Genomic DNA, 144179 nt, shown 5'->3' on the forward strand with positions numbered 1-144179 from the left:
TTTCACTTTTGAAACAGCTGGCATTTGGAGTAACATGCCGGCGAGATCATGCTAATGAAGTGCAGGATGTTTAAATCCCTGCTTCATTGACAATTTCGAATGCCCACATTTGCATGCCTAGTTCGAACGAGGGTGCAAGTGTAGACATACCCTAAGTGTGTACATTTTTTCTTTAGATAAGTACAGATACAAATAGAAGCCCCTAGCATAAACTGCAAGAATAAATGATAGCAAGTTTGTTGTGCTTTAACATTTTCCAAATGGCTGAATAAGTGGAATGGAGGGTGTGTCTGTAACAGTCACATAATCCACTTTTTATTGTGTGAAGCAAAGAGATTGCATGGGGGCTGCTATTCAAAACAAACATAAAACTGTATTATAGCTGGTAAGAGAACAACACGTCCCTGAGAAAAGCAATATGTCTTCCTCCTCTCGTCCCTAGGTTCTTGACTAATGTAAATTTAATCCTAATGCCCTAACACGCAGATGGAATCACACTGTTGGAGCTCTGACTGTCTTCTGGAAAGAATCGTCAAATGAAATCTTTTTCAGGCTGCTGCTCCGTATTTGTTTTTGTTTCTTATCTGTTCCAGCAGCTAGTGGAACCTTTTAGCAGTAAACTCGGGCAGCTGGGCTATTATTATTAACATTCCCTGTCCCTTCCCCGAGTCATTTTTATGCATCTGTTTCTTGTATGTTTATTCAGATATATTCCTCTTCCAGGATAGCCTTACCTGGTGTCAATCAGTGTAGCTCCACTGACTTTAATGGAGCAATACTAGTTTGTACCAGCAGGGAATTAAAGTGCAATGCATAGAAAACAAGTACCTTGACTAAATACATCAATAAAACTCCAGTCTTAACGAGACAACTTTAAAAAAAAAAATCCTTCTTGGCAACTCACAAGATTTCCAGTATGGTTTCAGACATAACTTCCCATCCACCGAGGGATATAATATCATGATTGTCACATGCCCTGGATATTGAGATGTGCATATACAACATAGAACAGATAGGATAAACTGTTAGTGTTATGACAGGTTTAAAAACGAATGGTTACTTTTTATTACTGCTTCTCAGGTATGTGATTCACCTAAATATTTCTGGTGGTCTACATCTAAATGTTTCTGGTGGTCTACAAGCCACTTGGCTTTTACCCCAGGTCTTTGTAGTGCTGAATACTGGCCATTAAGCTATAGGGTAGGCCAACCCTGAGTGTACGAGAGCTGGTTTGGAAACATGATTAGGAACAGAACATAGGTTTCCTGTGGAGCAACAAAGAACATCTAACCCTGCAGACCTTACTGAGGTGCAGTTCCTATAGAAGGTTTTTCTTATAAGCGTATGCGAAGTAAAAGCTCTTATCTCCCTGAGAAAACAGGGAGCAAATATCACTACAAAATAGGTATTAGTGTCACAAACATTAGGAATCACTGATATGTAAGCCTTGAGCATGAAACTCCACAGTGAGTTAAAATTCAGCATGGTTTGTGCTCTCCCTTTCTTTTCAGGCTAGATTTTTTTCCCCAGTAGTTACTCTTATTTTTTTTCTCAGGTGACCTCTTGGAAAAAAATCTGCATATACCATCTAGGACCTGCAAGTCTTCAGGTGTTAGATACAGCTGAGTGCTTCGACCACCCCACCATCTCTGCATCGTGGGACACGCCTGCAGTTTCAGGGGACCCATGTAACTAATCAAAATGAATCCCTTCCATGGGCTGTTGCATTGCCCTATGCACTGCTGGTTGACCATGAGGCTGGAATCAATGCACAATATGGTTGAAGGAAGTGCAATGACACAAGAAAGGCAAGGAGAGTGGATCAAATGACCCTCCTTGTTTGAATTCACTAGAAATGCGTACATGATTAATGAATTACAAAGTTATACTCTAGAGAAGAACTCCCAAGAACATGGGAGCCTTCAGTTACAAGTGTGTTCTGAATCTGGGGATTTCACTTGTTAGCGCAATATGTTGCCACACTATCACTGAGCTTGAATAACAATGAGATTCCTAATTACATTGTCATGATTAGAGATTTCCATTAACACTTGATTTAACAATGCCTTCATAGATATGATACCCCCATCGTCATTTACAATTACAACGGTGACTTGGAATAGAACTAAAAAATACTGTGCAATAGAATGAAACCTGCTAACACCATTCTGTGAATGGCCATCAGAGCACCTGTGCTTTTTCCAAAAGGGGTTTCTTGTGCAAAACCCCTCCGGAGCATCCACACCTGCCTTTTTGCACAAGAGCTGTAGCGCAAAAGAGTTATTCCTCATGGGGAGAGGAATAACTCTACTGGCAAAAGCCCTCTGTTCTGTTGATTTTCTTGTGCAAAAACGCTCTTGAAGTGTGGACGCTCTGCTGTTTTTTGCGCAAAACCCTTGGGGGTATGTCTACACTGCCACCCTAGTTTGAACTAGGGTGGCTAATGTAGGCATTCGAACTTGCAAATGAAGCCCAGGATTTAAATATCCCAGGCTTCATTTGCATGTTCCCGGGCGCTGCCATTTTTAAATGCCCTGTAGTTTGAACTACAGGTAGTTTGAATAAAAGCTCCTCATTCGAACTACTGTTATTCACTCTGACCGTGTACGTCACCTCCCTGCCCCCCTCCCTCACGGCAGCCCAGCTGACAGGCAGAACTCAGCCGAGCGCTACAGTGGGAGGGGAAGTGGCAGGGGGGTAGGGAGAGATGGAGGGGAGAAAGAGGTAGGAGGAGGAGGAGAAGAGAAAGGGAGAGTGAGAGGCAGGAGGGAGAGAAGAGAAAGAAAGAGACGGAGAGAGAGGCAGGAGGTGGAGGAGAGCTGAGAGAGAGGGGGGGAGGCAGTAGGAGGAGAGAGAGAGAGAGAGAAACAGTGTGAGAGAGCTCAGGAGAGAAGACCTGAAAATCCCGTCTTATGACGGGCTAATTGGCTAGTTCCAAAATAACCCTCTTTATTTCATAGAATCATAGAATACTAGGACTGGAAGGGACCTCGAGAGGTCATCAAGTCCAGTCCCCTGCCCTCATGGCAGGACCAAATACTGTCTAGACCATCCCTGATAGACATTTATTTAACCTACTTTTAAATATCTCCAGAGATGGAGATTCCACAACCTCCCTGGGTAATTTATTCCAGTGTTTGATCACCCTGACAGTTAGGAACTTTTTCCTAATGTCCAACCTAAACCTCCCTTGCTGCAGTTTAACCCCATTGCTGCTTGTTCTATCCTCAGAGGCCAAGATGAACAAGTTTTCTCCCCCCTCCTTATGACACCCTTTTAAATACCTGAAAACGGCTATCATGTCCCCCCTCAGTTTCTCTTTTCTAAACTAAACAAACCCAATTCTTTCAGCCTTCCGTTCTCTAGACCTTTAATCATTCTTGTTGCTCTTCTCTGGATCCTCTCCAATTTCTCCACATCTTTCTTGAAATGCGGTGCCCAGAACTGAACACAACACTCCAACCAAGGCCTAACCAGCGCAGAGTAGAGCGGAAGAATGACTTCTCGTGTCTTGCTCACCACACACCTATTAATGCATCCCAGAATCATGTTTGCTTTTTTTGCAACAGCATCACACTGCTGACTCATATTCAACTTGTGGTCCACTATAACCCCTAGATCCCTTTCTGCGTACTCCTTCCTAGACAGTCACTTCCCATCTTGTATGTATGAAACTGATTGTTCCTTCATTATGCAAATGAAGCGTGGCAATATGCTAATCCGTACTTCATTTGTGTAGGCTTTTGTGCAAGAGGGATGCAATGTAGATGTAGCCTTAATGTGGTTCATTGTTCCATGCAGTGGCACCTAGACCACAGCAACAACTAAGAACAAGAGACCTCTACAGCAGGGGCTGAGAGCCAGCTGGCTTTTAGCTCAAAGGGTAAAGGCTCCTATACTAAGCTCCAGAGGCCCCAGGTTCAAATCTACCACCTAGTGGCGGTTACACTCACGCCCAACACATGCCTACAATTTCATAGGAAGCCAGCACAGATCATGAAACACTGGTGTAAAACAGGATATTCTGCACAGTAAATTAGCAGCCACTTTCTACACTTTCCTTAGTTTCTGACATAAGTTTATTCCAAAGTATACATTACTCTAGTGGTGGGCAATTAAGGGTGTGTCCACACTGCAATTGCGTTCTTTCGACAGAGGTTTTTCTGACAGTGGTAAACCTCATTCTGCAAGAAAGAAGCCTTTTTCTGAAATAGCTTTTTTGGAAAAAGGCGTGTGTGTATGCAGAAGAGGGAGTTCTTTCGAAGTAAGAGGCCTCCAGAAAATAGCACAGGTGCCCTGGTGGGCACTGCATCCAGACTAATCACAACTTAAATGCTCAATAGCGTCCAGTCAATTTGAACGTTATCTTTCGAAAAAAGCACGTCATTTTTTCGTTGCTCTTTTGCTGTGTGGAAGCTCTTTCAAAATAAGCTTTTCTGGAAGATCTCTTCTGGAAAAGCTTCTTCCGAAAGAAGCTTGCAGTCTAGATGAACCCTAAGTGGCCCACGGACTCGATGCAGATTCTCAGGGTCAACCTCTGGCAGACCACCAGATGCCAAAGATATGGCCGCTGGTAGCTCCTATTGGCCGCAGATCACTGTTTGCAGCCAACAGAAGCTGCAGGAAGTGGTGTGGACCAGGCTGTTGCTTTCTGCAGCTCCCATTGTCCGGGAACGGCCATTTGTGGGAGCTGCAAGCGGCCGTACCTGTAAATGAACAGGCAAATAAAGTGTCTGGTAGCCCACCGGGACTAACTCTTGAGACCCGCATCCGGCTCAAGAGTCCTTAATCGCCGACCTCTGCATTATCCCCTAAGAGAACTATCTAGAGTTTGTTGTATCTAGAATATCTATTCTTAATACGTTTATAGGGATTTGAAGATTATAAAAGCAGATAGAAACAAAAACAGAGTGCAGCTAACAGCAAGTCCTGGCCAGCACCCACTTTGGGAGGAAAGACAGGGCTCTGGTTTTATATTTACATGGCTGGATAAATTCGCTGGATAGATCAGGAGCCAAATTATATTTTTCATTAGCAAGGCTGCCACGGCAATGCAGGGCAGACCTCTCGCTGGCTTCAGTGGGACCAGATTTGGCTCCCAGAGCATGTATTACAAAGTAACAGCCAGGCCACAGCGCTGCAGCTCACACACCAACGGGTGGAAAGGAAATGAAGCGGTAGTACTGCCAGTACTTTGGAGGGGAGAAAAAGGTCAGCGTTTTACAGGAATGTCCCTTCAGATACACCAGCGTGTGTTTTTCAGGGAACTTGTTGCCCGCTGTATTGTCTATCTTCTCTTTAGCGTGCACAGTATTTTATGTCTGAATGCCGCTTTTATAGACGTATTTATGTGTCAGACATTTAATAGATAAGTAATATTAAAACACGGATCGATCGAAAAGTTTGCAGCTCTTAGACTGCAGTTTCTGTTTGACCCCATTTCTAGCAACACGGTGTTTTTGGTGTTTAGACTTTGTGGTTCATAGGAGTGAAATCCTGTCCTGCTCTATTAGGAAAGCTGCAATGTAACCAACGTGAGGCAATCGCTAAGATTCAGGGTTTGAGGTTTTGATGGGGACGTAAAGAATTCCCCCCCGCTTCTGCTAAGCTACATATAACCAATGCATTTTAAAAAACCAACTCCCGTCTTGAATATTTGTCTCTGTGTTCTAGTGCATTACAAAACTGTGCTCCCTTCATCCCCTCGTGGGATAGGGTCGTTTTGCTCGCGGCACTAGTGTGCCTAGAGTTTGCAGGGGGTGCCGACTGAACCGGAGCACTGCTCTGAGCAGATGCAAAGGGAGTGCCCGGCTCTTACAGTCAGTGTGGTGAGCTCTCCGTGCACACTTCCCGGGCTTTATGTGCGTGTCACTCAGCGGAGCCGGCAGCCATGCTGGGAAAGGTCCCAGCTCCATGCCACTGGAAGGAGCAAGGCCTGTGGTGGAAGGGGTGGGAGTGGGGGAAGCCAGCCCTCAGCACTGCGTGGAGTGCACCACACTGCCACCCAGCACTTAGAGCTGTGTGAAGCTCATGGCATGGTGCTCCAGCGGCAATTTAAAGGGTCCAGGGCTATGGCGGCTGGGAGTCCCAGGCTCTTTAGAACTGCCAGGCTCCAAGGCAGCTGTCCCCTTTGCCCCCTCCCCTCCATCCATGGGTCTGGTGTCCCTATAGTAATATTATTAGTAGGGATGTAAAAAAGATATAAAAATATTGACTGCTGGTGGTTCATTCTAGGCACTGTGCACCCCAGCAGGGGGAGGAGACTTTGCACGCTCCCCTGTCCCCCGGTCTCGATTGACTTGGGGGTGGGGGAATGGCAAAGCAGCCACAGACTGGATCAACTGGCTTGGCGGGCCGGATCTGGCCCGTGGAGGCTCTTTTGCCCACCCCAATGTAGTGCCTGGTAAACAAAGGAGATGATGTTGGAACGAAAGCTTTGAGGAAGACTGGGTGATTTTGTTTGTGTGTCATTTTATATAGTGAGCATCTCCTGTCTACGACAGTCTGTGATTCTAGTAGAGCTGGTCAGAACATTTTCCTCCAAATGAAATTGCACTGAAATCTGCTCCTTTGTTAAAGCTGAAACATTTTGTAGAGAAGTGCTGGTTTCCACAAAATCTTCAATAGGAAAGTTTTAGAGTCAGAGACATAGACAGACACTTGATAGCTGGGTGGCTTGGCTACCAGCTCAGAATATGGGATCAAACTCTGCAAGAGTTCTAGGATGAAGAACTGTGCCCTGATTTAGGCAGCATGGGGACTCGAACACACCCCCGCCTCATCCAAGACCAATAATAGCCCAGCTGCCAGGCTAAAGCATGCATAACTGATGGGCAGGCATTTTGTTTTCTGAAGTCACAGTCAGCCCTTGCTCAGCCCCAGATACAGCGTTATATATCCCCTAAGACCATGCATTGCTATGAGCTAAGCAAGGCAGCTGCACTGCTACCTTCTCCTGGCAGCTACTGATCCAGACTGACAGCCGCCGTCCAGACTTTTACTCACCATCCCCCCACTCCCGTGCACCAAAGGTTAGGAACCACACAAAGGCACTGTGGGTAGGGAACAAAAGGTGGTAAGGGCATGGGAGTGGGATGTGAAGGACAGAGTAGGTGGCACGTCCTGCATTTGGGCTATGCAACCTATTGAGTGCAGTTCAGAGGTGATTAGCTCTATAATGAAATTATGCACTTGAGTGGCATATGTGTCTCAGTATATGAATCCAAAAGAAAACCCTCTGGCTAACATCTGAAACTCAGTATATTACACAGAAAAATTGGTTTTGGCTTCTGGATTCCTGATATTGAGCATCTTAAATAAAAGTAGTTGGGTGGCTGACACCCCTATTAAAAAAGTGTCAAGACTTTGCGAATTTCTTGTGACAAGCTTGCAAGGAGTTATTCCACTAATGAGAGGTAAGATCTGTGCTGAGTACTGGAGGAATCAGTAATGCTTCATAGACCTCGTATATATTTTTAAATACGTTATTGCCTTAGACTTGGGCCTCCTGGGCTATGTCTACACTCGCGGCTTCTTGCGCGAGAAATATGAAAATGAGGCTAAGCATAGAATATCGCCGAGCCTCATTTGCATACCTAATGAGCCACCATTTTTGCAGAAGAGGCTCTTGCGCCAGAAGGAGCTGTCTACACTGCCCCTTCTTGCACAAGAAAAACCCTCTTGCACAATGCCGCTACGCCAATTATTTTCAGGAATAATAGCATTGCATAAGAGGGTTTTTCTTGTGCCAGAAGGGGCAACTGCTTTTCCGGAAAAACTTGCCAGCTGTCTACACTGGCCACTTGAATTTCTGCAAAAGCACTGACTTCCTACTGTAAGAAATACGTGCTTCTTGCGGAAATACTATGCTGCTCCCGTTCAGGCAAAAGTCCCTTTTACACAAAGCAGTGTAGACAGCTCAGATTTGTTTTCCGCAAAAAAGCCCCGATCGCGAAAATGGCGTTTGGGGCTTTTTTTGCGGAAAAGCGCGTCTAGATTGGCACGAACGCTTTTCTGCAAAAAGTGCTTTTGCGGAAAAGCGTCCGTGCCAATGTAGACGCTCTGTTCCGAAAATGCTTTTAACGGAAAACTTTTCCGTTAAAAGCATTTCCGGAAAATCATGCCAATCTAGACGCAGCCCTGATGATTGAGTGATAGTGTCATACTTTAAACTGAGGAATAAACCAATCTCCAGATTAATGGATCTATCACTTACATGGTACGGAACATAATTGTTGATTGCAGTATTTCTGCAGCCGGGTTCTGTTGGTGCCAGGATTTGAGAGACAGAAGGTGGATGAGGTCATATTTGTTATTGTATCAATTTCTGTGAGTGACGGGACAAGCTTTCGAGCCATACAGCGCTATTTTTTAGGGCAGAGGAAGCTACTTTGTGTGTTGTGGCTATATACAAGTGTGGAGGAGTGGACTCACCACCCTACCAGTCTTCCTCTAGCCCCTGTCTCGTGGCAAACTGCAGTCTGTAAGGGCCGCTCATCACGGGTGTAGGGGTGTGGACCTGCTACCCCTGCTTACCACGGCTGCCTCGCTACAGCCCTGGGCTGCACACCAGGCCCTACCACCTGGGAGCTCACTTGGCCAGAGCTCCCCAGGCCCTGCCTTGCTTACCAAGCACTCCTGGGAGCTTCCTGTTTTCTGAGTGGAGAACTACTCTCCTTTATATAGCCCCCAGCTGGGCCCTCATTAGCCAGAACTGCCTCAGCTGGGTCTTTGCTTCCAGCCCTGGCTCCAGGCCTGGGTTTTGTCCTTAAAGGGCTAGTGCAGGGCATGGGCCCTGTCACAACAAGGTAGAACAGACTGCTAAGCATAAAGGCTGCGTCTAGACTGGCAAGTTTTCCCATAAAAGCGGCCACTTTTGCGGAAAAACTTGCCAGCTGTCTACATTGGCCGCTTGATTTTGCACAAAAGCACTGACGATCTACTGTCCGAAATCAGTGCTTCTTGTGCAAATGCTTTGACGTTCCCATTCGGGCAAAAGTCCTTTTCCGGAAATGTTTTTGTGCAAGAGGGCCAGTGTAGACAGCTCAAAACTGTTTTGCACAAAAAAAGCCCCGATGGCGAAAATGGTGATTGGGGTTTTCTTGCGCAAAACCGCGTCTAGATTGGCACGGACGCTTTTCCGCAAAAAGTGCTTTTGCGGAATAGCGTCCGTGCCGATCTAGATGCTCTTTTCCGCAAATGCTTTTAATGGAAAAACTTTTCCGTTAAAAGCAATTGCGGAAAATCATGCCAGTCTAGACGCAGCCAGTTAGAACATAAGAACATAAAAACATAAGAACGGCCGTACGGGGTCAGACCAAAGGTCCTTCTAGCCCAGTATCCTGTCTGCCGACAGTGGCCAGCACCAGGTGCCCCAGAGAGGGTGGACCGAAGACAATGATCAAGTGATTTGTCTCCTGCCATCTCTCTCCAGTCTCTGAAAAACAGAGGCCAAGGACACCATTTTATCCCCTGGCTAATAGCCTTTTATGGACCTAATCTCCATGAAATTATCTAGCTTCTCTTTAAACTCTATTATAGTCCTAGCCTTCACAGCCTCCTCTGGCAAGGAGTTCCACAGGTTGACTACACACTGTGTGAAGAAGAACTTTCTTTTATTCGTTTTAAACCTGCTACCCATTAATTTCATTTGGTGTCCTCTAGTTCTTCTATTTAGGGAACTAATAAATAACTTTTCTTTATCAGCCCTCTCCACACCACTCATGATTTGATAGACCTCTATCATATCCCCCCTCAGTCTCCTCTTTTCTAAACTGAAAAGTCCCAGTCGCTTTAACCTCTCCTCATATGGGACCCGTTCCAAACCCCTAAGTTATCACATGTTCCAAGACCCCATTCAAGGGGAAGCGGGCAGTTGTAGGACAAAGGAAAGTTAGTCCCAGATTGCTGAAATGAGCCATAAATCCAGTGTCTTTAGTGTTTAGCAGGCACCCCTACTAATATAAGGCACAGATACAAATTCTAACGAGACTTAGGAAATTGCCCAGACTATTTCTCTAAAGCGGAGCTCTATTAAAGTTCAGTGCACAGAAAAGAGTCACACCTCTGAGGCACTCCCTCTGCAAAACGTAAACTCATCATTTTCAATGTTAGGTTTGGCTGCCCTTTCAAATGCTCAAGGCTGAAGCTTGTGGCAGCTTCCAGCTCCTTATCTTCTAGTGCTTTCTCCTTCTTATCAGGGGTTTGCAGACAGCAGAAGGGTGATAGGGCCTCTGCTAGTTCTGCCTCAGAAAGAAAAAAAATCCCAGCCAACCCAGTTTTCCTTCTGTACACAGCCCCTACTAACTGAGACTTCATCCAGATTGTAGCTTCCTAAGCCTTGATGGATAGAAATTACTCCCAGCTTTAAAAAGAAAGGAAAATGGATCTGAAAAACAAAAGCAAACCCAGGTAATACAGTATATGAGGGTCCTTTCACTTAAGACTCAAAAGGAAGAGCTACAAAAGAGGCATAATTATATCAGTGTGTAGGATGTGCCTGTCTAAAATACAAAAACCAAGAAATCTAAGTGGGCAAACACTGTCAAATGGAAAAGACTCCCGGTCTGCAAACGTGATCCCAGTCCCACCGTGAAGAACTGGGGATTGTAGTCACCTGATTAGGTTGCATGTTTGATCTATTGTCCTATAGTAAACCCATGTGTGTGCCTCAGTTTCCCTGGGCACTGCGCCAATACCTAGATGGTGGTGGGAATGTTGGGTGTGATGGCCTTCTACATGTACATAGTAGCTGATACCCTTTGTAGCCTGAGCTCGGGAGGAGTACAACTCAGGAGGAGGACACTTTTTCTAGGGAAGCAGGACAAAGGCAGGAGGAGGAGTTGGGGGGCTGGGCTAGGCTGCTGGGAGTGGGGCAAAAGATGGGAGCCAGGCACTAGCTCTGGAGTCCTCTCCCCAAAAGGGATTGCACTGGTTGCTTCGGATGACTGTGCTGACAAGTCTGTTCTACGCTGTGTCCCTGTCAACTATTAAACCTTCAGTTCTACCTGCTGGCCTAGAGTTGCATCTGGCTGCAGAAGGAGGTATAGAGCCTGGTGACTCCCCCCACACTTCAGTGTCACCCTCTCAACCTGCCATTATTAAATGTCTTGCTAAACAGCATGCATTAAAGTCAACAAGAGATAGTCTCTGTAACAGAGGGAGTCAAATGTCAGTGGAGAACAAGGGAGAAATCTAGCCCCTGATCCTACAAACTCTGCTTGTGTGGCACTCCACATATTCAGTGGAGGGTCTGTGTGAATACTACTCATTGCATGCCTGGAGCTGGACAGACAGAGAAGGCTCAGAGTCCGGCACAATATACTAACTAAACCTGCTGTAGAATAATGGGATTCAAGAAAAACAGCAAACTTTTTGTGTCAACTATCCACTTTTTCCTTCCATGAACTGAAAATATGATGTGAGGATTAAAAATAATGCAAAGGGGTTTTTGTTTGTTTGATTTTAAACACAATGACAGTTCACTGGTAAATAGAAAGGTAAATTCCAAAGAAAATGTAGTGCCCTCCAAAGAACTGTTGGGGTGTGTCTAAACTACATGGCTCCGTCGATGAAGCAATGTAGATTAGGCTGATCAGCAGAGGGAAATGAAGCCGCGATTTAAATAATCGCGGCTTCATGTAAATTTAAATGGCTGCCGCGCTGAGCCGACAAACAGCTCATCAGCTGTTTGTCGGCTCAGCGCGCTAGTCTGGATGCTCCCGCGCCGACCTGAAAGCCCTTTATTGACCTCTCCGTTATGCCACGTAGGATGAGGTTTACGGGGGAGGTCGATAAAGGGCTTTCATGTCGACAGGGGAGCATCCAGACTGCCCTGATCTGCCGACAAACAGCTGATCGGCAGAGCGGGACAGCCATTTAAATTTAAATGAAGCCGTGATTATTTAAATCGCGGCTTCAATTCCCTTTGCCGAACAAACAAATCTACATGGCTCCGTCGACAGAGCCATGTAGTCTAGACGTACCCTTGTAGATAGAAGGGGCAAGTGACTTTTATTATGTGTTAAGAAACTAAAAACTAAGAAATTATTGCAACCTTATGCCCCAAAGGTTGATATAATTTTGTTTTTGTAATCTTACTGGCTAAGAGGGTCATTTGGGCTTGAAATCTGTTGGATGTATTAGCTTCTACCATGCAAACAAATAGGCTACATCTATACTGCACAGTTTTTACGCAAAAACCCGTGGAGCGTCCACACCTCAAATGTGCTTTTGCACAAGTAAATCAAGAGTAAAAGGGCAGGACAAAGGGCTTTTTCCAATGTAGGTAAACCTCCTTTTATGAGGCATAACTCCTTTTTGCGCTACAGCTATTGTGCAAAAAGGCAAGTGTGGATGCTCCAGAGGGAAAAAGCACAGTCCATCAGAGCTTTCTTGCGCAAAAGCATCCATGCAGTGTAGACACTCTCTTGGAGTATGTCTACACTACCACCCTAGTTTGAACTAGGGTGGTTAATGTAGGCAACCGAAGTTGCAAATGAAGCCCGGAATTTGAATTTCCTGGGCTTCATTTGCATCTTGCTGGGCGCCGCCATTTTTAAATGTCCGCTAGTTCGGACTCTGTGCCCGCGGCTACACGCGGCACGGACTAGGTAGTTCGGATTAGGCTTCCTATTCCAGAAGGAGTAATGGTAGTTCGGAATAGGAAGCCTAATCCGAACTACTAGTCCGTGCCGTGTGTAGCCGCGGGCACGGAGTCCGAACTAGCGGACATTTAAAAATGGCAGCGCCCGGCTTTATGCAAATGAAGCCCAGGAAATTCAAATCCTGGGCTTCATTTGCAACTTCGGTTGCCTACATTAACCACCCTAGTTCGAACTAGGGTGGTAGTGGAGACATACCCTCGTGCAAAAGCACATCACTTTTGTGATGTGCTTTAAGATGCATACGTGCTCTTGCGCAAGAAAGCTTGTGCAAAAGGCTTCTTGCACAAGAAGCACGTAGTGTATCCGTAGCCATATAGAATCTGCATTAGCTGGTACCCATTGTAGTCTGCCATTTTCTGATGTAGAACAGGCTTTCGGAGAAGATATGATACTCACTGTGGTCTGTTTTCACCTACATTTTAGTTTTGGCTCAACTGGGGACTGTCTTTCATACTTTTTCTCTTTCTCTTCGTGATGCATATCACACAGTAGCTTTATTTTCCACTATGGTTGGTTTAGAAAAGTAGGAAGAAATTGCACTAGGCATTTTGTCTTACACGTTTCTTTACAGTGCATTTATTTCATAAGGACTTCAGGAAATAAATACTCAGGAAAGCAAGGCCTCTGACAAAGGTAAATGCCCTTTTGTTCATTTAAGAAGAAGGAATTTTTGAATGTCTTTATAGGCAGTCCGTTCAGTTACACGGGACATGACATCAAGCAGTACTGAAGAAACTTTACCTCCGCCTTCTGTATCGAGCATGCAAAGTAAATGTCTGCTGCACATTCTAATATTAGTGATTAATTGGTGCTAACTGGCTTGCATACAGAGTGATGCAGGGGTGAATTCTTTGGAGGGCACTACATTTTCTTTGGAACTTACAAAGAAGCAAACAAGTCTTTTCTTTTGATTTCCTCGGTGTACATTGAAGCTTGCCATAAAGCAACGAGGCCTTATCCTGTGGAAACTCAGCCTGGGCTTCCCTTCCACACAGTCTCGTCCCATGGTGTTGGGAATACTCATGTCCAATTCCTTAATGTATCCTACCTCAGCTAAAGTACGTTAATTCCCCTCCCCAACTCCTGATCCCTCGCTGTCTGCAAAAAACTTGTCATCCTTCAACCAGACCTCACAAAGACTCCAATCCAACCTCCAACTGTTTCCAGCCCCAGGTCACTTCCTCTTTCCTTTTTATTCCCAGAAGCGTGAGTTCCTTTCACTTCCCCCATTCCCCCTTTCACATCGCCTCCCTTCCTCACACGCTCACTGCCATCGTGAGCCTGAGGGGTCATTTCTGCCTGCTGTGGGAAATGGAGAAATTCGAAGTAGTTCAGTTAATGGAAACAGGTGAATATGGGGTCTCCATTCCGGCCATAGGGTTTCCCCTCACATCTCATCTCTTAAACAAAAAACAGGACTGTGTAGCACTTTAAAGACTAACAAGATGGTTTAATAGGTGATGAGCTTTCGAGGGCCAGACCCACTTCCTCAGATCAAATAGTGGAAGAAAATTGTCACAACCATATATACCAAAGGATACAATTAAAAAAATGAACACATATGAAAAGGACAAATCACATTTCAGAACAGAAGGGGGTTCTAACAATCACTCTCAGCAGAAACAAGCCCGGCCAATTAACTCAAGACAGAAGGAGTACTCTGTCTCATGCACCTTGCTATGCTGCTGCTCATCTAAACATAGGGCCTTCGTTTGGAGTCTCAGCGGTGGTAATATAAGGGTATATGCAGGCTGCTGAAGGGGGATGCTAGTTGCCCTGGGGCCTGTTGCCCTGGGAACGGTTGCCCTGGGGCCTGGCAATTCCAAGGGGTCTGGAGCTCCAAGCCACAGCAACTGTTGCTATGGCAGCAAGCACTCTGGGCAGCACTGAGGACTGGTGGTGGGGGAGCAGCGTTGTGTTCCAGGGCGCACTGAGGACTGGCTGCCATTGGCACCACCCCTTCTGCCTAAGGCCCCGCCTCTTCCGGGAGCGCAGCGCCAGCCCCCACACTTCACCCAGGCGCCCATCAGCACCTCTGGGTGTAATCACAGCATGTTCATCTATCAACAGGGACTCTGTCAGCTTTTAAAGTTCATCCTGATATCTGGCGAGGTGGCAGACATAAGCCCAGATGAATAGGGTGAATATATTCCTTGGAACTAAGCTTACCAGACAATTCCTTAGAGGTTGCTCATGTTTTATTGTTGTCAGGCACGGAACAAAAAAGGCCTTCCTGACCCTCTAAGATATATATGCTGACCTCTATGCCAAGATGGTGCAGGTATCCAGGATTCAGAGTGTAAAGGGAATATGCAAAAATCTTGCTCAGTTAAGTACACCCATGCCTATGCATCATGCAATCATGACCGTGGCACGTTTAAGGGTATCCATCCCCTTTCCTCCTAGCAGAGGCTCTCTCTGAACTCTAGCTATGAATAGCACCATCTGATTAAAGAACAAAATTCCTAGTGACTGAACTGAAGCCAATTCTTCTCAATGAAGTCCATGGGCTTTCAACAGAGAAAGGAATCGTACAGTATTAGTATGGCTATAGGAATCTGCCCCTGCATTTTCCCTTTGAATGTATACTACATTTCACTTGGATCCACTCTTGAGCGTGCCTTGGCAGTTCCTTGAGTCCTTTTGATGTGGGGCAGATGCATAGCACTATGGGGGTGGTGGAGTGAAGATTCTAAAAAATATTCTTTAATGACTTTTGTGAGTGTAGCTTGATTTTTTTTTAGACTCAGAATTTGCTGAATAAAGGTATAATGTAGGCTAGCATCACTCCACTGCAGAATTATCTAACCTCTTCCTCCCTGTATCAGCGTTCAGTTTCAATCAGCTTCCTCAGGGAAACTCGCATCTGTGGCAAAGCAACATGTTAATGCTTGTTCAGATGTTGTAGAAATACACACAGGGGCTCTGTCTAGACTGGCAAGTTTTTCCGCAAAATCATCTGATTTTGCAGAAAAACTTGCCAGCTGTCTACACTGGCCGCTTGAATTTCCGGAAAAGCACTGACGATCTCATGTAAAATCATCAGTGCTTTTCCGGAAATACTATGCTGCTCCCATTTGGGCAAAAGTCTTTTTCTGAAAGACTTCTGCACAACAGGGCCAGTGTAGACAGCATAGTACTGTTTTCCGCAAAAAAGCCCCGATCGCGAAAATGGTGATCGGGGCTTTTTTGCGGAAAACCGCGTCTAGATTGGCCACGGACACTTTTCCGCAAAAAATGCTTTTCATCCTGCCAATCTAGATGCGATTGTTCCGAAAATGCTTTTAACGGAAAACTTGTTCCGTTAAAAGCATTTTCGGAAAATCATGCCAGTGTAGACGTAGCCTGTGTGTCTCTACACTGCACTGTTATTTCAAGATAACGAGCGTTATTTCAAAATAACAATGTGAGCGTCAACACGGCCATTCCATTATTTTGAAATAACTTTGAAATAACGGACGGCTGATTCTGAAATCTGTAAACCTCATTCTACGAGGAATAGCTATTTCGAAATAAGGCTTTTGTAGACACTCTACTGCTGCTATTTTGAAATAGCCCCTCACCGGGGCCATTCCAAGTTATTCTACCCCAGTGCCTCCTGGGGCTCTAAATCGAGATAGCACGTCTACATTAGGGAAGCCTGTCTTGGACTAATTTTGAGGCTTCCCTGCAGTGTAGATGTGCTATTTTGAAATAAGCTATTTCAGAATCACTGTTCTGGAATACTTATTTTGAAATAAGCGTGCAGTGTAGATGTACCCACATCAAAGATAAAACTGATTGTCTTGCCACTAGCCAATGATTCTATGGACATTTGGGTGCAACAGTATCTTACAGGTAGATTTCTTTGCCACAGAAGAAGTGGAAATATGAGCTACTGTGATTAGTATGCAGAAAAGCGTCTCCAAGTCTCTTGAAAAGGCCACACAATTTATCTTCTGCAATAAAATTAGAGGCTACCCTGTGGCAGGGGTATTTATAGATTTTTGAGCTCAGTCCTGTGCATTCTCAGCTTGTCCTTTCACACAGAACTATTTACAGGAGCAGAGCCTTTGCTGTCAATGTAATGAAGAAATTACATTTTTGGCAGCAAGGCAAATATACATACACATCGGTCAGTGTCACACCGGGAGCCTATTTCAAACCCTGAATCTGCATGGAGTTCCAGTGTTCCTCCTGATGTAAGTCCAGTCCACTTTATCTCAGACAGCCCATAGCTGTGAGCCTCTCGGCTTGGGCTGACAGACTCACGCTAGTGGGGCTTGCACTTTCCTGCTAAAAATGGCTTTGAAGGTGCAGTTTGAATTGAAGCACGAGCTCTGAAGGTCACCCACATCCCTACACTTCACAGCCTGAGGTACGTAAGTAAGTAAGCAGGTGCGCCCTGGTGCGCAGCTCCAGCAAGAGCTGTCTGAACTGTGGTAAAAGCCAGCAGGGAGCGATTTAAAAAGCTGGCAGGGACCCAGGTTGCAATAGGATAGTTCCTGTCAGAAATTTTAAGTTACTTTCTCCCCTGGTCTATACAGCTATTTTTAGTGTGATTGCATGAGCCTGAGTCTAGTGACCAAGACAGAGATGCTCTCTGGCAAGGGCTGTGTAGACAGACCCTTGCTGTCAAGATTTATATTTTCATTCATAAGGACAGGGTCAGACCAAGGGTCCATCTAGCCCAGTATCCTGGCTGCCGACAGTGGTTGATGCCAGGTGCCCTAAAGAGAACGAACAGAACAGGGAATCACCAAGTCACCCATCCCTTTTGCCCATTCCTACCTTCTGACAATAGCCTTTGATTGATTGCTATCCTCCATGTATCTATCTATCTTTTTTGAACCATGTTAGAATCAAAGAATCATATGGTGGGAAGAAACCTCAGGAGGTCATCAAATCCAACCCCCTGCCCAACGCAGGACCAATCCCAACTAAATCATCCCAGCCAGGGCTTTGTCAAGCCGGGACTTAAAAACCTCTAGGGATGGAGATTCCACCACCTCCCTAGGTAACCCATTCCAGTGCTTCACCACCCTCCTAATAAAATAGTTTTTCCTAATATCCAACCTAGACCTCCCCTTCTTATAGTCTTGAACTTCACAGCATCCTCTGGCAAGGAGTTCCACAGGTTGACGGTGTGTTGCATGAAGAAATACTTCCTTTTGTTTGTTTTAAACCTGCTATCTATTTTATACAATGGTGGTGATCTAACAAAACTTATCCCCCACCAACACAATGGTATACCTTGATTCTGATGCTAGCTGTGCCACAGTCCCTGGGTTGTTGAAGCACTCTTTACTCTCAAATTCTTATCCTGTTTTTCATGCAGGACTAGACTTGCCACCTGCTCATTGTTACTTGTGGTTAGCTCAAAAGCTGCCTACTCAAACCTAATATCAGCCCCTACCTGCTGCTGCTGTAATACGTTCTTAACGCCTGTAATACAATTTCAGATTCAAGTTTGGCAAATGGTCTCTTTTATAATGGGATGGATCAAATCTCCATGTCAACTGGTTCCTCAGGGTGCTCCTTCAACTGAAAGTTTAAATTAGAATACAGATCTGAACAGGCCTGAACTACGGCGTTTTTAAATTACCAACTTCACACCTCGAGTCCAGCCTGGGTTCTGACAGCTCCCTGTTTTGTGATACTGACTTCACATTAGGAAGCCTGCTTGTGCAGTCACGGAATAAGCAACAGCTAAATTCCAATCAGACTTTGCTTCTTAGCAGCTCCCAGAGCAAGATTCCGAAAGAGATTGCAATGCTTTATTATTAATATAGGACTCATTAAACACATGTTACGGCATCTTTTAGGCACAAATTACCATAATGAGATGGCAGTGTCTTCAGAATTATCTCAAGAAAAGTGTCAGTTTATTTTGCAAAAAGTCCCTCCTGTTAGTCAATTTATAGTAGATTCATAAGGCGGAAAAGTAATTTCAACAAATATACAAGTTACATCATCTAGATTCGCTAGTGCATTTTCAGTAGGGTGCACAATAGCTCCTCCTGCCAAAATGTCTGCCTGTTGGCTGCAGCCAGAGGGCATGTCTGCATTTTGAAATAACAAGGTGAGCGTCCACACTACCAAACCTGTTGTTTTGAAATAATGGGCTTGATATTTCAAAATAACAACTCCTGCGTATGAAGAGGAACACACTTATTTTGAAATAGTTATTTTGGGTGTTATTATTTCAAAATAACTTGTTTTGAACTAAGCTGGTAGTGTAGACATACCCAGAGTGGGGGTTTGTGTACTCCCCAGTAATGTATTTCTCTCTCTCAACTTGATTCACTGATTTTATGAGCTTGCTTTAGCTCCCAGCTAGAGATCTTCTCTATCAATTTAAAGAGTAGAAGTTCGCACTTTTAGATCTACAGGTTCTGGGTTCATTTCCCAGTGATGACTAAGACAAAGTCATTGCTTTATGAAAGCTGGAGGGAGATTGTATGTACAATAGAAATGGATGCAGTGAGAATACAGGGAAGATATAAAATGTCAAAGTAACTGATCCAGTCTCTACAACGACACCTGCATAAACTACGCTTAGCATTCAGTGCAAAACTTCCAATTACAGTCCTAATATGAAACACACACACACGTTCAATGTCTTAATCTTAATCAATAATCTTTTATAACACTGCAGCTTACCTCTCAGAAATGTGCCTGAGATGCACAACCCGGCTGTGTCTACACTGGGCCACTTATTCCGGAAAATCAGCCGCTTTTCCGGAATAAGCTGCGAGCTGTCTACACTGGCCCTTGAATTTCCGGAAAAGCAACGACGCTCTACTGTACAAAATCAGCCGCTATACTGGAAAAACTATTCTGCTCCCACTCGGGCATAAGTCCTTATTCCGGAACACTGTTCCGGAAAAGGGCCAGTGAAGATAGCCCAGTAGTCTTTTCCGGAAAAAAGCCCCGATCTACATTGGCCACAGACGCTTTTCCGGAAAAAGGGCTTTTCCGGAAAAGCAGCCTGCCAATGTAGACGCTCCTTTTCCGGAAAAACTGAAAAAGGAATAGTATTCCGTTTTAAGCAGTTCCGGAAATTCATGCCAGTGTAGACACAGCCCCCATGTTTATAAAAGATTACAACGTATTTGAAAGAGTTTGTCTGATTGCTCAAGAACTCCTAGAGCTAGGACCACCAAATTCAGTATACAGCCTCCTCTTATCACTGAAAGCAAGGTGAGGGCTTGGTTAGGCCAGGACAATGGGATGTGCCTGAAATGGGATTGCTTCTCATAAAACCATACAGAAAAGAAACAGAATCACCTCCAGGCAGGAGAAAGGGGCTGGCTGGGGGGTGTGCCCCGCTCTGGCCAAGACTGCCCTAGCTCCAAGCCAGGCACCCTTTAGGGAGGTTGGGGGGGGTTCTGAAATGTCCTCCCCCTCCTCCCCATTCATATGGTAACATTGCTGGCTGTTTCCCTTCGCCAGGGAGCGAGGGGAAAGTGCACAGATTGCTGCATTCCTCATTCTGGCTCAGCAGCTCCGGGAGCAGATGAACCTGGACATGCTCCAGCTGGGAGACATGCACCCCTCCCTCGGCTGTGCTCTGTGGAGCTATAGCGGCCACAGGGAGGCCCTTCTCACCTGGCCCCAAGGTGCTGCCACGAAAGAGAGCTGGGGTTGTTCGTCCTCTCCCCCAGGGCAGCCTGCATCCCGAATCCCTCCTCCCCAGCCCCACTCCAGAGCAATGATTGAAATGAAGCCTGGACATTTTCATTTTATTTTCCAAAACCCAAAAATTAGTTAAGAACCTGAGCAATGCCGGGGAAATCTTCTCGTTAATCATGAGATCATTCCACAGCTGTTTCCTCCATAGAGTTAGTGCTATTGGCCATGGGAGACGACTGCTCATTGACTCTGGGCTCAGTACAGCTCACATGCTTTACATTAGCAGCGCATTTGGTATTAGCCGGTCCTGTTTAGAATGATCTACTCCTGCTACCAACGCAAGCGACTGAAGGGAACAGTGCTGCAGAGTTCTAAGAGCGGCTTGACCATGCACACCAATACGCTACAGTGTTTTAGATCATCCATGGGAAAGTTTGGAGCTAAGTTTCTGGTCAGCAACGGATCAGAGCCCGCTGGGTTTGGTTAATGAACCCTGTAGGTCTGGCAGCCCATTTTCACACAGGCCTTTTCACGCAATCTGTCCTGTGTATGACCTCGGCGTCCCCTGAAGAGTGCTCCCCGACTCCCCATCCCTAAGCAGCCATCTGCAAATTGCCTCACACTTAATGACATTAACTCCCCGCTCCCCTGCAGTGATATCTGAAGAGTGAAGGCTCTCCAAGGTCATACGCCGCTGACAAGAAAGCTGCCGCTGATTATCCTTACAGAGAAACATTCATCTCTGTCGCTTATGCCTGACGCAGCTCAGCTAATGTCTGGAAGTTTGCAGCTGGCCGTGTCACTCTCTGACTAACAGACGGCGCTGATCTAGCCTACCTTTGACTACAGCCTGAGGTGTTTTCTTGAAAGAAGACAGCTTAAAAATACTCTTTTATCTTCACTTTGCCCTGATAGCCTCTTGGGTACAAGGTCCACAGGCAACCTGGGATTGTAATGCATCTTGCAACTGAACACCCACGTTTAAAATAATACATGAATCTTAGCAATGTTTATATTAAGCGGTTCACTAGTATTTTGTTGGAGACAAAGTAGGGGAGGTAATGTCTTTTATTGGACCGACAGAAGCCAGTGGAAGGTATGCTTACATGCTTCCTTCCCCAGACCTGAAGAAGACCTCTGAGTAGCTTGTTCCTTCCCCCAATAAAAATTGGTCCGATAAACAATATTACCTCACCTGCCTCATCTCTCTCCTACTGTGGGACCAAGCTGGCTACCACAATACTGCAAACAAATATTTCCATTTGAAAAATTCATGCACCCTAACCTCACACACTATGCTATCATATGAGCCGCCAGGGTAAAAACAACAAACAACTCCATAACAACTTATTTACCATCTGCTTAATGGTCGTGCTTGGCTAGATATTTTGCATCTGAGTGAAGAGAATGACTTTCAGTGATCTTAACCCTAAATTGACAGTTCCTGCATGAGAACATTATTTATAATGATAGAGGCCCAGGTCAGAGAACAGGGCAGTGAAGGCATATGTGTGAAACAGGATAGGCCCTGCACCAAGGAGCTCACAACTTCAACATGTTAACAGAACAGAAAGTGACAACAGAAATTGCTTGTGGTCCTTTCTAGGCATTGTTGTAGCTTCTTGTTGGAGACTCCTAGGTTACGTCTAGACTGGCATGATTTTCCGCAAATGCTTTTAACGGAAAACTTTTCCGTTAAAAGCATTTGCGGAAAAGAGCTTCTAGATTGGCACGGATGCTTTTCCACAAAAACACTTTTTGCAGAAAAGCATCCATGCCAATCTAGACACAGTTTTGCGCAAGAAAGCCCCGATGGCCGTTTTCGTGATCAGGGCTTTTTTGCGGAAAACAAATCTGGGCTGTCTTCACTGACCCTCTTGCGCAAAAGCATTTGCGCAAGAGGGCTTTTGCCCAAACGGGAGCAGCATAGCATTTCCGCAAGAAGCACTGATTTCAGACAGTAGGAAGTCAGTGTTCTTGCGGAAATTCAAGCGGCCAGTGTAGACAGCTGGCAAATTTTTCCGCAAAAGCAGCTGCTTTTGTGGAAAAACTTGCCAGTCTAGACGCAGCCCTAGAGAAGATCTAGTAAAGATATTTTCATAGCCTGGAAAACAGTGCAGCCACCAGCCAATGCCTTATTTGAGTTTAAGTGAGTGTTTTTAAAAGTCATCTTTTTTGTCTGTTATGTATTTGAATTTTTACTAGGAGAAGGAGGATGGCAGAGTCTGCACTGGATTTTTAAAAATTTCTCTAAATTGAACAACTTGGTTTAAGAAAAATCCCTCTCCCTTCTTCTTCTTTTTGGGTGATGCAACTGTTTTGGTTTTTATTTGACTTTTTAAAGGCACATTTATGTGATTTAATTCTCTGTGGCTATCTCAAGCATTTTGCCAAGAGAGAGAACTTCATGAATAAATATTATTTAGTGCTCTGACAGAGGAGAGCGGGTGGAAATTTGGCTGGATCAATGTATTACAGATTCTTGGGACATAATCATATGTTTATGGATCAGGTAACATGTTACCGCTAATCCAGGCAGCCACAGACTGTGGTTATACTTTGGTGTGACATAATATTCCCTATTCTTTATGAAAATATGCTTATGTTGTGAATGACATAACAGATACACTTTATGCAAGATAGCTCATATAAGGAATCTTTGGAAAGTTTATGGTTTACTGAATATGATTATCCCGTTCATATGCATATATCATTTTTTAATCTGAAGTTAGGACCTGTGTATTTGCTGCTTTGGATCACTCCTGTGACTGACCCTTCAGGGACTACAATGGAAAAGCCAGACAGAGCTGATGGGCCATCAGCTAGAACAATGGCCTGTGAAAGGCTTTCCTGGGGATGTTCCATAATGCTTCTGAATCAGGGATGACTGGAGTCAGGTGATGTGGTCATCTGATGCTAACTTGCATCTTGGACTGCTGGACAGGCCCACCGGCAGGGAGAGACTAGCTGAGAGAAAAGCTTGAATTTTCTAAGAACACTCTTAGATTCATGAGTTCAGCTCCGTCAGCTCTCCTGCCAAGAACAGAATAAGGGCAGATATGCCAAACTTCCCTCACGCCAGTGGACGATTGGTTCTAAACAAAAACCAACTAAGCCTGCATATCAGCTAGTTGAAGGCTGATTAAGACTTGCAAGGGCTTGAGGTTAAGCAAAGTTGTAAGAATACAAACTAATCAGGTCCCATTAGCTGCTGGGGAAGCGGAAGTGCAGAGAGGTGAAATGACCCAAATAATTATCCTCCTCTGCCTCAGTTTCTCCAGCTATAAGCACAAGGTAAGTGACTCGCCTGAATCACACAGCCCAGCAGTGTCACAGCCACAAGTACAGGATGCCTGGTTCTACGCTTTCTATTCTAATCACCAGCCTATAGTGCTAAAGTAGGGAGAAGAAGTTAAGGTGGAAAAACGAGGAAGATGGAACATCCTGACCTTAAACTGGTGCTTAAATGTTACTTATCTGTATTACAAAGAAGGTAAAACAGGAAATGAATTAAACAAAACTAGGTAAGAGATTCTATATCATTGTCTTTTTCACCTCAATCACAGATGCTCCAAACACTCATAAAATAAGAATGCGTGAAATTGTTACCTTGTAGCAATAAAACCCTGGACATAAAACACAGTGGAGGTGAAGTCTATTATTTCCCTGCACTTTAGCATTCCATTGGATATCATTCATAAAAGGTGAATCCACTTAATATCTTCTATGGGTCTCTCGGACTCTTTCTTAGCCATTTGTTCCTCAGCCTTACCATTTGCATTGAGCGTTATGGTAACGGCCTGCGCTTTACGTCCTGGTTCCACATGATGTGATTCTGGATTGCACAAGATATCTTTTGTCCATAGCTTTGGGGGGCTCTGTGGAAGTCCTGGGCAGTGTGGAGAGAAATGGGGGGGCTGGCTCTGGGAGCAGGGCTCAGCTCCGCAACAGCCAGTATTTGTGAACTCAGAGGCTATGTCTACACTGCCCCCATTTTGCACAAAAAATATGCAAAATGAGGCAACGCATGGAATATCGCCACACCTCATTTGCATACTTAATGAGGTTCCGTTTTTGTGCAAAGCCCCCCTCTTGCGCAAGAGCTGATCTTCGTGAAAAAAATGTGGAAGAACAGCTCTTGTGCAAGAGGATGGTTTGGCCGAAGCCTCTTGCACAAAAATGGAGCCTCATTAATTATGCAAATGAGGCATGCCGATATTCCACGCTTTGCCACATTTGCATATGTTTTTGCACAAGAGGCTATAGTGTAGAAATAGCCCAGGAGTTAGTTACATTTTCATCCTAAATCCAATTTGGAATCTCCAGTGCTTTTTTTTGTGATGGTACTGCCCGGAACACAGTACCAGCACCTCTAGTCAGAGCTCAACAACTTTTCTCCTAGAGTACCGGCACCTTTTTTTTTGTTTTTTTTTTTGTTTGTTTTTTTTTTTACAAAAAACCACTGGGAATATCCATTGTACAGCATATCAATCAAACACACACCTACACCAAGACACATGTAGAATGGAAGTCACATGTATAGAACGGTACCAGTGAAATTACCATCTCTGAACACCCATGGCTTCTGATCACATGATTACTTTTCATTCCCATTTCAACGTCTGTTTCTTCTGCCCTGGCTGCTTTATCCATTGCTGGGAAGGGGCCAGCTATTAGACATTGATGTTTGTTGTCTTCCATTGTCAGTCTCTTGTGGGGGGATGCCTCACTGTCAGGATGGGGGTACTAATGCTGTTGGTGAGCTTTCAGGGGAACACCTAGGCTGGCCGGAATCTATACATATATTGTAGAGCTCTGTGCGTCTGTCTATGACCCTGTTTGTTTAAGAACTCTTCAATGGTAAGGCCTAGGACCACCAGACTTGGTAGGGAGCTTCCTCTTATCCTAACTTAAAGCCAAGTCAGGGTTTGGTTGTGCCAGGAAAATGGGATGTGCCTGGAATTCAATTGTCTTCCATAGCATGGAGCGGAGGGACACGATAGTCACAGTCACCACTGGGGGCAAGAAGAGCAGGAGACAGCTATCCTGCAGAGTGACCGCTGGGGGCAACCGTACCACCAAGTGACTGGCCAGCTGGGAAGGGGCTCATTATCTCGCCTGCCAGCCCAGGTGAGTGCCCCTTCTGCTCCAAACCCCTAACCCCCTGGTCCTTGGCCCCAGCGCCAGACATGGGGAGGGAAAGCCCCACTGCCATCCCACCCCACCCTCCCTCCTACGCTGGACAGCGCAGCCCTGGCCACCGCTGCAGGAGCCATAGCTCACCCCCTCCAAGAACTACTGGACGGCCTAGCGCAGCTTCGTCTGGCTAGCCTGTAGATCCCCCCTTCTGCTCTCTGGGCCAGGCCTGGAGAGAACCAGCAGGGCCTATAGGGTTACCAGGTGGCTTAAAAAAAAAAATACCGGACATACTTGATCTGAGATGGGGAGGGGAGAGGGGACACTATCTGGGAGGGGAGCGGGGTTGGCCGGGAGGATGTGTGTGTGGGGGGGGGGAAACCGGCTGGCAGGAAGCAGGGCTGGCGGGTCAGGGCTGAGGGGCTGACTGGGGGAGAACGGGGATGGGTATGTTGGGGGCAGTAGGGCTGGCTGGGGGAGATCGGGGGGGATGGACCAGCCAGCAGGAAGCAGGTCTGGCTGGGAGGGGGTCGGGGGTCAGGGGAAGTAGAGCTGGCCAGGGGAGATCGGGAGAAGGATGGGGCAAGAACCGGCCAGTGGGAAGCAGGGCTGGTTGGGGGCAGTAGGGCTGGCTGGGGGGGGGGGGGAAAACAGCCGGCAGGAAGCAGGTCTTGCTGGGAGGAGGTCGGGGGGAGTGGAGCTGGCCAGGGGAGATCGGGAGGGGTGGGGAGAACCAGCTGGCGGGAAGCAGGGCTGGTCGGGGGGAGTGAGGCTGGCCGGAGGAGATCTGGGAGGGGGGAAGGGAACCGATTGACAGGAAGTGGGGCTGGCCGGGAGGTGGTTGGGGGGAGTGGGGCTGGCCGGGGCAGATTGGGTGTGTGTGTATGGGGGGCGGGGGAACTGGCTGGTGGGGAGCAGGGCTGGCCAGGAGAGGGCCGGGGGGAGCGGGGCTGGTCCAGTGCATGCAGATCCTGGGGCACTACCTGTCCTGCGCATGGTCCCAGCAAAGAACGAGCGAGTCCGGCCCCGGGGATTCCCTCCCGCCCCAGTCCCGCCCCTTGCGTAGTTGCGCACTGCCTGGCTGGTAGTCACGCTCACGCAGTATGAGAGTGTCGACCAGCCAGGCAGTTCACAACTAGGTACTGATACTCCTACTAATCATAAAACATACCTAATTAGAAAATACGGGACATTTTATATGTCCTGTATTTTCTCAATTTGTTTCCCAGACAGAACCCTCAAATACCGGCCTGTCTGGTTCAAAACCGGACACCTGGCAACCCTAGTGGCCCAGCCCCTTTCCCCCTTCTGGCCCCAGGCTGGGCCTGGGCAATGCAGGGTAAATCTTCTTGTATCACAATAATGCTGCTTTTATAGACTTGATTGGCCTGTCATTTTGAGGGGGAAGTGGGTCACTCCTTGCATGCACCTAAATAGATTGGACTTCATTTTTGAAATACAGCAAGAGCCTATTAGAGAGATTGGGGACTTGGCTATTGAGAGCACAGCTGCAATGCTGAAGTACCGCAAATACATTATGTTACTGCCACAACCTTTGTAGGGTAAAGACAACCCATCTGTCTCAGAAAGATTCGGCCCGGCATTGCTCTCTTTCATTCGGAAGGCCGCCTTCTGAAGGCCAAGCCAACTACTCAGCTCCTGTTAGGCGACGGCGGGTTGTACGAGTGCATTCTCCACCGGGTGTTTGCCGAGTGCCTCTCCGCGTTCCATGAATCTTTGAGTTACAAGGCTTTGCACTCAGCAGGGCTGTCAGCTTGTTTGGGCAAAGCAGAGGCAGGGAGCATTATCTTTGCTAAAAGCTGAGAAGCCAAGATCTGGACTGTTGTGCACACAGCCAATTTCCCTTTTTAGTTATTTGAAGTTCTGTCCAGAAAATACAGCACCTTTTGCACTGGACCACTGTGCACCCATCAGGCATCTTGTCTGAAAGGAGCCTGTCACTTTCATTACACAGGACACATAAAAATATATTATTTCTAGACAAAATGTCACAGGTACATACCATGGTCTCTAGAGCCTATCAAAATACTAGCAGTGATCTAGCAACCAGAACTACGCTGACAGTTGTGTGGGTGCTTGACCTGCTTAAAACCGAATTAATAGGTTTATTACTGGCTATGGGAGATGGGACTTAAAAGGGTGAGATCAGAATCGCAGATGTGAAAGTTAACTTCTCTTCATGTGAAAAATCCTTTAGCTTTTCAATCTGGACAACGCAGGCATCGATCACTTCTCTGGAGTCAGCCGGCCTTGTTCCCTGCCCATATTCACCCGATGCTATTTAAAAAGGTTATAACAAATAATGGGGCCACCATTCAAGATACTTGCTGCTGGCAAATACAAATCGTAAGATTTGTACTTTTGCAAATAAATCCTACCAGGATATTTGCTAACCTCTCCTTCTGTGGCTTCATCTAGACTATGCGGGTTTTCTGGGATACCGAAGGTATCCCGGAAAAACTCTGCCCCATCCAGGGAACATGTCTACTCTTCTGCTTTTTTTTTTGCGGAAGAGCAGACATGTTCTTTCGAAAGCCCTGTTTTCCTCATTCCACGAGGAAGAAGGGCTCTTCCGAAAGAGGAGGTTTTTCCAAAATGTGGCCCAGTGTAGACGGGCCAAATTTCAGAAAAGCCTCGTCCAACAAAACTATCAGAAAAAGGTATGCCAATTGCGGAGCGCAATTGGCGTATCTTTTTCCACTAAAACATTGTAGTCTAGACATAGCTGAGGGACTTGCCCAAGAGTTGATGCAGCGAAAGGCAGATTTTATTGGCAGTGCTGATGCAGAGCACCGTTGGACAAAGGATTCTCTGTGGCGCCAGTTGTACACCAGTCTATTTCCACAGCGACCAATGAAATGATACCCACTTGGATTGGAACGGAGACTCATGCCGTGCACCTTGCAAGCGCTGTATGCACATTAATTAACACCTCCATCCAACACCCCAGTGACAGGACACACAGACACAGACAAAGTGACTTCCCCACCGGTCCTGAGCTCAGACCAGGTTCTCACGCCGTGCTGCTTCTCGGTTGACAGCCCATGGACGAGCGCCTTGAGTAGAAAATGTTCCGTCTGTGGCAACTGCTGAAGAAAGTCTCAAGGGAGGAGGGGGACCAGTCACCTGACCACTTCCTCACATGACCACCCCTAGCCTGAGGAGGGTTCATCCTCTTTCTGACCCTGCTTCCACCCTCTCCCTGCCTTTCCTCCCCTGGTCTGCCCCTGCCCCTCCCCACCCTATCTCTTCCCTCAATTTTCCCCCATATTCAGAATGTGATGATTGGTGCTCTGATCCTGTAATCACTTAAACACAAGTCATTGTACACAGGCAAACTCAGAGGACTGCTTGCATACGTAAGAGTTAAACAGGATTGGGGCATATGGCAAACAGTAGGCAACGTGGCCAAGGAGATTAGTGGGGGCTGGAACCGTCTGCAGGGGTCGAGCTCCCCCACCCTTACTGACAGCGATGGGAAGTGGAGAGACCCGGCTCCAGCTCACTCTGCCCTACCCGTTCCCTGCCGCATTGCTCCATTTCCACTGCCAGTGAGTGCGGGGGCTGTTCTGCCCCTTCCTCCACACCCTCTCCTCCGAGCAATGTGGCTGGGAGCCAGGGGAGCAGAGTGTGCTGAGACACAATGCTGCCCGCCCCCACCAATGTGTGTGGGACTGACCCTTGCTCCCAGACCCCCCTGATGCTCTCCAGGCTGCCCTGAGCCCCACGGCGCCCTCCAAAGTATAGGGGCTGGATGAACCCTCCATTGGCTGTTGGCTCCTAGCTGCTCCCTCCTCCAGTGTTGAGGCACATGACACCCCCCCCCTTTTATGCATTGTAGGGAGGGTAGATGACAAGCAAGTTGGAGTAATAAACCAGACTAAACTCAGTTAAACACATCAGAAAAAAGTGAGGCCGCCAGCTCCGAGTTGCTCAATTTGTCTTTGTCACGGGGGTTTGTTGTATTTTCTGTGTGTTTGTTTTTTTAAATTCCATGAAACTGCTACTGTTCATTCGAATGGTAAAATATGCTTCCGACTAATGAGCCTGCCAGATGAAGACCGGGTCTGCTCAGTGTAAAGAAATTACAACGGAGACAACAATGAGTCATAATCCTGAATGAATAATGAGCAACATTTTACAAAGGAACCCAGAAACCCCAAGCAAACGGGAGAAACACCCCACCACAACCCCCAAACCCTGGCAGGGTTGCCAGAATATTATTTATTTGTTGAGAGAGGATTTCAAGGGACTGAGGCCACTCAAATCTGAGCTCTTACTGAATGTTTAGGGGAGTTTGCATTTGATTTAAAAATCATGTAGCACTAATGTTAGTACCTGACACATTCAAAGTGACCAGGGTCAGGTCATGGTTCTGGACTTCACTCCTGTGCCTGTTCCCCTGAACCATGCTAATTGAACTAGGAGGAGTTCTCATCCAAATTTTCCCCCATATTCAGAATGTGATGATTGGTGCTCTGATCCTGTAATCACTTTAGGGTACGTCTAGACTACCGCGTTTTGTCGACGGAAGTTTTGTCGACAGATACTGTCGACAAAACTTCCGTTGACAATTTGCGTCCAGACACATGGAGTTCTGTCGACAAAGCAAGCCGCTTTGTCTACAGAACTCCGTAGTCTGGACGCAGTGTTACAGGCAATAACACCTTCTGTCGACAGAGTTCTGTCGACAGAAAGTGTTATGCCTTGTAAAACGAGGTATACCAGCGTCGACAAAACCGCGGAGTTCTGTCGACGTTATGTCGACAGAACTCCGCGGTAGTGTAGACGCTGGTATTGTTTTGTCGACAAAAGTCCACTTTTGTCGACAAAACTAGGTAGTCTAGACACACCCTTAAACACAAGTAATTGTACACAGGCAAACTCAGAGGACTGCTTGCATACGTAAGAGTTAAACAGGATTGGGGCATATGGCAAACACCTGGGCTACGTCTACATAGCTTCCCTCTTCAGAAAAAGCCTATGAAAATGAAGCACAAATTAGCATTTTGCCCTGCTTCATTTGCATAATTAATTAGGAGCCGTTTTTGCGCAAGAGCCATTCTTCCAGAAAAAATGAGGATGAACGACTCTTGCACAAAAACAGTTCCTAATTAATTATGCAAATGAAGCACAGCAATATGCTAATCCACCCTTCTTTTGCATAGGCTTTTGCGGAAGAGGGAAACTGTGTAGACATAGTCCTATAGAAAAATATATACAGGTAGGCGCACATACTCCCACATTCCAAATTTACAATAATATATTGGCAACATCTGCACAACTCTCCCATGCTGGGGTGTGTATAAGAGAAAAGGTGGCTCCGTAGCTTTGAACTTACACCTCCCCACTCCTATTTCCTATGCTGCTGCAGACTTCTTACATGATCTTGGACAAATGACCTAGACCCAAAGCCTCCAAAGGTATTTATATTCCATTGAAATCAATGGAAATTCAATTTCTAAATACCTTTGAGGTCAGGATCTGGGCCTTAGCCTTTCTGTGCCTCAATAGTCCATTTGTAAAATGGGAATAATACCTCTCCCTTGGTTTAAGAGGGTGTTAGAGGATAAATACTTTAAAGACTATAATACTACTGTTATGGTGGCATATATACATAACTAAGATACGCTGAGAAATATTTCCAACAGGACAGACAATACTTAGCAGAAACCGTTCTATTTCTGCTGCAAAAGGGGCTGAGATTTATGCAGTTTCTCAAGTCAGCAACAACAGGCACACAGAAATTCATCTACATAATAAACAAGCTTTAACCAAAGCGTTCATGAGACTAAATATGCTAAACAGAATGTATAAGCAGCAGGGGAGACATTCACAGTCTGCACTGGAGAAGATGCATTGCCTCCTGATTGCAGCTCTTTGGGTGTGTGTTTTGAATTATTTTCTTCCCTAAATTACAAGACTGGTTTAATTGATTTTTCTGCCTTATAATTTATAAACATTGAAGACTGTTACATCTTTAATTGAAGAAAAAGTGTCCAAAACAATTTTGTCTGTAAAAGCTGGGTCTAAATTGCTTAATATAATTTGCTTCTACAAATGAGCCCCCAAATCATCTCCAATCAATCTTGAGCACTGGAATGGTATAATAAAGTTTGTTTTTCAGGCACATCTCTGTTTAAGTTTTCCTCTCTTTACAGGAATCTTACCATGTTTCAAGCATTTCCAGAGGCATTTACTTTGAGTATAACAGAATACCTCCCACGCAGACAAAAAGTTGACACCCCCGCATAGGAAGTTGTACTCCGTGATAATTGTGCTTTTATAGGCTGTCTTTCATCCCTCCTTCTATAAACACAAATTGTTGCAGTTAGGCAGTACTTCAAGGCAGTTAAAAGAGCCAGCTAGTATTTCTTTTTTCCAAATCTAAATCTGTAAATGGAATTTAGATATGGAGCAACTGGAGATTTAACAGGAAGGATGTAACATGGTGGGACTCACCACCGATGTGCCCCTGGCTGGTCACTCTGGGTGCATCTCCTCTGCAGGGCTTAACTTGAAATTAGCTATGCAAATTGACCTATAACAATTGTGTAGCTTATTTCAAAATTTGGAGCGTCTACACAGCACTTATTTCGAAAGAGCACTCTTCCTAAGACTTCCCTTACTCCTCGTACAATGAGGGTTACAGGCATCCGAGAAAGAAGTCCTCCAGCTTGACAGTATTTTGACATTATTTCAAAATAACTGCCTGCTGTGTAGACACGGACTAAGTTACTCTGAAATAATGTTGCTGTGTAGATGTACCTTCCAGGAATGAACTCTTTGGTGCTACATCGCCCCCTTCTGGCTGGTGTCTCTGCACTTTGGGGCCCTCCCCCTCTGGGAACTCCCAATCGCCTATCTCTTCCTTGTCTCAGTGACCCACTGACAGTCTTCATCTAGCCGCTGCCTCGGGGCAGACTGCAGTCTGAAATGGCCACTCTTCATTGGCAAGGGATGTGGACTGGCTGCTTCTCTGCAGCCTTAGTACCCTGAGGCCTTGCATCAGGCCCCACAGTCTGGGAGCTTGCCTGGCCAGAGCTTCCCCAACTCTGCCTGACTCCTCCCAGCCCTGCTCTAACTTCAGCCCTAGTATTCGCAGGCCCTGAGGTCCGGCCAGAGCGTCCCAGCACTACTCTGTCTCAGGAAGCCTTCAGCTTCACTAGTAGCCAGGTACCTCCTACTGCCCAGCTAGAGCAAGAATGTGTCTGTGTCTGCCTCCACTTCAGTGCTGCTGAACTTGACCCACAGTGTGCAGTAGGTATTGGATGAAGTGGAAGTTGGTATTGTGGATGAAGTTGGCCCCTGGCCTGTGTTTCTGTCTGGGAACGTTCAAAAGGAGGAGACCATACAAGTTGTGAGCTCTGATTTTGCGGCTAAATTGAATGTTTTTCTGCAAGAAGAGGGAAAGTCAATGGAAGATGTGCAGACCATTGTTACCCCAACATCTACTTCCTCAGACACATGAAGGTCTGATAACTGCTTTAGGACAACTGATAGAACAATATACTCCTCCTTCCTATAAAGGAGTTGGATATTGGAAGCTGAGATTTTTCTCTGGGATTCAGCCTATTCCTGTTGGAGAGGATGAATTTGATTCTTGGATGGACCAAGCTGTCCAGATGATGGAGGAGTGGCAATGCCCAGATAATATCAAAAGGCAACGATTAGCTGAAAGTCTGAGGGGACCAGCCTCTGATGTCATAAGATCCTTACGGACAAGTAATCCCTCTTCTGGAGCTATGGAGCATCTCCATGGTTTGGATGATATGTATAGGACTACACGTACATCACTGCCCTCTACTGGACAGTGATGGTTTACAGCTAGCTGACTAAAGTTATCTAAATTAACCACTAAGGCTACGTCTAGACTACAAAGAAAAGTCGGAAAAAGATATGCAAATTGCAAACCACAATTTGCGTATCTTTTTCCGCTTTTCTTTTGAAAGAGGCTTTTCAGACATGGTACCAAATTTTGGAAAAACCTGCTCTTTCGACACATCCCTTCTGCCTCATAGAACAGGGTTTACAGGGATGGTAAAAGAGCGTGTCCGCTTTTCCCAAATTTTTTTTGGAAAAGCGGACACGTTCCTTGGATACGGCATTGCTTTTCTGGGATACCTCTGCAATCTAGACATAGCATAAGGGTAAATTAAAATGTATAGCAACAAATGCCCCTGGGTCTCAGCTCTCCCGTGATTTATTCAATAATAATAGGATCATACCCATTGACATGCAGCACGAATGGATGAATTAGAGGTGGACAAATGCACCAGCTGGTGTGTTAAGTTAGGACAGCCATCACTCACTGGAGTCTAGTGCGGTGTTGCTTGTCAACAAACTTATTCCTTTTGTATTTACTGAGTCCACTGCTAGCTGAAGTTGCAGCATTAGCCAACATTGTGCACACATGAAGTTGCACGGTCTTATTGCCTCTATATAAAACCATGGTATGCCCACATCTTGAATACTGCGTACAGATGTGGTCGCCTCATCTCAAAAAAGATAGATTGGCATTGGAAAAGGTTCAGAAAAGGGCAACAAAAATGATTAGAAGTTTGAAACAGGGTCCTGTATGAAGAGAGATTAAAAAAACTTGGACTTTTCAGCTTAGAAAAGAGGATAGTAAGGGGGGGATTTGATAGAGGTCTGTAAAATCATGACCGGTATGGAAAAAGTGAATAAGGAAAAGTTATTTACTTATTCCCACAATATAAGAACTAGGGGTCACCAAATGAAATGAATAGGCAGCGGGTTTAAAACAAACAAAAGGAAATTTTTCTTCACTCAGGGCATAGTCAACCTGTGGAACTCCTTGCCAGAGGATGAGGTGAAGGCTAGAACTTTAACAGTGTTCAAAAAAGACCTAGATAGATTCATGGAAGCTAGGTCCATCAATGGCTATTAGCCAGGATGCGTAGGAATGGTGTCCCTAGTCTCTGTTTCTCTGGAGATGGGTGATAGGGGAGGAATCATGTGAAGATTATCTGTTGTGAACCCTCCCTCTGGGCATCTGGTATAGGCCACTGTTGGCAGACAGGATACTGGGCTAGATGGACGTTAGGTCTGACCCAGTATGGCCGTTCTTATGTTCTTAATTAGGGCTGCCAGCATGGGGCCCCCCATACTATGGACAGAACAGCTCTGGGACCTGTATTTTTCAATGCAGTCACTAATAATCTAGAAAAGCAGGTGACCAGGGAAGCGGCCCAGTTTGCAGATGACACAAAGATACTCAAGAATGTTAAGTCCAAAGCAGACTGTGAAGAGCTACAAAGGGATCTCACAAACCTGGGTGGCTGGGTAACAAAATAGCAGATAAAATTCAACACTGAGAAGTGCAAATTAATACACACTGGAAAAAGATAATCCCAGCTGAATATGTACAATGATGGGCTCTAAATTAGCTACTACCACACTAGAAAGAGATCTTGGAGTCACTGTGGGTAATTCTCTGAAAGCTTCTACTCCTTGTACAGCAGCAATCCCAAAGGCTATTGGTGTGTTAGGGATTATTAAGAGAGGTAGAGAAAAATAAGACACAAAATTCCATTGTGCCACTATATAAATCCATGAAACGTCTGCCCCTGGAATCCTCTGTCTGGTTTTCGGAGACACCTCTCAAAAAGGAGACAGCGGAACTGGAAAAGATTCAACGAAATGCAGGTACTTGGCACTAGAGAGCTAAAGAGCTAAGAACTAAGGCTATGTCTACACTTACGGCTTCTTGCGTGAGTAATATGCAAATGAGGCTAAGCGTGGACTATCGCTGAGCCTCATTTGCATACCTAATGAGCCACTATTTTTTTCAGAAGAGGCTCTTGTGCAAGAAGGAGCGTCTACACTGCCCCTTCTTGCGCAAGAAAAATCCTCTTGTGCAATGCAGTTACACCTCTTACTTTTCAGGAAGAACTAATTCCTAGAGTGCCCAGCAGGAGGTGCTCCTGGGGGTAAGGCCTGCTGTGTTACATGCGGAAAAAGACCTAGTGAATGGAAGGTGAAAGCAGACAAATTCATCTTAGAAATAAGGCCCACACATTTCACAGTGAGGATGATTCAACACTGGAACAAACTACTAAAGCGGGTGATAGATTCTCCATATCTTGATGTCTTCTATTGAAGAGTAGATGCCTTTCTGGTGGGTGCTTGGATCAAAACTTAGTGACTACAATATACAGAAGGGATATGCAGGGATCAGATGCGGTACTCTAATGCAGTGTTTCTCAACTTTTTTTAAATAAAGTATCCCTTTAAAAAAAATTATAAGTACCCCCAGTACCTACAGTTTTCAGACACACACAATTTTTTTCTACCATTGCAACACCTTTGTTTAAACAACTTTATTATTTTTGTACTTTTTACACCCCAAAATTCCATCACCCGCCAGGCTACAATAAAGTACTGTAAAACTTACAATAAAAATTTGGTTTTCTCCAAATTTCAGTTGTGTTGACATATTCCCCGCCCTCCCAGACTTCTCTCCTGAGGGTACTCGTACCACTGGTTGAAAAACACTGATCTAATGGTCCCTTCTGGCCTGAAAGTCTACTAATTAATTAAAAAAAACCTGTGTGTGGCCTAGGGAGCAGCCTTTGGTGCTTTACTGTGCAGCCAGCTCAGTCCCCAGACTTGGTTATCATTAAGTGGGATGATCCTGGGGAAGGTGTTCAAACATCCAAAGAGACGGACCAGGGTCAGGACACCAGCCTTACAAGGGAGAGGTGGGTGTGGCAGTGACATCCCAAAGGCCTGTTGTAGTATCTCAGCCTATTGGGGTGTGGCGGGGTCCCCAGCTCCGCCCTCTTCTCCACGTGGTTAAAGCAAGCCCTGAGGCCGAGTTCAGCACAATCGCCAGCCTTGAGGTCTAGTCCCGCACAATTCGCAGGCCCTGAGGCCTAGTCTGTGCCCTGAGGGGATGGGGTAGGGGGGTCCAGGCCCTCCCTCTCCTCCAGACCCCAACCCAGGGCCCTAGTAATGGTGGGTGGTTCCCACCACTGGCTCGACGAGGAGTTCTCCCCGAAATGCGCCGAGCCCACTGGGGGGTTCCTTGCCCTGGGTTGCTTCCTACCCCAGCCCGACGGAGACCCCACCTGGCGACGCTGGGCTGGCGGCGACAATGTCAGCAGGTCCCGTGTCTGGGGCAGCAGCGAAGGGGTTGTCCCCTGAGGCAGGGCGGGCGCCCCCCCGGAGTCAGCGTTGTGGGTGCTCAACCCGGAGACGGTAGCAGCAACGGCGGCGGTCCCAACAGCTCTGGTTCCAGCAGCAGGTCTGGCTGTGGCTCTGCAGTTTGGGCCGGAGCTCCTTCCTCCCCGGAGGTCAGCCCCAACTGAGCAGCCCGGCAGCCTTTTATACTGAGGTTGCACTGCGAGCATGACCAGCAGGGCTATGGGGGAGGGGCGTATTCTACCCAATAGACGGGCTCTCCTCCCCCCTGTTCAGTGCGGGGCAGGCTAGCCCCATCACATGGGGGATAGTGGTGGGGAGGTGGTGACCTCAGAGAGCCCTTGACATCAGGCAGGCCGGAAGTGCAAGGCAGGAGCAACCTCAGACACTCCCATAGCTCTGCAGCCGCAAGGCCCCTTTTCAAGGTCTCTCCTTGAGTTTAATGTATGTGAGCACGAGGAGGAATCTCATTGAAGTTTCGCCTTCTCTACTACTGATTTTGAAGTCCCTGTTTAGAAGGTAAGAGCCTCTGACAGGTGTGGAACCTGTTCAGTCTGAGCTACCTGGTACCAGCTGAATTCTAGGCATAGACATCATTAGGTTAAGGTGATCAGATTTCCTGCCAAAGATTTTGTCTCATAGGATCACTGGGGGCACTGGGGGGTTGTTATTTTAGGTTTCCCTTTTTCTCCTTCCTTCCTTTTTTCTCTTCTCTTCTATTCCCATTTTCCATTCTTCCCTACCTCCACCAAGGAGGTGTGTATATTGGGGGGAGAGGGGTTCCTGACACTGTGGGACGCCTTTCCAAAGATGTGGGGCTGGAAGAGTGCTTGGAGACTGATCCCCTCCAGTCATGATTTGGAGCGTCCTCTTGGACTTCTACTGAGACCTGTCCACCTCCCAGCTCTCAGAGACTCAATGCTGATTAGCCAAGCTGCTGGGGAGACTCAGGTCCTTTTTTCTTTTCTCTTTTAAGACCAAATAAGTCACAAACCATCAATTAATTGAAGAGTAGTAGCACAATCAAATATAGTCTCTGTGCAATTCTTGATTCTCTTTAATGTGACCTCTTTAATTGATCCCAATTTCCTGACCCCAGGCATAGGCAAGCTGGCTCCAACAGGCTGTAGGCTTTGCAACTGCAGGGGCTATGAATTGGGAGTGCCGTTATGCCAATTATTTTCAGGAATAACAGCACTGCACAAGAGGGTTTTCTTGTGCAAGAAGGGGCAGTGCAGACAGCTCCTTCTGATGCAAGAGCCTCTTCTGCAAAAATGGTGGCTCATTAGGTATGCAAATGAGGCTAAGCCTCATTTGCATATTTCTTGCGCAAGAAGCCGCGAGTGTAGACATATAGCCTCCGTGTCTGGCTAGGGGCAGGACATCAGACTTGCAGGGGAGGGGTGGGTGTGGCCATGACATCACAAAGGCCTGTTGCAGAATCTCAGCCTATTGGGCCACAGGGGTGGGGAGGTGGTGACCTCACAGAGACTCTGACATCAGCCAGGCAGGACAGAAGTGCAAGGCAGGAGCAACCTCGGAGACCGCCCCCTCTACTCTTTATAGCTTGTTGGGAGGCCCTCACAAAGAGGTCAGGGTATGTCTACACTACCCCGCTAGTTCGAACTAGCAGGGTAATGTAGGCATACCGCACTTGCAAATGAAGCCCAGGATTTGAATTTCCCGGGCTTCATTTGCATAAGCGGGGAGCCGCCATTTTTAAAACCCCGCTGGTTCGAACCCCATGTAGCCGCGCTGCATGGGGTTCGAACCAGCGGGGTTTTAAAAATGGCAGCTCCCCACTTATGCAAATGAAGCCCGGGAAATTCAAATCCTGGGCTTCATTTGCAAGTGCGGTATGCCTACATTACCCTCCTACTTCGAACTAGGAGGGTAGTGTAGACATACCCTCAGTCTGGAATTGCTCTGAAACTGAAGCCCTCTAGTGGTGACCTAGGCCATCTTTTGGGACATCTGCTGAGACCTCTTAGCTTCCCGCTTCTCGGTCTTAGTGCTGATTAGCCGAGCAGGGAGCTCTTGACAGGGAGAAGTTTTCTCAAAGGTGACTCATGGCTGTCCCAAGGCCTTGGCTGATCTCCAGCATGTCATGTGGGGGAACCTGCTGGCAGAGTCCCCAGAAACAGACAGACTCTGATGCATCTTGGACATGAGCGTGGTCAGGTGGGGCAGGGAGCAGTTTTACCTTAGCACTGAGGGGAACTGGAAAAGGGAGCCTGGAATTCCGTTCTTCAGTCTTCTCCTCCTAGCCTGCGTCCCAGTGGGCTCTCCTTGGTCAGGGCCGAGCTATGCTGGGCCCTTCCCCCTTCAGGGACAGGGGAAGGAGATGGAACTTCAAGACACGGCTGCCCACAGCAGCGCATAATGAAGGGTGGCAGATGATGTTGCTGTCCTTTCTTTTGTGCTACTGCTGGTGGCAGCTCTATTTGCCCCCCTGGACAGCTGGACAAGCAAAGCCACCGCCAGCAGCGGTGGAGAAAGAAGGGTGATGGGGTGTGGTATTGCCTCTCTTCCTTGTGTGCCACTGCTGGAGTTGGCATCAGAAGTCACTTATGTCGAACTGAGGGAGGGAGATGGTGAATCAGAATGGGGCTCCGCTGCTCCTTATGGTCTTGACTCTTTCCTGGGACACTCTGGACCTGATGTGGAAGTTGACACCCCATGGGTGACGGAAGCAGGTCAGGATCAATAGAGACCAAGGCACATGCATTGGAAATAAACCCACCCTCATTCCTGGGGCCGACATTGTGCTCAGGGTGAATGTCATTAGTCATGGTGCGTGTCACAATTTGTCCTTGTCTCTCTAAAGTGGGACAATGTTCATTGTCTGGGCTGGTCCCATCCTTTCTGAACTCCTGGTTCATGAGAGAAGAGAAAATTCCTTTCCGTCCCACCTGGTTCTCTAGGAAGGAGTCTGTGAGACTTCCATGAGCATCAGCTCCTGGATCTCATGGCAGGAGCGGGGGAGGTTGAGCCAGGGGTGAGAGATTTGTGGGTTTCCCTGCCAAAGCCAGGCAGGACCCTGACTTGAAGTTCCATCCCCTTCTACAGGGTGGCTGGGAATTGCTAGCAACTGGTTCTGTTTTTTCTAAAAGTGGTGAATCTCCTGCACGGTAGGAAAAAATAGCTGCAGGAGGGAAAGGGCTAGAGAGAAAAACAATAGGAAGAGGAAAATAAGGGAGGAATGGACAAAGTCGATGGAAGGGCAGTGAGGAGGGAGAAAAGAAAATTGGGAAAAGATTCTCTTCTTCATCTATGTATTCTAAAAATAAATCCATAACCTTACTTTGAGTGCCAATATTACTATTTACATAGCCCCGGCTGGAAAATTTCCAATAGCACTTTTTTCTATTGGAAAATGCCACTCTGAAAAGTGAAATGTTTTGTGGAAATGTATCAATTCTGACACAATTCTGTTTTTAAAAGGTCATTTTTGGAGTGGGTATTTCAAAGGAAATAAATCTTTCAATTTTCTTACCTCTTTATAATAGACAAGTAAAAATCAGAGCAAAATGTTTTGGTTTATAGAAATATGAAGTGACTCAAAATGACTTTTCCCCCTGTGAGGGGGTTCACTCACCACCACAGCACCCACTGCCGTCTGTCCTAGGAATTAGCTCCTTCGGCTGGCAGGGTACCTTCTCTCAGGTGGTGTTTCCCCTCTTTCCTCCAGGCCACGGTGTTCTCTTCAGGACAGCAGCGGATTTAGGGCAGGGCGAGCGGGGCTGCGGCCCCGGGCCCCATGCTTCCCGAGGCCCCGTGCATGCACCCTGGCACCACGGCGCATGCGCAGTGTCACGGGAGGGCCCAGCGAAATTTTGCTGCCCGGGGCCCCGCGGCACTGCCCTGGGCCCCGCGGCACTCTCATCCGACCCTGCTTCAGGACACTGTCCTCCGGCAGTGCCCACGTCAGTCTCTGAGCCCCCCTTCCAGGGGTTGTTGTTTCTTCATCAGGCCATGCTTCAGGCCCTGCAGTCTGGGGGTTTGCTTGGCCAGAGCTCCCCCAGCCCAGCCCAGCCCAGCCCAGCCCAGCCCAGCCCCCAGGAGCCTCCTACTCCCCCAGCACCCAGGCTCTCACTGCTCTCTCTAGGAGCAGCAGCCCATCCTCTTATATAGCTCCCAGCTGGGCCCTAATCAACTAATGCAGCCTCAGCTGGGGCTAAACTCTCAGGCCCTGCTCCAGGCTGGGGTTTGCCCTTAAAGAGCTAGTGCAGGGTGAACGCCCTGTCACCCCCCCCCCCCCAACACAATTTGCATTTACCAGGAAGGTTTGGAAATGATTTTGTTTTCATTCTACTTCAGCACAAGGGGGAACATTGAAATTCAGAATTTCCTGGGAAAGGGAAACCCCTCTTTCCACTTGGCTCTCGAGATAAGGTCCTCGAGGCAGGTGTAGAACTAGGAGGGTGGCCAGTATCAATGAGAAATTCCAGTTTTCTATTGTTCTTGATTTTAGATGTTTTGCCCCTGCTCTGGCTCCTTTGCACTGTGTGACAGGGATGGAACAATATAAAGGGGAGCCCTTAAAGACCATTTTCCAATGAGGCAAGATTCACCTGATGCAGGATTAAAGAAGCTAGTCATATAGATCCCTTCCAAAGACCACCCCTCAGGCATTCTGGGACAAAGAGTTCAGCTGTGGAAATGCAATGCTGCAGAGTTTCTGGGCAGCTCTATGATCAGAGGGCAGACTGAAGATGCTGCAGTTACTCAGTCATGCAAGTTCAGGCACCTTTATTACTGAAAGTGCTAACAGCTTTCTGAATGGTATTCTTCCTGCCTTACCAATCTATCCACTGACTTTGATCTTTATCTACTCAGGTTTAGCACCCTTTCTCCTGATACTTTATGTATAGAGGCAGGGGGTGGGCGACAGAGCATCTTTCTCCCCCTCACTTCCCTTCTCCTATTTATTTCGAGTTTTCTTATCCCCTAGTCATAACTCTGGTCATCTGAAGAAGTGGGCTGTGCCCACGAGAGCTCGTGATACCATCTACTGTTGTGTTAGTCTATAAAGTGCTACCAGACCGTTTGCGTGCTGTTTTTTTCAGTCATGCAAGGCGATCTGATCGGGGTGGCCCTACCATGAGGAGAACTGAGGCAGCTGCCTCAGGTGCCAGACTGTGTGTGTCTGTGAGGGTGAGGGAGAGGGGGCGGTGCCACTAGAACTCAAGAGTGAAGAAAATTGTCTGCTGCTGGTGCATATGTAGGTAGCAGAGCAGTACCATGAGAGGAGTAGAACAGGAAGAAGGCCGAATTGAGACCTTTCAAAGTTTTGGCCCAAGCGAGGGGGCATGGAGGCATTATTTGAGCCTCAGGTGCCAAAATGTTGTGGGCCGGCCCTGGATCTGATGTATGATGGGTCCCTCCATTTCTGAATCACCCCCGTTTTGGGATGATTCGAAAATGACTTAAAATCCCCACAGGGCCTCTTCTTCCTCTCATCAGAGTTTTGTACTTTGTGCCCAGGACAGAATCTCCTTGTTACCTTTGTTTTAATTGTGAATTCATCTGTTTAAATTGAAATAGAACATGTTGAAACTTTGAAATTTGTGGACATGTTTTGCCAACAATTCTGCTGGGAAATGTCCTGATTTTTTTTAAAAAATGTCTACCTGAAACCTTATTTCAGTAACAATGAACAGAATTAAATAATTAATACAAGATTTAAAAATATCACAAGAGCACCAGTTAGACATTAAGTATTTTTAATAAATTACAGCTCTGATAATACTTCCATCTTTACGGGGAATTCTTTAATAGAAAATAACTGTTCTATAGCTATATTTTTTTCTCAAATTATTTAAGACGATTCAAATGCTTAATGGACTATCTTTTTCAATTAAATTTTATAGGTCTGTAACTATCATTTCTGTCAAACTTTTAAAATTCCATCGATTCCATCTAGTTTAATCCCTAATAAATGCTACACATTTCCATAATGTTTCTCTGGAGCTCATAGTCCAACACCTCATGTGTCTCCTTGCTCCTTTGACGCTGATGCTACCAATAACTTAGATGTGAATAGTAGTTTTTAAAAATCCAAAGGAACAGAAGCCTTAATGTTTTGCACCTTTGTCATAAGCGTTAAGAACAAGTCAGCTGCAGAGAGTTCATCACAACACTAGATGGCAACACTACTCTATTATTTTACCTTCAGCCTAATGTAGCTAAAAACCCTTGTTAATTTTTTACAGCTTCAGAAGTCCAGTGGTATCAAGTAGTGTGGTGTGTGTGCGTGCAGGTGTGTGTGTGTGTGTGTCTTTTTGTGATGTTGGAAATTTGGTTATGGAGAACTTACTCACTTGACTCAACCTTTCCTCCTTTACTTCCATCTCTGCCTGAGTGTATCAGTGTAATCATAGGGTTGGAAGAGACCGTAGGAGGTCATTGAGTCCAATACCCTGCTAAAAGCAGGACCAATCCCAATGAAATCTGTAGACTAGATAAGCCCAAATCCCTCAGCCTCTCAAGTCATGTGTTCCAGCCCCCTAATCATTTTTGTTGCTCTCTACTAGACTCTCTCCAATGTGTCCACATCCTTTCTATAATGGGGCCCCCAGAATTGGACACAGTATTCCAGATGTGGCCTTGCTAGTGCTGAAAAAAGGGGAATAATCAGTTCCTTAGATCTGCTAGCAATGCTCCTACTACTAATACACTTCTTTGACTTCTTGGCTACAAGGGCACACGGTTGACTCATATCCAGCTTCTTATCCACTATAATCTCCAAGTCCTTTTCTACCGAACTGCTGCTTAGCCAGTCAGTCCCCAGCCTGTAACTGTGCTTGGGATTCTTCTGTCCCAAGTGCAGGACTCTCCACTTGTCCTTGTTGCACCTCATGAGAGTTTTTTTGTGTGTGTGGCCCAATCCTTCAATTTGTCTAGGTCACTCTGGACCCTATCCCTACCCTCCAGTGTGTTAGGCTTAGGGTACGTCTAGACTACAAGCTTCTTTCAAAAGAGATCATCTAGACTTTTTCGAAAAAGCAATCCGCTTTTTCGAAAGAGAGCACCCAGGCAATCTGGATGCTCTTTTTCAAAAAAGCTCTGTTTGTGGTCAAGAACGCCTTTTTTCGAAAGAGTCCTTTTGAAAAAAGGAGTTCTTCCTCATAAAATGAGGCTTACTGCTGTCGAAAAAACCACCACATTCTTTCGATTTTTCTTTTGAAAGAAGATGGCGGCAGTCTAGACACAGGTGAAGTTTTTTTGAAAAGGTCACTTTTTTTGAAAAAATCCTGTAGTCTAGACATAGCCTTAGTCCAGTGGTCCCCAACGTGGTGCCCGTGGGTGCCATGGCGCCCACTGGAGCATTTATGTGCACCTGCTTAGCGCCGTCTCTGGGCGCTCGGCGTATGCGCGGCCTCCACCCCGGGCGTGCGGTGCATGCGTGGCCCTGCCCCCGGGCGGCCCGGCAGCCCCGTGCGGCGCCTGCCACCCAAAAAGGTTGGGGACCACTGCCTTAGTCTATACCAACTTCACTAACTGACTTCAGCTACAAAAATTGACATAACGCAGTGTCTTCTGCGCAATAAGGTCAGCAGGGATTGTTCCCCCATCAATGCTGGCTACTGTCTCATCCTGGTGGAGTACCAGCGTTGACAGGAGAGCACTCAGAGATTGATTTATTGCATCTAAGCATACATAATAAGTTGACATCTGGTGGATCAATCACTACAGAGTTGATCCCCAGTGTAGTGGAGACAAGCCCTGAATAATGGTATTCTCTTCAAGGCCACATATCTGAATGTAGGCCAAGTGGGCACTGAATGTCAATGGTTATCCATGATGGTGGCTGTGGAATGAGCTGTTTAGTTGGTTATATTTATTCCCTCTCCCTTTAGTCATGGCTTAGCTTCTATTATGTAAAAGCCCTATAGGAATCTATAAAAATTCCTTTAACTCTCCAGACCATTTAATAGAGAATGACCTTCTTTCCATAAAATAGATAGACTTCTCTTTTACCTTTGAGATGAAGGATCAAAACCCATCTAGAAAGGTGGCTATTTTTGTTAAAACTCTCTAGGCATTTACTGTTTAGTTGGAGTGAATTTTGTTGAGCTCTTCATCTTTCCAGTCCTTTCAAACCCCTAATCACTTCATTCTCTGACAGGCCTAGGCTGAGTGCAATTTTTGGTGTCAATGTAACTAAAAAGTTGAGTAGACTGGGAGCTGTTACTCCTCTGCATTCTTTGACAGGATGCTTTCGGCCTTTTATATTGGCCTTTTCTGCTGTCATATTCCATTGCAAACTAATATATAAGTTGGTGTCCCCGTTCACCTTTTCTTCAGTGTCTTTTTCCAGTTCTGCCTGTCGAATTTTAGTTTCAGATTATATTTCTCCAGAGGTACACCCCTCAGCCTCCTACACAGTGCTTTTTGCCAATAGATCTTGGAGCTCTTTATGAAGGCAAATGTTACCCCGCTTTACAGATGGGAGAATGGGGAGGGGAGTTACCCAAGCTCACCTAATAGGTTAATGACTGAACTTGCATCTCAGGACAATGCTGTATCTGCTAGACCACAATGCTGCTTATCTTGTGGCTGTTATGACTGTGGCTTTGTCTACACTAACGCCCACCATCACGCTAACGTATGGGACTTCAGCTATGCAAACAGTGTAGCTGAAGTCGATGTACGTACTGTGGTGTTTTGCGTGTGGTAAGGTCAGTGGGGGCTGCTCTCCCATCGCCGCCAGCTACTTTTCTTATCTCGCTGGAGTACCAGTGTTGACGGGAGAGTGCTTGGAGATTGAGTTACTGTGGCCACAGCGTCAATCTCCAGAGTAGTGGAGACAAGCCGTGTATCTCTAGCTTGTTTAGATTCCTGTGTATTACAATTTTTCCTTTTTCAGGCTAACGTTGACAATCTCTCTCAATGTCTAGATGTTTCATCTATCTGCTAGTTACTGCCAATCTTTTAACTCTTCAGGGATGATATGACAGAGACTGGAAGAAACCAACAGGTAGTTGGTACCCCATAAGAGAGCTCCTTATCTCCTCCATTTGAACCTGTTTGCATTTCCTGGGTTCTGTTCTTGGTTATGACCCTGAGGGAAACTTTAACTCCTCTGTGTTGCAGTCCAATGAATACACTGTCTCGCTACACTACATTCTGTTGTGAAGCACGATCACTTCTGTGAGGTGAAATGTCTAATGTGCTGTGATTTTTATTTTGCCTCCAAGTTTTCAGTAAGTACCCATGCCTGTAGAATCAGAGTATATGCTGATAGTGCCGGGGCTTCTGATATTTGGGTACATTTTTAATTGGGTTTGGTGGAAAGCAAACCATGAGCAAGGGTTATTGTAGGTTGGGGTGGCCAACCTGCGGCTTGCGAGCTGCATGCGGCTCTTCACTCCTGAAAGTGTGGCTCACAAAGCTGCCCCATGCAGTTCTCTGTGCTCACCGGGTGCAGGGGAGCCGTCCAGCACAGCAAAATGGCGTCAGCAAGATGGTGTTGGCTGGCAGGAGCCTGATGTGGCCAAAAAGCCTAACCCATAGTTTTTAAAGGGACAGCGTCTTTTTTTGGGGGGGGGGGGTGGTCAACAATTCCGGTGCTGCTCTTTGCATTTTTTCCACCACTGTTTCGGCTCTCTTCGTTTAATGGGTTGGCCACCCCTATTGTAGGTGTTATCATTCAGTTTCTAACAAATGAGCTAAATTCTACCTGCGATAATACCCTGTAGCCACCAGATGTCTCTCTTGATTCGTGAAAGAAGATGTAGTGAGAAACCATTTGGTCCATATGATCTCCTGGTAAATCTCATTAATCCCTAGCCACTCTTGCGCACTGAATTAACTGTATTACAAATGTCTTAGTGCTGGTGAAAAATTTCATGTTAGCAATCTGTAGTAGCAATAATTTAAGAGGAGAGGGGAGGGGGTTAACATGAGCAGATGCACAGTCTTTAATTCCTCAATGCCTGGGATTGAAAAACCAACACGTGACATTGGAGTGTAAGGGTCCGTTTCGGCCTCATGAACAGAAACTCATGGCTCATAGGGCTTGTGAGGTTTGCCCAACAAGAAATTGGAACTAACTTATCTGAGTAATTACATTTCTGTGTTATAAACAGTATTTTGATTCAGTGACTCTAGTATTCTAATTAGTGCTGGACTTGGAATGTCCAAAGGTGGACAAGTATCATTATCCTTATTTTACTTGTGAAGAAAATGAGGCCTGGTAAGGCTGGGACTTATACTGGGTACCAAAGTCAGATGGGAACCTTGGGACTAGAACCTAGGTCTATTGACCCTCAGCCAAAGCTGCCTCAGGCCATTTTTCTGACAAAACTCTGTAGTGTAGACATACCTTCAATGACTCTCAACCTGTCTTTGGCCCATGACCCCAAAAACTAGTTGAGAAATCATCCCATGATTTGCCACAGCCCACCATCTTTTGTGGGCATAAAGGATTATGGGATTTGAGTTTTATAACATTTTTTGTCAGTGTGTGTACTACAAGTCCCCATAATCAACATTATTACCTCACACAAAGATACTGCTCCAGGGTGGAGAGCGTACCAGAGAGCATTTATTTTCCTCTCCAGGAAAAATTTTGAGAGTTAGAGAGGAAAAAGGTCTAGATGGGGCCAAATGGCAGAAAAGCCGCCTTCTTTCAGCAGAGACCGTATCCCTCGTAGAACGAGAAATACAGAGTTCCCCGAAAGCACGTTTGCTCTTCCACTTTGTTTTGCAGAAGAGCAAACGTGTTCCTTGGATGCGGTGGAGTTTTTCCAGGATACCTCTAGTATCTTGTAAAAACCCCGCAGTGTAGACATATTTACAGACTAATTCGGCTACCCCTGAAGATTTTATAGCGATAGTCTTGGTAGTTGGGGCTGTGTCTTATACAGGTACCTATTACCATCCTCCTCACCCTGATTTTTTTCATACTTGCTGTCTGGTCACCCTACTCACTTCAGGGTTGAGCAATGCTGTCTTAGACCATGTTAGGGCTTGTCTACACAGTGTCTTATGCTGCACTAGTGTGTTGACTGTGGACTCTGTTGGTGCACACTAAAAGTTCCAATGCACTAGTGAATTAATGCATTCTGTCTCAAACAGTACTAAATGCACAGTAGGGAACTTTTAGTGTGTGCCAGTAGGACACACAGACCAGTCACTGCGTTACACACTTATATAAACTAAAATTAACTTCTCTCTGGTGCATGCTATTGCACAGTGTAGACGAGCCCTAGTAGAACAACATCAAAATATGCGTGGGCTTAGCCAGAATACTATATTTTTTTCACCATATGTGTTTTTTTTGCAAACACTAAAGACCTATCATTCTGTTCAAAACCAGACTGAGGCTATTAACCATATGTTAAAGCTTTAGTTTCCATTATTTTACCAGACATAGCTGGAGACTAAACTATGCTAACATGAGATCACTTCTTCCACAAAGAAATTGTTTCAATAGCTCATCTGTTCTGTATTCTTGTCTTGATTCCACTCAAAAATATTGAAGGTTTTTTGGTGGTGGTCCTTTTTTTTTTTTTTTTTTTTGTCCTTCAGTTCTTTTTACAAGTTCGTACCTTCAAGAAGAATAATGCCCCAACTGTGGTGCTAAGGCAGAAAGATAAGCAGGAGGCTCACGGTACTTGAATTGTTGTAGTTTATCTACAGGTCCCTTTTGAGCTTCCCTTCCTCTCAGTAGGCTCCCATTTGTTGTGTGTGGGGAGGGGGGAGGGATCTCTTTGAGGAACTCTGAATTCTTGTTTGGTGGACGTGCACAAAGTGTGAGCCCCCAGACTAGCTGCGTCAGGGACTAACGCACCTTTTCTGGCATAGAATAATATCTTGGATTGACAGCTGAGGCCTTTCTCTGCTGATTGTATAACTCAGGGTATGTCTACACTTGCAGCCTATTTCGGAAGTACCCCCTTTTTTAAAAAAAGTACCCCCAATAGCTACAGTTTTCAGACACACACTTCCCCCCCCCCATCGTTGCAACACATTCATTTAAGCAACTTAATCATTTCTGAGCTAATGAAATTTTTGGGTGTAAAAAGTACAAAAATAATAAAATGCTGTAAAACGTACAACAAAAATTCTGTTTTCTCCAAATTTCAGTTGTGTTGACTTCTTTCGAGTATACCTAAGGGTACTCGTACCACTGGTTGAGAAACACTGGTATAACTCTTGCACCTGCTGGATGTGATGCACTGTCCCATGTGGTAGCTCTGAGACCGCTTAGGCAACGTCTAGACTGCAGGCTTCTTTCAGAAGAAGTTTTTCCAGAAGAGATCTTTGGAAAAAACTTCTTCTGAAAGAGCATCCACGCTGCTCAAGTGCATCGAAAAAATGGTCTGCTTTTTCGACAGATAGCGTCCATTCAGTGTGGATGCTATCTTACATTTAAGCTGTGATGACTATGAATAGAGTGGGCACGTGTGCTTTTTCCTCTTTCCAAAGAACTCCCTCTTCCCCACCCACATGCCTTTTTCCGAAAGAGCTCTTTTGGAAAAAGGCTCCTTTCTCATAGAAAGAGGTTTACCAGTGTCGAAAAAACCCCCTCTGTTCTTTCGATTTTCTTTCAAAAACAGTGTGGATGTAAGTGAAGTCTTTTTGGAAAAGCAACTGTTTCCCCAAAAAGCTCTGTAGTCTAGACATCGCCTGAGAGAGAATGAGTCTGCTGGCTTTTCGCTCATGCAGTAGAGGCTCACGCACTAAGCTCCAGAGATCCCACGTCCAGTTCTGCCTGTCGGCATTATAATTGCTAGAATCTTACGTGCCATCTTCTAATGTCCTCACTTTGTGAGTTCAGAATTAATTGGCATGTGTTAACTTTTGTATCTAACATAGTATCTAGGCAAACAATGAAATCATTGGTATACACAGACTCAAGCTAAATTCCTTCTGCTGGAGCAATTAAACTCCAGAATTGCACCGCAGCTGTGGCATCAGCCAGTAATGTCAAAAGTTTGCTTGCATCGCAGTGGGTGAACTGTTCACTTTTTTTCTTCTCCTATGACTTTTTCCACCCCTGGAAGAGGCTAAGAGCCGGATACTTGTCAAATGCTATAGCATGAAGTAAAGCATTTGACATGGGGAGAATGACACATTGACACTTTTCATTATAATTGCTTCCTACACTGGAATCCTCCAGCTGTTTTAGTGGGAATAACATGTGAGTGTGTTGATAATATAGTCCTTAACCCTGCAGATAGAGAATAGAAATGTGTAGATCCCATTTTAGTTGAAAAGTAGGGTTTTAAACGTATATAAGACTGATCACTGGATAGCTGACTACTGAAACTCCAACCTAATGAAAACTCTTTGCCTTGATGTCTCTACAGCATGAGTCTGCAGGAATATCCTTTGGTCTCCTGGGGTACAGCTACACAGCAGAATTATTTTGGAATAATGTCCATTATTCTGAAATAACGTTATGTGCACTCAACACAAAAAGCGTGTTTTGAAATAAATCTGAAATAACAGACTTCTTACTCTGACTTCCTGTAAACCTTGTATGAGGACTAAGGAAGTCAGTGGAAGAGCGATTATTTTGAAATAAGTGCTGTGTAGATGGTCCAAATTTTCAAAATAAGCTATTATAATTATTATTTGAAATAAGCTCTTCTTCAAATGGCATAGCTTATTTCAAGGTACGTGCTACTGTGTAGCCATACCCAGGGTGGAATAAGGTGTCTCACCTCTTCTGCGCTAAAATTGCAGACTGGAAGACTTGTATCATTACTAGATCATCTACTGTGCTGACAGCCCTCAATTAGGAGTGCCTGAAGGCTGAATTGCATAGGAATCTGAATAACTCCTTACCTTTGAGGAAGTGTGGTTGTTTCAGGTTACACTGAAGTGCATCTTAAGGTCAGCAAGAAAACGGATGCTTATAATGCTTTGTCCTGGACCTCCCCTAAGCACAATAACTGATATGCACAACTGTTGGGGACTACTGGAATATATTTATTTATTGCTTCCATGCGACATTTCTGATTGAACAATAAGTCTTAATGAAACCATAACTATTCCATGAGAGGTTGAATATGGCAACTGTTTCATTGTGTGTATCCTTGGAATTAATGCCTCTTTCCCTCCTCCCCCACCGCCCACAATAAAAACAGGATGAACATATGCATGCTAAATCTTTAAAGTCTCTAATGGCCTCTTGATCATTTGCATTTCAGATCCTAAAGCAGACACAGTAGCAATCATGGATTTCCGAATATGCTGTTGATTGAAGCTGAAAGCACAGGGTCCCTTCCTCCCATCCCCCGTTCAGCTCAAGAATGTCACAGGGAAGAATCCTACCTACTGCTGCTGGAGGAACCGATTTCTGACATTGCAGCACGTTTGTATAGGGTCCAGGCTGTGCTTAATTGTGCTCTGAAGGGAAAATAATTTGATACGCGTCTCTCTTGAAAGAGTGATTCAGATAAACCATTTTTGTTAAGGCACCTTCCTGCACATTGTAGGAGGTGCCAGACTAGAGTAGCCAGCCCAGTGATCCATCTTATTTTGTAGCCGATCTTTGAAAGCAGCCTGGACCAGCTCCTTCACTGGAACGGGCAAGGGACCCTCCAGTAGACAGTTATGGAATAATCTGATTTGACAAATTTCTTCCTCATCCTTATTAGTTAGGTCAACCTTAGAATATTTACAGTGAGCTCACTAAGGCCAGAAATGTTTTCCCTGTCTTGATGTAAGTCATATTTTACTATATATTTTAAAAATATAGATTTCTATACACACACTATATTTTAGAAATGTCTGTCCATCCATGCAACTTCTCTATCAGCTTCACGTAGCATGGAGACTCTAATTGACTATTTCTCCACCCCATTTTTCTTCCTTCTCTCCCCCTCCCCTATTTGTTTCAAAACTGGACCTTTAATAACTCCATTCATCTGAAGAAGTGGGTTGTGCCCACGAAAGCTCATGATACCATCTACATGTTTTGTTAGTCTTTAAGGTGATGCAAGACTAGTTTTTTTTTAAAGTTTTTCTAGAGAGGGTACGTCTAGACTACATGGCTCCGTTGACGGAGCCATGTAAATTAGTTTACCCGGCATAGTCAATGAAGCGGGGATTTAAATCTGGCGCTTTACTGGCGCTTTTCTCTGGCAAAACCCCGAGCCGGAAAAAAGCGTCAGTCATGTTCATGCAAATGCCGCGAGGGATATTTAAATCCTCCGTGGCATTTGCAATTCCGACTGGTCTCATTAGCATCCCTTTTCCGGAAAGGGGTGCCAATGTAGACACAGCCGGTGAGCATTAAGTCTGCACATATTGTAGGTTGATTCTGGATAAAGAGCAAGAGTCCATACTGATTCTTTGCCACAACCCATTGATAGCAGTGGCTGTGACAGCAAATGACATGTGTTGGAGCGTGGCAGGGTAACCTGAGTGCACTGGGGTGGTGGTTTTTCTTTCTCTTGGAAAACCCGGAGGACAGAATTGAGTGATTCCTTATGAGGTACAAAAGGGTCCTGGTCCTGTTACCCCTCCTATTCAACGTATATGTGATGTGACTCGGGGAGGCTGAGTGCTGATTTGGACTGCCGGCCATTCGTATACATCGCTGCCCCATCTGTACTTCATCGGTGTAATTGGACCCACCTGTGGTTGTTATTAGGCCATGGATGAAAGCTAGCTGGCTGAAACTCAACCCAAATTCATGCTGCTTTCCCCCAGCATCAGAAACGGCAAAAGTAATGGATGCCCCTTGAGTTGATGATGTCTGTAACTTTTCCTCAGCTCCTCCGTTGTTCCTGACTGTGCAGATAGCAGAGGCAGGCAAGAGCCATCTTGCTAGATTTGAACCTTCATGACCTGAAGGTGGGGGCCATTCTTGCTAGATGTGAACCTTGCCACAGCAATTAATGCCTGTAGTTGCAATGGCCTTTGCTGAAGGTTATGGTTGAAGGCCATTTCATAATTCCACCTAGCACAAAATGCAGCTGTTTGCTTCCAGTGGTGCTTCATGCGTGGTGCATACTTAGAGTATCCTTTAACTGCACAGGCTTCCAATTTATTTCCAGGTACAGCTCAGGTGGTCCATTTTGATCTATATAAGGCTTTATAAGGCAGTGGGCAAGCGACCAAGGAGCTTGCGAATAGGACAGCAGCGATGGATGGTGATAGGTCTGCTGTTGTTACCTTCTGAGGTCTCTTCCAGCTCTATGGTTCTATGATTCTATGATATCAATCCTGGGTTCAAGGTATCTTAGACATCACCTGGGCACTTTTTATCCTGATGGTGGAGATACGTCGGGAGGCATGGCCCAAGTTTTTCAAAAGCGGCAAGTGATTTTGGCCACCTCACTTCCTGAGCGTCTGACTTGTGAGACCTGTTAAGATCCTTTGTAGAGGCGGTCGCTCAGCACTATTGGAACATAGAAATCTTGCAAGGCATCAAAAAAGACACATAAATGGAGGCAGCCAAAAATCTCTCTACTTTTGGGAACATCTTGCCCCTGAGTTGTTCAATCCTTAGATATTTTTGGCTGGGGACCAGTAGCTTTACCATGGTAGGCGAGCCCTTGATTCCAGACTTGATATCACAACTCTTTGCCAGTTTGTGATATACACGAAAGGATGATGTGATCTTGCTGTGTAAACTGCCAGTGTTGACAAAAGCTGTGAGACGTGGTTGAAAGGTTGGAAGAACACATTGCGTACAGTTTTCAAAAGCATTCACTATTGGCCTAAGTTTGATCCAACGGAACTTAATGCGAAAACCTCCCATTCACTTTAATGTGAGCAGAATTTAGCCAGCGTGTGGTGGAATATTTATTTTGAAAATCCCAGCCCCCAATCTTTAAAAGACAAAGAGCACTTGCAAATATTAAAAACAGGAACAATTCATCTAGTGTTGGCTAATTCTGCCTGCCTGCTTACTAGCTGCACAGAACAATTACTTGCTTTTAGAAACTGGTTTCTATTAACTGACTCAGAATGGGTTGTGTATATTTTGCCTGTGCAGATTTTCAAACTGCTATGAAAGACCCTCCAGTAATATGAAGTTGATAGATTCATAAAATCCCTTGACTAAATTTTACCACTGGTAGAATTTGCAGCTTCTGGATTGTAAAACTCCTCTTTTCTTCCTGTCTCGTTGTGTTTCCATCTCAATATACCCAGTATCTGAGACTGATGCTCTGTTGTATACTATATCTTGCTCAGTCTGTTAAATGAAGGCCTTCAGAATGTCTGACCAAAACCAAACAAACCCACCATACACTAGTAGCTGGATTTACATAATGCTGCAATCACGTTAAAAGTTAAAATACAGCTATTTGAATGATGACGAAGTCTAAAAGTGTGGGATTAATATCCAATGAGGTTGTCATCTTCCTGGAACTCGTTCCTTAAACCTTTAGTCACCTGGAATTGGTTTGCTATTCACACGTCTCTTGTTTAAATGACTAAACTTTCCATTGCTATTTTAATACTTTCAAATCACTGATGGGTTTCTGCCATCTGACTCTCTACACACTCTGCCCAAGTCACTGATCATCTCTTCCCATGCTTGTTTTGTTTGCGGGTGAAAACATTCAGAACAGCAAAAGGTCTTGTGCATCATTAAAGTCCTCACATTAAGGCTTACGTGGCATGTAGTTCTCCTGCTGGCTCTCTGCATGTGGTGTATCGTTTGTTTGGGGTTTTTAAAACAGGTTGAATGTGACTAGTCCGGTATTCTCTGGTCTGGCAAGATTTTAGTTAGCTGGATGTCCAGGTTTCTCGTGGTCCCATGAAGTTTGTTTACAGATACCAGTCCTGGCTCAGTGTTCTGTGCTGTTTAGCTCAAATTTACCCCAGAATGTCTTCTAAGAGCCCAGTAAGCCATGGAAGTGTCAGTAACGCTGCTAGCCAATACTGACTCCCATGGTTTGGCAAATTCTGTGGTTTGGCACCGGTCAGGTCCTGAGGGTGCCGGACTAGAGAGGTTCAGCCTGTAGTATAGAGATTGTACTTTCTTGACTCTACCTGAACAGGGGCATATCTAATCACACAGTTGCTCCTTGTATGCTTGTACATCAGAAAAACACTCTGTCTGGGTCTGTATGGTTCTCATTTCTCCGTCAGTGTCCACCCTTGTTTCTTTGACCAGAGATTATGGAGGCGTGTGTGGCAAGGACACCAGAGCAGGACTTGGCTATTAACCCGTGTTTAGCAATTCCTCAATCTCAAAGACGACTTCTCAAGAGCTGTGATGGGACTGGTGACACTACAATGGCAATTGACAGTTACCTGGCAGAACATGTAGCTAAAACAAAACCAAAAGCCCAAACTGTCTGAACCCTTGAAGAGTACCAGGAGCAATTGCAAGATGATAGTGTTAGGAACAATTGCCAAATTCATTGTACATGCAATTATTGTAAAGGACTAATTGTAAAATACTGTGGATCTGCACTTATTTTGCAAGTACACTTTGTTTTACATAAGCTACTTGGTTGTCCCACTAGATTCTACATTCATTGTTTCTAGTGACAGTGATATTATTCATCCTCTGCAGGGCCATTCAATAAAAAATGTAAAGAGATTTCCTGTTAGCAAGGATGCAATGTAATCCTTGTACTATCTCAGCCAAATTGCTTCCCAATAATGGATACACCCGAGGACCATTATCGGTATTAGTTACAGCTGGTAGTGCCCATAATGCACTATGCAAGTCCCAAACTGAAAGGAGGCATGCCCCAAGGACAGCACAGACTCTAAAACAGCTGTAGTTTGAGGAAGCAGTATGTGACAGCGTGTGCCATTGTTTTCTTCACCTTGTTAATTGGAATACTCATTGATACTGCTACTGTGGTGGAAGGTGATGCACGTAGTCTTTATAGACTAGATTTACCTGGCATTGCTCAGATCCTTAACTTAATTACATTTTGTTTTTTGGAAAATAAAATTTGAATGTAGATGCTGCATTTAATTGCTCTGGAGTGGGGCGGGTAATGAGACGTTGAGTGTGGTCGGGGGAGAGAGGACAGCCTCAGCCCCATTCTCTCAGCTTCAGTCCAGGTGAGACGCACATCTCCATGGCTGCTGCACCTCCAGTGGGCCTTATTGCGGGATGTGTGTGTGTGTGTGTGTGTGCGCGTGCGCGTGCACATGACCCCTGACATGGGCAGATCCAGGTTCATCTACCCCGATGCTTTCCAGCCAGAGAGGAATGCAGAACACTGTTCACTTCCCCTCATTCCCTGTCAAAGGGGAACAGCCAGCAATGTTCCTGTACAAAGTGGGAGAAGAGGGGGAGCTTCAGCATCCCCCCACCTCCCTGAAGGGTGCTTGGGAGGTGGGCGGCTCGGGATTGGCACAGTCCCACATGGGAGAAGGCCCCCCCAGCCAGTCCCTTTCACCTGCCTGGTGATTCTGTCTCTTTTCTGCATGGTTTCCTGAGAACCAATCCCATTCCAGGCACACCCTATTTACCTGGCACAACCAAACCATGACCTTGCTTTAAGTTATGATAAGAGGAAGCTGTGTTCTGAACTTGACCATCCTAGCTCTTACCATTCAGGAGGCTGTGACAGGGCACCTGCCCTGCACTGGCCCTTTAAGGGAAAAACTCCGGCCCAGAGCAGGGGCTGAAAGCAAAGACTCAGCGGAGGCCGTTAGGGCTAATGAGAGCCCAGCTGGGGGCTATACAAAGAAGAACAGTTTGCTTCAGAGGGGGGAGAGCGGTGAAGAGCTGGCAGCGGAGGAAGCAGGAAGCTTCCAGGAGGGAGAACGGTATTGGGTCGGCCAGGAAGGGCTAGCGGAGTGCCGGCTAAGGGGCTCTCTGGCTGTAGGGCCTGGGGCAAGGCCCGGGGCTTGGAGGGTGGTAGCAACGCAGCCCAGGTAAGCGGGGCAGCAGAGATACACCCAGTGCCGGTGATGAGTGGCCTGTACAGCCTGCAGCTTGCCCTGAGATGGGCTAGATGAAGACAGTCGGTGGTAACTGAGGCACGGGGTGGAGTACGCACCCTAACAGAGGCGTTCTTGAACCAAGCGTCTGACAAACTCTCTCAAATATACAAATGTAGTTAATATTTACAATAGTACAAGACTATGTGCATGTGTTTTCACAGATAGCACAGTTTAGTGTTGGGGCTAAATTTTATCAGTGGATTTGCACATGCAACTCCCAATAAAGGCAGAATTTGACTCAATGTTATATTTAGAACCTAATCCAGCCTTCAGGGAAGCCAATGGCAATATTCTCATTTGCTAGCTAAGGCTGTTGGTTACGTTGCAGCATGCTATGGAGGAGAGGCAATACATGGGTAGCGTAGGGTGTGGGTCATGTATCTCCTCAGACTTATTGTTTGGCTTGCACTGAGCATGCTCAATAACATCTGCTGGCTCGACTATCCTCACACTGCCTCCCCACCATCTGCAGTGTAGCGGGTTCAATTCACTTTCCGCAGGGCTTCTTCCCTCAAGGTGGCTTTGGGGAAGTAACCGGCTTCTCCGATGCCGACGCACCGCCTTTGGGTGAGGTGTTTTCTTCAGGGCACTGCCCTCTGGCAGTGACCACTCCGATCTTGGTCCACACCCCCTTCTGGGGGGGGAGTCATTGTTCTTCCTCTGCTCCTCCTACAGGGTCCTCCCTAGGACCCCCCAGTTCTTCTCCCACTCTGCCTGCCTAGTTGCCTCCTGCAACCCTGCCTTGCGGACTTATGGCCGGGGGCTTCCTTGGCTCAAACTCCCCCAGCCTACCACAGCTGCTTCCTTTGCAGCCTGGCTTTTTAGGGCTGCCTCCATGCAAGCCCTGCCCTCCATAACTGCCTCCTTGCAGCCCCTAGGTCCTCAGGCTGGGTAGCCTGGGTTTGCTAGGCCAAAGCCTCTCTCACTGCAGGCAGGTCTCTCTCCTCCTCCCAGCAGCTGCTCTTATAGTCTCCTGCTGGGCCCTCCTTATTTGACTCAGCTGGGCTTCCCCCTGACTCCAGGTCTTCAGCCCCTTAAAGGGCCAGTGCAGGGCAACACCCTGCCACAGCAGGTTACAGGTCATCTTTGCTATGGAGCTGCACACATGGGCTACGTCTGTCTACACTGGCACCCTTTTCTGGAAATGCTTAAAACGGAACAGTTTTCCGTTATAAGTATTTCCGGAAAAGCACTTTTTGCGGAAAAGCGTCCGTGCCGATGTAGATGCTCTTTTCCGCAAAAAAGCTCCGATCGCCATTTTCGCGATCGGGGCTTTTTTGCGGAAAACACTACTGTGCTGTCTACACTGGCCCTTTTCCGGAACAGTTTTCCGGAAAAAAGACTTTTGCTCGAACGGGAGCAGCATAGTATTTCTGGAAAAGCGGCTAATTTCTTACAGTAGATCGTCAGTGCTTTTCTGGAAATTCAAGGGGCCAGTGTAGACAGCTGGCAAGTTATTCCGGAAAAGCGGCTGATTTTCCGGAATAAGTGGCCAATGTAGAAACAGCCATGGTGTAGGAAGTTACCATCCTTCGGTTCTCACACCACCACCTACACCAATTTAGTTGGTCTGTGATCTGTTCGCCCCCATCTGTAAAATGGGGGAGGCTGGTACCTCACAGGGTTTAGTAGCTCAAACTTGAGTTTGCTTTAGGGCACGTGGACATTTTAGTGGCCTCTGCAGGGCAGTTGGCTGCTTCTGAAAAATCGGTTACGATTTTTCAGTCTGAACAGTGAATAATATCAGTAATGTATCACAGCTGTTGTACTAGAAAATACAATAGACAGTGAACAAAAGCAGATAGTATTGTGACAATATAAAGAATTGCATAAGAGGTTACAAAAGACCTAGTTTTGCGTGATGAGATGGTAAAGTACTTACTGTCTCGAGCTTCTTGCTAATAAATAAATTACCTGCCTCTGGTGCATATATGAATTGCTAATAATCCTGTTAAAATTCAGACACTGCATGCTCTGAGTTAACCCTTAAAGTGCCACCAGGTATCTGTGGCTCAACTCTTTCTAGAGTGGCCCTGTTTCGATACAATTCATTTTTTATTTATTCATCTTACTGCTTTCCTGGTTTAACCTTATAAACTCTAAGTATGATTGAATAAGGATAACTTAAAATGCGAGGTAGGCTACCTGGGCTCACTTGAGCTTATGCAGAGCAAATTAAATCAGGGAAAGATTGGAAACCCCCTGTCATGTGCCTCTAGCTAAGCCATCAGACTAGAAAATGTATAGACGTGAGTGAATTAGCCAGGGCTTGGGCTAGCTGACCTAAGTATCCATGTCCAAAGTCTGTGGTGGTAAATTCTGGCTTGCCTAAAGGTGACAACCCAATAGGAGTCATTTCTGTAAGCTTGGCAGAGTTCGTTCCTGTTTGTCAAGGAGGAATTTTAATCTTCATCAAAGCTATTGTGATAGGGCAAAGCAAAGAGGATACCACTGGATTTTAACAAAAAACAGGACTATGTAGCACTTTAAAGACTAACAAGATGGTTTATTAGGTGATGAGCTTTCGTGGGCCAGACCCACTTCCTCAGATCAAATAGTGGAAGAAAATAGTCACAACCATATATACCAAAGGATACAATTTTAAAAAAATGAACACATATGAAAAGGACAAATCAAATTTCTATCACTGGATTTTAAGTGAAACATAAGGTTAACTTCAGCTCGGCTTCCCCTGTCATTGCCTAAATTCTCAGGAGGAAGTAACATTTTTGGAGAGAGACAAGAGCGGGCATTGTACTGTGGGAAGTGTGACATAGGACCGGGCTGATCCCCTCCCCCCCCAAAACCTATGGAAATTAATCCCTTTTCTTGACTTGTTAACTAGTTGTTAGTCTGAGACTTTGAAGGAACTCCTCACTGACTTCATCGATGTATTGTTTCTGCCAAATCAGGCTACGGGCCTGTTGTTGAGATGTAATTGCCAGCTTGGGCTGACTTGCATGTGTCCTCTGTAATTGAGCAGATGGCTTTAAAACCAGAAGTGTGAGTGCGATGGTGGGAGGGATTAGCTGCCGGAGTACATACTGAGTGTCCCAGGTGGTACGGTGCTTAGAGGACCAGCCATAACAGCTGCAGATGCTGCCGGGACGACACTTCTATTTTCAGCGCACTAGCTCGGTCAAAGCGTGACTGCAGATGTCCCTCCAGCATGAATGTAGATGGACCTAAGCACTCATTGGTTTACAAGGATATGTATTTTTAAACAGGATTAGATTCCAATTTCCTTCCCTGTGTTGCCTTGTTCATGGATCCCAGGGGGGAACTGAGCTGCGGTTAACCTCTTTTTTTCACTTGGAATCCAGCAGTCTGCGCTTGCCTTGTACTTTAACACAATCATGTTACTGCTGCTTTAAATACCCAAATGGCCAAGCTCATTTCCTACAGGCCTGGCCCTCTTGCTGAGCCCTGCTAATGAAACTTACTGGGGCAGTAGTTGGAACAATCGTAGAAGTCAAAATTTCTTCCGATTCCCTTCCTAGGTAGCTTCCAAATGCTGACCTCTTGTCTTGGCAAGAAAGAGAGGAATGTAGCACCAATTAATCTAGTGGTGTCCTCCTCGCTCCCCGTTCCAGTTGAACAGGCAAGATTGATCAACTCAAATCTTGATAACCTCTCTTCATGGTATTCACATCACCAATAGAACTCCTAGTTTGTTGCACTGCCTTGTTGCTGAAAAGGAATTTAAGAAGAGAATTTAATAAGAGTAATTTTTCTGTAGGGGCAGAAGAATCACTTAATTGTTCAATATAGGGTCAGCGAGATTTTTGACTGCGCTCCAGATTTGGACCCAGATTAAAAAAAAACGTTTAGGTTTTCTTATATTCAGCATTGCGATACCTAAGGCTATATCTACAACTACAGAGATTTTGCAGAAAAACGGTCCACACCGCAGGTGCATTTTTGTGCAAAAAAAATCGAAAAGAGGGGGTTTTGCGCAAGAGTTATTCCTCTTTCTACGAGGAATTACACCTTTCTATGCAAGAGCTCTTGTGCAAAAAGGTGTGTGTGTGGACAGGGAACTGCCTCTTTTCGCGCCCCCAAAAAACCCTATAGAAAAAAGCACAGGTGCTCTGGTGGCCATTCTGTGAATAGCTATCAGCGCTTTCTTTCGAGAGAGCGTCCATGCAATCTGGATGCTCTCTTCCACAAAAGTGCAGGAAGTTTTTGCGGAAGATCTCTTCTGCAAAAAGCTTGAGTAAGAAGCATGCAGTGTTGACGTAGCCTAATGGGTTTAGCAGCCATGTCTACTCTAGGGGACAATGTCAAACTAAGGTAAGAAACATAGGTGACCTGTGGAAGCACATGAGAAGTGCACCCCCCACATGCTCCCTGCTAACATTTCAGTTGTTAAATGGGATGCTCCCTCATGTTCCCTCCCTGTTCCTCTGGGTAGCTCTCCCTGCATTTCAGGCACCAGTCACCTGTGGTATGCAACTCCAACCATGTGATTAGTGTAGCTGGAATTGACATACGTTAGTTTGAGCTGCCACCACATCTCCATGGCGGGGGTCAGCAGGAGACACCTTCCCATGGACTCGCCTTACTCTTTTCAGTCCAGTGGAATACTGGAGTCGTCAAGTACACAATCAGTGGTCCATTTAGCAACTCTTTACTAGACCCACTAGACGAACCCCGAGAGATGGATCTCGGCAGTACCGATCTCCCAGTAAGCATAGACAAGGCCTACGTTTCATTTTCTTAGCCTGAGACAATGAGGCCAAAACACTTACCCACAGAACAAATTTTAAGCATGTGATTAAAATTGGGCAGGGCTAAGCTTTGAGCTATGCAACAGCATTTTCCTTTAAAGTGGGGGGGCATGCTGGCCAGAGGAAGTCAAAGGGTGAGATTTTCTCACAGGCCATTAGCCAGCCAGAGTTCTGGATGCAGAACTGTCTGCTGCCTTCTCTGCCCAACCCAAGCCAGTTAGTGCATCCCTTAGGGACTGCTCATTTCATAGAATAGAATCGTAGAATACTAGGACTGGAAGGGACCTCGAGAAGTCATCGAGTCCAGTCCCCTCCCTTGACTTATGCTTAAGTTGATTGGATGTACATTTTTTCAAGAACGTAGGACTATTTTGAGACCTATAACTGATGAAGTGGGTCTTTGCCCACGAAAGCTTATGCTCCAGTAAATCTGTTAGTCTATAAGTCAGACTAACACGGCTACCCCTCTGACTCTGATAATCAGGACTCTGTTTAATGCCCTTTAGCTGGTCATACAAAATTGCCAGTCACTTTTAAATAAATAGTCAGGCTGTTTTCAGTGGGTTGCTGGCACCACTGCCATGACATCAGTGCTGGACACAAAGCACAAATGACCTATTTCTTTCAAATGTAGAGAAATCCTTTGGTTTGAAAGCACAAAAATCAGAGATGTAGGAGGGAGAATAGTATGGCAGGAAGGAAAACATTCCCTCCCCCATTCTTCATTTTTTCTCCTCTGCCACTAGATATCTTTTCAGTTGCATACAGGTTTTTTTTCCCCCCTTAGATGTAAGTAAACAGACTGTTTCCCTGTAAGATATTAGCTACAGTTTGTCACCCCATGCAGCATTCCAGTGATTTTGTAGCAAACCGCATGCTGAGCTGCTGGAGTACAGAACGAGTGGCAGGTGGCTGCACAGCTTCCAATTACAAAAGGGTAAAGCGAATGTCAGTCGTACATGTATGTAGATATAAATCAGGGAGGCGATAATGGAAAAACGTTCGTTCTTCAAGCCAGGCAGCACTATAGGCTTAGTTTCCGCCTGGAATTAGAGCTCACCATTTTTACTGGAACTTTCCCGTTAACTTCAAAGTGAGCATGGCACTTCGAGCCCATTAGGATTTCCAGAGGCCCTTGTTGCTCTTGTCAGATGTGACAGGAGCAGTCCAAACTGCCTTGGATTGGACGGAGAATAATAGAATCATAGAACACTAGAACTGAAAGGGACCTTTGGAGGTCATCGAGTGCAGTCTCTTGCCCTCATGGCAGGACTCAGTACCATCTAGATCATCCCTGAAAGATATCTGTCTAACCTGCTCTTAAATATCTCCAGAGATGGAGATTCAACAACCTCCCTAGGCAACTTAGTCCAGTGTTTAACCACCCTAAGGCAGCAGACTCTTCTGCATGCAGAACTCTGGCTGGCTAACGGCCTGTGAGAAAATCTCATCCTTTGACATCCTCTGGCCAGCGTGCCTTCCCCCCCATTAGAGGAAAGTGCTGTTGCATAGTCAAAGCTTAGCCCTGCCCAAATGTTTCTTGCGCACAACTAACTTGCCAAGCGAGGGATGTCTCAGAAGCACCTCTTTAGACTCTATCATTGATGGGATTTACATGAAGCTGCATCCTGTGATTGTATGAAAGGGAGAGAGATCAGTAAGCCAGCTGGAAACTCCTGATATGTCACTTTCATTGCCGAAAACAAAACTGGCAGAATTCAGTCATCCATTTATTTCAGTAGTCTAAACGTAAGAGCCGCAAACAACCTGATCTGATGCTAATTAGCTTCTTAGCAATACCGAGGAGTTTGAACATTTGAAAGTGGCCATACTTTCCAGTTGTAGCAAGTGGAGCATGCCAACTAAATGATCAGAACAGGCGGCACTGATAGATGAATATAATAAGATTCCAGTTAGGTGAACATGCCCTTTGTGTGTTTACTGCCTGTATTTAATGTGGCTGTAGACATTGTTCCCTCTGATGTTTCCCATCTGTCGCGAATAAATTTCATGTGCACCAAGGCATGTGTGGATGTGCACCACCAGTAGAGAAACATGCGGCTAGCTGTGGGCGCTCTGCTACTCAGCTGGGCGGCATTTGAACCTCTCCTGGGTGACTGGCCAAGTTCTCAGTTGACGGGGAACACTGGCAGTAGATATAATTTCAGTGACAGCCAGGTAGTCTGCTCTATAAGGACGCTGGACTTGGGCTCAGGAAACCTGGATTTTATGTCTGCCTTGGCCTTTGACTTGCTAGTTGGCCTTGGTCATACAACTTCCCCTTCCCCAGCCTCTGTTTCCCTATGCCATCCTTTGCCTGTGTTGTATACTTGCATGATAAGCTCTTTGTGGGCAGGGCTGTCTCTTACTAGGTATGTGTACAGTGCCTTCTACAGTGAAGGTTCATTTAGGTCACAGCTACTCAACTTTGGAAGCCCCGGGAGCCACAATGATACTCACAGTACATGCCGAGGGCCGCAACGTAAGTGTGGTTGCATAGACGTGCAAATATATATGCAAATAGCTTCTTTCACATGGACGGGCCTGAATACAAAGATTAAGGCCAGACTATACAACATGCAGGCCCCATTTAAGTCAGTTCTGCTGATATTAGTAAAATGCAATAGTTACCCAATTTCCACCCATCTGACAGCACTTTTAATGAGCAATGACAGTCCAGGAATTTAACTACTAAAACGCTTGTCAACAGAAGACCATTATATTGACTACTTTTTTGGTTTGGCTCCCACCCGCAGGCCGTGTGTTGAGTCCCACATAAACACAAACTGCGCTGCGGGTTGCAAACAAACAGACCTCGGGCTGCATGTTGATTTAGACCTTCAAAGCACTTCTATAACAGAGTTAGAACTATTGTTCATCTGAAGAAGTCGTTTGTGCCCACAAAAGTTCACGATCCCATCGACATTTTTTTGTTAGTCTCTAAGGTGCTGCAGGATCATTCATTGTTTTTTACATTTTTTTTTTCTGTTACAACGGACTAGCAGGAAGACTAGTGACAGTACCCCATTGTAACCAGTGTCATAGGCATGCGCTGTGTGTGTGTGTTTGCTATATGCTAGAAGAGTAGATGAAATTGGATAGTGGGGGAAGTAGTTTAGCAGTATGCTAGAAAACAAGTGCTTATAGCAACGAGGAAAGAATAATACAAAAGATTGTGACGGAATACGAGTCTTGTGCCCCCTGTATCTAACGATGCATTATTCAATGCGGTATGAATCTGAAATACAATAGGCAATTTTTGAAAAGGAAAAAAAAATCAATAAACCATAAACAACTACATTGTATTAGTAACAGCTTTGTATTTGATGTCAACGGTCTCTCAAAGTATGTGCTTTGGGACCTGGCAGTTCTAACAGTGATTTCAAACCATTTAGAACACTCAGACCATGTGGAAATGCCATAGCTTTACAAACGGCTGGAAATGTGCTAATTAAAAATGCAATGAAAAATTGTGAAGTCTGGTTGAGCAATATATTTGACCTGAGGTCTCTCAGAAGAGTAATTTCTGCCTCAAGGTGCAGTAAAGTCACTGAAGCACAACAACTACATCTCTTTCAGACTCAGATCAGAGAGAGAACATGCATGCCTTTGATTTTTGTGTTGCTATTCAAAAGAGAACTAAAAAAATTGTCTAATGTGTGTGCTCATAATGACAAAAGTCTGTCTCCCCCCCAGTCTGACTTTTGAAAGACAAAACCTGTAGTATGTATAAAAATTATAGCCATAATCAAACAGCAATTATAGAGAGGGTTGTTACAAAATCTTTCTGCTGTCTGTTTCTTTTGAATACAATCTCTCTTCAGAGAAATGAGATGAATGCACTGGACTAGATTTCAAGAGTTGTGAAATCAGTTCTCAACTATGCCACAGATTAAGAATAGCCATACTGGGACAGACCAAAAGTTCATCTAGCCCAGTATCTTGTCTGCTGACACTGGCCAATGCCAGGTGCTCCAGAAGGAGGGAACACAACAGGTAACCCTCAAGTGATCACTCTCCTGTCACCTATCTCCAGACAAACAGAGGCTAGGTACACCATTCCTACCCATCCTGGCTAATAGCCATTGATAGACCTAACCTCTATGAATCTATCTAGGTCTTTTTTGAACCCCGTTAAAGTTCTAGCCTTCACTGTATCCTCTGGCAAGGAGTTCCACAGGTTGACTGTATGCTGAGTGAAGAAAAACTTCCTTTTGTTTGCTTTAAACCTGTTGACTATTTCATTTGGTGATCCCTAGTTCTTATATTGTAGGAATAAGTAAATAACTTTTCCTTCATTCTTGCCATACCACCATCATAATTTTATAGACCTCTATCATATCCCCCCTTAGACTCCTCTTTTCTAAGCTGAAAAATCCAAGTGTTTTTAGTCTCTCTTCATATGGGACTGGTTCCAAACCTCTAATAATTTTTGTTGCCCTTTTCTGTATTTTTTTCCAATACCAATATATCTTCTTTGAGATGAGGCGACCACATCTGTAGATAGAATTCAAGATGTGAATTCAAGATTTGGGGTGAGACTTTGAACTAGTTACCTCAGGTCCCAGCTGTAAATTGGGGATAAACATAGTCCCTTTCTCTGTCTTGTCTATTTAGATTGGTCACCTTTAGAAAAGGAAAACTTGTCTTGGACCTATCAACTGCACCTAGCACAAAGAAAGTCCTTATCTTAAGGTGCTACTGTAATATGAATAATAATATTTAAGCAAGACCCCTCCGCACTTTTCCTCCTCTGCAGAACTTTAAATTCTTCTGTTCCTCTTATTTAGAATTATAGGCTTGGAAGAAACCTCAGGAGGTCACAGAGTCCAGCCCCCTGCCCAAAGCAGGACCAGCCCCTATTAAATCAACCCAGCCAGGGCTTTGTCAAGCCGGGACTTAAAAACCTCTCAGGATGGAGATTCCACCACCTCCCCAGGGAACCCATCCCAGAGCTTCACCACCCTCCTAGGTAAATAGTTTTTTCCTAATATCCAACCTGGACCTCTCCCTGCAACTTGAGACCATTGCTCCTTGTTCTGCCATCTATCACTGAGAACAGCCTCTATCTTTCCTCTCTGAAACCTCCCTTTTGGAAGTTGAAGGCTGCTATCTAATCTTCCCTCACTCTTCTGCAGACTAAACAAACCTAAATCCCTCAGTCTTTCCTTGTAAATCATTTGTTCAAGCCCCCTAATCATTTTGGTTGCCCTCCGCTGGACCCTCTCCAATGCATCCACATCCTTTCTGTAGTGGGGGCCCCAGATCTGGATGCAATAGCCAGATGTAGCCTCACTAGTGCCGAATAAAGGGGAATAATCACTTTAGATCTGCTGGAAACACCTTGGTTGTCTGTTCTGATTAGGTGATGTGGATAATGTATGTAGAGGAGAAGTTTGTATTTTTGCAGACAGATACCCTTGCCACAAATTCCTTTAAGAGATTACCAGTTAATTAAAAAAAGGCTTCTCCTCGTAGAATGAGGATTACCAATGTCATAAAACCCCTCTGCTCTTTCTATATTCTTTTGGAAGAACGTGATTGCAGTGTGGACGTAACTGAAGTTTTTTCGGAAAAATAGCTGTTTTTCCGGAAAAAACCTGTAGTGTAGACACACCCAGGCTACGTCTAGACTGGCATGATTTTCTGGAAATGCTTTTAATGAAAAAGTTTTCTGTTAAAAGCATTTTTGGAACAGAGCGTCTAGATTGGCACGGACGCTTTTCCGCAAAAGCACTTTTTGCGGAAAAACGTTTGTGGCCAATCTAGACGCGCTTTTCTGCAAAAAAGCCCCGATCACCATTTTCGTGATCGGAGCTTTTTTGTGGAAAATAAATCTCAGCTGTCTACACTGGCTCTTTTGCGCAAAAGTTTTGCGCAAAAGGGACTTTCGCCTGAACAGGAGCAGCATAGTATTTCTGCAAAAAGCACTGATTTCTTACAGTAGGAAGTCAGTGCTTTTGCGGAAATTCAAGCGGCCAGTGTAGACAGCTGGCAAGTTTTTCCGGAAAAGCGGCTGATTTTCCGGAAAAACTGGCCAGTCTAGGACACAGCCCCATAGTTTAGCAGTATATGTGTCTGCCATTCAGGTGCATTAACCAAGAAAGAAAGACATTTAAAAACAATGCATATGCACATGCATACACATACTCCAGTTCTTAGCTCTCTTTGGGATAGATATCAATGTCAAATTTAAGGCTGGAAAGTCATCCTGGTTGACAGGACACTACTGTGAGGAAACTCATGTATCCAGCAGTCCCACTGACACCATCAGGTGTTGTTTATGCATGTTCAGAGTCTAGATGTCAAGGTAAAACAGATGCAGTGAATGGGATATGCCAAAAGGTGTGATAAGAGAAGGATTAGCTGCAAACATATTAAAGCACCATTTGGTAACTGAAGTTAAATGACCAAAAACAAACAACCCCCTCCCCCCCAATACCGCCGTAAACACAAAACCAAAGTCTAATTTAAATCAGAGCAGTTTTGCAGTAAAGGAAGGCTCCTTAAAATCTGCAATATATGTTACTGGACATTTTTGCATTCGGGGTTTCCAGAACATTCTATGCCATTGGGGTGAATCTGAGGCTAATAGGCCACATTTTCTAGGGTTTGGTTCTAAAACAGAACCTGTGGGCTTAAAGAGACCATTGTTTGAACAAACGATCCTCATTCCCAACCAAAGATTGCCACATTTCAGTCAGCAGCAAGAATTTGAGTGGGAGAAGCTTCTTTTCCGCTCTAAAGTAGTCCTATTGACAGGACAAATGTGACATTTCTATTTTCATAATCATAGAACTGGAAGGGACCTCGAGAGGTCATCGAGTCCGGACCCCTGCCTCCACAGGAGGGTCAAGCACCATCTAGATTGTCCCCGTAGATGTCTGTCCAATATGCTCTTAAATATCTCCAGCTATGGAGATTCCACAACCTCCCTAGCCAATTCATTCCAGTGTTTAACCACCCTGACAGGAAGTTTTTCCTAATGTTCAACCTAAGCCTCCCTTGCTGCAATTTAAGCCCAGTGCTTCTTGTCCTAGGACTTTTGTTTTAAGTGCTTCCTGGAAGAAGATCAGTTTTCACAGATAAAAATCTCACAAATAATTGATCCTGTGGCTGGAGAAAGCTCTAGCACTTCAGGGCTCTCACATATCTTTAATTTAAATTGGTCCAGCTCTTATGAACTTTGAGGGGGAAATCATTTGAGTACAACTCTGTAGATAACCATAGGCATGGGAAGTAGGTGTGGGGGTTCTTCACCCCCCCCCCCAGGTTTTCCACCCGAATTCCTCACACTCACAGACTGGCCCTACAACCAGCTCCGCCAACCCCATTTCCTGGCCTCTGGGAGGCCCCTCTGGAGTCCCTGTGGCCCAGCCTGCAGGCAGCGCCTCCTGAGTCCCACTGGCCTTGCTGGCTTGAGGACCTGCTGGGGTCCTGCCACCTGCTGTCCATGGGGTGCAGGCTACTGACCCTGCTTCTGCTATGGGTCCTGCCACTGGCCCAGGACTCCACAGCTGCCTTTAGCTATGGCCAGGTTGCCAGCTCTCTCAGACAGGACACCATTCAGCAGCAACTCTAGGTATGACATGGGGCCAAAGAGGGTGCAAAAAGGTCTGGAGGGGTGCAGTTCAGTACCTCCACTCTAGAAATAATTCCAGCACCCCTGTAAACACCTAATGACCTTGGAGAGCGGTTGGATGTACATGCCAAACACTAGAAGGGCTCTTGAAGATCTGCATATACTAACCACCATTCCCCATGGAGCAAAACAAATTCTTCATCCTCATAGGCGAAGCGTATCTACCCAGAAAGCAGGAGAGTCTTGTGGGGAAGGCAGGGGGCTGGCACACAAGAGACCAGGGATTCAATGTTCTGTTCCCTGTGTCACAGCGGGTCTAACACTCACTCTCTCTGTGCCTCAGTTCCCTGCCGAAAATGGGGGATAAATGTACTTCTCTTCTCCCCCTCTTTCTTATCTATTTGGATTTTAAGCTCGTCACGGGAGATTCTTCCTATGTGTTTGTACAGCACCTTGCACAACAGCACTCAACTTTGTTTCTGTATCACGGACTTGTGCTTGGGTTCCTGGGGGCTGTGTAGCCTAGTGGCTTGTTTGCAGAGTAAGCAGGGAAAAAGGGACAGTGATCCCCTGCTACCTGTGTTCCTGGCCCAGGAATTCTGAACCTGTTCAAGTCCTTAAGTTTGAGGCATAGACCCAAGAGTCTAGATTACCCTTAGTTGGGGCTTCTCAGTAGGTTCCCCCCTTTTCTCAGAGCAGACAGGCTCTGGTTCGTGTCCTTAGGTTGCTGGACCAAGCTTCTGCCTCCTTGTTAGTCATTGAACTGGGCTCCTTCCTTTTTTCCTCACTCCAAGCCTGGCATTGGTTGTAGGTAAACCAGGGCGGGGCTAGCTGGGCCCAAAGGCTCTTTAATCCCTGGGACACCAAGCCCTCTTTTTTTCTGCCCCCCCCCCAACTGCACTCCACCTTTCTTTCGGAAGAAGAGGAAAGAGGAAAAAGTACAGGTGCTCTGGTGGCCATTCCGTCCATAGCAATCACAGAGTACATGCGAGAGAGTGTCCATTCAGTGTGGACGCTATCTTTCGAAAAAGCAGATCGCTTTTTCGATGCGCTTTTGCAGTGTGGACGCTGTCTTTCGGAAAACGTTTTTCCAGAGCTCTCTTCCAGAAAAGCTTCTTCCGAAAGAAGCCTGCAGTCTAGACTTAGCCTATTTCTTTCTTATGAAGCCGCAGTATTGTAATATATTCTGGAGTTACGAGATTGTCTTTCCAGACAATAATTAATAAAATAACTTATTTGCTCAGAGTCTACAGGCATGTTATTTGCTTGTGCTATTGAAAGTTACTAATAGGTTTGTAAAATAACTAGCCACCTCCCTAAATTCTGTACCTTTTCAATCAAATTAATGTCAGAATTTTCTAGCTTCATTTTGTCAAATCTTTACAACTGTTCTTATACTTGTTAGAAGCATCACATAGGAATGAAGTCTCCACTTACTGTCAGCAGAAGTCTATTCAGAAGTTACCGCTTTTAGCTGTAATGTACAGTAAGAAATGTTGCCTTCCTGTCGCAAAGCTAGAGGCTGTGTCTACATTGGCACCCTTTTCCAGAAAAGGGATGCTAATGAGACACTTCAGAATTGCAAATTCCGCGGGAGATTTAAATATCCCCCGTGGCAGTTGCATGAACATGGCTGCCGCTTTTTTCCGGCTCGGGGTTTTGCCGGAGAAAAGCACCAGTCTAGACGGGATCTTTCGGAAAATAAGATCCCTTATTCCTACTTGAAAGTAGGAATAAGGGATCTTCTGGAAAAGGGCTTATTTTCTGCAAGATCCTGTCTAGACTGGCGCTTTTCTCTGGCAAAACCCCGAGCCGGAAAAAAGCGGCAGCCATGTAAATGCAAATGCCGCGGGGGATATTTAAATCCCCCACGGAATTTGCAATTCTGAAGTGTCTCATTAGCATCCCTTTTATGGAAAAGGGTGCCAATGTAGACACAGCCATATAGTATATGTGCATCCAGTATGAATCCAGGTCAAATTATTTAAGTGAGTTAAGTTTACAAAGGTTTGATATGTGAGAATTTGGAATCACGTGTAACATTGTTTTCTACCTGCTCATGTTTTGATGTGAAATAATGGAAGCAGCTGCTATTTATATTAAGTCAATATTCATACAATATTTAGGTTCCCAACATTCATTTGGCCTAATCCTGCTGATGTTTGTTATTGTTGGTTGTATGCTTGGCACTTAGTGGCTTTTGAAAATCTCACTAGGCACATATTGGCAGCTTTAGGCTTCTAAATACCTTTGAAATTCTGCATCATAATTCTTTCGACTAACTGTATTTCTCATTGGCTTCACTCGGATTGGTCATGTGAGTAAAGTTACTTGTCTGCCTAAGCACTGGCAGGATTCAGTGGATTGAACAAAGTGTTCCACCAAATGACATTATGGACCAGACACAACGGAGCGATGCAGATTTACATGAGCCGAGAAGGTGGCTTTAAAAGTTCATTCTGTGCCAGGCAAGCAGTTTAAGAAGGAGCGTGAGTGAATGTAGAGCTACTGCATGCAGGTATTGAATGCATGTGGAAGCTAATCTGCTCAGAGCCAGTCCAATTAGTGTCGCAGGATTGAGACTTGGCCCACGTGCCTGGACAGAAAAGGGTGTAAGGAACAAGCATTTTTATATGTAAATTTGATAAGATTTTATCAGCTGGCACGTGTGTGTGTTCACCATGCGCCCTCCTAGTGCTGAACATGTAACAGGTGCAGCACATCTCTGTAGGACTTTCCAGAAAGATCATAGCTTGGTGGTCAAGGTGCTTGGCCAGGTTTATTGTCCTCCAGGCCTGGGACTATTGTCCCATAGACTCTGCAGGTAAGTAGCACATGAGTGCCCCATGGCAAGGACTCAGCACAGTCAGCTGCGGGAGTGTCATGGCTCAATCCTCTAGCCTGACACTCTGCATGCAGATACAGGAGGCCAGCTAGCAGAATAAACTCTGTTTAAAAAAAAAATCTGTTTCTGGCACTCCCCAGAGACAAGCTTATCTGGCCTCAGTGTCCCTGAGATCCAAGAAGAAAGAAAAGATAACGCATAAAAATTTGCTGTTACCACCCAAATGTACTTGAAAAGATATCAAATAAACCCTTTTCCAGGCAAGAGATCACTTGGGAATCCCCTCCCTAAGGTAAAACCCTTCCGCCTGCCTCCAACCTCCATTTTGCTTGGAGTTGGGAAAACAGAGGGAATTTGCAGAGAACAATGGTCTCTGCCCCGCTAACTCGGCATGTAAATGTCAGGTCACAACAATCAATCAATACCTGTTAATCAAAGGAGAAAAAAGGAAAACTTTTATCATCAAAACAAAAGTAGTGTTGCAAGCATACTAAATTGACTAGTTGGTAAATAGCTGTGAATTGACATAGACTCAGGGAAAGTCCCTGGGCTGTAATCCTTAGTTACAAAAGAGGAGAAAATTAGCCAGTTCAGACATGATTTCCAAACCCCCAAACAAAGAAAACAATAAACCCTGATGGACTCTTTATCTAAACTTTTCCCTACTTACATGTTTCAAGAAGTCCATTCTTGGAGAGAGAAAGCATCTCCCATCTCCCTCAATACCTGGGAGAAACTGCTCTGCTCTCAAACAAAGGAGAGAGAAACCCCTCTGTCCCCGTTTGAAATTTCTATCTGCATTTGTATTGGCTGATTGCCCGAACCCCCCTGGCCAACACCTTTGTTTGTTAACCTGAGTTAACCCTTTAGTCATCAGGAGCTGGTCAGCACTCCTCCTGTTCATGACAAGGAGGTTGACTGGAAAAAGGTACCTTCATATGACTTCTCTTCTATGCATTGATACAAGCAAGTGACATACTACGGTCCTGGCTGTACCTATTCATTCAACCACCCTCCTCCGGTCTCATTCATTATTCTGTCCTCCCATCCGTGTCTTACTCGCGGTTGGGGTGTTCATGTTCCATCTCGCAGGAAGGCGGTTTCAAGTATCTCCGGTACCTACTACTTATGAGTGCCTGTATTTCAGTAACACTACCCATGTTTTTGCCAAGTTCATGTACAAGACAGTGAACGTATAAGCAAGTGTCTGCTTTGAGAGAGCCTGTCTTTTGCTGACTTTGGTTCAGGTCTTACACTAGCCCCAGGCTTTCTCTCTTTGCTACAAGACACATCGAGCCTACTTTCAGAGTTAATGCCTGTGGTTCTTCACTTGAGAAATATGATTCATCTGGCAGATGGGCTGCACAAGATGAATAAAGAGTGTGCTGCAGGGGGAGCAAAAGGTTGGCTAAAAGGACATTAATGCCAACGTTTTCTCAGGCCGGTAATGACCTTACTGATGGGAGAGTGTATGCTCCTGATTCTCCGCATGCACGCACTGGAGTAAAAAGCCACGTGACATTGGTGAAAGTCAGAGAAGTCACTTATTTTCTTAAATAGAGCACCGTTTCATTTGTACATAGTAGCTCTCGGAAGAGATCTGGCCATTTGGAACTATGCCAGCAATCTCGTATGTACTCTCAGAGTTGTTGTCAGAAGAGCAGCGGTACAAATAAGAAACCTCTTCCCCACACATAAAAAGCCCCCCAGAGCTGGGCTGCAGAGCTGGGCCTTGATTTTTGTTGTTGTTCTGTCCAAAGTTCAGGATGGTTGGGGGAAGGGCCTCTCCCTTTGAACCACTGATCTCATCTCCTCTACTAAACACCACTGTGGTCGCATTTATAATAACCTTGCAAGTGCTGGATAGTTGATCAGAAATACAAGCATGCAGCCTTCCTTTCTCCCTTCCTCCCTCCCTCAGAAAGGTATAAAGCAATTAATCAAACTAGTCCTTACCAAAGTCCACCTGCAGGAATATAGATATTGCAGTTCAGCTAAGAGGAATTTATTACTACTTGGCTCCTATTTTTCTCTCATAAAACTGACTGACAGGAGACATCAGTTTAACAATTTCTGCAAAGAAAGCGGAGAGTTTTTTCTTAGTGGGGAACAAACAAGCCTTTCAGAGAGTGCAGATCACTTCCTAGATCCGGAAGAAGGAGAGACCAAGAGAATCGAGTGCAAAGGGTGAACTGTTGCAGAACTGTATTTCTATCCAGTCAAGGACTCATTCCCAGGCAAAACTTAAACAACGAACAGCAAGAAAGAGGAGAAAAAAATCTTGTCAATTTATGTCCATGCAAATGAGGCTAATAGTGGGCTGTAAGTGCCCAGTGCTTAACTTTTGATGTCATTAAGGTGTTGAATGTAGCATCCTAACCAATTCATGTCTTTGTTCAGATCTTGATTAAAGATGTCAAATTTGCAGTTAAAATTGATAAGGTTTTTTCCCCCTTTTTTTCCCTCTCCATCCCCTCTTTTTCTGCTATTTATTTGAACCTCTGGACCCTTTGCTCCATTCATCTGGAAGTGGGTTGTACCCACGAAAGCTCATGATACCATCTACATTTTTTGTTAGTCTCTAAGAATCTGCAGGGCCTTCATTGTTTAAGTTTTTTCCATTAGGGTGCGTCTAGACAGTGGCGCTATTTTGGGATACAGGTGGTATCCCAAAATAGCATTTCCTGTTTCTTAACAGCATGCCTGTTTTTTCAAAATGCAATTATTTCAAAATGCTTCTTTCGAAATTCCAACGTCCTGGTAAACCTTGTCGTAATAGTGGTTTATTTAGAAATAAGCTTGAAATAAGCTATGCATAGCTCAAATTGCATAGCTTATTTTGAGCTAGCGTCATTGTGTAGATGCACCCTTTCAGACTAATATGGCTACCCCCCCTGAGACTTTTATTTCCTAGCAAATATTTTCTGTCATAATGGCATTACTGGACATTCTAGAAGACTGCATGGAAGTTAAAAACTTAAAATTTTTTGCTTCATTTACTAAAAAACCTGACTTTGACCATCTCTTCCCAGCAGCAGAGAGCAAAATCTTATTTGACTCACTTCAGCTTAGCTATTCGCTTTTTTTTCCCTAATGTTCATGTCCCCCTTGTCTCTCCCAGCATAGGGTCATAATGATTGTTTGACCACTTGCTTCATAGTATTGTTGTTAGGGTACAAAGTCTGGCTAAAGTTTTTTATGCCTTAGGTAAATGTGAACCATTTGAAATAAGCTTTAAAAAAAATTTTCACCCCAGAAAAATAGTCTCTTCTTAGATATTGTTGTGGAGATGCGCACATAGCTTGCATAGGAAAAAAATGTTGAACTGTACTTAATACACACATTTGTCTTAGAAAATATATTGCATGTAAATAAGTCCCTATTGATCGTGTATTTTCCGTAGATTTATCAGCTGTTTCCAAGTTATATTGCACACTTTCATGTAACTAGCTATCTAATTTTATTTAATTAACTTGTATTATTTGAATTAAGTCTTTTGAATATAAGTTTGGCATTGGCTTGCTACCTGTCAAGCAACGTCAGCATGATTAAGATCTACGAGCTAGAGAAAAAGGATATCTCGTGGGTGAGGTAACAGGCCTGCACTCTGGAGAGTGAAGTTTCATTCCTGGCTTTTTTTTTTATGGGAGATGGGCCTTAATTCATTTAATCTTTTTGTCCTCATCTATAAAATGATGATAGTGACACTTCCTACCTCAGCTTTTGTGAAGAAGTGTTGGTTAATGTTTGTGGGACACTCTGAGCTATGCCTGAGGTTGAGCTGATGTGTAGTAAGCACACTGCCGGAGCTGTTCCATAAGAATCCAAAGCCCGGTCTGCACTAGAGAATTAGGTTGGCTCCGCTCTGTTGCTCAGGGGTGAAATACTTTTGTTCTAAATAAGTGATACTCTTGGTTGCTAAGTACCGCTGCCAGAGTGCACAGACTTGCAGGGTCTGGACATCAATCAGACCTGCTGAGGTGGGTTGATAGGTGAATCCACATAGGCTACGTCTACAGAGGCATGATTTTCCGGAAATGCTTTTAACGGAAAAGTATTCTGTTAAAAGCATTTTCGGAAAAGAGCATCTAGATTGGCACGGACGCTTTTCCGCAAAAGCACTTTTTGCGGAAAAGCATCTGTGCCAATCTAGACGCGCTTTTGCGCAAAAAAGCCCCGATCGCCATTTTAGCCATCGGGGCTTTTTTGCGCAAAACAGTACTGTGCTGTCTACACTGGCCCTCTTGCGCAAATGATTTGCGCAAGAGGGCTTTTGCCTAGACACAGCCATAGGGCTGCATCACCACACCTTGTCTAAGGATGCAAAATTTGTGTGAGGGACTCACTTCAAGGGGATGCACATGGATAGACTAAAAGGGAGGTGGGAAGTGTAGCCCAATATCTGAATGGGGACATAGGAAGAATCTAAAATAGACTCTAGTGAGGCCACATCTGGAGTATTGCGTCCAGTTCTGGGACCCCCACTATAGAAAGGATGTGGATGCATTGGAGAGGGCCCAGAGAAGGGCAACCAAAATGATGAGGGGGCTGGAGCACATGACCTATTAGGAGAGATTGAGGGATTTGGGTTTATTTAGTCTGCAGAAGAGAAGAGTGAGGGGGGATTTGATAGCAGCCTTCAACTTCCTGAAGGGAGGTTCCAAAGAGGATGGAGAAAGGCTGTTCACAGTAGTGACAGATGGCAGAACAAGGAGCAATGGTCTCAGGTTACAGTGGGGGAGGTCTATGTTGGATATTAGGAAAAACTATTTCCCTAGGAGGGTAGTGGAATCTCCATCCCTAGAGGTTTAAGTCTTGTCTTGACAAAGCCCTGGCTGGATTGATTTAGTTGGGACTGGTCCTGCCTTGGGCAGGGGGCTGGACTTGATGACCTCCTGAGGTCTCTTCCAGTTCTGATTCTATCCCATGGAGGTTTTTATATTGCTCCTCTTTGTCATAGTGTTTAAACACTTTTCAGTGTCACATTTGCCACTTGTTCATTCTTTCTCTCCTCTTATGTCTTTCCCTCAACCATGAGGACTAGAAATTTGCTACTTAAAAAATGAAAACCAAGATTCTCACGTCTTGCGGAATTTGGGCTTAAATGTAATGAGGATCATGATAAAATCAGAGAAGGTAGTTCACACTACTGGCTTGTAATAATCCATGAATAAGTGGTTCTGTAAAATTGGTAAGTAATGTGATGTCTGAAGTCCCCTTTTCAGGCAGATATTTCAACAGTTTTAAGGCTGATAAACAATTGTGTTAAAAGCCGGACTCTGCCATTCTTGCTCTTAGTAAGTGCCAGCTTGTTCGGTGAGCTGTTCTTTTTAAGCTTAATGAAATGACTGAAGTTGAGCCTCTATTCTCCTCAGATAAAGGTGGCACAAGCAGGTCTTTCAGTGGTCTTCACCTCAAGTCCCTGCATAACTACCTCAAGGTAGCACAGTAAGGGTACGTCTAGACTGCAAGCTTCTTTTGAAAGAGAGCATCGACACTTCAAAACTGGATCGAAAAAGTGGTCTGCTTTTTCAAAAGTGTCCAGGCTGCATGGACCCTCTCTTGAAAGAAAGCCCTGATTGCTGTTCACAGAATGGCCGCCAGGGCACCTGTGCTTTTTTTGATTGCTTCTTCTTTCAAAAAATGTCCCTGTTCTGTTTCCACACACACCTTTTTTTGGGAAAGCTCTTTCGAAAAAGACGTTCTTCCTCGTAATTTGAGGTTTACCAATGTCGAACCCCCCCCCTCTGTTCTTTCAATTTCATTTAGAAAGAAAGCGATTGCAGTGTGGACTCAGGTGAAGTTTTCAAAAAAAGGGTAGTTTTTTCGAAAAAACAATGTAGTCCAGACATACCTTTAGTCAGTGGCAACTGGGCACGGGGCTCTGGTGTCTTGTCTCCAAGTGGCATGCTCTAATCGCTAGACAGCACTGCCTGCCCTAATGCAAGTAGAACCTGTATCTGATCTGACAGAATTTAAGCATGCAAATGGCAAATGAGAGCCTCTAGTCTCGGACACTATAATTACATACGGGGTGAACCGCAAAACAAATCATGCGCAAAAATTGAGTCAAGATTTTTAAAAAAAAAATACAGGCCTTTGTGGAGGAAGAGGCTCATTGTGTGGTAGGCTTTAAAATACAAAATGCATCTGTACATTGTGCACAAAAGAGTGGGAACCAAAGCATTACACGGCAGTAGCTAAATTCCCCTCTTCTCCCACAAACGCTCTGCACATTTTAATAATATTGGAGGATGAGTAAGGACATCATTGTGCACAATTTGTTTGCTGACTCCAGTAATAAAGCATTCTGCCCTTTATTTATAGGACTGCCTCGAGGATCTGACAGGAGGAATTGAGTATGCTGCCAAGATATTAAATGAAATTCCCCAGAAAGACATTCAGTGTTCTAAAAGAGCCTCAAAGGCAGGAAGGGAAGGGAACGGGCAAGGTAAGTCATACATAATGATCTCAGTTGGCGTCCATTGATCTGGTCTAGCATCCTTTTGAGGATGGAATATCCATCAAAGTCTTTTAAAAGTCATTCGCCTGTTCTGCTTACTGGCTGCTGTCACAAACACATGTTGTACAGGGGACAGGTTATCTGTGAAAAGGCCAGTTTCTTTTCCCCCAACTAAAGGAAAAAAGAAACACAACCTGGGACTGGTCCTGTCACAATGCACCTGAAATTCAGAGAGAAAATGAATTTGAAATACAGGGTTGTCTCTTGGACTTCGGGCCCTTTGCATTCCTCATTTCATTAGCTGGGGATTCTTCATGCGTCCGCGAGACCCCAGATAACACAATGGGTACCTTCAGCACCTCCTCTTGTGGCTGTTAGTGTTGAGATGGGATGGATTGCAATGAGCACTGTCTGGAGGATGACCACTCCATTTTGTGAAGTTCTCGGGATCTCTACCTTGGAACGGAACCGCTACCTTTCAAACATTTCCACAAATAAAACTCATCACAATGACATTCTTGGGTAAGGAAAGCCCAGCTTTTCACTTCGTATGTCTCTTTGTGGTCAGAAGTGACCAGAGACCTCTGGATCTCAAAAGTAAAAACAAAAAGCAACAAAAATCTGGATGAGAGCAGTTGTCTCTGCACAATATTTCAGTCATGGCAGAATGACATATTTCAGTGTCATGAACAGCTTCTTGCAACTGTGTTCCAGCTGTTCTGTGCTGTCATAATGGCCCCCTTGGGGAAGAAAACCAGCCAGCATTCTTTATTGTAGCCCCATTGTGGCTCTAAATATTGCCAGTGCTGAGGTTTGTACAGACCTGGCCCAGGAATCATGGAACAACCAATGATTTTTTGCAGTATTTTTGTTGACATTCTAACCATATCTAGTGTCTTTTGGGTTTTTTTTCCCTCCAAACCCTTCTTTTGGATTCATATGAACACATAATCTCAACTCTCTTTTAGGCATCATGGTTGCAGAGAAAAAAACCTTGAGAAAAGGACTTAAGGGCACAACAAGGATATGTCCAGACTACATGCTTCTTTCGAAAGAAGCCTTTTTGAAATAATCTTTCGAAAAATCTTCTTTCGAAAAAGATCATCTAGACAGCCACCACTTTTTTTGAAAAAGCGATCTGCTTTTTAAAAAAGAGAGCACCCAGGCAATCGGGATGCTCTCTTTTGAAAAAGCCCAGTTTGTGTTCAAGAATGTCTTTTTTCGAAAGAGCTCTTTCAAAAAAAGGCATTCTTTCTCGTAAAATAAGGTTTACCGCTGAAGAAAAAAATGCTGTGTTATTTGATTTAATTTCGAAAGAATGCGGCGGCAGTCTAGATGCAAGTGAAGTTTTTTCGAAAAAAGGCCACTTTTTTTTTGAAAAACCCCTGTAATCTAGATGTAGTCTAGACATAGCCTGAAGGTTTAGAAGCCAAAATATATTATTTGTGAAACATGTCATGATGCATAGGGTAGGAAAAGGGCCAGTTTATGATTTTTCAACATCTAGCCTCTGTTTTTCAAGTCTGGGAATGGGTGACAGCAGGGTATATTTTATGATTACCTGTTGTGTTCATTCCTTCTGGGGCATCTGTCATAGGTCCCTGTTGGAATACAGGATACTGGGCTAGATAGACTTCATGTAGCATGGCTGTTCTTTTGTAGCCAATAGAGCTATCTTGCCCTTATTATATTCACTGCCTTGCTGTCGTAATATTCTGTCCTTATTGTATTCAGCAGTAATGTAAGGAACCTACAGACATCTATCCCATCACACGTTACTTCAGCAGTTAGCATAATGCTTGAGGCCTATGAATTTGGCATAGATAAATAACCTATATCACCTCCTACTCTATAGCTCAGGGTACAGAGGTGCAGTGTGACTGACTTTTTCATTTGAAGACAAATTAGCGGTATAGAGACCAGAGAAAAGGAAGGCCAAAAATACAAATTATGCTACTTCCATGTGGAATAGTTGTTGAAAGAATGCTCTTCTGGTAGCAACACTGAGAATACCTTTGACTGGTATAAACTGAAATTTTATGCTGCCATATAAAGGCATGCAATTTCCTTCCGACTTTTGGGCTTGTGATACAAGAACTGAATTACTAAACGGAAACAGCTTTAAACAGAATGCAGTGCTTATGCTGGAACTGAGACACCTGACTAACGCCTTGGACACACCAGAGAGCTGTACAGAGTACAAGTTGTCAGTGTTTTCTGTAAAATCCATTTTGAACTAGGGCAAATAGTTCACCCTGTTCCACAAAACTTTCATAGCATTCGTATTGATAGCAGAGAGCTCTTTAACTCCTGACTGCTCTACCATTGTACTTTATCATGGACCAGCTGCACCTAAACTTCAGCAAATGTTTCCCTCTTGCAGACAACCTCCATCAATGTTGTCCAAGCATATTAAGAGCAAATTGTGAATTGCTAAAAGTCAAACGCTGTCATCAAATGAGATAAGTGCCTTTTTATAACAAAAAACGGCAATATTAACAGCCTGTACCACTGTTTTTAAAATCAAATTGCAACAAATTATCCAGCATTTAATCCAATGTATACTTAGTACTGAATACTAACTAGAACAAAATACCATGGCAGTAAAACAAGCTGACTCACTGAAAAAAGAGAATTTGTTTCAGCTGGGAAATTGCCTTTGATCTGTCATTATTATTTCCATGCAAAAACGTGGGCTGGTGGTAAGCATCACACTGTGTGTGTGTGTGTGTGTGTGTGTGTGTGTGTGTGTAAGTGTAATCTGTTTCATATCCTGATATTGAGGCTACTGGAACTAATGATTTGACCAAAGAGTAAATATTATAAGGCGGGAAACTAATGTCCTACCATAATATCATAGGACTGGAAGGACCTCAGAAGGTCAGCTAGTCCAGTCCCTGGCACACATGGCAGGACTAAGTGTTATCTAGATCAGGTGTTTGTCCAGTGGAGCAATTCATGGAGATTCCACAACCTCCCTAGGCAAAATATGCTCGTGCTTAAACCTCTATCCAAACAACCACCTATTCTATGGAGAAAGCAACACACAGATCTCTTGTGGACCTATATTTTGAACTGCTTTGCCATAAAGGTCTCCTATGGCAAAGATAAAGAGGGCAGTATAGAAAAAGCCTGCTACTCCCAGGTGGGTTTTTCAAGCTGTTTCATAGAAGTAACTTGAAAATAACCCATCCTCCAACTCCCTTTCTCATTGGCTTCTGTGTCCCTCCATTTCATCAGGTATCTCTTAGTAAGTTCCATTTCCATTTTTTCCTCAGGGCAGTTTGATATATTCGTAAAGTTCAGTGTTCTATTGTCGTTATTGCTTGCTGCAGGCAGCTCTTTAATATCCGCCTCCTGCACGTCTCCGGAACATCACTTTAAACCACTGCTTTATTATTTTTATTATTTAAAAGTGAATGCAACTCTTGGGAGCATGCCAGATAGACAGCAGTGGAGACAGAAGTTTATCCATGGAGCTGGTAATAGGCAGCCTCTAGAGCATAGAATATTAGTCTCCATGCCCGTTAAATACTCCATCTCTTTGCTGGCACCATCCATGGGTATCTTAGTGTGCTGGTCTGTCAGGATATGATGCAAAATAATGATGAATTGGCTTCAGTTCGGGGCCTGATTAGCCATTCGAAAATAAAATCTTTGGTCAGTAGCTACTCTGACCACCTTGTAGCTGTTGAATATGTAACTTAAACAGTCATTGTCTTCTAGTCTTTAAAATCCACAGAGTCTGTAATGGAGTGTGACCCTGTCTAATCTAATGACCACCTCCTGATTGCATGGAGCTAACATTAGGGAGAGCTTTTTGCCAGCTAGTGGTAACTGGGGAGTGAAGTGCCAAATGTTAAATAAGCCTAGGGTTATTTTTAAGCACTGCCTGGTACCGGTGTCTCCCCAGAAAATCATAGCAGCAGCCAAAGGAAGCAAACAAAGGATCCACGTGTTAGAAGAAGGGAAACAAGCCAAGCAAGAATCCATGTTGTTAAAAGTGATAATGGGCCCCAGAGGCCTGAGACCTGATCCCAGAGGACAAATTGGGATGTGGCTCTAATCCACGTGGCTTAAGGGCACGATGACGGCGGCCCCAACCATCCTATGAATGGAAGATACCAGGGATTACTGGGCCTGGCACAGGGCGGCTACAGGGTCACCCCCCCGACACTCACCACACGGGTGGTGGGAGCTAGAGGGGCCCAGCCGCCTGCTTTGCTCCACTGCACTGACCGCACCGCCCCCTCCCAGCTGCACGCGGCTTCCCGGTGGCAGTGGGAAGCAGAGCGCTTGGGCCCACTCCGCTTCCCGTCCGCAGGGGGCAGCAGGCCGGCAGGGAGGTGCGAAGTGGAGCAGGCTGCCTGGCTGCTCTGACTCTTCCTGCCCTTGTGGTGGGGGAGGTGATGCCTCTGCTGCTAGGCCAGGCACTGTCATCCCCCGGGCTGTGTTGCTGGGGGTAGAGCAGGGGCATGGCTTGCAGAAGCAGTGGAGTGAGGACTGGACCTGCGTCAGGGGTATTGCGCTAGGCCCCACACCTGGGGAGCTGGGGGGGAGTTGCCCCGGGCCCCACACTCCACTGGGGGCCACTTTGCCTGATCCTGCAGGATATCAAGTGCCTCCTGTGACATGCTTGTCATCCTCTTGCTCCCGTGAAGTTAGGATCCAGAGTCTCACTTTCCCAGGGCTCTGGGTTTGGTTCGTCACGCCATTAAAGTCAAGGCTAATGACAGCATTCACATCCAAAGAACACGAGAATTGTGGGCTGTCGGACCCTCGCTCGGTCCCTCTTTCGACCCCACCACCAGCTCCTCACTCAGCTCTACTGTTGACCCCTCTCAGCCCCACCACCAGCCCCTGTGCCTTGCTAGAATGTCAGCCCCCTCCACCCAGCTCAGCCCTGGCATCCCAGCTGGCTGCCAGTCCCGTGCTTGCAGGGGAAGGGGTTTTTCAATCTCTGGGCCCTGCATGCAGGATCCTGGATGTTGGGCCCATATTTAGGGGGTGGTGAGGGGGCTCAGACAGGGATAAAGGTTGTGTGTGTAGCTCAACCCCCCTCGTTCCAAAAAGCTGTTCACCCCTGGTCATTCTCATGGATGTCGGTTTGGATCCCACAAAGCTCATTCTGATCCAAACTCCCCCCCTAGTTTATGGCAGTTTAAACCTGAGGTTTTGACTTTGGTCGAAGCCTTTCTTAGTTTTACTGCCGCTGCCCCATGAGTAGCTTTTCAGGTGACAGGCCATGGACCTGGGAGACCTTGACTCTTGGGCTGTGTCCAGACTCCATGCCTCCGTCGACGGAGGCATGTAGATTAGCCAGCTCGGAAGAGGGAAATGAAGCCGCGATTAAAATAATCGCGGCTTCATTTAAATTTAAATGGCTGCCCCGATCTGCCGATCAGCTGTTTGTCGGCAGATCGGGAGAGTCTGGACGCGATGCCCCGACAAAGAAGCCTTTCTTCATCGACACAGGTAAGCCTCGTGAAACCAGGTTTACCTGTGTCGATGAAGAAAGGCTTCTTTGTCGGGGCATCGCGTCCAGACTCTCCCGATCTGCCGACAAACAGCTGATCGGCAGATCGGGGCAGCCATTTAAATTTAAATGAAGCCGCGATTAAAATAATCGCGGCTTCATTTCCCTCTTCCGAGCTGGCTAATCTACATGCCTCCGTCGACGGAGGCATGGAGTCTGGACACAGCCTTAGAAACTTGAAAAGTATTTGTAGATCAGTGCAACAGCTGTCTCCTTTTTCTTCAGAACTAAAAGATGTTAACTCCATTAAAGGCCTGGACTGTGTCTGAATGTGAGTTAGACTAAATGTGGCATCTGCCCTAAAGGGACCATGGCATAAGGGTATCTGTCACAAGGCTTGAACGCCTTCTGGCTTCCGGGCTTGTGCTCATCTTTACAAAATTAAAATAGAATCTGTTCAAGTACCTAGGCCTGAAATACTTGTGTGGTTTTAACAAAGCTAAATCACATTCCACTCGAGAGAGCAGAAAATCCTGTGAGAACACACTTGAAGGCAAAAGGTGGGGGAGGGAATAAAGAACAGCTTATTCGAGCTGGAGAAGGTAAACACCATGAGGGTTCTAGCCAGTGTTTCCTCTAATTTTTTCCACCTGGGGGTGGAATAAATTTTGCTATGTTCACCAAAGCATGTGTGGATGTGCACCACCAGTAAAAACACATACTGCCAACTGTAGGTGCTGTGGGCACTCTGCTAATCAGCTGGGTGATATTTGATTCTCTCCTGGGCTGCTACGTAAGCACTCAGGGAACACCCATTCTAGCTAAATGCCTTCAATGGTGTTTAATTATTTGTGGAATGGGAACTTGCTTTCCTGCAGAAGCAGCATTTACTGCATAAAACCTGCATATATCTCGACGTCTGCTAATTTGCAGGACCATCTCTGTAAATGCCCTGGACCTGTACATTGCCTCCGAGGGTTTCTCCATCACATTGCCTAAAAAGACAGGGATTTGTATTTAAAGGTCTTATTTATCTTCTTGCAATTAGCAGAGACGAATGGTTTATTCTGCTTGGACTGAATCTGGCAGCTCATTGGGTCCAAATAAAAATTCAAGGATTTGCTCTGCCAAAGCAGGAGACTTCAAGGGTGTGTCTAGACTGCAGGGTTTTTTCAGAAAAACGGCCATTTTCCCGAAAAAACTTCACTTACGTCCACACTGCTATTGCGTTCTTTCGAAAGAAAATAAAAAATGCAGGGGCTTTTCCGACATTGGTAAACCTCATTCTATGAGGAAGAATGCCTTTTCCGAAAGAGCCCTTTCAGAAAAAGGTGTGTGTGGATGCAGAAGAGGGCGTTTTTTTTCGAAAGAAGAGGAAAAAGGAAAAATCACAGGTGCCCTGGTGGCCACTCCATCTATATGTAACTCCTCCTGTTGGCGAGCCCAGTGTGAGGTTATTCAGCATAGGGGAAGCTTGTGACTTCTTACACCACTGTGCGGGGAGGGCTAGGCCTGAGGCTGCTTGGTGTGCTCTGCGCTGTGTATGTGTGAGTGCACCTCAGACCAGACCCACTCCGGCTTTATTCTGTAAAAAACATAGAAGAGGAAAACAGTTCAGCAGCCCCTTCTCTAAGCATGCAGCCTGTGTGCTGCTTCTAGCACAGTCCTTGGGCAGAGGGCACATCCTGGCAGGACCCAGGAAGTTCTCCCAATATGCCGCGGTTTGTAGTCCACAACTTATAGTTCCCAGGGCTGCTGCTGAAACACACTGGACCTTGGGCTACATATAGTTATCACAGCTTAAATGCAAGATAGCAATGACACTGAATGGAAGCTATCTTTCGAAAAAGCAGATGGCTTTTTCGATGCTCTTTTGCTCTGTGGATGCTCTCTTTCGAAAGAAGTTTTCTTGGAAGATCTCTCCGGAAAAAGCTTCTGTTGAAAGAAGCCTGCAGTCTAGACGTATTCTGTAGAATCTCGATGATCTGACCTTCCTTTATCCAACATTCTGTGGTATCCGACCTGCCTGTGGCTGCCCAAGGCAATTGTGTGGGCGGCAGAGCCGGCAGAGCGGAGTGCAGAAGGGAAGGCACTGGGCAGTGCGGAGACAAAGGTGGTGAGAGAAGAGGGAGGAGGGAGCAGGGCCATGTGGCAGGATGCCAGAGCCCAGCTGCCCTTGCCCCCTGAAGGTCACGGGGTGCCCCGATCTCCCCCATCCGCCCGGCCAGCCTCGCTGCCCCCGATCTCCCCCATTCCCCCGGCCAGCCTCGCTGCCCCCGATCTCCCCCATCCCCCCGGCCAGCCTCGCTGCCCCCGATCTCCCCCATCCCCCCGGCCAGCCTCGCTGCCCCCGATCTCCCCCATCCCCCCGGCCAGCCTCGCTGCCCCCGATCTCCCCCATCCCCCCGGCCAGCCTCGCTGCCCCCGATCTCCCCCATCCACCCGGCCAGCCTCGCTGCCCCCGATCTCCCCTATCTCTCCCAGCCAGTCGTGCTGCCCCCGACCTTCCCTATCTCTCCTGGCCAGGGGAGAGACAGGGGAGGTCGAGGGCAGCATGGCTGGCTGGGGGAGATCAAGGAGGTCGGGGGAAGCATGGCTCCCCATGAAGCAGCCAAGCATCTGCAGAGCGGCAGCTGACGGGGAAAATACCTTGGACCCCGCAAGGTATTTTCCGTATTAACCGACATTTCGATTATCCGACCATCCTTTGGTCCCGTTTAGGTGGGATAATCAAGACTCTACTGTAGTGACTAAATGGCAAACTGGAAAAATTTACTCTTGAGGGTTAAAAGCTGGAACTCCATTGAAGTGTAACTCTGAAAAGGCTGAAATCACTGTTCAGTCACTCAATGCATTAAGTGTTTTCCCTCAGCTGGTGGTTCCTGTTTTAAGCAGTTTTTTTCTACTTTAGCCATAAATAACTACAAAGACTTTCTGTTGAAGCAAATGATTTTGTTCAGCCCTAAATGATTTTCTTTATTTTTTGATTGACTGAACATTTTGACAAATTTGGTTTTCAGTCTATCACAAGAAACCCCTTTTCTCCATTTTTTTTTGGAATTGCTGGTAAACCAAAAAAATTATTGTCTACACAGTTTTAAAAGTACATGGCATATGCCAAAACCATACAATCATAAGAGCAGAGGCCTGAAGAACCGACTTCTTCAGGAAAGAACCAACCAACTTCTTTCCCAACTTCTCTCATTATAAGGTTTGAAGAAATGATTTTTTGAAGTGAACTGAGACTACTAAAATGACCCAAAGTTAGCATGGGAGGTATCCATAACTAGAAAAGAATGTGACCTAATTTTCTGTGTCCTAACAAACCTCAACAGTTGGATTCTAGAGCCAAATTTCACAGCGGGCTTTTACCTGAAAAATAGTTCAAATGGAGATCCGGATATGCTCAGACACTCCCAAAACTTCTCTGAAGTTCAGATATGGGTATGTGTTTTGTAGTTAGAGACCATCTGATTCCCAGTGTTTCTCTTGAACACAGAATGTGTGTTAGAGCTAACGTAAGACAAGTGTCTTGAAAAAACTATTAATATTTTTCTCAGAATCAATTTTAGATTCCTTTGTGTGGGAGAAGGTTTAGTCAAATAGTTGTCACCTGCTGTGAACTAAAGCTGTAGAGACCATTTGCCTACAATATTTAGGCCTACCAGTTTGCTGTATTAGTACTTCATACAAGCTGGTCATGGTTAAGGTAGTCAGGTGATAGCTCCAGGTGCATGAATTGCTCTTAATAAACTATGCAGCAATTACAGCCCACAGATTTCTTCCTGCTGTAGCAGCTGCTGGGCCGAACTGAAATAGCTAAGAATTCTGGGAAGTTCAGTTGAATGAAATCGCTTTAAACACATTAGGAGCCTGTACGATTGCCAGTTAGAACGTATAAAAGCATGTTTTTTTTAATTGCTAAGAGGGTAATTTCAATCGTCTTTTTCAACTGATATTTGCCTAACTAATGTGCGGTTACTTCATGCAGTATTTCAAGATGGTTCGAACACTAGTTCTGCTAGTACCTTAATGCTTTTATGATGATTGAATTGGTATTTCCAAGACCAAATGTATCCAGTGGGGTTTGATAGAATTAGGTGAAAGATTTCAAGTCCCGAATAGGAGAGAGTGAGATGTCTAAATGAAACTGTGGTTCTGAAAGGTATTGCATGGGAACAGCAGATGCTTTATCTTGTGCTATCCAATCATTGTTATCACTGGACTTTGTCTTATGAACTTCCTTAGAGAAAAGACTAAAAATGTGAATTGTGTTAATAACAGGATGGGAACGGAACAGGCGAACCAACAGAGTTGTCGGGTTCATGAGTAAGGTCGGAGGAGACCCAGCTCCATGCTTCTGGAAGAGGCGGGGCCTTCGGGCAGAAGAGGCAATAGGCCCATAGAACCACCAGGACCATGCCCTCCTCAGCACCATCCAGAACAGCCTGGCTCTGGCAGCAATTTAAAGAGGTTCAGTTGGCAGGCTTCGTATGGGATGTCCAGGGCTGGGTGAGGGGCTAGTGGCTATGTCTACCTAGCAGCGTTATTATGGAATATCATCAGGTATTCCAAAATAATGTCGTGTGTCTACACAGCACACCTGCTATTTCAAAATAAATTCAAAATAATGGGCTTCTTGCTCCAACTCCTGTAACCCTCATTGTACAAGGAGTCAGGGAAGCTGGGGGAAGAGTTAGGGTCTATCTCAAAATAACTGCTCTCTTGAAATAACTGCTGTGTAGACAGTGCCAAACACTGAAATAACCTCTTTCAACTTAAGCTGTGCAAGTAGTGTAGCTCAAGTGGCATCACTTATTTCAAGTTTAGCCCTGCTGTGTAGATGTGCCCTAAGGAACCAGCTCAAGAAAAATATCCACGTTCAAGGGAACGCTTCAGTATGAGCTTATATTTAACAGTAGCTGAAATGCTGTCGTGAAAGGGAAAGATTTTAAGCATGTGATTAAGCGTTTCTCTGAATTTCTATAATCGGATGTCCTATTTAATTTTCAAAAAGGAAGGGATGTTCCTGGTAATTGCAAACTGGTAACTCTACTTTTTTTGTTGCTAATATAGTGCAATAAATATTACTTTTTTTCTAAATGCCTGTAACAGAGAGAGAGAGAGAGAGAGAGATCGCATCTACAGTCAGATCAAGCATGATAGTCCAAATGCTTTAACCCTTCTGTAAACGAGGGAGAGACTTCATACAAGCCCATGAGCAAACCAGGCAGCTGTTGCTCATGGGTGGCACCTTCAAGTGTGAGACCTCGGTCCTCTAGGTGGACATGGGAAAAGTGGGGAGTCATGGAGACCCCAGTAGTCCTTAGCAGCATATCTGAGTGCTATATGTGATGCATCTGGGCTTTACCCAAAGCTTGATGTAGAAGATCACAACCCAGGGGTTAGACGGTTGAATCTGTCACAAGAGAAGCATGTTGTTCCCACACAGTATACAGCCTAGAGGTGATGCTCCTAGCAAAGTTGTCCAAATGGGACTGGAGCTGGTGTTTTAGCATGTCTTCACCTTAAGGAGCAGATTGTGCAAGGTGCTGTGTCACCTGACATCAGGTGACGGGTTGGACAGGACCAGTGGTTCCATGGTACCTGATGCTATACACACAGTTTCATCCAGCTGAGAGACTTGGATGGTTCCTGTGTGCAAAAAGTGGATTAATACAGGGGAGCAAAACTCTTCTACAGAACAGCACAAGGCAAGCCCAGAATTTCCTAGTGTCTTTGCACTGGCTTCCCTTGTAGAACCAGCTGATTTGTGAAAGGGATTGTTTCTTGTCTTGATTTTCAGCAAGGTCTTGGTAAGATATTCCTTGAAGTCAACGTATCACTCTGATTGATTTTATTTTTGTAATGAAATGACAAAGTAGTGGATGGAAGAAAAGGTACTGTTAGGCTCTAGCAGGGGTCACATGGGAAGTGGTGAGCTATTACAGTGATGGACAGCAGTATGAAACCCTACTATAGATCTGTTTTTAGACTAATACTATTTAGTATCTTCATTTAATAATCTTAATGATCAAGATAATTGGAGAGGGTCTGTTTCCGGTGAAACATCTGAGCAGAGTAGTGAATGTTTGAAAAGATGGAGTGAGGAATAAAAAATGCATCTGTGAATGAGAGGCATTACTGCATGAGCTCATGAAACATACGAACAAACAAACACAATCTGAATTCCACATGTGGGGGTTGATGACAGAGCCTAAATATAATCCAGGGACTAACAAACTATGTGTATTTTACTTGATCATCTGTGTCCAGGATTTAGCTGCTGTGATCATACATAATATATATCCCCACTCCTCTCCAATACAGAAGATCAGCTGCTGGTTGTATGGGATAGCAGAGGGCAGGTGAACCACGGCATTCCTTCCAATCCTATGAAAATCTGCATTTCTTCATTGGCAGCCTCTAAGGCAGTGATTCCTAAACTTTTTCCCATGGAGGAACCCCTAAAATAATTTTTCATATTCCGAGGAACCCCTACGGATGAAAACGTTTGCTTGGCCAGAAAAAGTTGACAGCAGGGAGCGCAAATCAATTACTGCTAAATTTTTTCAAGAAAATGTATTTGTAAAGAGCTGTTATTATATATATATAATGTCAGCTTACATTGTAAGAAAAAAAATTGGAGCATTTTTCCTGTCTTTTTTTTGTATTATCTAATCTTTTTTTTTCAAATATCAAATACCCTCCCTCTCCTGCCTCACTCTCTCTTTCTCTTCTCCCCTCCCTCCTGCCTCTCACTCTTCTCTTTCTCTTCTCTTCCCCCTCTTGCCTCTCATTTGCGGAGCCCAAATGGCTGCTTGCTCCCTCACGGCAGCCCGGCTGAGCGGTGCAGAAGTCAGCCAAGCACCAGGGCAGGAGGTGAAGGGTGTGACAGATGCTCCAGGCCCCACCCAGCGTTATTTATTCCACGATTTCTCGCGGAACCCCTGATGATGGTCCGCGGAACCCCGGTTGGGAAACACTGCTCTAAGGATCTTGCCCGTAATTGGTATAGCTCCATCAGTAGATTCCTGCAAATCTGTGGATATCCGCATTCTATCCATTGGTATCTGCATCCGTGGATGCAGATATCTGCTGCTCATTTTTGCAGCTATAAATGCGGGTACAGAATTTTGTATCCATGCCCGGCTTTATCCATCAACATCAATACTGGGCATGTGAAACTAAGATTCCTGACAGTAGGAGAGCCTACTTAGATAGGTACCTAATTAGATAGGTAAGCAGACAGGGAAAGGGAGGGTATGGTGAGAATAGGATAGAAGAAAATGCGGGGAAGTATGGTTAAAAAATAAGAGATTCTGGGGATGAGCATAGCAAGAAAAAGGCAATGCTACTTGTCTCAGAAGGGCAGAAACCTGGATTCAGGATTGGAGAAGATATATTTTGAAACCAACATCATTTGAAATTTGGCACTTCTGTGCCTTTGTTCAATACTGTACTGTTATGGAACCCAATATATATGCAATATCTCGTCTCTCCTGAGCACAACCAAAACGGCCATTCCTGTTGATGGGAGGTTGGCTAGCTCTCACCACCACAGAGCAAGTTCCAAATCTGACTCTGCTCCATTTTGTGAATGGACCAGTGCCATGTATTTGCCACAGGACTAATTTTAGCACCAGTTTACTTCTGGTGGTATTGAGACAGTCAGATTGTCCTTGTTTGGAGAATTAAAAGGCTGTGCAGCGAAAATACTCTAATGTTGCTTGCCGCTTCTATTAGCAGATGCCCTTCATTCTGGAAGGCCTGTGCATGCAGTCGAATTCTTTTTTGTAATGTACTACTAGTTTTAAAAGAAATTTGGCTTTGCATATAGGGCATCGATGGGCGGGAGGCGGAGTCACAGGACACCCAGAAAATGAAAACTGAGAAGGGAATAGATTTTTTTGTGGTGGTTTTAAAACAACTAACAAATCTGTAGACGGATTAGACAATAAAAAAAAAATTAGCAGCTTGCTAGAGTTAGTCCCTGCTGGATGGCTGACACTATATCTACCTGCATCTCCACAGGTATCAGGAGATTGTATCTTTCCTTGCGTGTGAATCACCACTCACGGCCAATTGGAGTGGCAGAAAGCAGTTCCGGGACACCCACAGCTCGATCCCCTGACACCTGTGGAGGTGCAGGTAAATATAGAAGTGGGGGCCTGCCAGGGGCTAACACTGTGGACCGGATTTGGCACATGGGCTGGAATTTGCCCACCCATGGATTAGCTATTGAGATGGATAATCAAAACATCCATATATATTGTTATATAGACAACTGCACTAGGGTTTGTCTACACAGAGTCACTTGGGAAAGTTAATCTGAATTAACTGCAGCTGTGGATTTTAAATGGATGAGTTAAATTGCATTCCAACCCTTGATAAGCACACTCATTCAGAATTCAAGCGTCCTTAATGTTTTATCTGTGAATTGAACTAAACCAAATTAAAACCACTTTAATTCTGAATGAGAGTATCCACCCATGGGTTTAATGCAGTTGAACTTGTACCTTCCTTTGAACCCTGTGGCCACTGCCAGGAATCAGATATAGAGCTTATCTGGACCACAGGTCTGCTCCTGCAGGTAAGTCCCTATGCACAGTGCTGTCCTGGAGGAGGAACTTCTTAACGATGAGACAGTAATTAATGAATTATGCAGGCTGCATATTTAAAACCACCTATGTTTGGCAACTCTGCCCTAGTAAAACTGGCACACCCAATAGGAAACAGGCTGTGTGCCATCCTGACAGATGGCTTTGGAAGTAAGTAGCCAGGAGGCTCTGTATGAGCATCAAATGCATTTGTTGAGGGCAGGATACTCAGCCAGAAATATCAAAGTGCTTTTCTGCCCAGAGATGGTGAACCTACATGCAAGAGAACGTCCTGATACTCCAAGTATTAACGGGATTATCTATGAGGTTAAATCCATAGCTCCAAAACAATGTTTCTGGAAGGAAAGTTTTAGCTGGAAAATTAGTTTGCTGCGGGGTTTCAGAGGAGAAAGTGTATTACTATGAGGCTATGTCTAGACAGCGGCGCTATTTCGGAATACCGGAAGTATCCCGAAATAGCTATTCTGTGTCTTTTCATACACCTGTTATTTCGAAATAGCACGCCTGTTATTTCAAAATAATAGATTTTATGGTGTCCCTGTAACGCTTATTCCACGAGGGTTAAGGGACGTTTCGAAATAAGATATTTTGAAATTAGATTGAAATAAGATACACAATTTGCGTAGCTGAAATTGCATACCTTATTTTGACTTACGGGTGCAGTGTAGGTGCACCCTGAATGTTCTAATTTTTGTAGCTTTAATAGGATTTCAGTGGAAGGGACTCCAATGTTGAGTGGTCAGATTATGGCCAAATTAGTGACTATGGCATTTAAAAAAAAATCTGATCAGCATTCCTTCAAGTAAGGTCATCAGTTGTCTTATAATCACAAAAAATAATCTTGCTCTTAGTGAATGAGTAAATGATCATGTTTTATTTTGCATAGTAAAGTGAAAATGAGCGCTTTCCTTCTGAAATCTCTTGAATTTAAATACAATGTTTTAAAGCTGGAAATAACTGTATAGGCGAAAAAACGGTGACTTAGCAAGTGTAAAATGCAGCTGGCACATAAGGAAATATTATCTGTGCTGATCTGTGGAGCCGCAGCACGCACTTTGAAATGTGTAATTACATTGATTAGCTGTATTTATGCAGTAATCAGATCAGTGTCGGGTAAAGTGAGGCTTTTACTTTGTGACATAAGGAGATTATTTTCAGAGTTTGTTAGTGCCAATATGATAAAAAATAATTGCTGATGGTCATGTGGTAGAGTAAAAGCATGTTGAGTGACTAGCTGCTAGGTTTGTTTTCTGAGGCACACTGACCTCATGAGACACGCTTGATCAAGGACATGCATGCTTTGCAGAGAAGTCAGGGTCACATTCTCCTGCATTATCTATTTATTTATTATAATGGCAGTGCTTGGAGGCTGTGACTGAGATTAGATAGCCCTTCCCCCAAATAGTTTACAGTCTACACAGCAGTCTGAGACAACGGGTGTGGGAGAGGAAATAAAAGTATCCACGCTTGACAAATTGGACACTGGAGGCACAGGAAGACTAAGTGACGAGCACAAGGTCACAGAGTCATTCTGTGGCAGAGTTGGGACAGCCCCATGCTCTCTTGAGGTCTTGTGCTGTTTTGAGTTTTATTTTCCAAGTAAAATCTAACTAAATTACACATACACATACATGCAAAAAGTTGTTTACTGTTACTTAAGGTCCCGCGCACCAACAAATTAAATCACTCAATAGCAGGGAATACAAAATGAAGGATTAAAACAGATTAAAAGGTTGCAGAATCCAGTGCTCTCAAACTGCAATATGTCAGAATAAACATTATTATGCAACCTTAATTCAGCCCGTGTGAGAGTCTGCATTAGAAAACAGCCTTTCATCGTACATATGTAACCCAGAGGCACTGAGGTCACTGATAAGGCAGAATGAAGTCTGCTTTACAGCATTCGTTGAGAATAAATTGTGTTTTAGCTCATGTTTTTTTGGCTCATGGCTTTAGCCCCTAAGGTCATAGGTTCAGTCCTACTTGCTGTTGACCTGGATCTATTGGCTTTACACTCAAAAATGACTACTTATGAATAATTTAACTGGTTCAAGTTTTCCACGGTATGTTTACAAAAAAAGGTGCTGAAGAAAAGCTGAGAAATTGAGGTACAGATCTTGGAAAACAGTGAAATCTATTGTGAGAGAGCATAATGTGCAGTGTAGAAATTCTGCTGGGCTGACCTCTTACTCTTGGTCTAAATATCACCGTCTACATAAGAAGATGGATGTGCCTACTCCATCCATTTTGTCTGGAGCTATTAATCAAGTTCAGCAGAAGAAGCACTGTCCTGTACAGTGGATTGTCAGTTTTACAATCATTGAGATTGACAGGACGAGGCAGCAGCCTGTGATAACTACACTCTAAAGGCCCAATTCAGCTGGGCTCTTAGGTGCTTAACTCAAATGTTTGAAGAATCCCAAGGATTTTTCATTTACTCCAAGGGTATGCAAAACATTGTATTGACCATTTTTGGTTTCATTCCCCTCCCCCCCCCCTTTATTTCCTTCCTTCCTCTATTTTCATTTGTTCTCCCATGTTATCACAGAAAAAAGAAGTGCCTTGGGAAATTACTGGAAATCAGTACACTAAAAAGACTGCATTTTTCATTTCAGTGATGTGGGAAAGACTGAACATTGAAGGATAAAATGACATCTGTGACTATTTTAAAGGCTGCGTCTCAGCAGGAAAAAAAGGAATGAATTGCAAAAATGTTAGCCCATTCTAATTGGAAAGACCATGAGATGGACATGGCACCAGAGCTAATGCCTGCCTGAGCATACTGCACAAGGCCGAAGTTTCTGTTGACATAAATTCCTCCTGAGGGGAGAGGCTAGTCAGGCTTCCTGCCAGGAAAGTGCCATTTTATTCCTATCAAAGCGTGTGCCATGTACACACTATTTTCCTGGGACAAGCCCATTGCTAGGAATTTAGCTGCTGCTGTACACGGACTAATAGCAACACAGTGAAATGTTCTGAGCTCGAGTTTCCAAAGGGCTTCTTTAAAAATCAAGGCTCGGTCTTTCATTGTAGTGCTTCGTATAATTTGTGTGTGCACTGTAGGTTTTTTTTTTTACAAGAAGTGGAAGAACTAGAGACTGAATGCGTGTGAGGGGGTAGAATTCTGTCTTCAGGGAGAGAGTAGAGCGGGCATACAGAGAAGTGGAGATGCTTGCAGAACACTAATGACAATTAAAATACTTCCCATGGACACCTTGGCCTTAAAAATATATCTATCTATAGGAATACTACCCAATAGACACAGGTGCTGTGAAACCTGGGCTATCACCATTGTGATCTACTTCTAGGCTGCTCACAGACCGAAAAACATCCGCAGTTATTCCTGCATCAAGCACATCATTTATTTTATCTTATTGCATATGAGAAAATTGAGACCGAGAGGTTGCGACTTGCTAAATAAAATAACATAAAGAATCTGGAATTTGGCTTTCTAGAGTGTCTCAAGACAGTGAAGTGGAGGAGACTTGTAGATGACCTATGCTCCACTCGGAGTACGATGGTTTAAGAAGAAGAAGAAAGAATCTGGAATGACAATCCAGTTGTGCTGACTATCTTGTTTTCGTATTGCCTAGGGAGGGACTAATAATAATCCAGATAATCCATAATGAGGAGGATCCATAATTTTCCTTGTTTGACTGAATTCCAAAAGTACTTTTTATTATTTTGAAATTAGAGCAAATCCTGGTATTTAAAAGAACAAAGCTGTTTTCTGATATTTAGCCTGTGTAATACTTGGATAGAAATCTAATGTTAACTAGCTCAAAAGCACTGAGTATTATGTCTGTGTAGATGGATCAGTGACAAGAACAACAATGGATCTTGCAAAATTCAAATGCCTCTGTAAATCTAGGACTATATTAATTCAATACATTTATTGTTGCGTGCCTTTTGAACTCATATGCTCATTATTTTGCTTGATGAAATGTCCTGAGGCTGTATTTGCTAATGTTCAAAGGAGAGAACTTGTGATCTCAGTAATGCAGGTGTAATTTTAATCAGACATGCTCAGGCTCTCTGTAGCTTTAAAAAGTCGAGTTCAGATTTGATTGCACTATTGTCAGGCACGTAACGCCTTATACTTGCTGTAAATTATTAAAACATGGTCACCCAGTGGGAACACCGTTTTCCTCTTGACCTTTATTATTATTGTTTGTTTGTATTGTGTTAGTGTGTAGGAAGCCCAGATGTAGACAAGGATCCCATTGTGCTAGGTGCGGTACAAATCCAGAACAAAAAATGGCCCCAGCTCAAAACACTCAGTCTAAGCCCGAGCACCTCTCTTTCCTTTTGATAGAAACGTCTTTTATTCAGAGCCTTCTCTTTTTCTTCTATTTTTGGAGTTCTGCAATAATGGTTTTTCAAATACTTTGCGTGTCAGCATTCCTTACTGAACTTGGTACAGTGTGAGGGTCCTTACTTGATTTCAGGGGGCATTTGCTTGCATTAAAGTCCTTTGAAGCAGAAGAGACTCTTGTAAGTCAAGGGTTAGTTTCCCTTTCTAGTCAAGCATGCCAAATCACAGTTCTCGGTCTTAATCTAAATTCTACCTAACGACTGGCTTGGTGATAAAAACTGAGAAGACTGTGAGGCTTGCTACAAACTCTGCCGTGTCTCTTTTGAGCCGTCTCTGGAGTGGGGACTCAGCAGTCAATGGCTGTGTCTACACTGGCACGATCTTGCGCAAAAGTGTCCGCTCTTGCGCAAAAACTTGCTGCCTGTCTACACTGGCCACGTGTTCTTGTGCAAGTAAACTGACGTTCTAATGTATGAAATCAGGGCTTCTCGCACCAGAACTCTGATGCTCCCGCTCAGGAATAAGCCCTTTTGCACAACTGTTCTTGTGCAAGAGGCTAGTGTAGACCGGCAACATGAATTTCTTGCGCAAGAAAGCCCTATGGTTAAAATGGCCATCAGAGCTTTCTTGCGCAAGAGAGCGTCTACACTGGCATGGATACTCTTGCGCAAAAGCACATGCCAGTGTAGATGCTCTCTTCTGGAAGAGTTCTTGCGCAAGAAGCTGCCAGTGTAGACACAGCCAATGTGTATTAGTTTAGGGTCAGAAGTGAAGAATACTGTGCCTATTGGAAATACCCTTTTGAATGTATAGCCCAGTGCAGTCTGCGCACTTAAAGGAAACTGGTGCAAGTGACCTCAATCAGGCCTTTTCTGAGCAGTCTGAAAACCCCTTTGCAATCACTCTTGCATGCCTATTTGAATGTGCTTATAAGGCAGAGGTGGACAATAAAATGGAGGCGGTGCCCCAGGGTTAGCCCCTGTCAAGCCGCTCCTATATTTAGAATCCTAGGGCTGGAAGAGACCTCAGAAGGTCATCAAGTCCAGCCCCCTGCCCAAGGCAGGACCAATCCCAACTAATCCCAACCTGCCCCTCCACAGGTACTAGCAATTGCAGCTCCCATTGGCAGCAAATTGCCATTCCCTGCCAATAGGAGCTGCAGGAAGCAGCACAGACTGGGACACTGTTTCCCACAGCTCCCATTGGCTGGGAATGGTGATCCATGGCCAACAGGGGCTGCAGGCACCCGTCCCTGCAGAGACACAGATAGATATAGCAATGGCAGCCCACCAGGGGCTAACCCTGGCGGGCTGGATCTAGGCTGCAAGCCAGTATTTGCCCACCCCTTTTAGAAGGTAATTTAATTTTAACCTGTGTGAAATCATCCATTTAAACATGAATTTTCAGATGCTGTGTCTAATTCCTAATAGCTTTGCTTTTTCTGCACTACTTCTTCTGTGCCTTGTCTGAGGTAGAACTTTCAGAAGATTACCATCAAAGAAGCCAGCTGTGAATCACTGATCCTTACATGCTGGTGTACCTCATGTTTAATCTACCTTATGAGGACTGCAGTGGGGAAATCTTTTTTTTTTATGGAAGTCAGTGTGACAGTTCAGCCACTAACAACAATAAATAATTCAATCAACACTGTTCAGTAAATTATAATGGACATTCCCCTTGTTTTATAATTTTAGGAGGCTCTATCCCTTAGACTAGGTCTACACTACAGTCCTTGGGTCAGAAAAAGCTACGCAAATTGTCCTCCACAATTTGCATAGCTTTTTCCGATTGCTTTTCCGGAAGAGGCTTTTCCGCCATGTGGCCCAGTCTAGATGGAGCCAAATGGTGGAAAAGCCTCTTCTTTCAGCGAAGCTCTTATTCCTCGTGGAACGAGGTATATAGGGCTCCCTGAAATAGCACGTTTGGTCTTCCGCAAAAAAAAGCGGAAGAGCAAACGCGTTCCTTGGACGTGGCGGAGTTAACCCCGCAGTGTAGATATAGCCTCAAGTTTGACAAATAATTGCATGCTTAAATAATTTCCACGTCTCCATATAAACAGCAAAAGAGAATGCAGAATTCCAGCTTCTTTAAAACAAATGTACTAGATAAGGGCAAATGTACTTCTCTCCCTTGTTTTGAAGAATTAATCTGAGTTTTCCCTCCCTCCTTTCAGAAATGGATTCTAGGTGTCTCTGAATTCTTCTGCTTCATTTTCCACACAGTCAGGACAATAAATGCTCCAAATAACCACATCCTATTCAGATAGCCACTCTCCTTGTAGCCATCTTTTAGTTTATAGATTTGCGCATTGTTTGGAAGTCAATACATTACCAAATTATTGCTGAGAATATTTCAATGACCCAATGCCGTGCTGGAGGAACCCAGGCTGACACATTGTGGGAGATGAGGACAGGAGCGGTTTGAGGCGGGCTGCGGCAGCTGACGCCTCCGCCTGCATGGCCATCAATGGAGTAATGTCATCATTGGCTGCCATTGAAAGCGGTGCTGTAGGTGACGGCCGAGTCGGCCTGAAGTCACGGATCACCCCTGGAGGAGGATTACCAAGAAGTGAGTATTGTTTTCTGGTTGGGAATGCATCGATTGATGCTAACTTCTTAGTTTTCCCTGAGACCGTAAATAAATCTATTTTGACTCATGTTGTCTTTCTCGTAAGGCTGGTGGTAGCTAGACCAATAGAGATCACCCTGTAGGAAACATGAACACTTTGGATGGTTCAGCCTAGTGCATTGCTCAGGATGCGTCGCTTCCTAAACACAGAGTTCCTCCACTGCGCGATCGCAGTAAAACCCTTGAAATACATTTCCCTTTCCTGAGTGGGAAGAGGGAATAAAATGCTGGAGGAGACGTTTCCAGTAATCTCTCTCTCTCTCTCTCTCTCTCTCTCTCTCCGAACTTATCGATACAATTGAACTGTTTTATTCTCTTCTTTTGGAGCTTCTTTTACCCCACCCCATTCTTCTCTCCGATATTGTGACTGATGCTGACAGAAATGATTATGCCTTGTGAGTGATCCTATAACTCAGTTCTCCTCAAGGAGAGATGCTATCAGAGGGGCTTCTGTTTAGCTATAGGGGTTGAAAAGAGCCATCTTTCTTCCTAGAAGAGCAGTTATTAATCTCTTACTAGTACATTTTCATAGCATTTGGGACGTTAATTTCCATACTGTGATCTTATAAAACCAGGCATTTGTGTCAGTTTTGATGCAGGGCAACATGCCGGAACATGAAAAAACGTAATTACCACCGTGGTCATTTGAATTGCTAACCAGATCCTGACATTTTCAAACTGGGCCGATTTCTTAGCGATCCAGAAGTGAGCATGGGTGCTACGCAAGATGCATTTAAATGAGGCAGCTCAACATTTAAGGCAGGAAATGAAGAGCAATTGCATCCCTGAAGCACTGCCAGAACAAAAATGCACTTTGCTGGTGTTCTGTTGCTAGCTGCAGATTGAATAGTTTTTTTGAAAGCCACATTCCAGTTACAGTAAAGTTGAGGCATTTTAAATCTCCAAGACAGATCTCTGTTCTTTGAGGGTATGCCTACACTACAGCATTATTTCAAAATATCTAATTTTGAAATAGTTTATTCGAAATATCTTATTTCGAAATAACGCATCTACACACAAAATGCATTTCAAAATAGCGTGCCCTCCCTGAGTGGATGTTGAATCGCATTTAAGGCTGGTTGGAACCAGTTTGGGCAGGGCATCAGGTCAGACATTACCATGTGGCCAGGGCAGCCAGCAGGGCACCCTGGGAAGGGCTGGAGGCCCCCTATTTTGAAATAAGCATCTACACAGCGCTTATTTCGAAATAGCAATTTTGAAATTGGCACTATTCCTTGTGGAATCAGGTTTACCAATTTCAAAATAAGCCCTCTGCTATTTCAAATTAATTTAGAAATAACGGAATGGCTGTGTAGATGCTAGGGAAGGTATTTCAAAATAACTGCTGTTATTTTGAAATAATTTTGCTGTGTAGACATACTCTGAGGGATTCTACCTCAGTTGTAACACTCTTGTATTAATGAGCAGTAACACAAAACCTGTAGGACTCTAATCACAACTGTCCTATCTCTTATTTGTCTTCAGAACACCACACTGTCCATTTGCAGTGCATTGTACTATGGCTCCTGAGGTTACGCTTTGAGGAATGCCTCTCACCAAGCTGTGTTCATTGGGGCTGGCTGATAGGTGATAGGTATCTGCTCTCAGGGAGGTTGGAAAGCGCCCTTTTGCTCCTTAAGCAATGGCCAGTTGCTCTTCATGTACTTTCCCTGTGAGGTCACCATGTCGGCCTTTATTCATTGCCTTTGCTTGAGGGCTGCTTAGAGTTGTCCTGAGCTGCACTAGCAAGGAAGGGAGAGAATAAAATAGAAGCCCACAAAAAATCTTTTGATAATTTACAGTCCTTAAAAGGAAAGTAAGGCTTTTACAGGGGCACTAAAACTCTTCTTATGAAAAAATAATTCAGAGCCTCCCAGTGTCTAAAAGTGGCAGAGTAATGTACTTTTTTTTTAAAAAAAAAAGTCATCTTATATTTTTTTCGCCTGTGGACCTAAGGAATGTAACATTAATAGGTAATGACATCTCTTAGTCCTGGGGCCACAGAAGACTGTACAAAAATCAGGCTATCAGTGTGAGGAAGCAAAGAAAAAGGAAGGAGCTTTTCTTTTCTCATTTTCAGGAGAAGGAAGAAGTGGCAGCTGCAAAAATAACTTTACCCTTCAGCTCAGTTACTATGGAAAAGTGGCACCAGTACTAGAAATGGTGATGGAAAGCAGGAGACAAATGCAAAATAATTGTGCTGTCATTAATAGAAAATGGACCCGTTGGTGGCTTCTGTTATGGACAAACCACATCCAAAATGATACTCTTATGTCTTGAATTGGTGTTTCAATGGGGGAGGGCAAACTTCAAAATCTATCTATCTATCTATCTATCTATCTATCTATCTATCTAGGGTCACCTAGAGACTTATTTTTTTTAATTCTTTCCATTTAACTTAATTTCATTTTGTGTGTGTGTGTGGAGGGGGGAAGGAGAATTTTATTCACATTTAAAATTGAGATAATTTAGAAATTACATTTCATTCGAAAATGTAAGTTGAAATGTTTCATTTAGACTTTTTTCCATTTTTTTTTCATTTTTGGAACGGTGCTGTCTTCAACCAGAATTCAGGAATCATTTCAGTCACCCTGAAACTCTATTGTTCAGCAAATGAAATTATTTGTGTGAAAAATGTCACTTAAACATTGCTATCTAAATATGTGCTGTTAATGTGGGGAAAGGTATTTGTTTCGATGACTGAGGGAGTTTGTAGCAACCCTTTTATTCAGGTTGCATTATGTTCTAAACAATTCATGTGCCCTTTTACTGACAAGCACTAAGAATTCTCCAGCACAGAAAAGGTGAACTGTTTTGGTTGAACCTGAAATGATCTACTCTCCCTTCCCCAATAAAATTGGAACTTTTCCTGCTGTAGGCTCCTTTCAGAGATCACACGTGAACTTTTCACATATAGGCATTTCACCTTTCCTGCGTGAAAGCCAGATTTGCATAGCTCCCACACTAGTTTTGTGCACTGAGCTATAAGTGTGGTCTTTATACAGTTTTATTTGTTTCTAAAAAGGTGGGATTCCAAATAGCCATTGGCTATTTCTATGCTACCAGGTTATTTCAAAATAACTCCTGAAAAAACCATTTTGAAATAAGCTTATTCCTCTTCCTAAGCAGGAGTAGTTATTTTGAAATAACAAGCCCATTATTTTGAAATAACAGGCTTGGTAGTGTGACGCTTGCCTTGTTATTTCGAAATAAGGGGAGTTATTTTGAATTAAATCCCCAGTGTAGACATGCCCAATATTGTTACTTCTTTAAAGCATCCCAATGGTTATGGATGCTCTTTATGTAATATACAAAATATACCATTATTATAAGATACAACCTGCTGGGGTCCAGGTGTCCGGTGTACAGCATCATTTGCCCCCTGGCATTGGGGGTAGGCTGCGTTCCCCACGATGCACAATGGCATCTGCATGTCCCCAATAGCAAACTCCCAGTGGGGGAATAATGTGCCTGCCTCCAGCTTTCCGTAGAGGCTCTCGTTGAGAAAAATCCGGGCATCGTATGCCCTGCTTGGCCACCCGACAAAAATATCCGTGAACTGTCTATGGTGGTCGACCAGAGCTTGCAGCACCACGGGGAAATAGCCCTTCCTATTAATATACTGGGCTGCTTGATGCTCGGGTGAGCGGATGGGTATGTGGGTCCCATCTATGGCTCCAGCGCAGTTCGGGAGGGCTGTGTGAGGGCAGGATGGCACAACCCTCTCAGGAACGGAGCTTTCCCCCAACCCCACTCTACCTCCCACAGCTCCCAACCCCCGTTTCTCGAGGGTCTCTCTTTTCCAGGTCCCCTCTGGATGGAAATAAGCCACTGCTGGTCGTCTCGCCGCTCCATGACCATCCGGTCCCACCAGTCGGATCTGGTGTCCAGCTTCAAAAATGCCTCTCCACTGTGTGTGTGTATGGGGGGGGGGGGTTGCCAGAGTGTAGCTCCTGTAGCCACAAGAGGGTCCCCAGAACAAGCTCGGGGTCCACGTCATGCAGGACCAGGAAGGCAGCTGGCACAAAGTGCTGCAGAAACGGCAGCCTGGCCGTGTGGGGCCATCGCATGCCCAGGGGCAGCTCCGGCTCCAAGGCACCAAGAACAAAGTTCTGACGTCCAAAAAAGTGGGGCAACCACAGCAGACACTGCCAGAACTTTGCTGTCCCTGGAAGTCATTGGCTAATAGGAAAAATTATTTCCCTAGGAGGGTGGTGAAGCACTGGAATGGATTCCCTAGGGAAGTAGCGGAGTCTCCATCCCTAGACGTGTTTAAGTCTTGGCTTGACAAAGCCCTGGCTGGGTTGATTTAGTTGGGATTGGTCCTGCCTAGAGCAGGGGGCTGGACTTGATGATCTTCTGAGGTCTCTTCCAGCTTTATGGTTCTATGATTCTATGAGGTAGCAAGCAGGCAGCAGAAGCAGAGAAACAGATGTCCAGGGGGGTCCCTTTAAGCGCGTGTCTCTGCAAGGCTCCGGCACCAGCACTCGGAAGCAACTGGTGACCTAAAGCTCTGGTGGAAGTGGTTCCAGGTGGCCTTTTATGTGGAAGAGCACCCAATCAGCCTGGACGCTCTCTTTCGCAAAAGGAGATCGCTTTTTTGATGCACTTTTGTGTGTGGACGCGCTCTTTCAGAAGAATTTTTTTCGGAAGATCTCTTCCTAAAAAACCTTCTTTCGAAAGGAGCCTGTAGTGTAGACGTAGTCTTTATTTCATGTAGTATTCCATTTTACTTCAGTTATGCCACGCCATGATCTGGCAAATACACGTGTGTACAGGCGTGAGCACAGTTACTCCACTGAGCTGACTTCATGCTGTTTTACGTAGCTGTGAGTTGCAACTTTCCTTAGGGTACTACTGTAGGCTGGTTACTGTGGAACTCGAAAATGTGGTTGCATATCTCATGTATAACTGGAGAGTTGCTATTGAGCAGACATTGCAGTCGTGATCAGTGGATGTGTTCAGTGCGGTCGCCACGGATTTGTATTTTTAGCTATGGCAGGAAATCGCTGGACTCGGATTCAGACTGGAGGGGAAGGCTTGAGGGCAGCCGAGTGGTCACTAACCTCCATCGCTTTTCCCTGACGGGGGGCAAGGTGAAACTCTTCCAATGCTTTCTGGCAGGACTCGAGCTCCATGTCACCCCTCTGTCAAGAAGCCATGTCACCTCCAATGACAGCCATGACAAGAGAAAGTGGCTTGCAGGGATATAAGAAAGCATCACAATGAAAAAAACTTGTCAGCTTTAATTAGCAGTGTTGAATTATGTCTTGAAAGCCGGTAGGAATGAACAACAACAACAACAGAAAAGCTGGTAGAATTAAAAACAGATGTTAGACTTTAACTCCTTTAACAACAACTCCCCCTTTGCTCCCCCCTGCAAAACTATTACCAGCCTAATGTCAGTTTATGCCCAATTCTATTTATGCAGTTCTCATTTACATTCAGATTTAGGATAATATATTCAGGAAGAGAGTAAGTCAACGTGCGTTTTAATGAACAAAGAGAGCTTTTTTTGGAATGAGCAGCTATTTCTGTCCTCTCTACTTCCTGCTCAAGCACCTAAACAGGATGAAATTTGAGTTCTTAGAATCATAGGGTTAAAACTGGCTGAGCAGTATCTTGAACTCAACACATTCCAGTCAGATTTGAAATTAAATAAAAAAGTCTGTGTGATTATTGCACCAGTTAGACTAATGGAAGGGGTTATGGAAACTGTTCTAGGGATTTGCTTTGGTAGTTCAAGAGAAAGCCCCTTAGCATGATAAAGCCAGTGATACAGACGTTACTTCCAAGATTCATACATCTATTTGTAAGAACATATTAATCCTGCCCCTGTGTGGGTGAGAGTGGTTTTATACATCTTTTGAATTTTTAATTGCTAAATACCTTATGTTACCTCAGCCCTACACAGGCAGGCCCAAGCTATTGCATTTGTCTTAATTTTGATTTATGGCTTTTGATTGCAGTTTGTTCTCTGTCATGTTGTCGTCTTGTCGGTAGGCCCAAAGAGCACAGGGACTTGCCATTAATAATAAACTGGAAGTGGTACAGAACTGCAACTGCTTTGGGGTGTTATGAGACTTCTAGTTAACTCTTTCAGGGCCGTTCAGCACGCTGCCAGGCGTTAGCTTTCTCTCGGTGTGTGAGCTCTTGAAGCCAAGCATTTGAATACCCCCCACACTGTCAAACACACCGGCGATGTCTACACTTGCGGCTTCTTGCGCAAGTAATATGCAAATGAGGCTAAGTGTGGAATATCGCTGACCCTCATTTGCATACCTAATGAGCCACCATTTTTTTCAGAAGAGGCTCTTACGCAAGAAGGAGCGTCTACTCTGCCCCTTCTTGCGCAAGAAAAACCCTCTTGCGCAATGCCGTTCTTCCTGAAAAGTAATAGGTGTAACGGCATTGCGCAAGAGGGTTTTTCTTGCACAAGAAGGGGCAGTGTAGACGCTCCTTCTTGCGCAAGAGCGTCTTCTGAAAAAAATGGTGGCTCATTAGGTATGCAAATGAGACTCGGCGATATTCCATGCTTAGCCTCATTTGCATATTATTTGCAGAAGAAGCCGCGAGTGTAGACATAGCCACCATGTTTTGCAGGTGAGGTTCAACCCTGCTAGCTGAGGGTTGGCTGAGAAACTGGCGTTTCCTATGCCAGCCAAGGAAAAGGAATAGAATCTTTGCGTCCCAGTTCTTCAGCCTCCCAGGTGATTTCAGTGTTCCACATACTCATCGCTTGTCTGGAAAGCTCATGACATTATCTATGTTTTTTGTTTATCTCCAAGGTGCTGCAGGACCATGGGTGGTTTAAGATTTTTTTCTTGTCTGGAAGACAAGTGTGCCCTTGTAGCCAAGAAGGCGAATGACATTAGGGTGTATTAGGAGGAGAAGTGATTATTCCCCTTTATTTTGCACTGGTGAAGCCACATCTGGAGTATTGCGTGCAATTCTGGGACCCCCCAATATAGAACGGATGTGGATGCATTGGAGAGGATCCACAGGAGGGCAACCAAACTGATTGGGGGCTGGGAGCCCATGACTTATGAGGAGAAGCTGAGGGATTTGGGTTTGTTTAGTCTGCAGAAGAGAAGAGTGAGGGGGGATTTGATAGCAGCCTTCAACTATCTGAAGGGAGGTTCCAAATAGGATGGAGAGAGGCAGTTCTCAGTAATGATGGATGACAGAATAAGGAGCAATGGTTTCAAGTTACATTGGGGGAGGTGTAGGTTGTATATTAGGAAAAACTGTTTCACTAGGAGGGTGGTGGAGTGCTGGAATGGGTTCCCTAGGGAGGGGGTGGAATCTCCATCCCTAGAGGTGTTTAAGTCTCGGCTTGACAAAGCCCTGGCTGGGATGACTTACTTGGGGTTGGTCCTGCTTTGGGCAGGGGGCTGGACTCGATGACAGCTGAGGTCTCTTCCAGCCCTGGGACTCTATGATTCTAAGATTACCTGCTTTTTCACGACTATCTGATACATACGGAAAAGTGAATTGTTCTCTATGATATAACTGCAAACCTTTCCTGCAATCATCAGAAAATGTCTCCCCCCCCCCCCTTCCTGGTAACATGTGATGTTAATATTTCCCATTTGAATTAACTGAAACCTAAGTACCAAGTGTTAAGTGCAGCAGTATTTTGTGGTGACTAATTGGAATGTACCATCACAGCTATTAGTCATTGTTTTTGCTTCAGGCTAAACCTGTACTTGTAGAAGCAACAAATGCGCCAGTAAATTATAACTAGATGCTTGGATGTATAAATTCAAGTGTTTGAAAGGGAAGGAACATACTAGAAAATCTGTTACAATTCTCTGTTCCATTGCTAAATGCAGTATCCAGGAGATGAATGATTATCAATGATACATTGATGTCTGAACATCTTATTGGGTTTATATTAGGTTCGTGGCTGGTAAGAAACAAACGGTGCATGACAAAACAGCAGACAGACAGAACAAGGTCTCCTAAGACTAAATTGCTTTTACGAAGTACACTTCTTAATGTGCTAAGTAGAAATAAACAACATAGCGTTCGTCTACCCTGCAACACTGTTTCGAAATAACTAGCGCTATTCTGAAATAACTTAATCCGAATCTACACAGCAGGCAGTTACTTCGAAATAGTGTCAAAATACTGTCAAGCTGGAGGACTTTTTACTCCGACCCCTGTGACCTTATTGTACAAGGAATAAGGGAAGTCAGAGGAAGAGTGCTCTATTCCAAAATAAGTGCTGTGTAGACGCTTCCTGTTTCAGAATAAGCTATTTCGAAATAAGATATTCAATTAACTTGGCTCAGTTTGTGTAGCTTATTTCGAGTTAAGCCCTGCAGTGTAGATGCACCTATATATTCAATAAACTTTAAAATAATCCATGGATTTCAGCCAGTTCCTCAATGTTTAAAATATTTTGGCTTACTTTCCAGTACTGTACACTCAGCTCAATAACTCTCGGCTGGTCTCCTGATCATTAATTTTTTTGATGCAAAACATTACTCTTGGGGTTTCACTCATTTTTCTGGACCATGCCATGTTGAAAATATGATGGTGGGCAGATACTGAATATGCAATAACTACTCTTTTTGTACAATAGCTCTGGGTAAATATTTTACATCGCAATTAACAATGGAAACATAGAATTTTTGGGGAGTCTGAAAAGTAACCCCCGTTTATGGAAAAACACATTTGAGATTAAGACACTGTAACATCTGCTACAATTCTCCTGAAGTTTTAAAGGCAGTTTCTTAAGAATTCGTATGTATAAAAGGACCTGCAGAATTCATAGAATCATAGAATCATAGGACTGGAAGGGACCTCGAGAGGTCATCGAGTCCAGCCCCCCGCCCTCAAGGCAGGACCAAAAAGAGTGTATGTACTAAAACTGATGTGAGCAGGAGCTGAAGGAATGCTTTTCTTACAGTTAGCTGGAAGGAGGCAGAGACTCTGGTGTGTCTATGTGACAGACGTAAGCCAGCAGCCTACCATGCTCTGGTGGAGGCAGGTATACAGGGCACTGGATAAGTGGTTTTCTCTTTCCAGAGTAAACTACTAGAGCCTGCTGCAATAAAACGAAGGCAGGAAAACACATGGGACTAATTAACTAGATTGCTCCCTCAGGCAAGTCACTCAACATCTGCAGCCAATTACAGCCAGTGGAGTTGCTTTAACAGGCCTCCCCAAGGTAAGGAGAGGGGGGAAGACAAAGAGTGATGGACCAGAAGGAGAAAAGGGAGGAACAAGAAGCTGTGTGTGAGTTGAAAGCTGGTTAGCAGAGGAAGACATTTTGGAGGGGTTGTTTGAGGAAGTGGCCCAGGGAAAAAGCTGCCAAGTTGGAAGGAAAAATAACCTTACCTGTCACTGCTACTTTAGGGTCCCTGGGCCAGAACCCAGAATAATGGGTGGGTCCGGGTTCCCCCCAAGCCTTCCTGGTGATGAGTTGGAGTGGCCCCATGCTGTGGCGCGTACGCTCCTCACTGCGGGGCTGGTGGGCGGGCCCTTGTGCATGCTGTTTGGCGGCTGCAGCCCAGCTGATGGGCGCGGGCTCAGACGCCGGGGGGAACCCCACGCTCCGGGCTATCTCAGGGGTGTCAGGATGTCCCCAACCCCAGGGTCAGCGGGTGATGTCAGGGAGAGCGACTCCAGGAGGGGATTAAAAGGGAGAGCCGGGGGAGTGAGAGGAGGAGGAGGAAGGAAGGAGAGGAACCTGGAGAGGTGGAGGAGAGGCTGGAGAGGAAGGAGAGGAACGCGGCGGCAGTCAGCGGGGTAGGAAGCAGCCCAGGGCAGGGCTTTTGAGAATGTGCCGGTGGGCTGGTGACTTTCGGGTATCAACCCCACCAGCTGGACAGAATGCTAATAGAGCCTGTCCTTGGGGCCATTGAGAGAGGGTAGGCCAGGGCCCCTGTACCCTGGACCCCACGATCCGGAGGCCAGAAAGGGGCGGTAAGCCCAAATTTAGACACGCATGCTAGACCAGGGGGCTTGGTGAGACTGGAACTTGTTTATTTGGGACACCCTGCTGAACTGAAGGATGTACATGGAGGGGAGGGGGGCGAAGGACCACCCTTGTACATTCCCCCACACCAACACAGAGCCTATCCCAAGAAGGGAGACCAGGACTATCAAGGAGTTTTCACCCCAAAACCATGGACTAGCATGTGCTGAGTTTGAGTCACTAAGCTGTGGACCTTGCCTCCTGTAAGGAGAAAGGGGTTGTGGGTAGGACCACAGTGAGTCTGAGGCTAATATTATCCCCTAGTAGCACAAGGCCCATGGGGCATGGCCAGAACTTTGCTGCACTATGTAAATACACTTTGTCTCTGCTTTGCTTAGATGTGTTAGTCAGCCGATGGAGTGGTATTTTGTTCATTGTAAATCAACTTAATTGGTGACCTACCACCCGCTACGTTTGTATTAAATGCAGGAACAGCTAAAATATGGTTACTAATGTTTGTAATTTTGTGGGTATACAAAAAAAGTGGGACTGTGCTAAATTGTTCCAAAGGGAAAGGCTCACAAGTTAGCAGAAAGAACCTTACTAAGTAGGGGCTCGACTCAGAGCACTATGAGACAGAAAGGGCGAGGGAAAGTTATTCTGCTTAGGAAGCTACATACCCTCCCCTGCCTGGACTGGTTTGACCTGTTCCCCACACTGTTGAAAGAATAGAACTAAATAGGCATCTTACGTTAATTGTGTTGGAGCTGTGTTTCTTCTACCCTTCTATCTACTCTAGGGTATAGCGCATTCACCTGGAGAGAACAGCGTGGTGTGGGTTCAAGTTCTGGGAGCAGCTGGATAGCCAATATAGGCTGCCTCAGGCTCCTGCATCAGGAAGACAGGATAAGGGACTCCCCAAAGGCAGGGGGGTAGATCCCAGAGTGGCCCAGGGCAGTGCCCCTCAACCCTTAGGGACACCCAAGAGAAGTCTGGGGGTACATCAACACAATTGAAATTTGGATAAAACTGACTTAATAGGAGCTGAAATCCCTTGAGGCTGATGGGCAGAAGTCATGGGGTGGCAGCAGATGGTGACTGGCTGCCAGCAGGGTGGTGGTGGAAAGATGTGACGAGTGACCAGCAGAGTCATGGCAGAGGGCAGCCAGGTAGGTGGATGACCCGTGACCAGTGGAATGAGATGAGTAAGAAGCTTCTTTATCTCCCACCCCCACTCAGGGCAGGTGGCACCTCCGAACTCTGAGTTGCACTGACCAAGGGCAAGAACTGTGAGTGGGATGCACAGAAGAGTTGGACATGTAAAGGGAACGCTCAGATTGTTGGACTTCAGAACTCAAGAAGAAAGGGACCCTGCCCAACCTATGTCGGGTGGGACTTTGACTCACAGTTTATGATCTCTGTGGTGTTTTCCCAAATGAATGGCAAGTTACTTCCCTCCCTTTTATTAAAAATGTCATTGCGACACTCAGACTCCGTGCTTGCATGGCTTCTCAGAGGCACCCAGGGTGGTCTGTGAATTTTCCATGTTACTGGCTTGAACCAGTTCTATGTTGGATGGATGGAGAGGAAATCCTAGCTCTTGAACTCAGCCCTCACTGCTGCTGGCACTACCTAGCAGAAGAGTTTTACTTATGTGGAAGTCCCTACAGGAACTGAGAAATGTAGATATTACATTGCCAAGAATCCAATGATCTCTTGGGGCATTTGAAACAATCAGGGAAAGAACCGTGCAATCATTTTGCACCAGATTTTTCTGTTCTTATGCCATAGATATTGCCTTTTGATCAGCACTGGTGATGTTTTGACTATTGCACTTTTGGAAGGGGCCTGTCACTACTGTAGCTTTTAGAGTAAAAATCTATAGGACATTAGGATTGCACCTAGAAATTAAGGGCATTATTTTAACAGGTAGTAAACGATTGGAACAACTATCCTGGGGCTATGGGGATTCTCCATCACTTGATATCTAAGTCAAAATGGAGTGTTTTTATATTGGATATGCTTAAATTATGGAGTAGAAATAGGAATAACTGGTTGAAGGTCTGTGGCCCGTGTAATACAATCTCGCCTGCGTGTTATTCCGCTCGCCAGCTGATTAGAACCAGGAAGTGTGATCCGGGATGTATTAGTTCGAATCAAACCCCTGGGTTTGATTACTCCTCAAAGTATGGGATGAGATTTTGCTAATGAAGTGCAGGATATTTAAATCCCCACTTCATTAGCAATTTCGGTCGACTACATTTGCATCCCTAGCTTGAACTAGGGAGCAAGTGTACCCTATGAGATAAGGTTGAATTTATTAAGACTGATTTCTTAATGCCTAGTTCTGTAAAGTCAAAGGTCCATATCCCCACTGTGTGGGGGAATTCAACGTAATTCAAAGCAGCAGATTCCCAGTAAGGAGACTGATATTGACTTTGAGAGCAATGCACTGTGGGTAGCTATCCCACAGTGCCTCTGTCACTTTGCATTCTGGGTTATGCTCCTGATGCATTCTGGGAACATAATGGTACAGTGGGTGGTTCTGAGTTCATGTCATCAATGTCTTGTAATGCGCTCATCTACTTCCTCCCCCTTTGCTTGAGATCAACAGGAAATGATCTTTTTGAACCTTTTTTTGGCCCTGTTTACCAATGCAGACACCATAGACCCCCCTTCATGAATCCTGTTACATATCAAAGCATTGTGATGATGAAGTCAACCTTGGTGCACCTAATGGTGGAGTCTGGCAAGAGCAAATGCACGGCACTCCAGCAAGAGGACAAATCTTGGGATGCCATGGAAACACAATTCAGGCCAGCCCTTGAGTTAAGTGAATTGGAAACACCGCCGGCATTTGATCCTCTGGAAACAGTAGAACACTGGATCTAGCACCGTCAGACAAGCACAGACTGGTGGGATCGTGTAGTGCTGCAGGTACAGGACGATCAGCAGTGGCTGCAAAACTTCCGAATGCACAAGACCACTTTTGTGGAACTTTGTGAATTGCTTTCTAATCTCCCTGAAGATTGGCTCTGACAGTGGAGAAGTGATTGGCAATTGCCCTGTGGAAACGTGCAATGCCAGACAGCTACCGTTCACTGGGGAAACAATTTGGAGGGGGGAAATCTACAGTAGGGGTGGCTGAGATGTAAGTAGCCAAAGCAATCAATACCATTTTGCTACAGAGGGCAGCGACTCTGAGAAATGAGGATGCCACAGTGGAGGACTTTGTCATGATGGGGTTCCCTAACCATGGTAGAGTGATAGAACACACCTTCGCATCTTGGTGCTCAACCACCTTGTCAAGGAGCACATTACTCACCGGGGTATTTCTTGATGGTGCTGCAGGCACTGCTGGATCACAAGGGCTGTTGCACCAACCATCAGGGTAGCATGGTCGGGAAAGCTGCACAATGCACGCCACCTCAGAAAACGGCAATCTGGAACTCTTTTCCCAGACCAGAAAATTAGAATTGAAGAGGTGGGAATGCCAATCGTGATCGTTAGTGACCCAGCCTGGCCCTTGAAGCCGTACATGGACAGCTTGGACTGTAGTAAGGAGCAGTTCAGCTACAGGCTGAGGGCAGAATGTGCTTTTGGATGTTTAAAGGGAAGGTTTAGATCTCTACTGACTAGATTAGACCTCAGCAAATGCAACGTTCCCTTTGTGGCGGCAGCCTGCTGTGTCTCCATAATATCTGTAATAGCCAGGGGGAATGTTATTTGGTAGGGTGGGGGTTGCGGCAGTGCACCTAGCCAGAGATTTTGAGCTCCCCCCTCTTCCCAATACCTTGCCCTGAGCCCCTTCTCACCTCCCCACCCTGACTCCTGCATCCCCCACACCACAAGACCCCTGCGCTGAAAGACCCAGGCAATGCTGGGTGAGTCTTCTAGTTTTAAATAAATCTTTAGTATGTATGTTAGCAAATATGTGCCTCTGTGTTTGCCTTTAACCTGGCGTATTCAGAGCCATCTCCCTTTCCTAATAGAGTTGGCTGGAAAGCCTATACTTTCAATGATGGTAGAAAATATTAGTCAGCAAAGAGATAAATAAAACACTGTCTGAGACTCGATTGCCTTAGTCTTGGAAGAATAATCCTGACTACATGGCTTTCAAGATTTACAACAAATTTAGCATTGTTACTAATGGGAACAAAATGAGTTCGGATCTTGTTTTTCGTACAGAGTGATGTCTGTTCTGTTGGAGAAAGAAGGAACAGCTCCCCACCAACCACCCTGGCATGTTCTTACAAACCATTGAGTTTCAGCAGACAAACACACTCCATTTTACTGAGAGAATGGTTTTCTGGATCATTGGCTGATAGGTAAAATTCCGTTGCAGACTAACTTGAAGTTACCCAATCAAATGGTCTTAGTAGACCACTGTTTCTAATAGGTATGCCTGAAAAGCTTTTGATTGATGTATGATACAATGTGGGGAGTTGAAGTCAATTAGTGCCTAATTTTGTTAACAATTGTATATTTGAATTTAGGACAGGTACATTATTAGTTTTATCTAGCTGTTAGAATACACAAACATATGCCATCTTTAAATATGTTTAGATTGATAAATTCCAGATGGAACTCATGTGGAATGTTTTCGGCAGTACTTCAAAGTGTCACTGCCAGCTTTTTCTTTTTTGATCTACCAACAGACAGTTGTACTCACTTTAGCTAGTTGAGATAAATGCCTGCAAACTCCAAAATGTGTCTAGGAAAAGAATCGTTACTCTAAAGTTGAGAATCTTTCTCTATGGCAGAAAAACCATAGTGTTACAATCATTCCATAGACACTCTCTATGCTGTAAAACCTCTTATTAGCTGTTAGTACCAGATTAATAGCCCTTTCCCCCACTTGTGGATTTTTCTTTCAAACCTTGTGGTTCGTTCGTTCGTTCTAAGATGTTTGTCAAATAAGTTAGTTGTGCTTTGAAGTCCTTATTAAACACTTTTTCTTCACACACACATAAGTAGCTACTAAACACATCGTTTTGCTTATTTCTTCCAACCATTTGTGGGCTAAAAGAGACCCCAGAAGGTCATCAAGTCTAGCCCTCTGCCCAAAGCAGGACCAACACCAATTAAATCATCTCAACTAGGGCTTTGCCAAGCCAGGACTTAAACACCTCTAGGGATGGAGATTCCACTACTTCCCTAGGGAACCCATCTCAGTGCTTCCCCACCCTCCTAGGGAAATAGTTTTTCCTAATATACAATATACACCTCCCCCACTGTAACTCTAGACCATTGCTCCTTGTTCTGCCATTCATCACTACTGAGAACAGCCTCTCTCCATCCTCTTTGGAACCTCCCTTTTGGAAGTTGAAGGCTGCTCTCAAATCCCCCCTCACTCTTCTCTTCTGCAGACTAAATAGACCCAAATCCCTCAGCCTCTCCTCATAGGTCATGTACTCCAGCCCCCTAATCAGTTTGGTTGCCCTCCACTGGACCTTCTCCAATGTATCCACATCCCTTTCATAGCGGAGACCCCAGAATTGGATGCACTACTCCAGATGTGGCCTCACCAGTGCAGAATAAAGGGGAATAGTAACTTCTCTAGCTCTGCTGGCAATGCTCCTCTTAGTGTGCCCTTGTAGCCAAGAAGGCTAATGGCATATTAGGATGCAATGTTGACTCACCCAGCTTCTCATCCACTATAATCCCCGGGTCCTTTTCTGCTGAGATGTTACTTAGCCAGTTGGTCCCCAGCCTGTAACAATGCTTGAGAGCTGTCCCCATTTGTAAAATTATCATGTGGGATGAAACTTGGGGGAGGGAGGTGCCCCCCAATTCCCTAAATGGGGGGAAGGGCTTGTGGGGTAGGGAGTGGTCAGAGCTGTGAAGGGGCTGGCAAGGGAGGGTGCTACTTTGTATTGTAAGGTTAGAAAGCAAAATAAAATACAACCCAGGAGCTGATCACTTGATTTCATTCCCCAGTTCCACCCTGACTGAGAAGTCCTGCTCTACCACTTTGTAGCAATTCTCTGGGGTGTGTCAGAGAGAGACAGGAGGCAAAGATGAACTGTGTTCTCATTGAAACAGCGACATAGGCAGACTGGGACATCTGGGCACACCCCAATTTAGGATGGACAGGCAATAACAGGAGGGTGGGACAGGAGCCATCGGGACCACCTCTCCCCCTCTCCAATACCCTGTGGGGTGATAGACACTCTGGCCAGAGGCCTAGTAAAATGGGGGGGAGGGAGAGTGATGAAAAGTTCACAGTTCCCCTGCCTGCACTGTTTCTCCCCACCCCCGGCACTACAGCCGGGAAGTGGGCTTGGGGGCTTGCCCCGATCTGCCTGGCACTCCATCTGGGAAGCAGGGTCAGTGTACTGAGGCATGGCCAGCTCCAGCCAGGTGCAGGTGGTCGGGCTTACAAGCAAGAATGCCGGGTGGGAGAAGCAGGACAAAGCCCCACCTGAGCTCCGGGACTGGATCCCAGATGGGCAGAGCCGGACAAGCCCTGTGCCCTGCCCCTTCCCCCAGGCCTTGTCAGGAGTGACGGGTGGGCGGCGCGAGCAAGCCAAACCTGTTCACCCCAAGCCTGCTTCCCGGCAAGAGTGCCAGGCTGGCTGGGTAAGGCAGGGGCTAGGACAGGCACAAAGCTGAGGTGGGGATGGAGGGCCTGGATGGTAAGTGGGTGCCACGGCCCATGAAGGACCCACCTCTGGTTACGCCACGGCATTGAAATCAACCGCCCAATTCCCGCTGTCTTCAGATGGTGCAGAGTAAGTGCTGACCCTCTCCTGCACCCCTACTCCAGCCCCGAGCTTGCACCCCACACATCCCACACCCAAACTCCCTCACAGCTTGACTTCCGCACTGCAATCTCCTGGGGTGGGGAATAGCAAGTGAGGGAGAGAGGGGGGATGGAAAGAGGGGGGATGGAGAGAGGGGGCCTTAGAGATGGTGGGGGATAGGGATATGGCCTCAGGGCAGGCCTGCTGCAGGGCAAAGCGGGCAGCTACCCCAGGGCCTGGTGATTCAAAAGAGCTTGCGGCTCCTGGGCGTCATTACTGTAGCAGAGGTGACAGCCAAAGCTTTTTAAATTGCCACTGGAGCACCAGGCAGCATGCTCCAGAGGCTCTGAGGGATCCTGGGGGGGTGGGAGGGGTCATGTGCTCCAGCCAGCACTGGGTGTTGGCTGTCCCAAGCCCCGCCCCTTCCTCCCAGGGGCCTCCCCGCCTTTCCCATCTGCCTCATGGGCAGGGGCTGGGAGAAGGTCTTTGGATGTGCACAATTAGACAGTTGGCAACACTTCCCTATGCTGAACGTGTGTGCCCAGCAGTGTAGCTGGCATCTTGCTGGGCACCAGCCAGCATGGGCGTAGCACCGTTCACATGCTAGGCACGTGGTATCTGCATGGGTGCGCCTTGTGCGTGTGTGACTCTTCGGCCCGGAGTTACTGTTGTCAGGCGCGGTACAGAGGTAAGTGTAGTAAATAGCCAGCAATCTACAGGCCTGAGTGATGATGGATTTTCCTCTTGTGAGAATTAAGTTTTTAAATATTTTTACCTAAAAAAAAAAAATGACCACAATGCGTACAAGTTATTGCTATAAAATAACCTCTTGACGTCTCCAGCAATCTAAATGATCACTAATTCTTGCTTGTCTTCATCACTGTGGCAGCAGAGCTGCGTAGAAATCTTTTTTTTCCTAGATTAAAATTTTTCAGAGGCTCTTGAAAAATCTATTGCTTTTGAAAATCCCACTTGAGGAGATTTAAATAAAAGGAGCAATTGTGAAGCCAGTCCTGGAACTGAGAGGAAAGGTTTGCTAAGGATGATGAAGGAACACTAAATGGAATAGTGAACCAATGATACTTTTTTTTTTAAATGCGGACTTAATTAAAATGAAAGCAACAGATTTCAATGTAAACCAACCAGAGATCCCGAGGTATAAAAACATTGTTTATATTTAAAAGTGGAAGATTTACCTGGTGTTGTTCAGGTCTTACTCTCAAATAAGTTTTGTTTTCTTCATTTAAATGTCCCCTGGGGAAAGAGAGGACAACCCCAGCCCTCTCTTACTGCAGCAGCTTGGGGCCAGGTGAGAAGAGCCTCTACATGGCTGCTACAACTGCAGCTGGCACAGTTTGGGAACAGACAGACAGACAGAAACTCTGAAATATATAGTAAATTGCTGTCCTTTTCGCCACCCCTGTCCCCTACTGGCCCAGGTGATAGTTAGCCTGGTCCCCATCTCTGACCCTTTGCTGCCCTCCTGTGGTCATTCTGCAATATAACAGCCATTGTACCAGACCCCTTATTTTCCATTTTATGCGAAACAATTGAATACCAGGCACATCCCATTGTCCTGGCACCATCAAACCCTGAGCTTGCTTTAATTTACGGTAAGAGGAATCTATATACCAGATTTGGTGGTCCTAGCTCTTCCTGTTTAGGAGTTCTTGAACAAAAGGACTCAGACTTTTCTAAAATATATAGTAGTAATAAGACAACCCAGATTAACGTTTGCAAGGACCAGTGTAGGGCTTTGACCAGATGGTGGCACTGTGGTTTCACGCAAATTCTCATAGCCAAAATAAATCTAATTTTTCAAATGACCATTCCTGAACTTTCATTCTAGCTAGATACATCAGCAAATGTTATGACTGCAGCGCTGTGTCACTTGGGACGCCTGGCCACAGCTTGCAGTGATGTGGAAAGGAAACTGCTTCTTGCTCCACGGTGTGAGACCTTTGATGTAGGCGGTCAGGGGCCTCCACAGCAGCTCTGTCAGGGGATTTCTAGGTAATGTAACCTTTTGAATGCGCAGTGCCGTAAGTGCACTCTCACATCATCAGCTCTGACATGTAGCAGTCGCACCCTGTCATATATGGTAAAAGAGTAGCCCATTAAATGCATCTCTGCTGTAAAAGCTCAAGTGACTGTAACTGATGTTTGGGTAAGTGCAAACTTGCTCATAATGGTATATCCATCTTCATCAGAAATCTTCCCAGCACTTTGTGAACATTAATGTACTTAGTCTTGCAATAACCACCCTTCCTCTCCGTTGCATGGGCTAAACAAGGATTGCTAGCCCCATTGTATAGTACAGAAATTGAAAATCTTTGAGGCGGCTTGCCTGGGGTCCTGCAGAAAGTACAAGGCAGAGTTAGGAGCCGGATCTTCATCTCCTTATATGATTTAATCACAAGAACACACTTTTCCTTAGATTCACAAAAAGGGAGAATTTCAGAATTGCTCACAGGGATTTGGCGCATGAAGACCATTAGCTTTCAGTGTGTTCCTAATTATCTTCGGGTTTGTCTACACAAGGAAATTATTTCAAAATAACTCCTGAAATAACTAGTTTGAAATAGTGCGTCCACACTACTGGGAAGCCTCGAAATTAGTCCGAGGCAGGCTCCCTAAGGCTATGTCTACACAGCAGTGGTATTTCAGAATAACTAACGTTAGTCTGCATCGACACAGCAAGCAGTTACGTTGACATAATGTCGTAACCCTCATTTTATGAGTAAGGGAAGTTGGAGGAGGAGTGCTCTAACTCGGACTTCCTGCTGTGTATTTCAAAATAACTTCCTACTGTAGACCAGGGCTTAAGCACTTAGGAAAATTTTCCATTAAACCTATGTTAAGTAGTCTTAATTTATCACAGAGTTCTAAATTAGAAACCAAACAAAGATCTTAGTAGGTATTATATACTGTAATATATTTTGTTATATGTACCACCTAGAGTTAGTGACTATTTCTGATTCCTTTATCTTATTATTTGAAACCAGCACATTATAAATCTCAAATTGCATTGTTATTGACATACAAAACTTTCTAGTTATCTATAAATTGGCATCTGCTGTTCCAGTTTTCTAAAACACAAATATTTAGACATTGGCAGTGGAATTATTTGTTTTAAAAGTTGAAAATGGGATTTTAGCATTTACATTCTCTAAACTTTCATCCTAAAGATTGACATGTACATTTATCCACATGTAATATGTCTGTCTTCAAAAGAGAATTTAGGATAAAGCCATGAGTAACATATTTAATTGTAAAAAATACTGTATAACCCCAATTTTTTTTTGTTCTGAATGCTGAACTTCATATTCAAATCTCTCCATTTGCCCCAGCCAGCTGAACACTATTGAGGTGTAACGTGGAAGCCGTTTAATGGCTTGCAGCACAAATGAAAAGTTTAGTGAAGAAGAAATAATTGGGGAAGTGAAGAAATAATGAATGGACAAATAAGCTATTTCTGTTAGCATGACAATTCTGTCTGTTACCTTACATGGTGGGTTTTGAAAACTCTGAGGATTGGTATAACTCTACTCCCATTAAAGTCAATGAAAGTTTTACTCAGTGATGGGGAAGTTTTAACAGGTGTTTTGTGAGCAAGACACGAAGTCATTCTTCTGCTCTACTCTGCGCTGATTAGGCCTCAGTTGCAGTATTTGTGTCCAGTTCTGGGCACCATATTTCAAGAAAGTTGTGGAGAAATTGGAGAAGGTCCAGAGAAGAGCAACAAGAATGATTAAAGGTCTAGAAAACATGACCTATGAGGGAAGACTGAAAGAATTGGGCTTGTTTAGTTTGGAAAGGAGAAGACTGAGCGGGGACACGATAGTGGTTTTCAGATATCTAAAAGGGGGTCACAAGGAGGAGGGAGAAAAATTGTTCTCTTTGGCCTCTGAGAATAGGACAAGAAGCAATGGGCTCAAACTGCAGCAAGGGAGGTTTAGGTTGGACATTAGGAAAGCTTTCTGTCAGGGGGGTGAAACACTGGAATAAGTTGTGTAGGGAGGTTGTGGAATCTCCATCTCTGGAGATATTTAAGAGCAGGTTAGATAGACATCTGTCAGGGATGGTCTAGACAGTACTGGGTCCTGCCATGAGGGCAGGGAACTGGACTCGATGACCTCTCGAGATCCCTTGCAGTTCTAGTGTTCTATGATTCTACTCCGTGATTAATGAACCCGGACCAGAGATTTCTATCTTGTTTATGTAACATCTGAGTCTACACTAAAAGACATTTAAACTATTTTGTTGGCAGGATGGTCTTCACTACAGAAGAGCACTAGCCCACATCGGCCCATACCAAAGATTCATGTAAGTCTCTTTACTTGGTTCCTGGAGTTAAATATCACTTAACCCCATCAACCACTAACAAGACTGTTCTAATCTCAAGTGCGTGCATTCACTGACCCAGGTTGCTTTTGGATGATACCAGCTGAAAGGGCGAAAAGTTGGTGGGAAATAACATCCCTGTTGCAGTGCATAGGTAAATTATCTTGAAATAGTTTCAGTGCTGTCGTGGCATGCAACAATTGTTGTGTTGCTTGGTGGTTACCCAGCATCACAATGTGAAGAGCTTGCATAGGCACTGTTGTTGACTCCCAGATAATCCCATGTGCAAAATATGTAACATTTGTATCTTTATGCATGAGTCAAAGGTTTCTGGATACCTCTAAAATGTACAACCCCATAAGTGACACAATGAACTCACAGACTATTTTGTGGGCTATTATCCTTATTATCATTGGCTGTGTCTAGACTACATGGCTCCATCAATGGAGCCATGTGGATTAGGGTTGTAGGCAAAGGCAAATGAAGCCGCGATTTAACTGATCGCGGCTTCATTTACATTTACATGGCTGCTGCGCTGAGCCGACAAACAGCTGATCAGCTGTTTGTCCACTGAGCGCGCTAGTCTGGACGCTCCCCTGCCGACATCAAAGCCCTTTGTCGGCAGCCCCGTTATTCCTCGTGGGATGAGGTTTACCGGGGCTGCCGACAAACGGCTTTGTCGGCTCATTACGCTAGTCTGGATGCTCCCCTGCCGACATCAAACAGCTGATCAGCTGTTTGTCGGCTCAGCGCGGCAGCCATGTAAATGTAAATGAAGCCGCGATCATTTAAATCGCGGCTTCATTTGCCTTTGCCAAAACAACAAATCTACATGGCTCCGTCGACGGAGCCATGTAGTCTAGACATACCCATTCACTATATCTGTCTCTATGGCTGTGTCCAGACTCAGGGCTTTTTTCAAAAAAAGTAGCCTTTTTTCGAAAAAACTTCACCTGCGTCTAGACTGCAGCCATGTTCTTTCGAAATTAAATCAAAAGAACGCGGCTTTTCTTTCGACGGCGGTAAACCTAATTTCAGGAGGAAGAACACCTTTTTTCGAAAGTGCTCTTTCGAAAAAAGGCATTCTTGACTGCAAACAGGGCGTTTTCGAAAGAGAGCATCCAGACTGCCTGGGTGCTCTCTTTCGAAAAAGCGGCTTGCTTTTTCAAAAGTACTGCTTGCAGTCTAGACGCTCTTTTTCGAAAGAGGCTTGCAGTCTAGACACAGCGTCAGTGTGCATCTAGGCTTGCTGGCACTCTGCAGGATTAGTGTAACTGTGCCTTTGGGGGTCTCTTAGGCCAGGTCTACCATACGCAAGAAAGTTGATTTAGGAGATGCAACTTCAGCTATGACAGCGGTTCCCAACCTTTTCCAGATGGGGCCCCATTTTGACAATTCAGGAAGACGTGGTGACCCAAGGCAATTCAAAAACAGGGAAAGCCACCTCAGGGGGAGACATTTCATGACCCTTTTGAGTGCCGTAACTAGCGAATTTTGGTGCCTGTGGCAAGAATATAAAATTGTGCCCCCTCCTGTTCATATATTCATAGTACTTATTTCATAGAAAAACTAAAAATACATTAATGATAAAATAATAACACGACATTTATTTGAGTTGTGGTGGGGGAAAGACACACCTCCCCAAACCGCTCTTCCACCCCCCCCAGCTTAAATCCCACATTCAGGGGTTGGGGAGCTCGAGGGCCTGAGAGTCACACTCAGGAGTCTGGGGGCCACACTCACTCAGGGTATGTCTACACGAGGCGTACAGATAGTTCAGATTAGGAAGCCTAATCCGAACTATCTAGTCCGTGCCGCGTGTAGCCGCGCGGCACGGGGTTCGCACTAGCCGGCTTTTAAAAATGGCGGCGCCGGCTTTATGCTAATGAAGCCCGGGAAATTCAAATCCCGGGCTTCATTAGCAAGTTCGGTATGCATACATTACCCCCCCTAGTTCGAACTAGGGGAGTAGTGTAGACATACCCTCAGGGGCCTGAGTCTCACACTCAAAGTCACGTGCTGGGCCTGGGAGTCTCACTGGTGTTACAAAAATAATAGAAACACAATACACATTATTCAAAAAAATAAGTACAATGTAGTAGTTTACCAAACAGTTTCATCTGAATTTAAATTAATGGGATGGTTGAGCTTGCATTTGCTTTACTAACTGTTGTATCCTCGGAATTGTTGTGGCGAGTGTATCTTGTGGATCATCGTCCACGTTTAATTCATTTTGATATTTGTTTTTAAGTGTAAGCAAATGTGAGAAGCTGGATTCACACAAATACCTTCTTTCACACTGAGGAACATGAATACAAAGATTAAGGCAAGACTACACAACACACGGGCCCCATTTAAGTCAATTCTGCTGATATTAATAAAATGCAACATTTACCCCATTTCCACCCATATGACAGCACTTTTCACGAGCAATGACAATCCAGGAATTTAACTACTAAAACACATCTCAACAGAAGACTGTTACATTGACTACTTTTTTGTTTTGACTCTCACCTGGGGGCCTCATGTTGATCCCCACATAAACCCAAACCGCACTGCAGGCCACAAACCAACAGGCTGTGGGCAGCATGTGGCTAATGGGCCATGTGTTGAGTAGCCCTGGGTGCTTGTTCCTGCCATGAGGGCAGAGGTCTGGACTCTATAACCTCTCAAAGCCCCTTCTAGCTCTAGTGTTCTGTGGTTCTATACTGCTCGCATGGGGTGAGATGGGGCTGGTGTCCCTTAGAGGGGTCGGGTCCCCACAGACCATCCATACATCCATGAGCCAGCCTGTGCCCCCTGCCCTGGGACTGAACCGGAGCCAGTGCCCCCTAGAGAGGTCGTGTAGCCTCCTGTGAACCAGTGGGATTTTGGTGCCAGGCCCCTCCCTCAAGTGGATCCCTTGAACTGGGGGGTCAGATCAGGCCCTGTTCTTTCCCACACTGTGGGGCTCCAGGGGCCAGGCCCTGTGGTGTCTCTAGGGAGGTGCCTCAGTGTGAGGGGAGTGGATTAGGTAGGCCTGAAGCATTCCCCTCAGAGGACTCAGCAAGCCTGGGGGCGAGGCTGAGCGGCTGGGAGAAGCGGGGGCAGAGGGTGGCTGCCGGGTATCAGTCTCTGCCCCTCGCTACTGTTAGTTGGGCTGCACCGCGGCCCGGCGGGCAGTTCCCAGGACTGTCTCCTTTGGGCCCACTGCACGCCCCCCCAGCACAGTCCCAGCCTGTCCCTCCAGACTCCCGAACACAGTCCCAACCTGTACCCTAACAACCCCCCAACACAGTCCCAGCCTGTATCCTAGCAACCCCCCCAACACAGTCCCAGCCCGTACCCTAGCAACCCCCCCAACAGCCCTAGCCCGTATCCTTGCAACACCCCCAACACAGTCCCAGCCCGTACCCTAGCAACGCCCCCAACACAGTCCCAGTGCTTACCCCCAGCCCACAGAGCACAGTCCCAGCCCCTTCCCCAGGCGCCAAACACAGTCCCCGCCCCTACCCCGGCACCCCACAGCACAGTCCCAGCCCTGTCCCTAGGCTCAGCCACAAGGCCTGAGCTGCCTCCCTACCCAGGTCCGGCATGCAGAGCTCACTGGCATGGAAGCAGCCCTGGGACGGCTGCAGACAAGACCACTCCCCGGTAGGCACCAGTCGCATGTTGAGTAGCCCTGATTTACACAGTGCCCAGTGGTGCAGTTAATTCTGCAGCCACAAGAGACCTGGCCGGGACAGCGGGGGGACCTCGGCCCCCCCACGGCTGCAAGCTGGCCAGGGCAGAGTCCTGGCTGGCCAATGCCAGCCATGGAAACCCCAGCCGAGGTGGCTGGAAACCTCTCCACCAGATGTCCGGACACCTGGCCCTCACCCCCACCTACCTGAGCTGGGCACTGCTTCTTCTCTGGGTGACCTAGCCCACCTCCAGGGATATTTTCCTACTCTGCTCTGAGTGACTGAAATGGTATTCGATTCAATTGATTGGTTTAACTGCCTGCAGATTGTGAAACTAATTAAGTTGAGTACCACTTCAGGTGAATGGTTCCTTAAGACTAAGCCAGCTGTGGAACCTACCTTTTCAAATGTGTGAATGGCTCCTTAAGAGCCACCTGGGGAGACACTTGGAGACCCTTTTGAAATGTAATGGAGACCCATATTTGGGTCCCGACCCATAGGTTGGGAAACCCTGAGCTAGGCAAAAAGCGTAGGTTGAGTCTATGTACCTTAAGTCGACTTTCTACAGAGTCCCCACTGCAGGAGGTCAACGGGAGAAACTCTCTCGTTGACTTCCCTTACTCCTCCTGACACCATGGGGTACTAGAGTTACTGGGGTACCATCGGTGGTCGATTTAGCAGCTCCTTAAAAAGTACTGAATGCTAGTTGAAAATACCTCTGTCAAGTCTTAATCAATTTTGATTATAAAGGAATAACTCATTAGTCCCAAGGATATCCCATGAGGAAGTTATAGCTTCATAGCTGTCAAAGTGGAATCTGGGCTGATTTCTTATTGAAGAGATGCTCTCTTCTAATGTTAAGTACCGTAGCAGCCAGTTAAGAAGCAGAGAGTCATTGACGATTCTTTGTCACTTCAGGATATCTGTGTAATATATTTTATTAATAGCAATATTGCCTAGAGAGCCCAGTCATGGATCAGCACCTCCATGTAGGTTCTATACAAACAAAGGCTATGTCTACACTGGCAGCTTCTTGCGCAAGAACAGCCGTTCTTGTGCAAAAACTTGCCTGCTATCTACACTGCACGCACGTTCTTGCACAAGTAAATTTACAGTATAGCAAGTTCTTCCGGAAAAGTTATTCCTCTTCCCATGAGGAATAAGCCCTATTACACAAGAGCTCTTCCACAAGAGGCCAGTGTAGACAGGCAACATGAATTTCTTGCGCAAGAAGCCCCTATGGGTAAAATAGCCATCAGAGCTTTCTTGCTCAAGAGTGTGTCCACGCTGCCATGGATGCTCTTGTGCAAAAGCACATCTCTTGTGCAAAAGCACATGGCAGTGTGGACATGCTCTTGTGGAAGATTTTTTGCACAAGAACTCTTCCACAAAACAGTTCTGCGCAAGAAGCTGCCAGCGTAGAGGTAGCCTCAATGGAAGAATTCCTGCCCCAGAGAGCTTCCTATCCAAATATAAGATGAGACAAGTAGATGCAACAAACGTAGAGGGATCTACAACACAACAGACAATTAGGGTTAGTGAAATAGGCAATGGTCACACCGCACTAGGGCTATGTCTACACTGGCGGCTTCTTACGCAAGAACATCTTGCGCAAGGGTTCTTGTGCAAGAACTCTTGCTCAACAACATGTCCACACTGCCATGGAGGCTCTTGCGCAAAAGCACATCTTGCACATGGCAGTGTGGACACTCTCTTGTGCAAGAAAGCTCTGATGGCCATTTTAGCCATAGGGCTTTCTTGCACAAGAAGCCCCTGCCACAGGTCCACACTGCCCTCTTGCGCAAGAGTTCTAGCAGGTGTAAGCTCAAGAAAAGAGCGTAGCTCTTGCACAAGAAGCCCGCTTCTACCATGCTTTACTGTAAATCTTCTTGTGCAAGAACGGGTGGGCAGTGGCGACGCTCTGAGGAAGAAGGGCCATTCTTGCTCAATAACCTGCCAGTGTAGACACAGCCTAGTTGTCTGCCACTTTCACATGCTTTGTTCATATCCTGACATAGGTTGGTTTTAAAAGAAAGATTTTAAGGAGGATATCTTAGCGATTTAGCATATTTGTGAGGCCCTTTTCCAATGCAAAAGGAGAAGCCAAGGAGTTTGTATGATGGTACTTGTTAGGGACAACCCCCTAATACAAGCCTTTTAAATGTGTGATGATATGTAGGTAGAGGAAGGACTTTCAAGAATAAGATGACGGGCTGAAAGCCAGTTTGTTGGTGTACTAACTCAGAAAGGAACCTTCTTAAGGCATGTCATGCATTATACATACATTGTCATACATTAATCTTATAAATTAATGGCATGTCAGAAGACCACCTTATGGCGTTTTTATCATTATAAGGTTTTAATGAAATTTGGAGTCATTGGATATTTTCATAAAAATGTCAAAGCACCATAAGACGTGTTAATTTATCACCTTTTCTCTGTAGTGCAATCTCTCAAAGTGATCATGCCTGGCCTGTGCTTTTTTGCATTTGATGCATCATTAGCAATTTTGAAAGTACTGAGGCATATTTTTAGAAAAACACACTTTTCAAGATCAGCTATAGGTGATCTGAAAAAGATAGAGTAAGGGGGACCAAAAGGAAGTACCACTATTGAATATTTTGGGCATAAATATTAACCAGTGATAGACCTTTCATCACATAAATTTGACAAAATATCGAGTAACATTTAGCAAGTTTCGGTTTGCAAATATCTCACCACATCCAGAAGGGCAGATCCTGTTATGTCCTGTTGGTATGCTTAAAATGGAATAACTCCATTGAAGTTATTGGAGTTATTACACTCCAAAATTTACACCAGTTGAACATAAGATCATTCCAAATCAAGTGTGTCTAAGATCCATGTAATAAGTAGAGAATCTCAGAAGAAAGGGTGGAGCTGTCAAAAACTCGATAGGCCTAAATACACTGTGATATAAACAAACCTGAAGAATAAGAACCACAAGTGTTGGTAATGGCCAGAATTCAATAATTTCATTAGGGAATGCAATAGTCTTTTAATGAGCAGTTAAGGCAATTAAATAAGGTATCTTACAATTACAGCTGGTTGAAAAATTTCTGCCAAGTTTTTCATTGGAAAATTCTCTTTTGACAGCCATTTTCCCCCACAAAATCATATTGATTTTAATGAAATGTCCATAAAAGTTGGAAATATTATTTAGAAAATATTAATATTTCATTTTGACATTTGCAATAGGTCCCCTCGATTTTTTTAAAATTACTTTTTGATGTAAAGCTCACTCTATTTTATTGGTTGAAATCTCAAAAATGTTTGGAAGCTCTTGAAACTTTTTGATTGACCTGAAATTATTTTGGGAGGGGAGAAGAATAAATGAATGAATGATGTTTTATGTTAAAGAAATAATAAAAAAATTAATGGGATAGAAAAATCCATTTTATGATGAGCACTACTCAGTATCAATATTTGACGTTCAATTATTTTATTGTAGATGAGCAATGGTTTTGCTGCTGACAGTGTGAAGAAAGAACTGTGACAGGCATTTTGAACTACTGATACCTACTAGAATGCTCTCAGAGACTACATCTAGTCTGCAAGCCTCTTTCGAAAAAGGCTTTTTCGAAAGATACTTTCAAAAAAGCCTCTTTCGAAAAAGAGCGTCTAGATTACAACCAGTACTTTCGAAAAAGCAAGCCGCTGTTTTGAAAGAGAGCACCCAGGCAGTTGGATGCTCTCTTTCAAAAAAGCAGTTTGCATTACATAGCGCCTTTTTTCGAAATACCTCTTTTGAAAAAAGGGGTTATTCCTCGTAAAATGAGGTTTTCTGCAGTTGAAAAACTGCTGTGTTCTTTCGATTTACTTTTGAAAGAACACGGCAGCAGTCTAGACTCGGGGAAGTTTTTTCGAAAAAAGGCCACTTTTTTTAAAAAGCCCCTGTAGTCTAGGCACACATAGTCTCACAGATCTAACTTGGATGAGCACTTCAGCCTCTTTCTCAGATGAGTACTGATGCCTAGCCAGCATCCCTGAAATGGTAACATGACAAGACTGTGGACGAACCAATGTTGTGGTGACATGATGGACTAAAATTCATGATCACATTAAGTTGTTTATGCAGCAGTTTATGCAGGAGGGGTAACAGTTATTCCGAACTAAGGATTTAGTTCGGATTAATTTCTGACTGCTGCGTGTAGCCGCAGGCAGTCAGTTCAAACTAAGGAGATTTAAAAATGACGCTCGCCCGGGAACATGCAAATGAATGCCTACATTAGCCACCCTAGTTCGAACTAGGGGGCTAGTGTAGACATACCCTATGAGACAATATTTTATTCATTGACGGTAGTTTTGGCCATGGGGTTTACTCTTCATCTCTACAGAATTCTCTATAATTAAACTGGATTTGAAGCTGCAAAAATGTTGAATGAGCAGCTATGATGAGTGACCCTCTTTAGCCGTGGCAGAACCTCATAGGTTTAACTTAAAAAAACAACAAATAGTCTAGCAGTACCTTAAAGTCTAACAAAACATGAAGACAGTATCATGAGCTTTCATGGGCACAGCCCGCTTCATCAGATGAATGGAGATGAATCTGAAGAAGTGGGTTGTGCCCACGAAAGCTCATGATACCGTCTACATGTTTTGTTAGTCTTTAAGGTGCAGTTAGCCTATTTATTGTTTTTTACGTTTTTCCAATTACAGATTAATACGGCTATCCCTCTGAAGCTCTGAAAGGTTTAGTTCAGCTAGAATAAACATTAAAAAATGTGGCGCCTTAAAATACTGTCGTTTCCTTGATGTGGAAATTAAATTGGAATGTTTGCAGAATTTTTTACTCGCCTGGAAAACAGCAGGGGGACAGGTTTCTCCTCGCTCCTCTGCTTTACATTTCGTTTGTCTCTCTGTTTCCAGGTTCAATGCCAGAGTGGCAGCAAACAAAATAGTTAGTGAAAATTATTCAAACCTAAAAGGATCCAAGATTTGAGCCAATTCTCTGCATTTGTTTAGATTTCCTGGATTTTTGAACATTTCAAACCAGCCTATTACATTTCTGTTAGTGGCAAACCAACTTCAAGGCACAGAATTTCCAGGAAACCCTTTTGGCTATGTCTAGACTGCAAGCCTCTTTCGAAAGAGGCTTTTTCGAAAGATACTTTTGAAAAAGCCTCTTTCGAAAAAGAGCGTCTAGACTGCAAGCAGTACTTTCGAAAAAGCAAGCCACTTTTTCGAAAGAGAGCACCCAGGCAGTCTGGATGCTCTCTTTCGAAAAATCCCTGTTTGCATTCAAGAACACCTTTTTTCGAAAGAGCACTTTCGAAAAAAGGCGTTCTTCCTCGTGAAATGAGGTTTTCCGCCGTCGAAAGAAAAGCCACGTTCTTTAGATTTAATTTAGAAAGAACGCGACTGTAATCTAGATGCAGGGGAAGTTTTTTCGAATAAAGGCTACTTTTTTCGAAAAAACCCTCGAGTCTGGACACAGCCTTTGTGGTGTTGGGTTGCCATCAGCATGCAGTAGAACTACTTCCTTTTATGAAAAAAGAACGGTTAAAATACAGGAACACCATCTTTCTGAGCTTTCATTATGGAAAATGTTGTGGAGTTCGATTGGGTTGAGACCAATAAGATCCTATAGAAATAAGATAGGGTTCTAAAGAAATTACTTTATATACTTATAGAGTTTAGTAGACAATTACCTCTTTTCTGTAGAGTTTGAAAAATGTGGACAATGATAATTAGCTTCCTTGGTAAAGTGCTCTGACTTATAAAGAGGAAAAAACTATGGGAGCAGAGTAATTCTATAAATTAAATTAAATTAAATTAAAATTCCCTTAAAAGCTTACCAGTCTCTATTAAATTATGCTACACAGGACTTTTCCCAGTAGAGTTGAATTGCAGTAATAAGGGCGAGGAGTAGGATGGGCGGGGTGTGTCTAAGCAAGGTGACCCATGACTTCCACATAAAACATTTTCTCAACACTAAAACCTTGAAGGATCATCAGAACGTAAATGAATCAGTGTTGTGTAACAACTTACGTTGATGACTGAACGAAGATCCACAATGCGTCAGTAAACTTGCAAATTAGTTTTCCATGGAGGGAATATGTCTCACTATAATGCTATGCATCGATAAAAGATTTCTCAGTCTTTATAATTTTCCATGCTTTTAAGATGATTGGTTTTCATCAGCTCTCATTCAGGCCTTTTAACAAATAGAAAGACACCCTTTAACATGATTTGCTAAATGGTGCTCTCTGAACATCAGCAATGCCTTGCGGTTAACGGTGTCTGAATTAAGGACTGAAACAAAGCTGAGCTCAGTTATTGCTCAACCATGGCCATTAACTTTGGTAATCTCCTTTAAAGAAGATTATTGCAACTATTAAATATTTCCCATGATTATACTGGCAGTTATGAGGAAGATTCATAACTGGCAGAACTTTGATTTGAAACAGTTCACTTCTGAATAGTTTAGCTACTTTTGTACTGGTAATATAAAGTAGGTCTCAGCGCCATAGCAGGGGCCCAACAATGATTATAATCAACCCCCTCTTTCTAACCCTTTCTGCAGTTTTTTATGAATTAAGAGTACGTCTACACTGCATGGCTATTTCAGGATATCCGAAATAGCTACCCTGCATCTTAACAAGCCGCCCGTTATTTTGAAATATTTTTCGAAATAAGAGAGGTGCTATTTCAGCATCTTGGTAACCCTTGTTCCACGAGGGCTCAGGGATGTCTTGAAAGAGTTTGTTAGTTTGAAATTTGGTAGTGTGGATGCGCCAAATTTCAAAATAAGCTATTTCGAAATAAAATTGAAATAAAATTTGCATTTGTGCAGCGCAAATTGTGTCTCTTATTTTGAGTTTAGGGTGCTGTGTAGATGCACCCTACTTGACTAATGGAGACTTCCCTAATATCAACCCCTTCGAACGATCTTATGCCGTCCATCTCTGCATGCAATGCATATTAGAACACCGGGGCTCTTCATATCTTTCTTGGTGTGACGTGTTGATGAGGCTGCTACTGTCTCTGAACTAGCAGACCTGAGCAGTGGCTCATGGCTTTGGAGCCAGAGATCCTGAATTCAGTACCTATCCAGGCACATCATTCTATTTGGAACTCACATTAGGCTAAATTGTGATCACTTTACTCACACGGAGTAGCACCCTACTGATTTCAATAGCACTCTTTGCAGCGTCTTGTCATTACTGTGAGTAGCACTATTGCAGACTGGACCACTGGTGTCACTGGCTATGCAGAACTGATGCATGCATCAGCGAACAGGCCTTTTTCAGAGCTCTAAAAGCCCAGGATCATTATCATTATTGGCGACTCATTAATCTCAGGCTGTTCACCTTTTCCCTTGCATGTGTTGGAGTGCAATCATATCTCTATCACTGTGTACATGTGGAAAGTCTTTTCTCTCTAATAGCCATTCAGAGAGTACCTGAAAGAACTTGCAGAAACTTATTCAATGGGTTTCCGATTGCTAGATTTTAGCTGAATCTGTTTAAAATCAGGTAGAAACCTTATTATTTGTCTAACATGTATGTTCTGGTAGTGGCCAGAAGCTCTCGCTGAACTCAAACCCCACTGTGTAGGACACTATGCAAACAGAGATGGGCATGGTACATGTCCTAAGAACTTTTAGTTGGAAGTGGATGCAAGTCATGAAGTTGATCAGCGTTTTGCCATATACATCTGTGTACTGTACTGGAAGTTGTATTTTATGTTTATCTGCAAAACACACAGGCTACGTCTACACTGCATTCTTTTTGTGCAAGAAGCTTTTTGCGGAAGAGATCTCTTGGGCAAGAAGGCTCTGATTGCCATTAACAGAATGGCACAAAAAGGAGTTATTCCTTGTTGAAAGAGGTATACCTACACTGCAAAAAGCCCTCTGTTCTGCCATTCTACTGTAAATTTTCTTGCACAGAAACGTGCTTGAGGTGTGGATGCTTTGCAGGTTTTTGCATAAAATGGCCGTTTTTGCACAAAACCCCTGTAGCCTCAGAGGCTACGTCTAGACTGCAACCAGTAATTTAAAAAAAGCAAGCCACTTTTTTGAAAGAGAGTACCCAGGCTGTCCAGATGTTCTCTTTCGAAAAAGTACAGTTTGCATTCCATAGCACCTTTTTTCGAAAGAGTACTTTCAAAAAAAGGTGTTATGCCTTGTAAAATGAGGTTTACCACGATTGAAAAAGCTGCTGCATTCTTTCGATTTACTTTCAAAAGAATGTGGCTGCAGTCTAGATGCAGGTGAAGTTTTTTTTCGAAAAAAGGCTACTTTTTTTTGAAAAAACCCCTGTAGTCTAAACATAGTGAGAGAGTGTGTGTTGATCAGAAAATTCTCTTTGGAGCGGTCACATAACAAAGTAGTGCATTTAAGATCAGATGTCTAGCACACATACACCTCTTTGTATGGACATGCTACAGGAGTGCCATCCCTGTGCATTTGAAAACCAAGATATTGGCTTAATCTTTTGAAACGAATAGCTTCTTTGCATTTGCCTTTTGTATTTTGAGCTGTTATGACAGGTTCTGGTCACACTTTCAGGTATTAGTCTGACCGCCACGAGGGTTAAGAGCTTTTCTATAAAAATATAAGCTGACATTCTAACCGAACTGCTTGACTCCAGCACCTGGGTCTTTCGTAGAAGCAACACTGTTATTGACACTCTTCCTTCATGAAACATCTTGATCGGGGCAGATGTACATAAAGAAAGAGCTGACGATTCCATTTTGAAAATGTTGCCAGTAGCTCTGCTTTCTGCATATACTCAGCAAAGCAACTTGCTTTTCTTTCTACTGTAGCACAACGCATCGGGCACCCACGGTGGTTCTGGCTCAGTGAGCAACCAAAAACCCCAGGCAAGCAATTTTTCCTAATTTAATCTAATATGATTCAATGTATCCATAGATTATCTGCTTATCATTGTGTGAAGTTCTCCACTTAGCTTTAATATTTCATCCCACCAGGTTCCCGTTATCAGGCAGCATACACTTAGGCAAAACACTAGTTCACTGCACAGAATTTCTCTGCTACATACATGCTTTTTTTTTTTGTAATGTTAGAGTTGTCATGATTGTCAGACTCTGGCTTCTTTCGCTTGCATTACACTAGTGAACTGGAACTCTGATAAAGGAGTTATGTACGGCAATGACAAAAATTGATTTCCAATTTCCTGTAGAATGACTCTATCATTGCCTGTGACTCAGGCAATTTAGCTTATATTACAGAGCTAGCTGGGGGCTATAGATCACCCTGACAGTCTTCTACTCACAGAGGATGCTGATTTTGACAAGATATTGAAAGAGATTGTATGAATGTTTCCTTTCTTTGAAATGGCATAAAGTGGAGATTTTCTGTTGTGGGAATTGTATGTAGAGAGATGGTGTGTTACATTTGGAGTTGGTCTAGTTCAACCTTTCCTTATTTCTGCTACCCAGTTTCCAGTTGCTTTTTAAGAAAGTAATTAATTAGCTCTTTATCCCAGATCATCCCAGGAAAACAAGAGTCTCTATTTAGGCTGAGAAATGGATGACCGTAGGCTCCATTTCTCAGCCTAAATTTAAACTCTCATTTCTTAGGCTAATGAGGCTACTTGTGAATTTTAAAAAGGGACCCCGTGACTGAAAAACGTATTGGCCAGGAGTCAAGAAATGTTGGTTCTATTTATGGCTTTACTGCTGGCCTTCTGGGTGATTTTTAGCAAGTCATGTCCCAGGTCCGTGCCTCAGTTTCCCCACCTGTAAACGGAGACAATTGCCTGAAAGCAGGCCCACGGACAGCAATTCCGAGCTCCAGGACACAACAATCATTGGGGCCACATGCATGCACAAGCTCCACCCACTGTCTGCCTGATATCTGGGCAGTGTTGCACCTATGCTCCCAGTGAGGAAGACCCTGCAACTCATTAGCCTGGGGATGCAGGAAACCTAGATTCATGTCTCTGCTCTGCCAAATCGGATCTGGGACTTGACCTGGTGTCTCCCACACCTCGTGTCTCCCACACCTCGTGTTACCATTCGGCTATTGGCTCTTCCGTGGTGAGTCTCTCACAGTTTCACATTTTGGCCAAGAATTCCATTCTTCCTTTGAAACCTTCCCGACTAAATGTTTTGTTAACTGCCAAATTTCTCTGAAAAGTTTTCATTTCAACCGTCTGCGTTTTCTGACCCAAAAAACGATTTATTGAAAATTATGACCTGCTCTGAATCCAACTCAGGCCCTCTGGGTGTCAGGCTGGTGTCACTAACCACTCCTCAGTCCTTCTTATTTTTTATCCTTAATGGAGCTGACACAGCCAGTGTGTATGTTTGTATCTCCCTCCTCTCAATCCCATGCTGACAAACTTAACCCAACAATTTTAGATTCAGGCTTAGAATGGCTTATCTCGAACAGGACACACACTTTTAGTACTCCAGTCATCTGAAGAAGTGGGCTGTGCCCACGAAAGCTCATGATACTATCGACATGTTTTGTTAGTCTATAAAGTGCTACTAGACCATTTGTTGTTTTTTAAGTTTACTCTTATTACTGTCAGTGCTTTGGAAAACATGAACCAGAGAAGTTTGTCTTCCTTTGCAGGGAATTCCTTAAACTAAACAAATTTTCTTCTTTCTCTCTCTAGTTAAATGACAGTTTAGGGTCTCGTTTTCTTCAAACTGTCAAACAGGGTGAAAGCTAATGAAAACATGCTCTAAATACTGAGTTTTTAATTGGATTTTCAAAATCAGCATCTCCAGATAAATGACAGTCCTCTCACGTAAACGAGAGCGTGGCTTTGTGAGAGAATTTAAATTCTTTTGATGCAATTGCGAGGATTCAGATTGAAGAGTTCAGGTAATAGTTATAGCAAGTCTAACCCGTTTGTAGGTCTGTGATGGTATGTTTATAAAGTGCGTATCGCATTGGAGTCTAGGCATTGATAATATGCAGACCTACTCTTAACAGTCTGTAACACAGTCACATTGTAACATAAGCTTAAGAAATAAATAAAGGAGAGCCTGCCACAAGCCTTGCAAACAGGAAATCATAGAAATTACCATGAATTAGCGAATATAACCCGCGTGTTGTCCATGTTTTTACCAACCATGCCCCGCCGCCCCTGCGTGGGATATACATGTCCGCATCTTATGCAAGTTGATTTTTACTCATAGTAAAGGAAGACAAGACCAACATAATAAAATCAGCATCTTCGATTTAATAATAATTTCAGTTAATAAGAGCGGCAGTATGGTTGTGTTTACTAAAAGACAATAAAAGTTAAAATGTTGCTTACTGGCAAGTGGCAACCACACAGCAGTGGATATAGGGCAGGGCGAGGGGGGCGTCTGCCCCGGGCCTCGTACTTCAATAGGTCCCATGCCAGCGCCAGGGGCGGACTGGCCTGGTGGGATACCAGGAATTTCCCGGTGGGCCATCCGCCGAAGGGCCAGCTAGCGGCTGCTGGAGGAGGAGAGGGATTGTGACGGGGCGCCGCAGCCCCGCACTTTAAATTCCCTGGCGCCAGCCAGTACGGGCCATGTGGGGCCGAGGGAGCGCATGCGCGGCGTGCCAAAATGCCCCGTTGTGCTAGGTACGGTACCAACACACAGCCAGAGACAGTCCTGCCCCGCCGTGTTAACAGAGTAAGGCAACGCCATCCCCTAGGTGGCCCATTGGGATGCCACCTGTGAGCAGGCCATGCACTCCCCCTCTGTTCCGCCCCCCATGTGCCTCTCATGCACTGGGACACTGAAGCCCCACACTTACCTACTCCTCCCTCCAGCACTTTTGGAGCACAGTGAATCGGCTGATTCACGGCATTCAAGCTCTGGGAGGGGGAGCAGAAGCAGGATGGAGCATGAATCTGCTCATTCATGGTGCCCGAGTGCTCTAGCGCATGGGAGGTGTGGGAGAAGGAGCTAGACAGAAGGAGGGCAGGCCCCAGGTGGAACCCCAGTGGGTCACAGGCTGCAGATCGCTCCCCGCTTTCAGTCTCATGACGCACTGAGGTGAAGGAGGGCCACTCGTGCCTATTTCTGAGCTAAGAGACGGATTACATGTGGAAATAGCTTAATCCCAGGCCATTGTGCAAGAGCTATTCCAGGCTGAGGTACAAGAAGATACTTTTAGTATTGGCTAAAAGCCTCTAGCTTATTCCACAAAGGGCTGGTCTGCAGCGAGGTGCTGAGTAGCAAAAGAATGGGAGTGGAACAAAGCACAGAGAAGTGAAGTGACTTGCCCCAGACTACCCAGCGGGCCAGTGACCGGACTGGGGAACAGAATTCCCATCTCCTGACTCTCAATCCCCGGGCCTGCCCCCCCGACAGCTGATCTATGGGATTCAAATGTCTTGGGATTGTGGACTTCTTTCTGGAGAGAACTCCTCTCGGGAAACTGGAACTATTTGTCGGGTTGGGGTGCTGAACGGAGCCCCCCCAAACCTTTTCTCATCTCTCACTGCCCCGGGCTAGGGTCACACCTCATGTTGCCAACTCTCCCAGACTGGACGCCATCACTGCTAATGGTGTCCAGTCCATCCGGTCTGGGAGAGTTGGCAACCCAGCTACAACTGGAGGCAGTTGCCACGCCCTGGGCCTGCAGCAGGACCTGGAGGGGCAGTGCAGCCTCCAGGGCCAATGGCCTGGGCCTCAGGGACACTGGGGCCACCTGGAGGCTGGGACACTGGGCCGGTGGGATCTCACAAGGGCTTCCTGGAGGCCAGGACATGCAGCTGATGGAGTTTGCAGTGGGGTGAGCCTCTGGGTATGGGGAAGTAACAAAGAAAGTGTGACATAGTGTGGGTACCTTGCTGGTTGCTAGGCTTGGGTTGTGAGTGACTTCCACTGGCTGCTGGCTGCAGCACGGCCTAGCAGGGCAGGGGATGAGTCATTATGCAAAGGGGCTTCGAACCTGTCTGACCAGTTTTCTCCCAGGGAGCGGAACAATGGGAAGAAGGGGAGTGGAGCCCTGGCTGGGGGCAGGGCTGGAAGTGAGGGAGTTAGGGTTTCTGGCTGGTATCATGGAGGAAGCAGCCTAGGTAACAGGCTGGGACTTAGGAGCCGAGACTTCCCCATCTCAAGGGGGGCTGAGGCATCCTAGGCCTGCCCTGTAACCAGATTACATCTGTACTGTATCCTGGAGAAGCAATAAACTCCCTCTATTCTACTGGCTGGTGGAGTCTGTCCATGCCATTACGGGGGTGCAGGAGACGGGAATACCCCAACTCGCCATCACAGAAAGTAACTGTCCTATGCTCAGGTAACTCTAAGGATACATCTGCTTAGCAGCTGGAGGTGTGATCGCTTCTCTCCAGCTTGCTTTCAACTCACTATCGCAGCTTAAAGTAGCAGTGATCATGTGGCAACAGAACCAGGGAATGGCTAGGAATGCAAGTGTGTACTCAGGGTTTCAGAGAGACTTGTACAGCCGGGTCCCCACATCTGCATTGCTATTCCTAGCCAGACTACCAACAGTAAAGCTAGCGTTGGCATGCCTACAAATCTGAGCTGCATTCATACCTCTGAGTACTGGGGCAACAGTCGACTGGGACTGTAGTCCAAGTAGAAAAAAAATGAACTGTTTCAAAAAGCTTGATGCTACACTACTACAGTAGCTGGCAAGGTCCAGTCTTGCTTCACGCGTTCCTCACCATCAACATGGGTTCTCCTCATATTCAGTCTGGTTTCCTTCTTACATTTCATCTTAAAGCACCACTTATATACTTTGTACCTTCAATAGAACACCAGTGTTTTCATCCTTCACATATTTATACCCCCAGGACCTGAGTAGGCGCAGTATTCTATTTGGCTTTTCTTAGCCCTGGTTTAGCAAAGTATGTAACCACCTAAAAATACAAAGTTCAACCAACTTATATCAGAAATCAAAACTGTTCAATGTTTTTTTTAACAAAGATTCCACTATAAATTAAAACTTTGGGTACTCAGTCTTTGTTGTTGAATGTGTTCATAGCAAATCAGATATTAAATGATAAGCCTGCTTAAAAACCCAGCTTTGGATAAATTTAAATTAAAAAACCCAGGCACCACAACAGAATCAACAAGTCTTCTACAGCCTTGCACAGTTATCTGAGTCTTGGAGCTTAAATAAAGCTTTGTTGGAAAGATGATGAAAATATTAAGTATGTCGCCCTAAATATAGTCATGTGGCAAAGCTATTGTAGAAAGGCCTTTTAAGCTATGTCTACACAGCAGCGTTATTTTGGCATAACTGACATTATTCCAAAATAACCAAGAGTGTGTCTACACGGCAAACCATTATTTCAAAATAATGCGAGCTGGAAGACTTCTTACACCGACTCATGATAACCCTTATTTTACGAGGAGGAAGGGAAATAGGAAAAAGAGTGTTCTTCCTTCGACTTCCTGCTGTGTAACAAGCACCAAAAGCCAAAATAAGTATCCATCAAGGTAACAGACTCATTCCATGATGTAGTGTGGCTAAGTGAGTTTGCTATATTAGGGTATGTCTACACTACCCCCCTAGTTCGAACTAGGGGGGGTAATGTAGTCATACGGAGTTGCAAATGAAGCCCGGGATTTGAATTTCCCGGGCTTCATTTGCATGAAGCCGGCCGGCGCCATTTTTAAATGCCGGCTAGTTCGGACTCCGTGCCGCGCGGCTACATGCGGCACGGACTAGCTAGTTCGGATTAGCCACGCGGCACGGAGTCCGAACTAGCCGGCATTTAAAAATGGTGCCGGCCGGCTTCATGCAAATGAAGCCTGGGAAATTCAAATCCCTGGCTTCATTTGCAACTCCGTATGACTACATTACCCCCCCCCAGTTCGAACTAGGGGGGTAGTGTAGACATACCCTTAGAGACATATATTTCATTCCCAGCTCTGCCGGAAGTGGATTTGTGAAGCCTTCTAAGTTAACTTATTTCTAAAAAGGATGAATGGTACTTTACTGCTTTCTAAGATAAGGTGCAAGACCATTCTCAATCCTAACAGCTTTGAAAAGCCCAGAAATATAGACAGCAATCAGCAGAGAAAACATACATTCAAGGGACAGTATACTTTCTCCTTGCACTACAAAGTATAGGAAGAGACGTCTGTAACTCTCTGGCTAGGTCTACACTACACCCTTTTTCTGATTTTCTTTTCGGAAGAGGCTTTTCCAAAATTTGGCCCATCTACACTGGGCCAAATTTCAGAATATCTCCCTCTTTCAGAAGATCCTTTCTTCCTCGTAGAATGAGGAAGACTGGGCTTCCAAAAGAGCGCGTTTATCTTCTGGAAAAAAAACGTGGAAGAGCAAATGCATTCCTTGGATGCGGTGGAGTTTTTCCGGGATACCCCCATAGTCTAGACGTACCCTCTTTTTCTTGCTGTCTGCCCCTCCCTCCCTGTGGTGCAGTGGAAGAGTTAGACTAACTCAGCTGAAGGAGAATTGCCCATAGACAAGTAATGATTCTATTATTGTATGTGACTGCAATTCCATGTAATAAACGACCATACTATACTGATACACATTTGGAATGGGAAAGGAAAATTTAGTTACACGAACTTTGTCATTCATGTAAAAAGGACTTATTCATATGCAGTGGAAGGCTGTTGGAATTTGGACTGTAACGTCTGTCACCATTACTCACAAGACAGTGTTCTAATCAATGTCAGAAATTTGTCAGTTTCATTATATGTGTTTTTTTCTCCTGAGGAAGTCGTCAGTCAAGCTACATTGCAATGTTCATTCCCCAGGCCACTTAGAAATGTTAAAAAAGAGTTTAAAAAACCATGGTCTGCCTCAATGGACGGCTGAAAAAATAATAATTTCCTTTTACGTGTGAACATTTATTAGTCTCAATCACTTCGATCATCAGAGTCCCTTGTATTAAAAACAAGCTCGTTCCCCCTTACTCCGCAGTACTCATCTTTTGCATCAGTTGGGTGGCAGATTGTTAACTATGTCTACACTGCAGGCTCCTTGCGCAAGAACTTTTTGCTGTCTCGCACGGGCAGGCATGGCCCCACAGTGCGTGCGGCACTCCTTGGGGTGTATGGGGTCTGGCTTGTGCCCTTGTGGCTAGCCTGCTCCCAGACTGTGAACCCTCCCGCACCCAGGCCAGGACATGTGTGTCTTCCTCCTTGTCCCCCAGGATGTGGTGCAGCTTGCGGTAGTAGGGGCAGCTGTGGGCCCCTACCCCTGGGTGCTCGCTGGTCAGCAGGAAGGTGAGCCAGAATTCTTTCACCTTACTCTGGACCTGCTCAAAAGGTCCAGAGTGGGTGGCCACAGTCAGCCAAGGCGTCTGCCATCCGGCCGAAGGTCTTGACATTTCTCTGCCTAGCCCGTGGATCCTGCAGGGCCTCCTCTTGTCCCCACAGCTCCAAGTTCCTCTTTCGAAAGAAGGCGTTCTTCAATGTAAATAGGGCTTCTTCGAAAGAGAGCATCCAGACTCACTGGATGCTTTCTTTCGAAAAAGCAAGCCGCTTTTTCGAAATTTCTCCGTGCAGTGTAGACGCTCTCTTTCGAAAGAGGCTTGCAGTCTAGACATAGCCTTAGAGAAACTGATCCATCCTTTTTATAGCAAACACAAGATAGATAGGACGATAGGGTTTTTTTTTTCAAAATTTCTCTCTATAACATTGGAGCAAAACCCAGGGCAGCTTTAGTTATTTAAACATGAACGTAATATCTGCTCTTTGTGCAGCTTCATTCCCCCAGAAGTTCTAATGGTGCTTTAAAAAAAAATCGAATACTGAACCTCAGAGTAACCCCCTCCATGCTTCCATGGTGACTACAGAAGATCAGTGACTGAAAGCAGGGGAGCTGGCAGACTCTGTGGGCCCCTGGACAAGTTGTGAGAGGGCCTGGCTCTGTACCCGGTCTCAGGTGGAAGGGTCGGGTCTGGGGGCAGCCAACCTCCAGCACTGCAGCGTGCCCTCCTCCCCTAGCCCTCAGAGCCACCTGAAGTGTGTAGCATAGTGCTGTGGTGGAAATGTAAAGGGCCCAGGATTACAGCCACCACCGCTGCTGGGCCCTGGAGCAACTGCCTGCTTTGCCCCCTCCCCCCATTGGCGGGCCTGACACCAGGTCTAGTCATGTCGAATGACATAAAAATGAGGGTCAAGTGCGTGATGTTGGACTGACACACGCAGCAAGCCCGAAGAGAGCTTAACACGAGCGAGAGATGAGAGAAGCCAGAATAGAAACCGTTGAGCGTTTACCATGCAGTCGGAAGGAGAGAGTCTGGCATTTTGTACACTCAGTGGGGTGGTCACAAGAGAATACAAGGAGCTGCATCTTCTGCAAAATACACAGGCTCCTTTCTATGCCTGGAAGTCTCCACCCAGACAAAGAACATTCTGTGCATGATATCAGAGCTCTGGACTAGATTTAGTGAGAAAGGTTCTCAGTGGAATTTTCAAACCTGGAGACTTTTGGGGGTTTTCACATTCTCGTCTTGTTATTGCAAAATCAAACCTTCCTGGAAATCATCGCCACCTGCTTTGCAAAGACACACAACACAGACACACAGCATCACTGCACCCTGCGGGCATCGTACAGGTGGGGGGGGGATCTTACATCTCCAGTTTTCTTGGGTTCCTTTTACTGTTGTAGCATAAAGTGTGACTGTCCAGACTTTCTCCTGAAATCAATCAGGAGCAAGGCCAGGGCGAACAATGTAAGTTTGCTCACTGCTAAACTCCGCCAAAAATCTGCTCTTGTCTGACAGATGTTTCTATTTAAAGCCACTAGAAACCGTATGGATCATTCCTCCCTCCTACCCTTGGGAGCAAACCCAGCAAATCCACGAGCCAGAAATTTGCCAGGAGCTAACAAAAAAGCTAATTAGCTCAGTGGACAAAATTTGGATCAAGATTAGAGGGTTTGACATAACAATGGGATTAGTCTATTAACAAACCATTACAAAGGCTGGCATTGTATCATTTTCAAGTAAGTTTTCACACGACACAAAGCAAGCCTCAGAAAGTAACTCCATTGGGAAAAGATACAGGCGTAGAGAAGGGGGAGGGGAGCGTGTGTATATTTGTTAATATGTGCCCCACATAGATGCACAGTTCTGAGGAAGTGGGTCTGGCCCACGAAAGCTCATCATCTAATAAACCATCTTGTTAGTCTTTAAAGTGCTACATTGTCCTGCATTTTGCTTCAGCTACCCCAGACTAACACGGCTACATCTCTATCACAGTTCAAAGAACAAGCATTCCATTCCTGGCTATAGAACCCCGTGTTGCCATAATACAGGCTGAACCTCTCTAAACCGGAGCTCTGGTCTAGCAATATCTGTGATCCAGCAGAAGCATGGATGTTCTTGGACCAGAGAGTACTGGTAGAGGACGGGCAGCTGGGGGCTGGCAGGGCAGTAGGGCCAGGGGCAGAGGGGAAGCCAGGGCTGGGGGAGCCGGTGGCAAGGGAGCCAGAAATGACCCTCCCCTAGTCCAGCAAAATCTCATCTGTAAGGCTATGTCTAGACTGCAAGCCTCTTTTGAAAGAGGCTTTTTCGAAAGATTCTTTCGAAAAAGAGCGTCTAGACTGCAAGCAGAAATTTCGAAAAAGCAAGCCGCTTTTTCGAAAGAAAGCAGTGAGTGAGTCTGGATGCTCTCTTTCTAAAAAGCCCTGTTGGCATTCGAGAATGCCTTTTTTCGAAAGAGCACTTTCGAAAAAAGGCATTCTTCCTCGTGAAATGAGGTTTACCGCCATCGAAAGAAAAGCCGCGTTCTTTTGATTTAATTTCGAAAGAATGCGGCTGTAGTCTAGACGCAGGTGAAGTTTTTTCGAAAAAAGGCTACTTTTTTTGAAAAAACCCCTGAGTCTCGACACAGCCTAAGCGACTAGTCTACTATGCTTGTTGGATAGTCGAATAGTGACTTGACTTTTGCCTCCCCCGCCCCGCTGCCTCTATCAGAGGCAGCAAGGAGGGGAGCACAAGCTGGTACTGAGGGAGCCAGCTTAAAATTTGGTTTCCCCTAGCACTGTCTCCGTGGGGGGCAAGGGATGCAGAGGTGTAGCAGGGGACAGGGAGCGAGCCAGGAATCAGCTGATACCCAGCTCGCATCCAGTTCCAGGCGTTGCGCCTCTGCTTTTTAAACTGTATAAAGAGGCAGCAGGCTCTTAATACATTTAAAAAGCAGATCTTCAGTGGGGTTAGCTCCTGGGGCCGGGAGCTAACCCCGCAGCTGTTCTGCAGTTTCATCGACTAATCGATTAGTTAATGGAAATTCCATTGACTCGTTGATTAAACACCGTTTAACATCCCCAGACCAGTCAGGTCCCAAGGCTGCAAGACCAGGGAGGTCCTCCCTGTACTTGAAAGATTTAACAATTGCTCTTGGACTCAGTGCCTGTGTACATACTGATGCATGTAGGGGCTTGTCCACATGGCACAGTTGTGCACTAGACAGGTGGGAACTGCATAGTGTACCAACGTGCCGCACATTGACTGGCTCACAGGTGTGCACTAAAAGTTCCTTAGCCCACACTGCAACCCGTGTCTCCAAGGAGCTATATTTCCTCCCTCTTTTGCTGTCAATATCTGTACAACCAGTCTTGGAAACAGAGGCAGATTAAGTACATTGCTAGCCACTCACTGACATAGGTGCTGGAACTCACGGTCTGCGGAGTGCTGCAGCGCCCCCTGCAGTGAATGATAGCCCTTAAAATTGGAGTTTACAGTTTGGTTTCAGTGGCTCTCAGCACCCCCGCTATAAAAACTAGTTCAGCATCCTGCTCACCTTTGCCTGAGGAAATGAGCTATCTGGCGGCCTATGATATATAAATGACTGGGCTACTAGTCTAGCAATCTAATCTGCCTGGGGGAAGCTCTGCGTCTCTTCAGCCCCATCAGCTTCAATCTAGAATACACACTCAATCCCTGAATTGACTGAATTCCTCTTGTAAGTGAAAAATTCAACTCACCTTCACGCGAAAGCCGCCAACGCTGACCTCCAGAGATGCCAACAGAGCTTTGCGTAAGCGTAAGAAAGTGAAATACAAGTTACTACCCCCACGAAGAATTTTTATTTAACGTAGTCAATATACAAAGCCGACAGACCTGGGTGGTCAGCAAGCGGGTTTGAACCTGGGAACTAAAGCCAAGAGCCCCTACCTCGTGAGCCGAACGGCAAGGCAGCAGAGCACACGTCATTCTTCCCTTCCCCAGTAGTCTCAGTGCTGGGGGGTTACAAATATATACTCTCTTATTGGGTCAATGTAGTATTTTAGAGGTTGGACCTCCATGGTCCGGCGCTCTCAGGACTTGACTGGTCCTGAACAAGGGAGTTTTCCAGACCAGAGGAGGTCTGGAGGAGTGTGTGTGGGGGGAGGTGCCAGCCTCCCCACACGGGGTTCTCCTCCCAGCCACCAGTGCTCCTTTCCCCTGCCTTCGGCCCCACA

General features: G+C 45.1%; 1 long non-coding RNA gene across 1 annotated transcript; it reads left to right on the plus strand.

Annotated features, from left to right (window-relative positions):
• Positions 1-36982: 36982 nt before the first annotated feature.
• Positions 36983-120208, plus strand: LOC112543555 (uncharacterized). Its single transcript, XR_012897080.2, has 4 exons — positions 36983-37121; positions 77980-78103; positions 91626-91742; positions 120100-120208. It is a non-coding gene; the product is annotated as an uncharacterized LOC112543555 (long non-coding RNA).
• The last annotated feature ends 23971 nt before the right edge of the window (positions 120209-144179 follow it).

Source organism: Pelodiscus sinensis, chromosome 21 (assembly GCF_052426305.1).
Source record: "Pelodiscus sinensis isolate ZL-2025 chromosome 21, ASM5242630v1, whole genome shotgun sequence".
Taxonomy (NCBI): domain Eukaryota; kingdom Metazoa; phylum Chordata; order Testudines; family Trionychidae; genus Pelodiscus; species Pelodiscus sinensis.